The sequence below is a fragment of the Ambystoma mexicanum genome, chromosome 6q (assembly GCF_040938575.1).
Source record: "Ambystoma mexicanum isolate Mex_15411 chromosome 6q, UKY_AmexF1_1, whole genome shotgun sequence".
In the NCBI taxonomy this organism is placed as follows: Eukaryota; Metazoa; Chordata; class Amphibia; order Caudata; family Ambystomatidae; genus Ambystoma; species Ambystoma mexicanum.
In genome coordinates, this window is record NC_090937.1 from 1,016,222,852 (window position 1) to 1,016,367,030 (window position 144,179).

The following is a 144,179-nucleotide window of genomic DNA, read 5'->3' on the forward strand; positions in this document are numbered from 1 at the left end:
GTTAATATTAGTCCAGGCTCACACTAGCAATGATGCAGGGATAGTTGGCAGGTTAAACGAATTTCTGGCAAATGGAAGGCAAGCAGCAGCAGTTTTTACATGTGAAGACATTTGTAAATCGCGGTAAAATTCGCGAATGCGTGTTCCGCGATTGCGGTAAAACTATAAGGGGTAGGAATGTGGTTCTTGGTTCGTAGGACAGCCACGATTCTAAGCTATCAGAGGAAAGTTACTGCAAGTCTCTAGCCCAAACGGTTGCGGAGATATGACCGATTTATTAGAGGTCGTTTTGGTTTTTGCAAATTTTAAACGCACACTTTTTCAGCTTTAAAAATGATGGCAGGATAACACAATTGCTAAGCTGCAGTTCTACTTAGGTTAAATAGATTGAATTAGATGAATTTAAACTAAGAGATTGGTTCTACACAGTTCTCTAGGTACTCACACTATATTCTTGAGTGAAATGGGCCTCATCACGGATCTGGTCAGGGTTTTGGACTGGGCTCTGGTCTCTCTCTGGTTCTCTGGTCTGGGTCTCTAGTTCTGGATAGATTGAAGTCTCTAGTTTGGCTCTCTGGAGGTTTGATGGAGATAAAGTATGGATTTTTCCGGCAGAGCGTCCCGCTGCAGATGGAATTGAAGGTCCCTATCTGTCCTGACTCTCTGCTTTTATGTGTTTTTGAGAGTGGGTGTGTGTGTTGCATCACTAGACTTGCCCCTCTCACTTGTCATTGGTCCAGCTTTCATTCCTCCCCTTGATTGGGGAATGAACTGTGAGTCAGAGGGATGTCATTTTATGGCTTGCAGATAGGACACTCCTCTGTCAGATTGCACACATTCTATATTTGATAATAAAAGACATATTTCACAGTTACACAGTTGCTTGAAATTACATATACATGGTGTGGCTGAATTTAGCCATGTCTCTGTCCAAATCTGCTGTTTCTAAGAGCTTGCATTCAGAAATGGCACATAATTGACTTTTTAACTGATTTTTCACTTTCTGACATTGACCCAACTTTACATACATGTGTGCAGGGAGTAGGGACATTAACTGATGAAGTTTCAGATTTTTAACATGCACACATTTAGAGTAATATCCACTTTTCCGCTGACACCCCCCTGAACATGCCACCGGGTCTAAAAACCTCTTAAACTGTGGGCAGAAAAATCACAAGAATTATGGTATCATTTATAAAATTTTCACATGTCCGCACCATGAGTTATTAATCTTTTTCTAAACAATATTCTGGCTACAAAGGGGTGTGGTTTTCTCTCAGCACAAGGTAGAAATACTGGTTAATCCAGTTCTGCCAAGCCAGCTTGCTCTCACAGGCAGTGCCCCTCCCAGCTCCTGCCAAGAGGAAGCTACATTTTACGACTGCGTAATAAAACCTTTGCCTGAGTGAAGAGGGCTTTGTTCACTCTCCTGCAGAGCACAGGTAATTCAATTATCAGATAGATGGCATATCCTTAGTGTGGGCAGCAAAAGGAAGGTTGGCCTGGGAACACAGTGGTGACTCAAGTTTCACTCCTGATGGGGGTAGCTGCCAAGCAAAATCAAGTTCCTTAAGCCAGACCTTCAGCTAACTGGCAGGTTTTTTGTTGCTTTTTAACTTAACTTGCAATTTTACACATGCAGCTAGGATGCTGATTCTAAGTGCAAAACTATGACATTTCAACAGTTACAAAGGCATGTGATACCAAACATAGGTCACTCATTTAATCTACACATTTTCGATTTTAGTGTCTTTAAATCCAGTGCAACTTAAACTGCTGCAATCCACAGCTCAGCCAGTCTTGTTATAAACCTTGTCTTATGATCTTCATTTCCCAGATTTTGTAGGCACACAAAACTCCATTCTGCCAAATGTCTGCTGGTGTTCACTAAATATTTTGCACATATTGCAATGTTTGAAAATAGGCATTTTGACTTGCCTTCAGGGAAACAGAGTGGTTTTAAAACGCCAGCTTTTGGATAGTGGTGAGTACTGGTACTGCACCCATTTTTGGGATTTAAGAAATGAATTCCCCACAATTCTAGGTTGCATTTGGCAATCAGCATTTCCATTCCCAATGGTTTCAGACTACTGTGCGGGTAGTCCAATGGTGGTTTTAAAGCGCTTTGAAGCTAACCGGCGCTACTGTTTTTCCTTTGGCAACCCATTTCCCTCATGGCAACCCGGCCTTTCATTCTCGCACTGGTGGGTGGCAAGTGAGGCAACCATTTTGGTGTGCGCACAAACTGCGCAGCTTTCCTGGATTTCGGCGCACATGTGGGTTTTCCGCCATCTTGAATTTTCTAAGCCCACAGCACCAAATGTTGTGGCATGATAGCTTAAACGTGGGTCAGGACACCCAACAGTATGTTGGCATGGTTGTGGTGTCACACATGGATGCTGGTTCCTGCTGCATGTATCTGCACTGTGTACATGTGCATGTGTGTGTATTTGACAAGTGTGCAACTGTGATGCAACATGGATGTGTCATGGATGGGGATGTCATCACTGCGACAGTTGGTGGAGAAGTACACATCATGTAAGTGTGGTGGCCCCGTGCATGTGTTGTGCACTCCCCGTGTTTCATGTGACGTCAGGCTCACCTTCAGCTGCTCGTGCTGTTGTTTGTGAATGGATGGTGCTGCCTGGTGCAATATTGCTGTAGAATTGCTAATGTGTGTGAGTTGAAATGACATGTGTGTTGGGGAGTGTGATGCAGTCCATTGTACAGTGCCCTGATGCCTGAGTTTTATCTCTCCCTGTCTTCAGCGTCAACTGATGAAGAGGGCAGAGAGGGTGCTGTGGAGCAAAGCGGCAGGGATCGCACCACCAGCCGGAGTCGCAAGGCCCGGCTCCCCTCCCAGATTGTCATCTCGTCAGGTAGTGAGGAGTCTGGTGCCCCGTCCCAGGCCGCAGCTGCCGAGGGTAGGTCCAAGAGGCAGAGGTCGGAGGTGAACTCCTCGGCAGCAGAAGGGGCATCTGAGACCCCACAGGGTCCGACAGAGGAAGATGGCATGGAGTCATCCATGTTGGTGGGGGTTTGGTGGAGGAGGAGGCCGTGGAAGAGACACACACGGGGTCTGGAGGTGGGATTCCACCGGTGCTAGTGGTGCAGTGCAGGGGAAGGGACAGGAGGCAGCAGAGGCCGCCGCGGAGGTGCCTGTGTGTAATCTTGTTCCTGATCCTGTGACTGCATCATCTGGCATCAGCAGGGATGCCTACGTCCAGACCCGTTTTCAGGGAGGGGATGAGCGCACAACAACTGGCCTTCCTCTCCCTGCGGACGTTGCTATCCGGGACTGGGTTGAGCCTGTCCTGGCTGGGATAGTGTTGCGTCAACGCGGAATGTGAGGTGACCTGCAGTGTTTTCGTGATGACACTGCACGTCATCTCGGATGCCTCTTTGACCACGTTGACCTACTGGGACGTGTCACCAGTGCTGGATTTCTCCATGTGCTGGACCTTCTTGTGACCCCCTCCTCACCTGAACCCCCTACGCACCAGTAGTACTCTCCTCCATGCCATCTTCCCATCCATGTATCACCTGGGTACCCTGTGGAGCTGCCTCTGACCCAGCGGCCAGGCTGGTGGAGGACACATCCCTGCCACAGATGGGAGTCGGACGTCCAGCAGGGGTTTCCACCACGACAACTGTACCCCAGCCGGAGGAGGACGTGCAGGCAACAAGAGCCAGGGTGCAGGCACAGGCACAGCAGCAACAAGGTGGGAGCAATGATGGCTCGGGGCCTTCAACATCGGAGGGGCAGGCATCAGCCAGAGGGCAGGAGGACCCAGGATTGGAAGTGTGTTCCGTGTGGCAGTGGTTGGGCCAAGCCATAGGTGCGGAGCGGCGGCGGGTGGATGAGGCACGGCTCACAATGGTCAGGGTGGAGAACTCCATGCTGAGTGCACTGAGGTGGGCCAAGTGCCTTGAGGCTATTCACAGGGAGTTGGAGTCCAACATGGCATCGTCCCTGCGAACCCTTGGGGCCATGGAAGAGGACCGCCTCCAGGACATTGAGCGGGAGTTCAATGATGCCCTGGCCCGGACATCGAAAAGTGAGCCGTCGGACTAGCCCGCTGCCATTGTAAACAGTTTTTAGTGTTAGGTTTCATTTTCCTTTGATTTGGGGTGATTGGACTATGCCCCACACATTTGTATATAGTTTTTTCTTAGATAGTTTCTTAGGTCGGTTTCATTTCTTTCGTTGGGCTCATGGACCCTTGACAATGGATTGTAAATAGTTGGACAATGGATTAATTTGAAGTTTTTCTTTGGATTTGAACATGGATTAATGCATTTTTCTTTTTACGTTTCCTTTGGATTTGCTTTGGCGGAGGGAGAGTTTGGACTATTTTTCTTTTGGATTTCTTTGGATTGGTTATACTTTTCATTTGCTCATCTTTTGGACATGCTTTTGATTTCATGTTTGCTATTTTTGTATGCTTTCATTTCATTGCTTTATTTTTTGTCCATAATACATTTTGATATTTTAATTCCATGTGTGTGATTCGCTCATTGGGTTCATGCATGTGAAAATGTGGGTTTACACAATCAATGCCAACCAGTGTGTGTGTGTGTGACAGACATGTGTTGAGGTGCATAGTTGACTTTTGGTTTGTGTCTTGAGATAGGCATGTCAGTGTGGGGTGGATTGGGAAATCATTGCGTCTCAAGACTGGGGTGGTGTGCTGTGCTATTTTGGTGTAGAAGTGGGCCAAGATTGTGCATCTTTATGTCATGTAGGGGGGGCATGAATGGGGGCCTGCTGGCAGGTGCCCCTCACTGCTGGGGGGTGGGGTTTCAGGGGGACATGAGTGGAACATGAGTGGGGGCCTGCTGGCAGGTGCTCCTCTCTGCTGGGGGTGGAGGTGCAGGGGGACATGAGTGGAGGCCTGCTGGCAGGTGACCCTCACTGCTGGGGGGTTGGAGTGCAGGGGTACATGAGTGGGACATGAGTGGGGCCTGCTGGCAGGTGCCCCTCACTGCTGGGGGGTGGGGGTGCAGGGGGACATGATTGGGGGCCTGCTGACAGGTGCCCCTCACTGCTAGGGGGTGGAGTGCAGGGGGACATGAGTGGGGGCCTGCTGGCAGGTGCCCCTCACTGCTGTGGGTGGGGGTGCTGGGGGACATGAGTGGGGGCCTGCTGGTAGGTGCCCCTCACTGCTGGGGGGTGGGGGTGCAGGGGGACATGAGTGGGGGCCTGCTGGCAGGTGCCCCTCACTGCTGGGGGGTGGGGTGCAGGGGGACATGAGAGGGGGCCTGCTGGCAGGAACCCCTCACTACTGGGGGTGGGGGTGAACGGGGACATGAGTGGGGGCCTGCTGGTAGGTGCCCCTCACTGCTGGGGGGTGGGGGTGCAGGGGGACATGAGTGGGGGCCTGCTGGCAGGTGCCCCTCACTGCTGGGGGGTGGGGTGCAGGGGGACATGAGAGGGGGCCTGCTGGCAGGAACCCCTCACCACTGGGGGGTGGGGGTGCAAGGGGACATGATTGGGGGCCTGCTGGCAGGTGCCCCTCACTGCTGTGGGGGGTGGGGGTGCAGGGGGACATGAGTGGGGGCCTGCTGGCAGGTGCCCCTCACTGCTGGGTGTTGGGGGTGCAGTGGGACATGAGTGGGACATGAATGGGGTCCTGCTGGCAGGTGCCCCTCACTGCAGGGGGGTGTGGGTGCAGGGGGACATGAGTGGGACATGAGTAGGGGCCTGCTGGCAGGTGCCCCTCACTGCTGGGGGGTGGCGGTGCAGGGGGACATGAGTTGGTGATCACTAGTGCAAGGTGACATGTGGCCTGGCTGGGGGGCATGCCCATGGTGGATGGGCTGCCTGCGGGACATGACCAGGGGTGCAGGGTAGTCCCCTGTGGTGTGGGCTGACTGCAGGGCCCATGTAGGGGGTAGAGGGCACACCTGGGAGGACCCACACTGCCATTTCACGTGTGGGTCTCCCCGCGCACCCCACTGGATACACGTACTGCACTATGACAGCGAAATTGCGTGTGAAACTTCCCGCGCACCCCCGAAATACACATACCCCGCCCGCACAGGGCCAATCGCATGTGAAACTTCCCGTGCACCCCCGAAATACACGTACCCCGCTCACACAGGGCCAATCGCGTGTGAAACTTCCCGCGCACCCCCTAAATACTCGTACCCCGCTCGTATAGGGCCAATCGCGTGTGAAACTTCCTGCGCACACCCGAAATCCAGTACCACGCTCGCACAGGGCCTACCGCGCGTGAAACTCCCTGCGTACCCCCCAAATACATGTAGCCTGCTCACACAGGCCCAATCGTGTCTGAAACTCCCTGCAAACCCCAGTAATACACGTACCCCACTCGCACAGGGCCAATTGCGTGTGAAACTTCCTACACACCCCTGAAATCCACGTACCACGCTCGCACAGGGCCTACCGCGTGTGAAACTCCCTGCGTACCCCCCAAATACACGTAGCCTGCTCGCACAGGCCCAATCGCGTATGAAACTCCCCTTGAAACCCAGTAATACACATACCCCGCTCGCCCAGGCCCTAGCGCGAGTGAAACTCCCCGCGAACCTCAGTAATACACGTACCCTGCTCGCACAGGCCCTACTGCGTGTGATAATTCCAGCGCCCCCCAGGAATACACGTTCCCCGCTCGGCGTTTGCTGTGTAGTGGCCCTATAAGCTGGTCCAGTGTTAGCACAGTCTTTGCGCTGGATTGGGGATTTCGATGGCTTTTCCTTGCGCAAGGGGCGTTCTTGGGGGCGTAACTGGGGCTGCGGGATGTTCTCTGCGCCAGGTCTCTTTTTGCCTTGGGAATTCCATGAATACGTGGTGCGCTAGAATGCCGTTTAGTGCACACGGCTGGCGCATGATCCCTCTATGCGCTGCTCGCGTGCGCTGCCTCTGCGCTGAAATCTATGAATTACCCCCTTAGTATTAGTGTGTCTCCTCACCACTAGCTTACTTTGTACTGTCATCTTAACCCCAGTATAGTAACACACACATACAAAAATAGCCTTTCCAACTACTTTTAGCTGCCCAATGCACAATCGCACACCACCACATACATCCTTACCATCATACTCAGACACTCATGCACACAGCACACATACATTGCAGAATAGCCCAACCCACACATTCTTTTTTTTCACCAGACCCCAAAGAATGCCTACCAAGAAGCAAGTCCGTAGAAAGAAATGCAGAAGTAGAGCAAATGAAAATAAAAGTATCCAAAACAAGCATCCATCTCTAGCAGAATTTGTACTAAAAGTTCAAACAAAAGGTCTAATAGAGTCATTAAGCTAAACAAAACAAGCTTCCAGTACAAAAACCTTGCCTCCTCTTTCAAAATGTCAAACGAAACAGAAAGTGATTAATAAGAATTCAGCTACCAATACTGCTAACAATGCTCCTATAAAATCTTGATGTAATGGCAAGTAACCATACCAAAAAAAGTATTTTAGAAAACACACTTCAGAATCTTATAAAAACAGGAGACAAATCATGCACAACCCTTAAAACCTACCGTAGAAAATTCATCTTAGAAGCTTTGATAAACAGTGCAATCTTTCTCAAAAGGAAGTTATTTATTTTAGTATTAAACAGAATGAAACCACTAACAAAACTAACTACTAAATTACAAAAAAGACTTCTCAATAAACGTAATGTCACCAAAAATAACTTCTTAAATATCTGTGGAGGTGAATGGAGTCAAACCACGAGCACAGAACCATATTTCAATGAAGAAGCATACAAACAAAAGCAAACAAACACAATTGCCATACATAGTAGTGGACGAGGGTATGAAAAGCTTACAATACCATAATGCAACAAGAGATACTGCTTAAAAAAATTTCACCAGAAAAGTCAGTATCACCCCTCCATTCGACTGAACCAGAACGTCCAGTATACAAATGGCTGTGCACGTCAATGTCTAACATTGCCAAAAAATCTTTCAAATCTTTACACCAGTTCCTCAATCAGTATGTGAAAGGCAAAGACAAAATCAAAATGAGACTACTACAAAATATGGATACCTGTCCAGTGCGCAAACGACAGTACTACAAGGACATTCATTAGCCTGCATTTCAGGACCTAATTACAAAAGCATCTTTCATCATATCAAAATGATATCAACACATTATTCAACTATAAGAAATCTAGTCTATAAAATGTATTGTGCTAAAGGTCCTGCTTTAGCACTAGCCAATTTAAATAACAATCTTCTACATGGTACAGCAAAGACCTACTTGAAGAAATAGAGCATATCCAGAGAAAATATGTTGGAAGTGAAAGCCACCGACAAAATGCAATAGCTTTACAACAGATTAGCAACAGTTGTATAGATGGCAACCTTCTACTACACACATACAAAAAAGAAATATTAAAATTTAAAAGTACATCTGCTGAAGTACAAAACCATGTGTGTGTGTGTTGCCACAGAACTTTTTATAAAAGTAGCACAAAAACTGTAGACATAACATACAAAATAGTAGACAATGAAGATTTCAAATGGTTTGAATTACCTCTCTACCTTACATCAGAAAACAAATATGAAATAACTGACCCCTTAATACTTTGCACTTACTGCACTACAAAACTAGACAACAACCAAACTCCTTCACGTGCTATCACAAATAACTTGGAATTATTCCCACTACCAAACCCCTGCAACAACATCTTTTCAAAGACATGGATGTACGCAGAGAACAATTTTCTCTAACTCTAGCATACGCAGTCACCATTCACAAATCAAAAGGTCTTACCCTAGATAAAGCATTGATAGATATTGGGAACACAGTCTTTAAAGAAGGCATTAGCTACATAGCACTATCACGCTTACGTACACTTGACAGTCTATTTCTAATCAACTTTGTTGCAAGTAAAGTAAACGCTGATATTCCATGCATTTTAGAATACAATAGACTACGCTCACTCTACACCCCCATCTAAAAACCTATCCTGTTAGCAAAACATTGTAATAGAAAACTACTTCAAACAGAAATGCAACAGCATCTCACTGAAAATCCTCCAAAGAGAGTAAAAGAAGGTAATACTTCATCAATTACTACAACCAAAGAAAAATCTACTACTCAAAGTAATTCAGGTACTTCTTCAAAGAAACAACACACACTCCAAAAAAATGACTTCAACACAGAACTATCTGGTCCATTCAAATTTTCAAATATAAGTGGTTGTAAATTGCTATGCAAATATAGCAATATATATTCTATTTCAATTGCCACCAATTGTTGACAACATTTACTTACACAATACAGACCAATTGCGTTTGCAAATGTTAATCCTTCATAGAAATGCACGCAACAATCCTGACAACACATATAGTGTTCATGGAATAAGACAAGAATTGGACTACTGTGCTGGAATGGTCAAATTCACTATAAACTCACAAGAAGATCTACAATAATGTCTAATGTACTTACTACAAGTACTGGAAAACAAAAACATACCTATAAATGAAATCTTCCAGATTGCCTACATGTGGAAACATACGTGCATTATGTGCAACCAAATCTCTAATGAACGCTTTGTGTATGTATCCATACCTATCTGTGAATCCGTTCAATTTCAGCAACTTCTACAAAATGCAAACCATGGCAGATTATGTACTACCTGCAATTCAGATAATCGCTCCACCTTACAAACACAAACACATAGTAAATACATAATATTAATGCTTCTACGTTACAATCCAGATGGTACCAAAAACAACTGCAAACTGACTGGATTCACAGATGGTCAATTATCACTTGGTAAGAAAACCTTTACAACAATTGGTATAATCTACCACACAGGAGCCACAACCAATGCAGGTCACTACACTGCATATATTAAAAAGAATTCTGGATGGTTCGAATGTAATGATAGTACCATTACTCTAAAGCAGAGATAACCAGCACTCCTTATAAACGTTTATTTAATCTTCTTAAAACCAAAATTTAATAACTAATCTGTACATAAACATTAACAAAACTTCAATTAGAAAACTACAAACAGTTAAAATACGCCAACAGGTATATAACTGCCCCAAGATTCTGCAACAACCAAACAAATAAAAAATCAATACCACTAAATTATAAGAAGAAATAAACAGTTAGAATATGCCAACAGGTATCTAACTGCCCCAAGATTTTGCAAGAACCAAACAAATAAATAAATACCACTAATAAATAATCTCTGCATAAACATTGATAAAACTTCAATTAGAAAACTATAAACAGTTATAATCCACCAACAGGCATCTAACTTCCCCAAAATTCTGCAACAACCAAACAGATAAATCAATATCACTAAAACATAACAAGAAATAAACAGTTAGAATATGCCAACATGTATGTAACTACCCCAGGAATCTACAACAACCCAACAGATAGAGTACTACTTAAGAATATAAATAAAAAACAATAACCAGTTACAATTCAACAACAGTTATCTATCTACAACAAACCAATAGATAGAACATTAGCCAGAAACAACAAGTAAACACTGAAAACAAAGAAATAAATGTACTGTACCATAACAAAAAAGTTTTTTTTTTTTCCCACAGACCCAATGATTTAAACAACAAACACAGAAACTGAGCAAATTGCACAGTATACTGCTTTGTAAACTACTAAATATGAGGGTCGAAATAAAGCAGACATGTCTATTATGCAATGTAATAAGTCTTTATAAACTATGTAGACTAACATGATTATTTCTTTGAACACAGAAATTGAAAAAGAATATCTGCTCCAGTTACTCAAGTCCCGAAAAAAATATATTCAATTAGAAAAAATCAACCCGTAAGTATATTACAAAATAAATACAACTCATAAATACTACTCCATAACACAACCATTGAAGCAAACTTCTAACTATAGACCACAATACAAAATGTTTACTTCCATGGATATGTTATTACTGCAGTGTGTGTTACCAAACTCTACAATCTTAATGGCATCACATAGCCAAAACTTCACATACAAACTATACAAATCAAACAGTACACAAACTGTACATTTACAAATATTTCATAGATGTTTGATTCTATGGGTGTAATCTATGGTTGTGATATGCTGCAGTGGTTGTGGCCAGGGCCTAGAGTCTTGGGTGCATGGCCGAAGGCCGGCCGTTGTTTATGTATTCACAGGGGAAGATGAGCTATAGGGATGGAATATAGAATGTAGTAAGAAGGGAGAATGCTAGAAGGATGGAATGGAATTGCTGGCAGAATGATGCACAGGAAAAGCAGTTATGTCCTGGAAGTTATGATGACCAGTGGGTTGTAACTCTTATGCATAAATAAAGCCTTCTTTCCACATTCAATCCGTGTAAGAGGATATTTCAGTCAGTTCTTTGTAGAGGTCTCGTTATTGTGTTTAGCATTGAGACTTAAGTGGTATGGTGAGATGTGGTGTCAGTTATGGGGCAGATTAAGGCCTCATTTGCCAGAAGCCTGTGCACAGCTGGGGAATGGGTGCACAGAATCATGAAGTCCTCTGCATCTGTGCCCTGAGGGTTTTGCAATGGAATATTTCTGCCTTCCTTTGAAGCCTCACCAAGACATGAATGTGGAATAGGGCTTGCTACCGTATTTCAGCACAGCGCATGGGTTCCATTCTATCCCCTGTACACTGTATTTATAAAAAATAAAAAATAAATGAAATAAACAGGCTGGAACATAAGCCCATCCTGCCAGTTTGTAAGTTCAGATAATTGTTCTATGAGTAAACATGAGTGGGGTAGTTCGGGCAAAACTCAAATTCATAGAATGTTCATGCGTTCTCCCATGTCCAACTTTACATGCTTTTCTTGTAGTTTGTGACTTTTATTTATTTATTTATTTATTGCATTTATAAAGCACACAAACAGCCCTTAGGCATCGTGGCACTGATACAGAAGGCTTACTTAGTTACATAAGTGCTTACAGAACATACATAGAGGTTACAGGGTGCATGAGTCAAATATTCTGGAGCCTCACGCATGTTGCAGGGCAGCTACTACACAAATGCAAGAGTCAAATAGTGTGGCACATTCATGGAGCCTCACCCCATGTTGCAGGGCGGCTACTACACAGATGCGAGAGTCAAGTAGTGTGGCACATTCATGGAGCCTCACCCCATGTTGCATGGCGGCTACTACACATACTGGGACTGGTTTTGTCCTCACGTCTGAATAAAGACAGATGAGTCCAACTCAGGACAATCAATGGTTAATATTTAAACAGGCTTGAGCAGCTCAGGCATGTTAGGGCAATGATTTGTAGAGTAGCTAGTTTAGTCTAGAATTAAATTAGTTAAAAATCCTTTGTAGAGTTAGGGAATTATGTTGGATTTTATCTTTGTGAGTCACATATTTCCTGGATGGATGGGGTGTGAATTGCTAGTTATGGGGCAGTACAGCACACATGCATTTTGTAGATGTAGATGTTGAAGAAGGCAACGCACTAACAACCCATGTTCATTGGCTAAGCAGAGGGAAAGGCCAAAGCACTGAGAACTCTACTTGCATATATTAGGTGTAGGGGATGGCCATCACATAAAAACCCAAATGTGCATTTAAAAGGTGTAGGAAAATGATAAAGCAATGATAACTCCATGAAAACTGTGTGTGGGAAAAAGCCCCAAAAAATGGAAAATGCCATGCACATTTACAACTTTGAACCCAAAATGCATTTTGCTGGTAAAGAAGAAGGCAAAAACACTGAGAACCCATGTGCATTTAAAAGGTGTAGGAGAAGGCCAAATCACTAAGAACCATTTGTACAATTATTGGAGGGGAATGTGAATTTTATTTATTTATTTATTGTGCGTTTGTACAGAGCATATACATCAAGAAATTGTGTTTCAAAGCGCCTAAAGGGCAAAGGGAAGGGAACATGGGAACAAACACAAATAGAATAAACTGATGAAAGGAAAGGGGCGGCCATACTAGGCCTTTTGAGCATTAAGAACGTGCAGGTGCAGGGAGAGAGAGATGGAACAGGGAAGGGGGTAAGTGCAAGGAGTTCCACAGAGGGAAGTGCCAAGGAGTCACTTCTGTGCAACACTAAGTGCCTGGCAGTGATTGCTTGGTACAGAGTGATCACCTGCCAATAGTAAGTGCAGGCCAGTAAGAAACCGACCCAGTGGGTGCCCAAAGGTAAGCGCTGGGATGGGGTGGAGGACTGAGGGCAACTGAGTGGAAGGTTGGTACCCAGAGGACACATAAGGTCACAGGCCACCAATTTCAGTGACTGTGTTCATATTAGGATGGGAGTGAGAGGGGGAAGGAGGATGTGAAGATGAAAGTTTTTAGGAGCTTCTGGAAATTGAGGAGATCTGGCTCAAGACAGAGAGGAAGGGGGAGGCTGTTCCAGAGCAGGGAGCCAGCTGAGGAGAGAGATCTCCCACCAGCTTGCTGCTTAGAAAAGATCTTAACATGCATAGAGTTGGAGCGGGAGGAGCGTAAAGATCTGGAAGGAAAGTATTTGGTGAGAGCAAGTTGTAAATAGATTGGTCCTTGGTCGCAGGCAGCCTTATGGATAATGAATAGGGATTTGAATTTGATCTTTGCAGCAACCGGGAGCCAGTGGAGGGATTTGAGGGCTGGAGAGATATGGTCCCTGGGCTTGAGGCCAAGGATAAGTAACACAGCAATATTCTGGGCAAGCTGGAGGGGGCGAGAGAGGAAGAGGGTAGATTAAGAAAGAGGCTACTGCAGTAGTCCAGCCTAGAGAGTACCAGAGCTCTAGAGACATTGACCTTCTGGGGAAAAGTGAGGAAAGGTAGAATACCTCTGAGGAGGTAGAGTTGAAAATGGGCCTGCTTTGCAAGGTACAAGATGTGAGGGAGGAAAGAGAGAGAAGAATCAAAGATGTCTCCAAAGTTTCTGGCTTCACATGCAGAGGAAGGGGGAGAGCCCATAGGGGGTGGTCAGAGTGAAGGGAGGAAAGTGGGAGTGGGAGTTCCAATAGGAATAATCTCAGTCCTTCCTATTGGGAACTCTCAATTCCAATTACATTATTATGTCTGAATCCACTGCAGGACCCAAATGTGATTGGAGATGGTGTAAGGGCTAAGCGATAAATGTATCTATTGGGACAATTTCAGCTACTAGAACAGCAACTATACGCATTGGAGAAGCTCAGATTGTATGTGGGTCTCTGCAGCGGCCACACTGCTCTCCAAATAACAGGAATATTTGTCTATTAAAAGGATCTGGTGCATCTGTTAATATATAAATATGTAATTGTGCATTCAGCACATAGAGATTTGTGTCGGATGCCAGAGGATTATGTTCAGGAGGAGGAAGATAAAACATTGCCAACGGTAATGCAATAAAGGAGTGATGTGGCAACAGCTCAACAGGAAAGAGAGCAGTACATGGATGAGGAAGTATAGATTATTACCACAATGATATCCTTGTAAAAACAGGGAAATCAAATGATGAGAAATGCAATGCTCCTTAGCAAGCTTCAAGATCAAGATACAGCCTCTTCTACTTTGACGATAATACGCATAAGGATGGAGACTAAGAGATAGAAGAATAGTGTGCTGGCATTCAAAAAAACCATGCATTTTCAAATGTAAACACTGTGCACAGGCAGTACTCTAGGACACTGTCTCTGAACCACAGTACATTAATTTCCAAACGTGTTCTGAATAAACACAGGCAGGTAGTAATACCATTTTGCAGTCAATCATAGCAACAGCACTGATTCCTCAGTCAAGTGAATTTGAGATTTAAATTCCATTTGTTTGGCTATACCAACAAGAGGAACCACACAACATCACATGCATACTGTTACATTCTTAACGTCTTCCGTTTGGTTAACACCAACTTTGGATTCAGTGGTGGATCTGCCTCATTTCGTCTAGCTCTACAAATCAGTGAAGCCACTCCCTGTGTCCTAGTACCATGCTCACAACCTGGAGGTTCTGCCTCAGTTTATTTGGCTAGAGTAACCAGCAGAACCACTAAACATCTCCTACATAGTGTTACATTTTGTATTTCTTCATTTCGGTTAACAAGAACTTCGAATTCACTGCTGGGTGTTCCTCATTTGTTTTGACTGTACCAACGAGTGGAGTCTCTTTCCAAGTACTAGTACCATGTTCATATAGTCGAGATTCTGCCACATGTGTCCCGAACCGGGGAGCCACACAACATCTCCGAAATAGTATTACATGTTTTACTTCTTCAGTCCAGTTAAAACCAATACCAGTTTGGTTAACACTAACATTGGTTTCAGTGGTGGTTCTGGCACATTTTATTTCGCTCTGCCAATCTTTGGAGCCACTCTCTGAGTTTTGGTACCAAACATAAGGTTCTGTCTACATTTATTTGGATCTCCAAACTTGCAGACTCACTAGGGCATTTTGTCTATACTCTCCCAGTGTGAAGTGCAACTTGTCCACACTTTACCACCATCTTGCACAGACAGGTAAAAGACAGTAGAGAGGCACTTTTGCTTGTGCTTCTCCATTGCATCCACCGGAAAGGTGGTATCCAGTTCACAGAGACTTACAGATCAGGCAATGTCACAGTACCCGCATTCCTCATCACTGTGTCTCAGCTGTGCTGACTAAAGGACAATATAACCTGAATTCTACCACCAACTGTGCTGTTATTGGTGGTGAATTGGCACTGCTAGTCGATGCTCCCACTGGGTCAGGCAGTTCTTTGCTAGAAATGAATGGGGAGTCTAGGTCTGTTTATCTTTCCCAGAATCGGGGGAGGGGTTTGTTTGCTAGAGCATGACCAACTACGAGAAGGAGGATATCATGACACTCTCTTGTAGCCACCATCACAGCTGAAAGAGATTACTTCACTAACTCTTTATGTACATCATTATGCCACAGTCAGGCTTGCTTATAGAGGTGGTACCCAAAGCTCTCTTTCCTGTATTACCCCGAAGAACTGTCTATTACCTGAAGTTGCACATTACACTGCCTACCTCCCCCTTGAAAGTCACACTCTGTGGCAAGCTGGAGAAGTCCCACACCCATGTCACATGGACATTGATGCCATAGGTGAGGAGGTCCTTGGATCTGACTTCACCCTCTTGCGGTACACCTGAACCTACTTGCCCACCTCTACATGGCAAACAATGCTGCAGTGGCACCAGTCTGCTTGTCCTGAGCCATCAGCTAGAGGGCAATCGCTGGCTCCTTTGCCTCAGGGCCATGTCAAGGAATCTTTGGGCCTGGGGAACAGATGTTTTTGGGCCCCCTCGAACCAAAGAAAGGAAGGGATTGAGATCTCTGATTCAACCCCCTCCCCCCGTCCAATGGTATCACAACTCATACCTTGAGATTCAACCTACCAGCATTGCAAGGGCACCATTGCCAGTCCACGACAATGATACAGCACCCATTTTAAAAACATCAGTCATGAGCAAGGTGTAATCTTAAATACAGGACATTGATCAGTATTCATATGAAAGAATTAGCAATACCCGGCATAGGAAAGGACTCAAATTAGTACACTCAAAGAATGTAGAAGTGCTCAAGATTTCGACAGATTGGAAGCAGTGAGAAAGTAGACATGAGGTACACATATATGCCATCATTACGAGTTTCCCTGATCAATGTCAGTTATTGCATCAACCCGGTAGTACTGTTACCGACTACTGCAGTCCCGGAATCAACCGCATATTCTGATTCCGCTGGCATGCGCACCAATCAATTCTGGGAATACTGTTACCGGCATGACGTAACACTGGAAAGATGGCGTAAATCTGTTGTCATCATGAGAAAACATGCCAGTAGCACCCAGTGGATCCTGCACCCATCGTGTTGGAAAAACCAGCAACGGTAACTCTGGCACCGGAAGCAGTGTCATCGCAAGAACTGGAATCTGGCCAGCAGTCTTTTTGGAAAACTCAATCCATTTAAAATCGGGCTTTTCATGCTGACATCCTTTCACATTAACACCTCCAAGATGTCAGAAGGATCTAAAAGTAGGCTGCCTGAAGTCTGGCTCTGCAAGCCTTGCTTCTCTGAGGCAGAACTGACAGCACTCACTGACCACATAGTGGTGAATCCTGAAACACTGTTTGGACGGCACAACCGCCATAACAACCAATGAAGCAAATCGACCATATGGGAGGAAGTGGCCAATAGAGAAACAGCAGTGGGGCCCATCCCCCAAATCAAGAAAGAATATTGGAAGTAGTGGGTTAACCTCTGACTGTGGGTGTGCAACCTACTTGCAGCCACCGCCATACATCCATGGCCAGAAGAGGTGGGATGATCTTCCCAATAAAGTTCATACCCTGGGAAGACCGATGCAGCCTGATAATGCATCTAGAGGGCATTGAGGGTGTTGGCGGTGCAGAAGCCAGAGCAGGGACTCAAGGGGATGACAGTGAGTACAACAAACCATACCTGAATGCCCAGCATCCCACAAATGGTGCACATACAAAAGATCATGGGAATATGTCCAGGGAAAGGGGTAGTAAGTTTGACATAAACATCAAAAGTCATTGTGCGCACATAGATCGGGTCAATGTAAGCCATGCAATAGCATTGTGCACAAAAAACATCCATGCACATCAGCACTGGCCATGTGCACACTGGTATGACTGGACAAATAGCACACCCTCAATGCACATACAACAAGCCAACATGCCTTGAGTTCAACCAAAATGGCCTCACACCACACACACATGCATGCACGGATCAGTGCACAATTCACCCCCATATATCTTGCCCAGGCCCGGGAACATCCAATGTTGAATTTGTGTAATTCAATTGCTTCAATGTCAAACACAGGCATCTAACCGCTTCGTCATCTCACCCTAACATGGACATCTACTGACAGCAACAGCGCTGGATCATCCTCAGGCCGTGCAAGAACCGGTCGGACTGCCCAACAACCCACCACACCACATAAGCACCTACTCCACTGACCTAAGCAACAGGCCAGGACCAACAGACACCACCACAGGCCCAGGTAAAAGGCCAGGACCAACTGCCACAACAACAGCCCCAGGCATCATGCCAGGAGAAACAACCACCACCACAGGCCCAGGCAGCAGGCTCACCCTTGGTGCACCTATATAGATCCCATCAGTCTGCACCCCTCTGCCTATCACAACACCACTTTCTATGAGCCTGAGACCGCAGCTAGACGGCAAGACACTGATGCCTCTCCAGTGCGCTCCACATTTCCCTCCCCCACCTTCAGTCCCTCAACCCCCCACAGCCCTCCACGACCACCACGCCCACAAGGCATGAGATGGACAAAAACTTCAGTGCCAATGTGTGTCATCTGTACCATGCTGTGTTGTACTCCCTGGGGTGGATTGCTGTGGGTGGGAGCACACTAGCTACCAACAGGCCCTTCATGCCTATCTCTGTGGTGTGGTGTGCCATGCCACTGCCCCAACAAAGTCTGCACATACTCCATGATGCCTGCACTGTGGTCTGGACATCCACTGACATGCACCAACACAGCCTGAGGGGAAACATGCACAGTAGGCACAAAATACACATGACATGTTTGGCATCACAATAGCCGGCAATGGCACTCCATGAAGGTGTTGTTCATATCCTATTCTATCCCACTGACTTACATCCCTGTGCTCATCAGATAGCAGTCACAATTGTGCACTGGGCATTCACAGAAGTGGCAACGGTTCACTGCATGGGACATTTGGATGTTTGTATTGACTGTGTACATGCATGGCAGGTGGAGCACTGCAGTGGAGTTGACTGTGACTGATGGTTCTACACAGTCATTGTATGCATGGATGCACCTCGCAAGTGTATACATAAGGAGGGACAGATGATAGAGTTATAGCAGTGTCAAGATGGTATGTTCATTATCTACCAAATTTTGATTAACAATCACATATGTATCTGGAAAAGTTTGAGAATACATTTCCAATAGTTTGTCTGCAATTTTTCAAGGGATGGCGTGCAAAGTGTTCCAACAATCCTGACTCAAATTATTGTGTAATATCTATGTACAATATCAGTCACTCCACATCTAGTTGTGGTAGTTACACCGAAAAAGCTATGTAATTGACTTATTGAGTGACTAGGGTATTTTTCATAGACCCCTTTTTATGTTAAAAGGTGGTTTATTTTAAAACACAATTCTAGGTCATATACAGAAATGTTAAAACCTCTACTCGACATGTTTCTGTTCAAATGCTAGTTGCAGGTCCATGCCCTCATTGGCCTGGGTGGGACAGTGCTCTGTAGGACTTATTTTGGTCAAGTGGCCGTGACGAACCTCATGGTTCATGTATGTTTTTGCCACTGACTGACACCGCAACAGTCTGGTGATACACTGGTGTGTTGTGGACTGACTATTTGGCATGCACTGGTTATTCCCACTTATGTATGGTGGTTGTGTGACATGCATGTGTGCCATGCCCCCACCGTTGGCCTGTCAGCCATGCAGCAATGTGTGTGTACTTGTCCATGTACTCACCCAACATCCAGGTCATTTGTCCGCTGTGCCACACCATTTATCCTGGCAGGGTGCTGTTTTGCATTACCATGGAGTCGTGGGTTGACCTTGGACAGGGTCAGCGTCACATGTCATCTGTACGTTGAGGGAATGGTACTGCTTTCAGTACCTGTTCACCTCATCTATGGTGTGTGAGGGTACCAGCTCAAAATGTGTGCAATCCAATGCACAAAACAGGTTTGGCATGCCTGCAAGCATGTTAAAGGGGGCTTGGTGGCATCTACTTATGCTAGGGTGTTTGGCAGGTTGATGCGCTGGCCCACATGGTGCAGGAGGGCCCCCAGTATCTGCACCAGCACTCTGGAGAAGGCAGGCTGTGATATGCCATGCAGCTGGCCCACAGAGTGCTGGAACATGCCTGGGGCGAGGAAGTTCAGAACTGACAGCAGCTTCAACAGTGGTGGTATGGTTGTGCGGATGTCAATTCTGCATCCTATGTCGCCCTGAGTTCAGTAGTTCATGTACAGTCCATCTGTGTTTCCGGTACAGGGTATGTATCTGCCCATCTGTCAGGGTCCAGGGTGTGGCCCTGTGCGGCGTATGACTGCTTGCCTTCGCCTCCCCACTGGCATGCCAACCATCCTCCTCCTCTGCTTCTGCTCCCTGGCCCTCTGTCACCATTGGTGCTACTCCAGCTCATTCAGCTGCACCGCAGCGTGCAGTGCCTCCAATGCTGTCACTGAGAGAGGCAGCATGGTCGTGTTGGGGGAGTTTACTGGGTGTGGGTGTGGTCCTGTTCTAGTGTTCCTGGTTGTGTTTGGTGCACCTGGGGCTGATTGGTGCACCTGTGTTCTATCTAGCCACACCTGGGACCATTTACCACCTGGTCTGAAGTGGCAGTGTTTCCGACATGGATTTTCCAGTTCTACTGGCATTTTTATGCTAGTCGTACTGGAATGTCCATGCTCGTAATCTGCCAGTGGCCCTGTGTTGCTGGTGTTACCAGCAGATGTAAGGGGAGGGGTGTACCACTACTACAGTTATCAGTGTTTCCGGCAGCAGTAGCAAAGAGTGTGGTGTTACTGATGCCAGTGTTTGCTGATGCCAGTGTTTGTGGCAACCTGGCTCGGAATTTGCCAATTTGGTAATTGTTCTGGTACACAGTGCTACCGGCACTTTATTACCGGACCGGCAAATTTGTAGTGAGGGTCACATCATTAAGTATCAGAGATACCGTATATAAATTAGAAGCTACAAGAAAGTTGCATGTATGCTAACAATCATTGAAATTAGAAAAGAGCTATGAATTCCAAACGCCATTGATATTAGTCAGTGAAGAAACAAATGAGTTTGTGTTGTGAAATGTATTAAGGCCACTAATAGTATACATAAAGCAACATTTTAGCTTGTTACACCATGAGCGAGAATTCTTTGAAGAACTTTCCTTGAGAACAAAATCACTCATAGGGGCTGACAATTTGAAATTCTCAGAGAATGGCAATTTTGACTGGTTAAGCATCACACGTTTCAATGGGTTTCCCAGGAGCACACAAATTTAAGAGGTGATGCTGTGATTTGAGCCAATCTGCAATTTCTGCACTTCACACAATTTTTCCCAGTTCCATAAACGAAAATATGACCTTATTTTGTAGGATTGACTTGGAAAGCATACAAATCAAAATAATAACCTAACTTAACAATAGTTAAAAAGAAAATGTTAAAGAAGCATTTTATGCAAAAGGTGATGATTCTGTCTTCATGTTCTCCATTATCAATGTAGGTATACAAGTACCAGAATATGAATTGATGTGAGCTTAAATACACTTTAATGGTGTGAGCTTTAAATACACAGATTCGTTGACTGTTAGTTATGATGTGCAGAAATACCTTTGAAATTGTATACAAAAGCAAACTATTTCTTTTGCCAAATAAGCACACCTGAAAATATTTTCACCAGAGGCATGAAACATATGGTTGGCTCTCTGCTGTGTTAGATTGCTTCGCTCAATTGGCCTACATAAAAAAAAAAAAGATCAGGCAGTGGGCTAAACAATGCCACCAGTATGTCAGAAGGCAAATCTTTTCACGAAGGAAGCAGAGTACTAAACAGTAAGATAGGGTAATTTGTCCAGGATCAGAGTATCATCAGCAGGCAAATCCAGCATATGAGCCCCAGTACTTTTGTTCTGCAGTCTTGATTTTAACTATCTAATCACCTCTTCAACTTAAACTGTAAGCTATTCATTTGGGCTGGTTGCTAGATTTGACAACCCTTGTTTGGTGAAACCAAGCTCTAGATGAGCATTTTACTGATGCTATGGTACTTTGTATAGCTAGTGCTATCTGGTGCAGTTACACATGTCTTCCAAACTTAAAGAAGTCAGCTCTCATGTGTTATAAAACATGGCAGGATCTTTTATGGTATGCTGCTGCAGCTCCAACGCTGCTGACTGGATGTTGTTGACAAGTACATTCTGTTCTGATCAATTCATCCTGCAATTCCTTCTATGTTCACTTTATTGCACTGAATAGGTAACATTCTGAATGCTTTTGTTGGTGCAAGTGATGAAATGCACTAGCTCATCTGATCACCTGTTTTAAAAAAGTGCACCAAAACACAAGAAGAGCCTCTGAATGTGTAAATCATATGCAAACTGATGGCAAAAGAAAAACACATATTTCTTTTACTGTGTCACAATTAGTGACACTTTTGTGAGTGGTCAAAATGTATCACAATCACAACAGTGCCTTTAAAAAGAACACCACTAGGAATAAAGCTCAAAGGCACTGTGGTTTCTCCTTCTGCTACCGTGCATTAATCCGTGAAGACCTGCTTTAAAATCTTGACACTAATGCTCCCTCTCTTCTCATTCTTCTTGTCCTCTCCTCTGACTTTGACACGGTAAACCACAACATCTTAATCTCACGTCTCTGTGACACCATGTGAATCACAGGTCATGTTCTTGCGTGGTTAACTTCCTTCCTTTCTGACTGCCCATCTCAGGTGGAACTGGGTTCCTTTCTCTCTACTATCACTTTTTCAACCTGTGACATTCCCCAGGGTTCTAACCTATCCCCCGGGTTCTTTATCTACATGGCTGCACCAGCACATGTGCGCCTGCACCCTGCTGCAAGGCAAAAAACCTTGGGGTCATCTTCGACTCCCCTCTCTCCTTCCACAGTCACATCTAGGACATCTCTAAACAGTCCAACTACCAGCTGTAGCTCCTCTGAGGTACTCTTCCTTTTCTCACCTTCCCCCAGCGGCTCACTGTCTCCAGAGCCCTGATTCTCTCAAGGCTGGACTACTGCAACAGCCTCTTTCTCAGCCTCTCTGCCTCTGCTTTGCGCCCTTTGCAACTCATCCAGAACAGAGCTGCGAGACTTATTCTTGGCCTTAAAGCCAAGGGACCGCATCTCTCGGGTGCTGAAATCTCACCACTGGCTCCCTGTGGTGACAAGGGTCAAGTTCAAGACCCTCTACATTGTTCACAAGGCTTTCTGGGGCCTGGGACCTACCTATCTGCAATGATGCCTACCTAAATAGTGTCCTTCCCGAGCCCTCCGCTCATCCACCTCTCACCATCTGTGAGTGAGCTGGTTCTCTAAGCAGAGATTTGGAGGGAGATCTTTATCCTCTGCAGAGGCCTCTCTATGGAACAGCCTTCCTGCCGCCCTCCAACTTGAGCCTGATCTCCTTAAGTTCTGGAAACTCCTTAATACATTCCTCTTCTCCTCTTCCTTCCTTCTCTCTCTCTCTACCCTGCTAACCTCTCCCTCCGCTCTACCCTTTCCTCCACATCCTTTTCTGCACAGTTTGCTGGCCGGCCTCCTGGTGTACCTGAGAGTCTCACATGTCCCTGGCATCCTCGCCAGTCCTCTCGTACTTGCCTCGATCCGGGCCCTGCACTTGCCTCATCGTTACTGCACTTGGTCAATGACCCATGAGAGTAGCGTCTCTCAGCACTTACCCCAGATTCTGACTGACTGGGCACCCTTGGTCCCCCAACCCACAGCACTTGACCCCCCACCCTCTCATGTATAATCTGTGCATTAGCACAATCTGAACTACCATTCCTTGAAGATCGTTTATCTTTTCCCCTTGTCTCCCCTCCTTGCATGGTGGCGCCTCAATACACTTGCAAAAATTTCTGAATCATCGTCAGACCAATTTGCTGTTATCGGCACTGTTAATTATATTATATGCACTTACTCTGTCCGTGCAGACTTGTATCGTTCAGAAATTAAAGGGCTCTGAATGCCTGTTGTTTTTGCCCCTGTTCCTTCCCTCCTTCAGCGCTTTGAACCACTTACTCTGTGTAAAGGCGCTTTACAAATAAACATTACCATGCCATACCATACACAGTGTTTGTTTGTTTTTATTTTGATTTGATTTTAATTTCCCTACTACTTAGTTCTCTTTACAGCCACGGTTTATTCTGGGCTGTGTCGGGTGACTGGACAGCTTTTTTATTGGTGCTATAATTAGTTTGATTTGTGTTGTCTTTTTTTATTGATATGTTGAGATTCATTATTGGTTTTTCATTCCTTGTATGCCGTTTTTGAATGGCAGGAGGGTGCCTTGCCTCCTAAAACACCCTGGGCCTCGTTCCCGATCATCCATTTTGTTTTCCTTTCATACCGACACATACTCATTAGAGTATGTCTTTTCTTCCCTGTTTAATCTATACTGGCACACACTCATTAGAGTATGTCTCCCCTGTTTAATCTGCTGGGACGGACGGATTGACCTGTGTCTGGCTCATATGCCGACAGTCCCATCCTTCTGCATTTTAGGTGCAGTGGCCTCTCCCTCTGCTACTGTCCCATGGTGTGTGGTTGCTTATTTTGGTGTTATTTTAATTTACCTTCTGCTTAGTTCCCTTCACAGCCATGGTTTGTTCCGGGCATTTGAATGGACACTGTTTAGATTGGTGCTATATTTAGTTTGATTATTTCTTATTTTAATTATATATTAAGTTTTTTTTTATTTTTTTCTGTTCCTTGTTTCATGCTCTGAACGGCAGGAGTGTGCCTGAACTCCTAAAAGGCCCAGGGACTCGTTCCTGATCAGAGTTTTTGTTTTCCTTTCATACCAGCACATACGCCTTAGAGTGTGTCTTCCCAGTTTAATCTGCAGGGATGCTCTGATTGGATCCTGCAATATCATGCGTATTCATAGCTTCTCTGTGACCTGGACGAGCAGCGGACAAGCGCAGCGGGCACACCTTTTGTGTGCCGAAGTTGCGCTAAAGTTAACCTCATCTTTACTTGTCCAGGCTGCGAATGGGCCTATGGATGGTTCAATCTATTTGATCCTCTTTGGTTAGTATCTCCTGACGCTTTATCGTGCGTAAGATGCTTATACAGTATGCTCCCTCTTTGAGTTCCCATGGGTTTTAATTTTGATACTCGTCTCTCTCCCACTACTTTGTTGTCTTCGCATTTTTCAAAGAGCGTTCTGTTTAATGCCTGTTCCCTTGTTGCTTATTCTGTGCATTGTCATGAATGTCTGTGTCACAACTGTCCTGACTTTGCCTGTATTATTTATGCATGTATTTATTTATTTATTGACATTTGTTAGGCACCTATACACAACAATGGTGTTTCAAGGCACCAGAAGACAAAGTGGGAACAGGCCAAGGGGAGTAATAATGGCAAAAACAATAAATATGTGATTGTGGTCCTACTAGGCCTTGTGATATTTGGACGTACAAGTGCACTGAAGAGAAGTGCAGGTGGTCTGGAGGGGTGGGGGAGAGAGAAGGTATGAGCAAGTGATGGTGAGAGTGTGGGAGGAAGTGCAAAAGGGCCAGGGCAGGGGGCCACTGGCTAAGAGCTAGAGTGGATGACTACCTAGGGTGGTATGCACATCTGCTAGGTGGGAGGCCCACAAGGGCAGTGCAGGGTCACAGAGGGTGCTGGTGTCGACTGGGCATGGGTCTGGTAACCTGTGAGATTCATGAAGGACCAGGCTGCCAGTCTCAGCGGCGGTGGGGAGATTAGCAGGAAAGGGAAAGACGTAAAGAGGTTGAGAAAAGCAGAGTTCTGAGAAGTTTCAGAAACTTAAGGAGGTCCGGCTCAAGTCTGAGGAGGCTGTTCCAAAGAGAGGGTCCGGCCGAAGAGAGAGACCTGTCCCCAACTCTCTGCTTGGAGAAGCTTTTGACATGCAGAGAGTTAGAGTTAGAGGAGCAGGGAGGTATTTAGGGAGAGAAAGTTGGAGACTCATGGTGCCAGGCTCCAAAAAGCCTTAGGGAGGATGCATACAGTCTTGAATTTGATCCTGTGGCCGCCGGGAGCCAGTGGAGAGATCTTAGGGCTAGAGGGATATGGTCCCTGGGCTTGATGCCAAGGATAAGTCTTGCAGCCCTATTCTGGATTAGTTGAAGGGGGCGTAGGTAGGAATGTGGGAGATGCAGGAAGAGGCTTTTGCAGTAGTCCAACCGAGAGAGGACCCAAGGAAGTCAGCCAGAGGGTAGGAGGGAAAAAGGGTGCAAGTGTACCAATAAGTAGGATCTCTGTCTTACTAGCATTAAGACAGAGGTGTTATCCACAACCCATGCCTGGATAGATGAGAGACGGGGAAGGGGAGGTAGTAGAGGGGCTTTTGAAAGAAAGCTGTGTGTCATCAGCATAACACTGGAAATGAGGAAAGAAGGAGGAGATCAGATGAAGAAGAGGGGCAAGATAGATATTGAAGAGGCATGGCGATTGGATAGAGTCCTGGGGAACACTGCAATTAGAGCATGAAGTGGTAGAGAAGAAAGGGTCCAGCTGCAACTGGGAGGGGTTGTTAGTGAGAAAAGAGGTCAGGCAATCCAATGCCTGGTCCATGATGATAAGGGTATCATGGAGCCGTTGTATGAGGATAGAATGGTTAACCATGTCAAAAGCAGAGGAGAACTTGAGGAAAATGAGAACAGCAAGGGAGATAGAATCAAGATTTTCGAGCATGTATTCACACGTGTTCAGGAATGCAGTTTCCGTGCCTCTGGGTGTCAATACAGGTTAATAGTCATGTAGGCAACCATCAAGTTCAGTATGAAGGATCAGTTGGGGGAGGACTAACTTCTCCAGGAGTTTAACCAGGAAGGGGGTAGTGGAAATAGGGAAATAGTAAGCGGGGCAGGAGGGGTCAGCAGAGGTTTTTTTCTAGGAAAGTGTGCAGAAGGGAGTGCTTGAGGGATAGAGGGAAAGAGCCCATGGCAAAGGAGTGATTACAGAAATCAAGAAAATCTGGGGCAAGAGAGGAGATGTTGCCGTTAATGGTTGTAGAAGAGCAGGGGAGCCCTTGTTTGGATGAAACCTTCATAGAGTGGACAACTTTAGAGACCTTGTCAGGTGCTATGGGCAGAAGGGAGGAGAGTGGGGAGGTGGAGGGATGGGAGCCAAGGGAGGTATGGGAGCAGGGGTGGAGGCCAGTGTGGTGGAGAGTGAGGACATGATGTCCTGAATTCTAGAAGTGAAATGGGTGGAGACTGCAGTTGGGTTGGCAAGTTCCTTGCAAATTTTGAAAAGTTTAGCCATGTTGTTATTGGCTCCAGAGATACGCGCTTGGATATGAGCCCTCTTCTTCGAGTGGATACACAAATGATATTGACTATGGAACAGGCAGTTTGTCAGACGGTGAATCTGTCAGGCAGTTTGTCAGACGGTGAATGCACTTTGAGCAACTCTGAACTTGCATTGCAGAGATGTTAGATCGGCAAGCAATTGCACTTGGAGGAAGGTTTCAGGCAAATCCTCATGACAGGGACTAGGATGTGATGGGTATTAGAGATGGAGAAGTGAAGGTTAGCGAGGACAGAGATTTAGAGGGAGAGTCGGAAGCAGGGATGGGAGGGGAGATGAAGGACAAAGAAAAATCAGTGACTGACACTTGCTTTTTCAGTCAAATGACAGCAAAGGAGGCTGGCATTGTTGGGAAGGTGGCTCAGATAGAGGGCTGAGGGGCGCCAAGCTGGCAAAGAGGAGAGAGTGTTCAGACCAGGAGAGGTGGGTGGTGACCGGTTTAGAGATAAGGATGTCTTCAGAGATGAAGGCATCCAGAGTGTGTCCTGCTGAGTGGGTCGGTCCGGAAGGGAGGATAATGAGAGAGAGGGAGTCACAGAGGTCATAGAACAGTGAGGTGGCTGATTCAGGAGAGTCAAGGTGGATATTGAAGTCCCTGAGGAGGAGGAGCTTGGAAGAACAGATCAAGAGGGAAGATGTGAGACTTGGTTCAGGGATTCGTCTGGATAGCTATAGTCCAGCTTCACCCTAATTTTAACATCTTACACATAGACTGCTCCACAGGTAATTGCAGAGGAGCGGTTGCTATAATTTTTAGCACACGGTTCTCTGGGACTATGTTATCGCTGAACCATAACTTGAAAATGGAGGCATTGCCCTCTCGTTTTGAATTATCTCCTTCCTTTTCTATGTTTATTTTGGTTGTTTACCGCACCCCAGGCTCAACTCTACATTTGCTGATGCCTTTTGTGGAATTGGCTGCTTACCTTCCGCTCCATTACACAAATCTTTGGATAGATGGAGATTTTAAACTCAGTCATTGGCCCTTTCTCGGTTGTTTTTAGTCCCACTTATCAATTAGACAATATCTTGGATGTTATTTTTGTGAACTGTAGTTTTGTGGTGCAAAGTCACTTGAAACTGTCGAATACAATTTGCAATTCTTTGTGAATCAGGGTATTTGTTGGCAATGCAAAGTCACCTTAAAAACGTAAAACCAGTTCCTTTGCCTCGCTGTTTTTATTAATACAATTATTGCATATAGTGAATTATTAAATAAATCATTTAAGATGGTTAGCGTTTATTTATAGATGTCGATGTTATAAACAGACATATTTGTAGATTTCCAAGAGCCATATTCAATATATAAAATGGTCCAGCCATGCGGTTTTTTTTATTAAGTTCAATGAAAGAAGCCATGAGAGACATGCTTTGAGCTGTCGTCAAGAAGACGTCAAGAAGCAGGGCTCGGAATCAGTCTCTGAAAGTTGTCACGAAAGCAAGAATGACAACTTCAACTTGCTGGAAAGTTATGAGTTGAAAAAATGACAGGATCAGCAGTGAGAGATAACTGACTGGGGAACCAAATTGATTTAGTGCCTCCATTTGGTTGGATGAATTGAGCTCCTTGTGTTTAGTTTAATACTTAGAACAAAAAAGATTAAGAAAACTTGGAAGCAATCAACCCTTCAGCAGGGCATTTGCAACTGTTCCGCTGCTGGCTTAAAATGCATTCAGCACAACAATCCTGCCCCTGTTCTGAGTCTTCATTACTGTGCAGAACTTTACGGCCATGGTCGAGCCACGTAAAACCACTTAGCATCACATTTTAATTACTCTGTGCACCTGTGCTTTTAGAGGAGATTTGTTTTTTAAGGGTCTTGGGGCAATACCGTAAGTTTCATTAAAAGTTCAAGTAGGCTTTTATAGAGCACTTAATTGCCAAAAGTAATTGTGAGAATGATTAATTGATTAATGTAGTGAAACTAGCATAATAAAAAGACAACTGTGGAAAACTCAATGTCATTGGGGGAGCCTGTCTATTTTTGTATATGTCGGCGGGTTGTTTGCCATTACCTTTAATAGCGATTGTACATGAATCCCATTACTGCCACCCATTCTTATTTGCACAACCATAAACGAAATATAAACATATATATATAAATATATATATTTGACATGGTCTGCAGTAGCAACCCTGTAGTTATGGTCAAGTTGCACTTCCCGCTAGACAAATTTGCATGAAAATCGGCAAAAAAAGTATAGACCTGCAGGTTTGGTCCATTTTCGTCCACGGGTGGACGCAGTTATAGGGGTGCCAAAACCTTTGAAATCTGGATAGACATGAATGGAAAAAGAAATGTTGCTTGCAGCTGCTGCCTAAACCACTGGACGGATTTGAAACAATCTTGTGTGAGGAGCGGCAACCTAGTCCTGAAAGCATGTTTTTGCAAATTTGCTGTTAATCTGTGAAGTAGAACATTGCAGTAAAACATATTCAAAAACACATTATACTTGTCACACAAATGCAACTATCTCTGGGTAGGTGAAGGGTGATGAGGATGTGATAAGCCCAAAATTCAGTGTTTTTTCTTCTCCATTGTCCTAGAACATGTCAGATTCATTGATGTTGGTGAACTTCACAACTGTACGAGGACACACATGCATATGTGTGCATTACAGGGGCGGTGAAGAGCAGTTAGTAGATGGCTTGTTACTGTACAGAACTTTGCAATACATATATGGACCTAAAGTTGAATGTTGTTACAATGTTTGGCACTGTTTCGTTAAGAGAGGGCAAAATTGGAGTGGGGTTCCAAAATGTTTAGACAGCTTTAAATCAGAATTTGGAAAAAAAAAGATTATAGACCTAACTTTGAATGTGTGAAGGGATTTTGTTGAGAGGGGCAAAACTACATACATTTTTCAAAATGGGACAGGCTTGAAGAAGGGAAGAATTTCTGCTCGCGCCTATAGCCTCAAGTGCTGGATGAATTTTCACCAAACTTGTTTGAGGAGCGTTGGCAACGACCAGAAAGCAGGCTTTTGCAACTCCGTCCTGTGTTTTATTTTTTGAAAAGTGTCAAAATGTAGATACAAGAAATAGTGATATAATTTTGTGGCCTGAGACATAGCCTGTGGCTGTGGCCAGTGACCAGATATTCCAGGGCATGACATTCTGACCACTCGCTATAGCCACCAGGGCCTAGATATGGGGTTGAAGTGGGCATGGCCACCACAGACTGGCTATGTGGTTAAAGTGGGCAGTGGGCCTGGCTCCTGGCAAGTACAGGTGCAAAAAAAGTGATATAGCGTTTTTGTTTGAGACAAAGTCTGTGGTCATGGCCAACAAGTACTGGCAATGAGGTTAAAGTGGGCCCGACCACCAGGTACCAACTATTTGGTATCAATTTCCAAATTAGGATAGGCTTAAATGGCGAACACAATTCTGCTCATGGCTACAGCCTGAAGTACTGGGGTTTGCTGCAAACTTGCACGAAGAGCATCAGCAAGAACCCAAAAGTAGGCATTTGCAAATCTGTACCGTGTTTTATTTTTTCCAAGGTGTCAACATGTAGGTACAATATACAGTGATATAGCTTTGGTGCTTGGCCAGTGGGCCTAGCCCCCAGCAAGTACAAATGAGTCCTCTTATTTGCTTATTGGGGCGTGCCGCATGTCCGAAGCCCATGTCCCATGTATTGTGGACACTGGCCATGGCTTCAAGCCATGAACAATGTCCATTGGCCACATTACATGGTAATAGTGGACACTGAACAAGGATGCAGGCCAGGTGCAGTGTATAACAATGGTGGTTTGGTGGGACCTAATATATGGTTGAGCCTTATGCCCTAGGGAATTCAACCATGACTTTCAGCCCCAGCATGAGCTGCAGAAAATGACACACAACAGTATGCGCTGCTAAAAATATGTTCGTTAAAGGGGGTTAATAGTCCTTTCATATTTTTTAACGGAGGAATTATTAATAACTTATATATAGTGCTGTAACATCATGAAACATTATCACTTATATGTATTTCAGTGAAAACCCTTTGATAAAGGGAAATTATGGCTAGGTTGCACTAATAACAACCTATCAGATTCACTGGATTAAAGGTTCATTTTGAATAAGTTGCACTAATAAAAACCTAGGAAATTCATTGAAAAAAAAAAAACTTTGTCAAAGGGATGTTATGGTTAAAATGTAAAATAAAAAAACAAAGAAATTTGACATCACATATGACAATACTGCTCTGAAACAATCCTGGCATTCCTTACAAGGGGTCCTGTTAAGAGGGCTTCTAGCAACATATGAAGGACAATGAGCTGATGAACTACTCCATGTGTCACAAAATGTACGTAATGAAACAGAACCATTCCACTGAACATTTGTTGTTGATACAACACTCAAAAAATACATAAACATAAACAAGTAGAATCATATGTCCAAGCCTAGCAGAATCTTGACTAATGTTAAACATGGAAATGACAGGTTCCCCTAGGTTTATAGGTTTGGTGCAGTAGGCTGCAGATGAGGCGACTGTGCATGTTAAGATAGATGGCCTCCCAGAGTTTGGATGTGTGTCGAGACAGGAGTGTTGTTTCCGTTAATGCAAAAAGAGGTGAATGCCGGGTCAAGGTGCTTAAGAAGTTGCTGAGACCCTACAATGAGGGGCTCTGTTTTGTTATCATTCAGGCAAAGGTGGTGGTTAGCCATCCAAGCCTGAATGATTTTGTACATTATGATGGTGTTGGCTCAACATCAGCAAAATATCTCCCAAATCTAATTCGCCACTGGGTACTGCATCATAGACCGAAGCTCTCAGGTTTTGATATTCGCCAAATATGCAGCCTTTCAATCCTTGTCTTTCCGGAGTCTTTCAAATGAAACCCAGGCCCCCTAATCTTCTAAGTCGTTGAGTTACCTCAGACCACCCAATTACAAAGTAGGCCAGAATATCATCTTCATTTGTATCCTTACGATGGGGTTAAGCTATTTCGAATCCCCCTGTGTTCAAAACAAGACATTGTTGATAATTATTGATATTCCATCCAGTAAACACTAAAGGTGTCCTCTCGGCTGTTCCCTGACATTTGATCAACACAGACTTGTACTCCATTGAGTCAACCACGCATGCCTCCGCCGTCATCCATTCATCAGGTTCTGCTTTCTAGGAATGCAAAAATGTGGAATACTGTGAAAGTAAGGTGATATCTAGCAACGTTCCTTACATTTATGACTCCTTTTTCTATTGGTAACTGCAGTTTCCACAAAGACAAACTGGGTGACTTGTGGTCTTATAGGAAGGCTATAATAAGCTGGCCTATTTCTCTCAACACTTGTTTCACAGGTAGGAGTTGTACCATAGCTAAAATGTAATTAGCCTACTGGGCCACCATCATCTTTAGTGTGTTCAGCTTCCCTGACAGTGACAAATTCAGTGACAACCATACATCCAGTTCTGTCATCAGTCTCTTTCATCATTTGGCTGGGTTCACTGGAAAGCAGAACCCATGCTATAAAATATAAATGTTCTTGCAGGTCAACAATGATGGCTTTGAATTCCACCAGTTGATTGTATAGAATGATACTTTCCTAAAGCACTCATGGCCTCATTACGGCTTTGGCAGTAGCTGCCTCCAAAACCGGGTCCGTGTTCCCTGAATGGGGAATTACCGGGCCATTCCAAGTTAGGAGAGCTCGGTAATTCGTCCCACAGGGAACCCGGGCCCAAACCTTCCCCATTCCCATTCGAGCCCCCATAGGGATCAATGGGAATGGGTGCAGGGAGCTAACAACGGGCCGATTACGACCGGCCTGTTGTTAGCTCCCTAGTCCCCTCACGGGACCCGGTAATGACACCTGGTTTTACCAGGCATCCTCATCGGGTCCCGCAAGGGGACCTCGTAATCAGGCGGAATGGGAATAACGGGTCCATTAGCGGACCCCGTTAACCCATTTCGCCTGACTTGTAATGAGGCCCTCAGTCTTTTCCATCAGCAGTGGCAGAGAATCTTCCAGGTGCTATATGATATGATATGGCATTTATAACGTGCCTACACAGGTGTTTCATCTAGTAACACTAGTAGAAGATCATCTGCATACAGTCATAACATCTGCCCCATTATAACTAAGTTCACCACTCTGATTTTCACATCTCTCTTTATCCAGATTGAAAATGGTTCAATAGTCAACACAAAGATTAATGGGAGGAGAGGGCACACCTTTCATGTCCCCCAGGCCCTTTGTAAAGGGCCAGAATATTTTCCAATAGTCATGACTGCTGTGGTAGCTGTACTACACAGCAGCCTGATCCAACTCAACAAACTTCCAAAACCTGTCTTCCAATGTCGTGAAGAGGAATTTACTGTCAATTTGATTCAATGCTTTCTCTGCTCATAAGGACAGTTCAGCAACCTGTGCCAAGCTTCCGATACTCCATCAGTGTAAACAACAGTCTCCTCATATTTACGGCCACATGTCAGCCTTAGAAGAAGCACACCTGGTTCTTATCTCTTAGTCTAGCTAAGATGATCCCCAGTCTCCTAAACATCTCCTTCACCACTATTTTGCATTCAGTTTTCATAAGTCTAGAAACAAACATGGGCTGCAATCTCTAAAATATTGTATACATTGAAAGACAAACTTAAACTTTAGGAAAAGATGTAACCCACCTAACCACTCATTGTTTGAGGATCCTAGAATTCTCATGATCAACAAAAGATGCTATGAGTTAAATAAGTGTGTCAGTAAAAGTGAGAAAATCTAGGTGGACTTAAATAAGTCACCAAATTCCTATTATTAATGCCAGGGTCTGTTAAGCCTTCCTTATGGGATTATGATCCGTGCAACACATAAGACTTTGTGACCGGTTACGCTCTCTTTAATCTTTCCCATCTACATCTCTGCCTGCAACTTGTGGGCCATTTTTGATTTGGCCATTTCCTTCTCTTACCAAAGCTCAGCTACATGCTATTCCTGTCTTTTTCATCTTTTTAATCTTCGCAGGTCCCAATTGTTCGTCATCTTTGAGGCTCCCAAACTTCTTGTTCCATCCTTACTCTTTTCCTGCCTTTTCCATTGTTCTTCCCTTCTACGCGGTCTTCCTGCTGAACAGATTTCTCCCCTCCATTCTTTCACTCTATTTAACATACCCATCCCCCCCCCACGTGATTCTGTTTCTGCTGCATTGCATTCTGTACACTGGCTTCCATTTGGATCTCGCTTACTCTTTAACTTTCTCTGCTTAGTATTCAAGTGTACACATGGTCTTGCTCCACCTTGGGCGCTTTGTTCTCAATCTCTTTTCCTCCTATCAGTTCCTCATTCTCCTTGTGCCCCTTCTTATTTCCGCTCCATCTCCCTCTTGACTCCCAAGCACTGGAATCTTCTCCCCCTCTCTTTGTTCTATCTCTTGCAGGCCTCTTTTTAAAACTCGTTTTAAATTTGTTCTATTATCTGTCTGGTTTACCGTAATTTACTATATGACATGTATTGTACTGTAATGCTGCTCATGTAAAGCACTTAGGCATAAAACGCTATAAAAAGTCAATACAAATACTTATACAGATTATGCCTGGGAAGAGAAAAGCAACAGCATGACCAGTGAGTACCTTATGAAGTTCCCAAATAAGAAAATGAGGAATACTTTCCCAAGCAAAAGGTTTAACCTTTTTCTGACTTATTAAATCATAGGCACAAGGCTTAACATACTAAGGAGTGACCACAATGTCGGCTTTGTAAAAACGTGTACTATGTTGATAACTTGGAGCATCTCATTATCTAAATCCCCAAAACACCAACTCCTAAAATAAAAACACTCAAAGAATGAAATACATGATATAAACGTCCATTGTGTTACTGTATTGTTGCCAACGGATTTTATCTGGATAATAAACATCACTAACATTATCTACAATTCGTATTGTGAATGAAATATTTCAATTGGAGAGAACATTGATATTTTCAACCGGAACTGAATTAATGTGATATCAGATCATGATAATGTTTGTATTTATTTCTGTCTGTCACGTCTGACAAATAATCTTTCTGTATTTCACTGTAGAAGGTTTATAAGTAAGCCAAAATCACAACTAAAAATAAACAAATAATAAGGATAAATGGCCTATAGTTTTTGGTAGCATAGTATCCCTGTCTTGCTTTGGCAGAACAGAAAAGGTGTCCTAATGCTCGAGCTGCCTTTCATCCTGGGAGGCCTTTTAAATATAATTAAGAAGAATGATCCCACTATCGGGCAGAATTGGTTGCCGATCTGGCCCCATACATGTCACTGTGTTGAAGCCATTTGTGACATTCCTTAGTTCCTTCATTGAGAATTCATCCTCCAATAACATACTCTCCTCCTGAAACAGTTTTAGCAGAGGCCCCTCATTGTACAAGGCCTCCATGTCGTCTGTGTTCGTTTGCATTTCTGTAGTGTAGATATCCGCTTACAAGGGATGAAATTCTCTGTTGATTTTGCCCAGATCATACAACACTCCCCTTGAACATTTCAGAGTTGCACTAATTGCTTTAGTGCTTTTGAAAAGCATTTGCCAGTGATCAATTAGCTGACTACCTTTATCCCCTTCTTCAAATTATAATGTGTGTTGTGTCCCAAACAATGCATATTCTATCTGTTCTGTCATTAACTTGTTCAATTCATATTTCTTCTTCCTATGTTCTCTGCATCTTTCCTCATCTTGGCAGCTTGCGTAATCCCTCACTTCATTCTCAAGCATTTGCATCTATTGGCTTTTCATTTTCTTCTGTTTGCTTGATAAACCAATACATCATATATGCCACAAATAAATACCTCCCATTCCATTAGCTCTCCCAATTCACCATTCCTGTTCAACACCATAAAGGGCTCGGCTTCCTTCACTACCCTTCCCTCACTTCTCCATCCTCTAATATAGATATGCTCATTTTCCACATGCATGACTTCATGAGTGTGCAATCAACGGCAACCTTTGATCTGATTGGGGCATGGTTCAATATGTGTATGTTACCTATCTCACTACCTAGGCAATTCTGTGTGACCTTCTCTGAGGTTAATATGTAGCCTATCCTTGAGTGCAGATCATTCACCCCTGAGTTGAACCGATAATCCATGGTGGTAGTGCACTTCAGCCTCCACACATCCATCATCTTAAATTCTGTCAACGGATGTTTCAATGCTCGGAAATACTGCAGGATTTCAACGTGGGCCTCAGAACCAGGTTGTGGACCATTAGGGGGTGTCAAGTAGCCCAACTACGAGAAAGTGTGCCTCAGAGAAGGTCCACACAACCAGACATTTACACTTTGGCCATGACCAGTAGCCACATTGCTTGTGGCCTTCCCAGAGAAAGTGGTCACTGTCCAGCGGCCCATGGACCTGAAACAAGGTTACGTTGACACTAGGTCAAGCAACAGGTCATGCTTAATGGCTATAGTGTGTGGCATTGTGATTCGTGGGGTGAGGTAATCAGGTAAAGTAAATACTGGCCATGGCTTGTGGCTATGGTCATTTACCCACAGGCCCAAAAGGAGGGTTACGTGTCTACTGTACCTCAATGTGGACCAGGGCCAATGGCTACCTTTGATGGCTTGGCGGGATCTGGGGCATGAATTAAGGGCATGGCCAGTACAAAGTGGGTCCTGGACATGGTTGGAGGCCATGATCAGTTGTTGACAGCTTCCAGGCAATGGCACAGATAAAATAGCCACTAGCCATGGCTGCTGGCCCAGGCCAGATGCCCACATATCTGCAAAGGGGTAAAGTGACGACTCGACCTGGAATGCTGCCAGGCCCATGGCTCCTTTGGGTCACTTGGCAGGGCTGGAGACATGGCTATGCCACTGGCACAAACGCCATTGGACATGGCTGCACACCACTACCAGTGGCCCATATATCTGCAAAAATTGCAGATATTAATGTGTGATACACAGAACCAGACGTGGGTCTCAAACATGGCTCATGGACATGCAGGGCGGTCTCAAACATGGCCCACCAGGAACAGAGGGGGCTCTGAGATGTGGCTCAGGCTCTTGTGTATTACCAGACGTCCACAGTCAGCGCTCCACAGACTTGAAAGGAGATACAGTAGCCACTGGACACAATGGCTAATATGCCTGTCTTGACAAGCCAAATGTCCCCTGAATAAATCCCTCAAAAGTGCAATTGACCAGGGCTAGACACCCTGGCTATATTTGGTTGCCTCGGTGGGGGCTGCAGCATGGCTAAAGGTCATGCATTGACTAAATCAGACTCTGGATTTGGTCGCAGGCCACGGCTAGTTGACCAAAGATCTGCAATGTGTCAGACTCAGTGATGATGTTTGGTGGCTTCATGGTTCTTTGACCATGCTCCCAGCAAAGTGTCCACTGCCATGTACAGTGGCCGATGCCAACAGTTGGTGGTAAAGCAAAAACTGGGCCTGGCCAAAAGCCATGGCTAGAGTTTACCAGAACTGCAATCTGGCACGGGATAGTTTTGCTGGGCAGATACAAGGCTAATTGGTCAACTTTGGTGGCTTGATGGAGCCCAAGGCATGACCAAATGACCCTCTATAGGCCAAGATCAGTGGATTCTATAGCAGGTTGCTTATCAGGGTCTCAGCCCTGGCCAAGGCATGTGCCAGGCAGAGTGGCCAATGACCAAGGCCACAGGCCATGGCTAGTGGCACATGGACTGGGGATGGTATTAAGTGGCCTGGCCCAACGACAATGTTGGGTTCCTCAGTGGGGACAGGAACATGATTGAAGGCCAGCATTCAAGGAAAAGGTCCAACCTGGCATGGCCACATGCTATTCTTTGTGTATAATGTCCATACGATATTTTATATATTTAATTCAACATGTAAGTATCAGTGTAAAAACATTGTTAAAGGAATGTTATGGTTGAATTTCCTAATACAAACCAAAGACATTTTAGTGAATACACTTTGTTAAACATCGTTATGGTTACAGCACAAGAGAAAAAATACCCCTTTACATAATTGGGAAAGTCAAGCTCGTATAAGCTTGCCACATCATAATGGGGAAAACAACTTAACCATAACTACAGGGTCGCTATCAGAAAGGTACATATTTACCCTCAGTCTGTCATTTCTTCACTTGGATTTATATACACCCATTCTTATGTTCAAACATCCAAATGCTTATGTATACACACACGTTCATATGCTCAAGCACTTTTGTGGATATGAAGAAAATGGAGAACATTCAGGCACCCCATCAATAACATGTGATGGAATATCGTGTTTAGGTATGTATGAGTCAGTGAAGTATGTACGCATAGATTTCAGGTCAATGAGGAGATGATGGTGAGTGAGGGAAAGAGGAGAAATGCGGTAAATGGATGAATGAGTGATGTACACAAGAGATGTCACACACTTAGCCACAAACAAGCACGCACACCTCTAGTAGAGTATCTATTTGAAGAAATGCATGTAAATCTAGGTAAGTGAATAGTGTGGTAAGTAGGTGAATAAGTGGTGTGACCGCGGGAGGTGTGTGTGCAATCAGAGATGTGTCACAGGCACTAACTCACTCACTCACTCACTTATTTTTACACCGTCAAATACTCACAATGGTAGAATCACACAACGTCTATACATGTGTCTGTTTCGAATATTGCGCAGAACCTAGGAATGTGTTACTGAAAACTTGTAATGTTTTGAACTTGGGCCTATACAATGAAATCTGAAACCATAATCACTTGGTATTTGACTGAGGAGTTGCTAAGGCGGGGCTGAGAGAGCTATAGCCATGGGTCTTTTGGTTGTAACCCCGGATAGAAGCTCAGGGGCTATAACTAAAAGGCTAGATAGCCCCCAGTCCCAAAAGTCCCAAATTAGTTTAGCCCCGGATCTACTCCAGGACTAGCAACACCTGTGGTATTTCATGCAATTTTCTGGGCATACAAAGTACATCATGAGCATATGTTGGTAAACCTGGACATATGATATCAGTATGTGCCTATTTATGGCATACACAAGGCAATGGCACATAAGTTAGCACTTGTTCACATGGCGGTTGAAGCTAGGGATATAGGAGGAGAAATGGGCCATAAGCGGACACGTGGGTGCTAACAATATGGTGGCACAACCTGGGCATTTGGTTGCAGTTCCTGGGTCATTTCAGAACGGTTCACATATTTTACGCTGTGTATATAGTTGTAGAACCTGGACATGTAGTTGTAGTAACTTTGTTTATTGGGTCTGATTATAAGTTTGCCCGTCTGGTACCAATAGTACCTGTAAGCTTGCCGAAACTGTTGTTACCGGACCGGCAAACTACGAGGTCTGGTCGCGGATGTCTTCCCGCCCACCAGGACTGGTGGGCGTACCGGCAGCAGCGAGCAGAGCATGTCGAATGCACTGGCACCATTCTGAATCGTGCTGGTGCATCCAACCTCCCCATTCCCTTTGAGCCGTATGGGGCTCAAGTGTGAATGGAGAGCATTTTTTTCCAACGCCCGCGAATGGGCATTTATCGGGTCCGGCAGGGCCGTAATGACCCGGTAATTGCCCATTCTCGGGTGCCAGAAAAAATTGCAAGTTTGGCGGAAGCCTGCTGGTTTTACCGGCAAGGCTACCTCCAAACTTGTAATGAGGCCCATTGTCTTTGAACTTGGACAAAGAATGCCAGTGCCTAGGAATATCAGTTGCATCTTGTTATGTGTTGGCACTACATGAGCATGAGTATATGATAGTGTACTGGGCATATAGCATGGTATTTTGTGCTTGACTGTAGGAGGTTGCAAATGAGTCAACAACTGTGACTATCATGGCAGTACCTAGGCACAGTGGCACTGCAATTCAGTTAAATCAATTTTCCCCAGGAATAATTGGTTGTCTTCCTGTGTGCTTATAGACATATTTATCCTGTGTAACACACACTGGGCCTCATTACGACCCTGGCGGAAATGGAAAAATGATGGCGGAAATGCAATACCGCCATCGAACACCGCTCGTTGCGATTATGACCCGTCACCGTAAAGTACGATGCCATTAGCGACACCGCAGTGAACGGCAACGCTAACTGCACCAAGTACGCGCACGCGCGCCTTGCAAAACCGGAATCACCGCCATGGCGCAACGGTACGCGAATTCTGACCCTAGCGGACATGTACTGAACGCCATCAAGCACGTCGTAAAGTACCATTCCGCCATGGCGAGAAATACGGCATCGTGAACCAACCGTAAATGGCCCACTGAGTGCCTGTACTCCACTCCCTGGCCACATTGCACAACTCCTGGCAGGCGCAATGTACTCACACTATGCAACCAGTGAAATCTACAATTCACCCATGCATGCCAACGTAGAAATGCATGCAGGGGCTCAAAGCGCCCCGTGAGTGGGCATCCATGTACGGCATGTCACCATAGCCGTACTGATGCAGCACAGGAATGTGAAGGTACAATACATCAAAATGAAAATCAAGAACACATGACACAAAACAACAGTAGTCCCCCATCGCTTGCCACCAGCGCAAGGCAACATCCAAAACAGCATCCTGAGGGGGATTGCACCAGCCCTGTACTCTTGCCAGTAAACAAACCAACCATCAGCAGAAGCATGTACCACACAAGTTGGCAGAGTGACTGAGCAGCCAGGCTCATCCCAAGAGGGGCCGATGGGAGCTGCAGGGCACAGATGGCATGAATACAGAAGCTATTCCAATGGACATGACCCCAGTCCCCCTCCAACAAACGCACGCAAACACAGGCACCTGTGACCAGCCACATTCTGAACATCCCATCATTCCACCAATCGACCTGGCTGACAGGCACCAGTCGGCCAAAAGCCAATCCCCCGCCCCTGAACAGCACATCATGTAAACAGTCACAATGGCAGCCCCTATCCGTGACCATACTGTGCTACGTAGGCAAACGCGGCCAGTACTGTACCACACAACTCAACTCAGAAGGCGGAACACAATGCAGATCATCTCGCAATACATACCGCCACAAATCGAAAATCGCCACATCACCTGCAAAGAATAACGCAACACGACAAATATCGGAATACAATTTAAATGCACATCCAAATGACAAAGGCCCCACAGCAATTTGCAAAATAACACCAAAACATCCATCATCACCGAGGGCTGCATCTGCAATAATTGACCAGCTTCCACTTGTGTGACGCCCTGTACCATCATGGCACACAGGGCCTACATCAACGTTCCAAAAGGCAACATGGAAGCGGCAAGAACCGCAGGTCCGTCCCATGAGGCAGGCACTAGTCGAGCTGAAAGGCCGAAATGTTGCACCTAGCCACCAGTACAGCGTAAGGGCATGTGGCCCATTGGCGATCGTCCCATAAGATCGTAATGGTGCTCCACTGATTCACCCGAAGCTGCAGGTGTCGAGAGTAAAACCCATCTGGAGGAGTGGCGTAGAGATGGCATCTGCAATAGGGCAGGAGATACCTGTCACCCAAATGAAACACAAATTAACCGATTGCATTACGGGACTCATGATGCATTACAATCTTCATTCAACACACCAAATCCACACCCACATGCATGCTAGCCCACTCCAAAGGAATATACACACCCCTAAATCAGTATCGATTCATAACGAAATCAATCGAGGTAAATACACCATTGGCAACGTCGGTTACTGTGCATGCGTCCGTCAAGATAGAACCCATGACATGGGATTAGTAACGTGCCTAGACACAAGTGTATGAAGGCGCGTCGAGACAGGGAGGATCCGACAAGGGCAGATAGACGTAAATCCCACTATGGCAGCCTTGCATCACATAGCGCAGGGGAAGGGGAGTGAATCAAAAAACCCATGTACATGGCAGACCCTAAATGGAATCATCTGTCCATGCATCCATTCATCATTCCCTCATCCCGCAATGAAAACGCATGAATATTCACTCACATAATATGTGAAACTTCCATCGCGTCTGTGCGTAATGCAGTCTGCAAAAACCACTGTGCTCCTGGCCGGATCTGTAGTGTTGTGAAGCAAGATGGATTTGGGAACGTCCTGCCTTATCGTCCACTACGCTATTGCGCATCCCATTCAATTCATATCATTCATTGCTTGCTCGTTATGGGCCATGTCCCAAGGACATTCTACAATAGAACGTTACATTTCCACCCAGACCTGTGGGCGTATCCTCGCCGCTACTTCAAAACCAAAAATGCTGGCCTTCGAATTCCTCACTTGCAACATTACGTCGAAAAGGCTTCTGTGAACGCTTGCATTCACAATTACATCAATGTAGTGCGGCTGTGTGTCATAATGCTAACTGGCTGCAATCACAAATGGGACGCCACGCCCGTCGGTGAAGTACGTTACTGTGCTGCATGAGGGTCGGCCATCGATCGAGCCCTACATACCACTGACTCTTCACAGGTATGTAAGCGGCTGCAATTATAGCATGTGTAACAATGGAAGCATAGCATGAAAATCAGTCAAAGTACATCACACTGCCATCGGGATTTGATACATGATTCCAATCCCAAGATGCCATGCGGCCAAATGCAGCCTTACGTGCGGGACGTGCTCGGCCAGAAGGGATTGCATCTGCCACAGATCCATTCAATCAGCACAGGTGGAGGCCATACAGGCCGACAGCACATATATAGCAGACCCAAACCCCTCCCACAACCACTCCCACTCCAAAATGCTACCGGCAGGACTAGCGATGTTGGGCCTGGGGGACCAGATAGCACTGCAAGTGCTACAACTACAAGAAGACGACGAACAACAACAGGTACAACAACCGGGCGCACAGGGGAGACGGAGGAGAAGGAGGAGGAGGAGGGCAAGGCAGGGTCAGCAAGGCCCACAAGCACTGCCACTACCACCACGCAGGCGGCCCGCAATCCCACGCCTCCGAGCTGATCCGTTCAACCTCACTGCTGAGCAGATCCACACCCTCTACCGTTTGGACCGGGACACCATAATCGCCATTGTGGACATGACACATGCTGACCTCGTGAGCATGATAGATAGCCCAACCGCCATCCCACCCCTACTGAAGGTGGTGTCTGTACTCCACTTCCTGGCCACAGGCACCTACCAGCACACAGTGGGACAGTTGCATGGCATTTCACAGCCACTGTTCTCACGGACACTCTTCCAAGTGCACGATGCCCTCCTGAAGCACGCCGACGACCACATCACACTACCACGCACGTACCAGGAGATTACCAACGCAAAAGTGGGATTCCATGCACTTGGCGGCATCCCGGGTTGCATTGGTGCCATCGACTGCACCCATGTTGAATTGGTTGTCCCACATGCCATGGAGGTCCAGTACCGCAACCGGAAACAATTTCATTCAATCAATGTGCAAATGGTGTGTGACTCCAACAAGATCTTTACGCATTATTGTGCCAGGTTTCCAGGATCTACCCATGATTCTATGGTCCTGAGGAACACAAGAATACCACGCTACATGGAGCGACACGCAGGGCACAGATCCTGGCTACTCGGTGAGTCTCATTCCATGCATGACATCGTGGCCCATTTGATGCGTCAATGACCTTGCAGGAGGGGGGGGGGGCTACTTAGCACTATCATTCCACTGACACCCTTTATTCGTCTCATACAGGTGATGCCGGGTATCCACTGAAGAGATGGCTCCTTACACCAATCCGGAACCCACAGAACGAGCATGAGGAGGACTACAACCATGCCCACTCACGTACCCGTGTGGTCATTGAACAGGCATTCGGCCTACTGAAGGCTCGTTTCCGCAGCCTCAGCAGGTCTGGCGGGGCACTCATGTACAGCCATGAGAAGGTTTCTAAGATGGTCATGGCATGTGTCATGCTGCACAACATGTGCATACGTAGGAATGTGCCCATGCCCCCTGACGCTGTACTGCATGCACCTGAAGATGATGATGATGATGAGGGTGGGGATGTGGAGGCACCTCAAGGAGTCCATGAGGCACAGGATGCACGTGCAATCCGACAGAGCATCATAGATGCATGCTTCTAGCAACCACGCATGGTGCCTATTACACGGAAAGGGGACCTGTGGCACTGTGTGTGTGTAGTACAGGCACATTGTGGACTGTACGCCTATGAAGGCCTCGTACGCAAATATCAATGTCCACACATGTCATTGGATGATAATGAGGTGCTGTATTGTTAATGTGATTTGATTTATACACCCTATGGACCCGCCACCCAGTGAAGCCCAACACACCCCCTCCACCCGACTACCTCCCCCCCCAACACCAGTGTCCAAATATGCATGCTGTCCGTGGGTAGACGCTATTGCAAGCCCCCTCTACGGGTATCAGGGGCACCCCTGCCCGTGGAGCGCAGGTTCCTGCCAGATCTGCGTTGGGGGCTGCCCTGGACGGAACTTGCCACGGATGATGTCTCGGCCTGCTCGCGTCCATGCATGTCTCTGAGGGTTTGTGAGAGCTCCGAGAGCACACGGCGCACAGCAGCAAGTTCAGCACAAACGTCTTTGGACGTCGCATGCAGTTCCCCCCTCAGGCTCTCGGTGCTTTTCTCCATTTGTGCTCTCAGGCTCTCGGTGCTTTTCTCCATTTGTGCTCTCAGGCTCTCGGTGCTTCTCTCCATTTCTCCCCTGAGGCTCTCACTACTTTTCTCTATTTGTGCCCTGAGTGTCTCGGTGGATGTTTCCATGGCTGCCCTGGAACCCCCGCATTCATTTGCATGGTCCTTGAGTAGCGTGGACACTTCCTGCTGTTGCTCGATCAGCAGGTCGAGGGACTGTTGCCTCTGCTGGGCCATGGACATTTGCGGTGGTGTGACAGGGGGGCTGCTCAACACATGTTGCCTTGGCACAGGACTTGTGGGGGTTGGCCAGTCGTCGTCTTCAGGGTGCCCCTGCGTGGTTTCGTCATGGTGTAGGGGATGGAACATGCAGGGGGATTGGGAAAGGTCATGGATGGTACCTACGTCGCCAGCACTGTTTTCCGTGTCGGAGCATGCTGGCATGACAGCTGTGTCACCTATGGTGCTGCTAGCACCAGAGGCAGTGCCATCAGATACGTTCTTTGGGGGGACCTGTGGTGCTGGGGTTGTGGACTTGCTGGCTGCTGGGGTGCCTGTTGCAGTCCCCTCCAGTGTGCTGCCACTTGATTCCTGCTGCTGCCGTGTCTTGATCCTTGCACCTGAGGTGGAGGCTCTTGGGACGTTGGTCCTGGCCCTCTTTGCAGGCGTGCTGGTAGGGGTGTCCTGCAGCTCGTCGTTGGTATCGGACCCTGTGGTGGAGTAAAGAGGGGCGAGCGTTAGTTATGGGTCTGTCGGATTTGGAATGGCAACGTATCAAATGCATTGGGGTGGTACATGAGGCTGATTTGGGACTGGGCCTTGGAGGTGGTCTCATTTTCGTGTGGATTGAGGATGCATTCATTTGGCTGCCTGCAGTTAGGGGGTGCATGCTGCACATGTAGGGGTTGTTTATGGCATCTTGATTGATTTGTTTATTCATTCTGACTTTTAGAGGGCGCTGTCAGGGCAAAGTATGTATTGCACTATGGGGTCACAGGGTACTGCACATGTTCGTGTTTTGTGGATTTCGCATTGTTTCTCTTGGCCAACCTACCTGATTCTCCGGATGTCGGCACTCCTTTCTCCATCCCTCCGACTCCCTCTATGCTCTCCATTCCTATGGTGGAGGCGCAGATATCCTCCCAGGGGGTCAACTTGATGGGCGACTCTGAACCCCCCCCGGTAGCTGTGGCGATGTTCCTGTTCGCAGAAAGTATGCTGCGTACGCGGATCCGCAGGTCGTCCCACCGCTTGCGACATTGCTGTGGCGTGCGGGGTGTTGTCCCCACCGCACTTACGCGCTGTGCCACCAGGGCCCATATGGCCTTCTTGTTGGCAAGGGCCGTCCTGGTCATTTGACTGGAGAAGACGACGGCGGCATTTTCCTGGAGGGTCTCGGTGAGCACGGTCAGTTCCTCTCGGGAGAAGTGGACCTGCCGCTTGCGATCACACGCTTTCTTGGCTACCTTTCCCATATTTATTTTTTTAACTGGGGTTGCTAACGGGTTGGGATGTGTGTCAGGGTCGGATTTTTAATGGTTGTGTTGGGATTCGGATTTTATAGTTGTGCGGCGTGCTGTTTCCCGTTCCGGCCACATGCTTTTACTTCCGTTTCCGTATATTTACGGTGCCCGTAATTTGCGGTGCCCGCTCGTTACGGTGACCGCTCATTACGGTGACCGCTAAGATGGGTGGCGGTATTGCACCTAGTGCAGCGTACGGCGGCGGTAAGGGCCGTTTTGGGGTCATTTCCGCCATCGCAGCCTTTCGGATTCCGCCATGGCGTAATGCTCGTGCCCGATGGGTCGTAATTAGCCGCACTTTGCTCCTTCGTGCAATGGCGGAAACGCTATTTACGCTGTTGCGGTCCGGTCAGTCACTTTCCGCCAGGGTCGTAATGAGGCCCACTATCCAGAGAACATGTTCTAAAATAAAAACTCACATATTACCGTATGCCCTATATACGTCGCTACAGACATAAAACACCTCTGCATAATGGTATTCAGATGGCATGCAGAAAATTCACACAATGACCAATACATAAATCAGATCATTATATTGTCGTGCTAAGGTCAAGTTCTTTTGAGTGTGTGCTGTAGATTGTAATCACAGATGATTGTGAAAACGTCAACAGTGATGCATGCAGTGCTGTCTTTGATGATAACAATTGTGGTGTCATCAATTGTGTAAGTGATAATGTCATTAATGATATCCCTTCATCAGAGCGGCCACAAACAATTTCTTTTTGGGTGCTTTCTGTGATATACCTTTACATTCATATGTTTTCTAATGATGTACTTCAATAGTGTAACCCTAGATGCTGGGCCCAAATGGCATTATGCACCTTCATGTGTTGGGCACAGTCACACTGCCTGCTCTGTCCAAAGTGGTCTATGTGATATATTTTTTTAATTTTATTTTTTATTTGTTTGGCTGAAATATTCAACCTTTCAAATGTTATAATTTCAACAAGGATAAAATAGTTATTTATATCAAATAATAATGATAATCAGCATTAACAGAGTACAGATGTTCAGAGACAATGATCATCATAACATTTTCAAAGATCCAAAGTTAAAATATAAATCTACAAACATAATTCATTATTTGTAACAATTCAAGGTCAAGAAACAAAAATAAAAGGAGAAGAGGATTACAAATTATGAAATGAATTTTGTTCATAAAGTATTAAAAACAGTATTAATGCTGATCAATAAACATTTCGGAGTGGATACGTGAACACTGTTTCTCAATTCCCATTTGGATACAAATCACGAGGCAAAATAGTTTTTATGAATTAAGTTAACGCAATATGTATGACTGTTCTAGAACTAGTAATCAAAGCATTCAATATTTAATCTGTTGTGCGAGCGCATGTGAATTGCAATAAATTACGAAAGTACTGTACTCGTAGTGAGAGAAGGGCTGGACATTCTGCTATTAAGCGTGATAAAGTCTCCAGCTGTTTAGGATTTTTACACAATTGACATTAGTCTTGGCTTTTGTGAACTAAACCTCTTCTCACTCGAATTTGATTAGTAGGGCACAAATGTAGGTGCAGTCTTAACATTTCAGATCTAACGGAACCTGAAGGACGTTTAATGAGATAACTTTCCATTATTCTGAAGTTCTTATGTGGAAATAGTTGCAAGTTAAAATCCACATAACGCGCCAAGAATTTTGTGCCAAAATTCAATCATAGTGATAGAGTTGAATTTTTGCCTTTACAGGATTAGTTAGTAATAGATCAATCGTTATGCCAGCATGATCAAGAGAGTTTCAAAATACATGTAACCCATTTTATAGGAAACTCAGCTTCCGAAGTCTGAATGCACACTGCAACCCAGCCTAATATGTTTGCTGTATTCATTCCCAATAGGCATTTTCAGTAAAGATTGCACATCTTTCAGAGCACTTGACCAAACATGGAAATGAAGCCCAATTCATATCATAAAAGACTGATTGGGGTAAAGGAAGGTAAACAAAGAACCGGCTTTCAATATTTTCCCTCAAAGCGGTCCCAAAATTGTCTTGGTCAGGGTAGTATGGTATCCGCCCCGTATGATAGAATAGGGACCACTTTCTGAAGGAAAAAGGTTAATATATGAGCCGTTGTACATTTTCCATATCTGTGCAATATGATCTTTGCTTGTGAAATCAGTGTCCTTGCTTTAGCATCCTGAGTTGCTTCATAGATCAAATTGTTCACAGCCCCTGTAAAGGGCAGAAATAAATATTTGTAATGAGGTACCACCATAAGTGTTTTTTTCTGGAGGGACCATTGGTAGTTTGACATTTTGGGATTCTTTCTTTTTTCACACATCAGTATTTGAGGTTTGTCAACATTGATAGTCAGATTGTTATTAATGACATATTCATCCAGTTCTTCAATAGCTCTTGTAGGCCCTTTGGGGTTTGTGAAAGTAAAACAAGATCATCAGCATATAATAGCCAAATAATCTTCTGTGAGCCTAATTTTGGGGAATCAGTCAAGACATCTTCAAAAGACACCCCTAAATCCAATCAAAAAAGGTTGAATAATGTTGATGCAAGTATGCATCCTTGCTTTAGTCCCCTCTGAGTCTTTCTTTTAGCTGATAGAGAACCATCAAGTGATAATCTAACTTTAATGGTGTTGTTTGTGTGCAGCTTTTTAATAACAGTTAGAAGAGAAAAAGGGCAAACCTATTTTTTTAGTTCACCAAATAGAAGTTCTCGATCTACCAAATCAAACGCGATATGGAAGTCTACAAATGCCATGTAGATCGGTTGGTTACGCTCAAAATATTTAGACTTGAACATATTTAGAGTAATCAAATTAATAGAGGTGTCTAGCCCAGAGACAAAGCCAGATTGAAATGGGTCTATTTTGCACTCTCTTAAGGTCCACATGTTTCGTTCTTGCAAAACAATGTGACTATAGATCTTTCCGGGGGCATCCAATAAGGCAATGGGTCTATAGCTTTCAGGCAAACAACCATCACCTATCTTGTGGATAGGGACAATTATGGAGTGTTTCCATGAGGCTGGTATGTTTTGTGTTATATTAATTTGTTCAAATATTTGTTGTAAAATTGACAACCACATTTCAGGATGTTGCTTGAATGTTTTATGGAAAGGCCATCAGGGCCAGGGGCTCTTTATTGACTTATTGTATTAATGAAATATAGTATATCAGACTTTATTATGATAGTATAGAAAGGGCTATCAGAGTCGGATTTGGATACTTTGCCTGAGCGAGTTAGAATAGCATAGATTTTTGTAAAATGGCTAATCCGTACAGACTCAGGGACACTGTGTATTTGAGACATAGTCTGAGGGGTAGCTAAGGCATTAATCGGTGCTTTCCAAATATGGGCAGTGTTTTTGTCACGAGTGGCTAATAACATTGTCTCACCATCTTGTTGCAACAATTTATTACAATGCCAACAGCGCCAATTTCTATAGGTTGTTTTGGCAATAGTTAGAGCTTTCAATCTAAGGGTCATAGGTAGACTTATGGCTTCTCGTTTTTGCAAACGAAATGCAGTTTTCATATTCTTAACCTCAACGTCCAAAGTGTGGTTACGACGTCTGTGAGATAGATAATTGTTGCCTCTAACAGCAAAACATTGCATAAAGTTTAGTTTAGTTTAGTTTAGTTTATTCATTTGTATTGCGCACCAGACCCGAGGGTATGAGGGCGCATGAGCATCAAGGTGATTCAAAGCTTGGTTACAGGATGCTTATACTTTACATTACAAAATTATACTTTACATTACATAGTTACAGTGTGACGATGAAGGAACATGTGTACAGTTTGGCAGGAGAGAGTGCAGTAGATGTATTTAAAGAATTACAAATATATACAAGTTTAGTATTACAAATGTAGAGATTCTCTTAAAGCATGCAACGCGGAGAGCAGCCGTGTGGTGTTAGAGGTGTTAGTGGTTCGTGTTCTTTAACCAATGGATGTAGTTGCGTCTAAAAAGTGAGTAAGGTTGGGGAGTTCTGAGCGATGGTGGTAGGGAGTTCCAGAGTTGAGGGGCTTTCACCTGGAAGCTATTGCCACCCATTTTAGTGCGTTTAAACCTGGGGACGGTGAGCAGATTAGCATTGGAGGTTCTGGTGGGTCTGATGGGGCTGTGTTTGCATATTCTGTCTGCCAGATAGCGTGGGGCAGCATTATTCAGGCATTTGTGGGTGAGCGATGCTACTTTAAGCAGGATTTTGTCTGTTGTGCTGAGCCAGTTGTGGGATTTCCTGATATTGGAAATGTGTTCCCTCCTGGGAATATTGAGTGCTGCCATAAGGGCGTTGTTTTGTAGCGTCTGAATTTTGTTGGTGATTTGTTTGGTGGCTCCTATGTAGAGGGCGTTACAATAATCCAGTTTGGATAATACCAATGTTCTGGCTAGTGTAGTGCAGCTGTGGGTGGAGAGGAAGGGTTTGGCTGCTCTTATGAGCTTACATGTGTAGGCCGTAGAGGATGCCATCGAGCTAACCTGTTTGTGGAAGGTTAGGGAGGAGTCGAGGTATATTCCTAGGGTTTTTACTTCTTTCAAAACCTTGATTAGGTTCCCATCTATGATGAAGTTGGCATAATTGTGGTCGAGTTTGGTTAGGTTGGACGTAGAGCCAAGGATGATGAGTTCAGTTTTGTCATCATTCAGGCATAGACTGTGCGAAGCCATCCATGCCTGGATGATGAGATACACCCTGTTCACCAAGGCCAAATCCTGGTTGTAATCTCCCGTCAACGGGATGAGGATCTGTGTATCATCGGCGTAGTTAGTGTAGGTGATACCCAGGCCATCTAGATCATCAAACAGGGGCTTTGTGAACACGTTGTACAGAGTGGGGGAGACGCACGAGCCCTGTGGCACTGCACATGTAATGGGGATGGGTTCGGCGGCGGCAGAGGAGGAGAAGACTCGCATGGATCTGTTGTTGAGGAATGACTCAATCCAACTGATGGCTTCTTGTGAAAAGTGGGCAGCTGAGTCTAAATGATTACATAGGATTTTATGGTCAACTAGGTCAAACGCCGCAGAGAGGTCTAGCAGGAGTAGTAATGCAGTTTTCCCGTTATCTCTAAGGACGTCTATTTGGGCTTTCAGATCTATCAGGGCTGTTTCAGTTCCATGTTGGGGTCTGAAGCCGGATTGTCTTATTCCTAGAAGGTGGTTTGTTTCAAGATACTTTTGAATTTGTTGGTATGCTGTCTTGTCTAGTATCTTGAGCAGGAATGGGACGGTGGTAATCGGTCTGTAGTTGGTTGGGATGGACGGGTCAAGGGAGGGTTTTTTGAGGAGAGGGAGGACCTAGGACTCTTTAAGGTTACTGGGGACTGTTCCTGAGGAAAAAAAGGCATTGATGAGTCTGGTGATGAATGGCGAGAGGTCTCGTGCCGCGTCTTTAATGATTTGTGGGGGGCAGAGGTCACCTTTGCAGATGGAGGGTTTAAGGCCAAGAATTATTTTTTCTACTTCGAGGGAAGAGACTTTGGAAAAGCTGAAGCGAGCAGTGTTAGGTGTGTGGTGTGAGGGTGGAGGGCTCGAGTGGGCGTTGTTGGGGTTGGTAAGATTGGTGAGGGAGTCTTTCTTATTTTTAATTTTTGTTTGAAGGCCAGTGACTTTGTTGTTTAGTGCATTTTGGACACTGGTGCACCATTGTTTTTTTTTAACGCAAGTATCTGGGATTGTTACCGGGGTTTCCAATTCTTTCAGGATAGTAAATAATTCTCTGGAGCTGGAGTTGGATTGGGAGATTCTCTGGTTATAGGATTCTTGTTTGGCCGGTATGATTTCTTTTTTATAGTTGGCCGTTATTTTGTTAAGCAATAGTTTGTTGTGGTCAGTCGGAGATTGTCTCCAGATTTGTTCCAGTTTACTCTTTTCCAATCTAAGGGTTTTAAGATGGCTGGAGAACCATTGGTTGAGGTGCTTTTTTGGTTTGGATTTTCTAAGTTTCAATGGTGCAATGGCGTCTAAGGCTATGCGCATGGTGTTGTTATAGCCTTCTACGAGGTCATAGGGATTAGAGTCTTGGAGTTGGCTTAGTGTAGGAAGAATGAGTGGGATCAGTTTTTCTACTGTAATATTTTTTTTGCTTCTCGTGTGGATGGCTGGGGCTAGTGCCATGTTGGTTTTAGGGCTTGAGGCCTCAAGTGAGAAGGAGAGGAGGTGGTGGTCGGTCCAGGATTGGGGAGTGTTGTTAGTGATCGATACGGCACAGTTGTAGTCTGCTATCCAATCAAGGGTTCTCCCTTTGTTATGGGTGGGGCTGGTTACTTTTTATGTGAAGCCTAGTTCAGACAGGGTGTTACTGATGAGAGTGGCTTGATTGTCTTTGGGGTCTTTGTAGCCTAAATTGAAGTCTCCTAAGAGAAGGCATTGTGAGGAGTTTTTTAGGTTGTCGGTAAGGATGGCATTGAGGTCTTCCTCGAAAGATCCCGGGGGTCCGGGCGGTCTGTATAGTAAGTGAATGGATATTGTTTGGGAGTTAGCGATGGGTAGTTTGGCTGTAAGTGATTCACATGATGGGAGGTGTGTGGCGGAGTTGGGTCTGATGTTAAGGTGGGTCTTGGCAATGATGGCCAAACCACCGCCTTTAGCTTCAGTTCTGTCCGCTCGGATGATGGTGTAGTCAGTGGGGATGGCTAGAGAAAGGGCTGGGCCTGTGGCTGCATGAAGCCAGGACTCTGTTATGGCTAGGAAGTCTAGATCTTCAGCTAAAATGAGATCAGCGATGTCCGTGGCATGGGCAATCATGGAGCGTGCGTTGATGAGGGCACCTTTTATAGGTAGGGTTTTGGCTTTGGCAGGGGTGGGGGTGGTAGCTGTGCTGAGCGCTCTATTGTTGATTGTAGTGGAGTTGACGGGTTTAGGTTCGGGTTTTTTTTAGAGTAAGGTTAGCGCAGGAGCTAATGGATGTTCGGTGTGTGAGTATGGATTGTGTGGAGTCCCTGGCTCTAGGCTCGTGTATTTTGGGAAGTCTGGATCGTAATCTGGTCAGCCTGTCCGAAAGGCATGGGGGAGCGAGTAGGGTAAGCATGATTGTGGTGCTGGGCTCTGTGAGGGTGGGTGATGCGGTGCCTAGGCTGGTCAAGTTAAGGGGTGAGCTGGGCAGGCATGCGGAATTGGTGATGTGGAGAATGGTTCTCAGTAGTATAGAGTAAAGGCCCGGGAGGAACATTGTGTGAGGGGGGTAAGGTGCAGTGTGTGTCCTGTCTAGGGTCGAAATCTAGCAGTGGACAGTGCGGCCTGCTTGGAGTAGCCGAATACTACCTAATCCATGTAGTGCAAGGTTGCAGATTGGCATCTGACTCAGGTACAGGTAAGCAAAGTGGTCATAGTAAGCGTTTGTCAATTAGCACAGCATTAGGTTTAGAATTGCGCCAGTGTACCAATTAACATCTTGGATCAGAGTAGCATGTATTCAGAATAGCGCCTGGAATGGGAATAGCACCTAGGTTCAGAGTAACACTTAGTTCAAGATGATACCTAGAATCAGAATAACCCCTAACTTCAGAATAGCACTTAGAGCAGATTAAGCACAACATTGAGTTTAGTGGCTATAAAAGTATGTTGAGCGGGGACACATTGGGCTGCAGGTCAACAGATCTAGAGACAATTGGTGAGCAGATCAGCAGAACAGAGCAGATGGTCACAATGCGGTTAAAAATGGCAACTAGAATTGCATAGGGTAGCCGAGCAGCAGTGAGGCACAGTGCAGTTATATGTTACAGGGATGACTAGCGACACAATAGTCTAAATACGACTGAGCACCTATGTACTGGAAAAGTCATTGTAAGGAATGTCACGCGATGATTGATTTACTAGCAAGTGGTGGCAGGCAGAGTGTAGAGATTGGTCATATTGGATCAAGGTATTTTCAGTCCAATTTATGCGATTCAGGAGTCCATTGATGAGCATTGTTCCTTTTATGGGCAAAGTTGGTTGTTTAGGTGACAGGTTTACGATCCACTTGAAGACAAGCATTCGGTGATCACTTCCCACCATAGATTTAATTTGGAAGGATTTAGATTTTAAAAATAGTTTGTCGTCAACATAAATATAATTAATGGTAGCTTTGTTGTGCCCCTGAGACCAAGTATGTTTTGAGTCGCTACTGTCGAAACTACTCCCATTAAGCATGCAAACTCCTCTAGAGGCCATAAACTGTTCCCATTGTATACGTCTTGAGAGATCGCAACTGTTCTTTTGGAAAAGGCAGTGCAGATTTAAATCTCCTGCTACAATTGTGTGACCAATTTCAAGTACCAATGCAATATAATACAACAAAGTAGATACATCAGACAAGAACCTCCGATCGTCAATGCTCTTGGGATTCCAGTATAAGTTAACTAGTGCATATAGGACTGCATCAATTGAAACAACAGTAAATTGAGTATAAGAGTTCGGAGCAAGGGTAAAAAATACGCTAATTTTAGAACTCAATTTGGACCCGGTCAAGAGGTCGGACATGGGATGACCTTTATCTCCCTTAAGGGCACGGGTAAAATGAAGAGCATGACTGTCCCAAGAAGGCACTACTGTCAGCCAAGTTTCCTGTAATAGGATCAAGTCATAACGGTCCAATGTGTATTTTTCATTATTGATCAGATGGTGATGACCACGTGTGTTCCAAGAGGCAAGAGTTATAGGGCGCTCTTTTCTATTACTACACTCTAGTTAACTTCTGGAATCGCAATTACAAATGCATTTTGAGGTAGATTGTTCTGCGGTTCTATCTGTAGAAAGTTTACCAAGTTCTTTTGAGGTTGCATCACTCCACAAACCCGCTTGTGGTTGTTCATTATTGGTTTTAGAAGGGCCCAACAGAATCAAAGACCCCATAGCTAGGAGCTGATCTTTAGCTTCCCAGTTGAGATTCTGGACAACTCAAGAGCTCAGCCACAAACAAGCTGTGTCCAATGTAGAGTCATTAAAGAATTCAACTTGTTCAATATCTGCGGTGCTGATGTCCTCCAATAGTGGGATGTCCGAAAACAATTCTAAAACACTGTGTCTTTTAAGTACATATTGCGGGTAGGGTAAAGGTCGACAACCAAGGATTAATGCTGTGGAGTTCTTATTACAAAGTTTTACATTTGCGATTGGCTTTGGATTGTGGATCGTTTTTTGGGGAGTAGAGGCTGTTGGAGCTATTGCCTTATTTTGATATAAAGGTAACAGTGATTGAATCAGTAAGGCTATTTCAGCGTCATGAGAAGGATTAGGGGGTTGAGAAATCATATCCAAACCGCCATTGCTACACTGAACATTTAAAGAGGATTTGTTTGCAGGGTCAAGGTTTATCACAGGGAAAGGTACATTGGGAATTAGCACTGGAGCTTGTAATAATGGAACAGTGGAAAATCTACTCATATACGCATCAACTTATTTCCTTATCTGCTGTCTCCCTGCATCTTGGGCAGCTTGATCGTTGTCAGCAGGTATAGAAGCTTTGATAATCTGAGATGCTAAAGATGGACACGGATTAATAGACTTCTGAGCTGTGATATTTGAGTTATTCAACAGAGCCAGATCAGTGTCAACAGATATCATAGCTTTTGAATTCTTAGCTGCCAACTTTGATTGTAAATGTTCATGATTCTGGACAGCATGAACTAAGTTATCCAGCAGTGCATAGGGCGTTATGGATGAAGAGGTACTGTTTGCAGTTGCAAGTTTTAATTTACGAGCCTGGTTCAATTGAATATATTTTTTGGTTACAGCCATAGAGGTTGTATGGTTATTCTTAGGAGGGGCGATTAACGTTTTAAAAAAATTGCTTTGAGCCAGCTGTTGAAGACACTTTGCTCATTTTTATGTTTTTTGATATTTTCTTTTTAGGGAGAACAATTTTTCTACTTAGTGGATGTTTTTTACAAAAGATGGTATATGGTTCCTGTTCTGATAATTTAATATTCATGCTGTGAGGAGCTTCAGCACAATTATCTTTACCGGAAGATTGTTTCATAATGATTTGACCAATGTAAGGTAGAGAGGAAGTTAAACCAGAATTGGCCGCAATCCTTGTATTCGTTTGAGGTAGCGAACAAGGGACCAAAGGGAGCGTGACCAAAGAGTCTTTTTCCAAAGTTGCAAAAGGGGTGTTCATTGCAATGGAAGTTAAGGATTTTATAGGAGATGAACTTCTATCTACTAATAAGTTAGGGACATTGTTGCGCAAAGTTGGTTCAACTAAATGAGAACTCTTTTGTTCCAAGAGTAGGTCTTGTTTCGTTTGCCAATCAATAACAGAAACTAGTTGTGCACTTTGAGCATCTAATTTCATATTTAACATATTGAAAAGTTGAGTAATGATTTTCATTGTAAGGTTCATTGCTTCCAGTGTAAGTTCGACCACTTTTGGGATGCATTGAGTGTTTGGTCAATTTTCTGTGGTATTACATTTTCAGGGAGTCGGAGCAAGAAAGGAAGAGGTTATGTTTGATTTCGTGAGGTCAGCATTGGTAAACATCTTAGGCAAAAAAGACAGGTTCTCAATCGTCTCCTGCACAGTAAAATTTGACCCTGGAGATGTTAAATCGATGACTGCTACATCATCAGAAACTACAGAAGCGACTGTACTTTTATCTTGGCAATCTATAACTATAGGGGCCATGGAGACTCCTCGCAGGACAGTACTGTTAGAAAGGGATAGTGCACAGGGTAGACTTGCTCTTAATATTCATATTAGGCTGTGAGTGACAGACAGCCACGTCACTCTTTGCTAACGGTAACAAACTGTCAAATTTAGAAGCCTGTAGTTTTGCTGCACGCTCAGGGTAGAAAAAACGTATGTCACGCACAGTGGAATCTTTTGTATCAGTTGTGCGTTGGATCACCCGCTTCCTAGCTTTGAAGCGAGCATTCGGAGTAGAGCACACTTGTCATTGTGTGGCTTTAGACTGTTTACTATTTTCGTCCTGACTTTCGCAGTAAAGAGGCGGCATGCCTGTTTGCAGCGTATAGAGGCTTTGTTTCATTTGAAAGCTTCTCACACTATATTGAAGAAGCTAGAGCACTACAATATGCACTCACAGTGTGAAGTATCACAGATACAATTCAAAGCAACAGGAAACATAAATAACAAAAGACAAACCCCAGCCACTCTGAGATGTACAAAGCGAAAGTACAGAGTGAGAAAAAGCCTGCAACGCTCGCGTCGCCACGGCGAAGCGGCAAAGCAGTACTTCTCGGTACTTCGCTCAAGTGTTGTGCGCGCATGCCAGAATAAGTAGGTTCACGCCAAAAAAAGGGGCAGAGCCTAATATTTAAGTAGCAACAGCCTTATTAAAGGCTTTCTTGACCTGCAAAATGAAAATGAAAAGGAACTTAGATTCAATCCACAGTTATACACCAAGGCAGAGTAGATCTTGACGCCGTGAAGAACAAAATACTGTGTTGCTCAGCAGTTCAGTTCAAGACAGGATTCCAAACTGGCAGGATGAACCGCAAAGCGGTACTTCTCGGTACTTTGCTCAGGTGCGCGCGCTTGTGCCCACGCGTGCCAGATTAAGTAGGTTCATGGCAATAAAAGTGGCAGAGCGTAATATTTAAGTAGAAACAGCCTTATTAAAGGCTTTCTTAAGCGTGTTGCTCAGCAGTTCAGTTCAAGACAGGATTCCAAACCGAAAGGATGAGCGGCAAATCTGTACTTCACAGTACTTCGCTCACGATATTTGTGATAGTTTAGAATATTGAAAGGCTGTTTGCAAAAAAGACAGATTTATTCAGGCCGTATTTTATTGCAGCCTTTAATATTTACTAATGTTACATTTTAACCTAGAAAGTACACCTAGAAACCAACCTTCCAACCCCTGTCACCGACACACACCCATACTGACCACCTGCCCCCTCCCTTCCACACAGCAAACTCTCCTCCTTCACCCACACAAACACATGTACACTTTCTTTCTTTTTCCGAAGCCTCCCTCCACACTACAGACATTCCCTCTCTACACACATATGCACGCCTATACCTACAATCACTTACGCAATACGCCTGCTGCTTCCATCCTGGCCACCCCTGTCAGCCCGAGGATTCGTTTGTGGTGGGGCGCGACAGTTAGATTTAGAAAGTCTGCTCTGAGTGGCCTTATTTTGGATAAAACACACATTACATTGACTGCAAGACTAGTCTGTATCCATGCACTGTGGGCACCGTGACTCAGCCATGGCCTTGGCCAAGCCCACAGCACAGAGATTCTACTCTCTATATCCCCGGCGCATGTCCTATGGACATGCTCATTGGACAATGTGTTTGGGCCATGGATCTCTCCATGCCACAAACACTTCGCTGATTCATGGATTATTTGCGCCAAAAAAAACAGGATTTGTGTGCCATTCTGCCCGCAAATCCCTGTTTAACAAATGGGCCAGTAACTCAGCCCACTGTGCAATGGAAAAGTGCAGACAATGACCAGGTTCACACTAGAGTTATTCATTCATCTATTGATGGCAATTTGTTGTTCCTGATGTTTCATATAATATGAGATTCATGTGTTAGCCATGCAGATTACATTTCATCCTTTGGGAGTTTAATAATGTATTAGTTTGGTGAATAATTAATTATGTAGGAAATTCTTCTTTTCCAAATGGTGCTATACGATGCATTTTTAAATTAATCATTCATTTCTGGTAATGGAATGTGTAGAGAAGTAAATCCTTCCTCTCTAACAGATTAATCCTTTGTTACTGTGGACTCCTACAAAATCTCTAAGGAAATGAAGTCTTTAGTTGAAGACACGATTTTCTGTACAAAATGCGTGTTTTTATTCTGGATTGGCATTTTTTTCGTCGGGGAAGTGAATATTTGTTTTGAAAGAGAGAAGGTGCCTCAATTGCCTCTTAACTAGACTTTCCTCGTGTGCATTCATGTAAGGAATGAACCTCTTTGTTTATCATATCGTGTCATTTCTTCACGCAATACCACAGCCCGTATTGATGTGCGTAGATTAAAAAGAAAAAAGAAGTCAGCCAACACTCATGTTGCTCTATGATTTTCATTATAATTACGGTACAGAATAAAACTTGCTATGAATAAAAGATGTGAATCCATTCAAATATAATTGCGTTTACCTGATTATTTAAATGTGGCTTATGGTTAAATAAACCTACATGCTGTACTCTTTTAGAGTGAGCGGGAAATTTGCTTTTCTATGCAGTTTTTCCTATAGGTAAAACATCTCCACCTAATGTTGCCTTCATGAACACATTCATCAGTCCTAAATAAAAACCTTTAACTGAGATTAATTTTGAAGTCAGGGACGGTCAGCTGCTTCATTTTCTTAAACTCTCCCTGTCTTTTTCTATATAAAGACAGGACCATAAACCAGAGAGTGCCATGAATATGAACTTTCCTCTCTTCATTTTGAAGGGTACAGTTCTTCTTTAATTGGGCATACCATGATCTTTGTAGTGAAGCATTTAGAATTGTAGATAGATTCTGATATTGGCCTGATTAAAGCATAAATGCAAATCTTGTCGAATTCTCACAATTCAGGTCAGGGAAAAGTAATGCTCCATGTTACTATTTTGTGAAAATGCTGCTCCAGTCTTGTTTACACACATCGCATTTTGCAGAGGCACTCTGGTTGTAGCAGAAAGTGACATCTTGTGAAAGTTGGCAAGAATAATTATAAGTAAATTTCCCCCGTTTAATCCGGCCAGACCTCCTTCATTATCCTTTTTTCTTTTATGGTCTTCCTATCATGTTCTGAACAGCATTGTAAATTCTAATGTATGTAAAAAAAAAAAAAAATACAATACACAATGCATTAAACAATACAATAAACAAAGTAAATCCTAGCATTACTGCTTCTTTAAAAAGTTCTGTTTGCACTGTGGTTTGCGAGGGTTGGCATTCATGCATCATTCATTGCTAATCATATGTAATTGAAGCATTCAGAACCGATGCCATTAATGACAGAATGGCCGCCTTCTGTACTGTATACAATGAAGTGGAAAACACCATTGGTCCTCATTTACAAAAAGTTCAGTCCAGCGCAAAATGACTTTGTGCTGCACAAGTACAATTTGCGCCACACTAAATGGCTTCACCCGATTCACAAATCGGACTTAGTGCTGGTATTTCCTTCTTTGCGCTGTACAGGAGCTCTGCAGGAGCGCTTTGCGTCACTGAGCGCAGTGCATGGGAAGGGCCAGCGCAAAGAACTAAACAACTGGCAGAACATGCAAAATCCCCATTAAAGGTGGAAAATGAGGAAGAACATGGGCGTGGGGAGAGAGGCACTGCACAAACAACCAACACACCCCTATCAAGGGTTAAGTAAACTCTTTTAACAGAAAATGTAACATAATCGTTCCGATTCCAAAGGAAACCGATTTTACCACCATCCTTCACCAGTAGCAATGCAGAAAACGCAATGAAAGGCCAAGCATAAAAACCACTATGCAACCCCAACAAACTTAGGAATGTCACAGTGCTGGATCCTGCATTGCTAGCACTGATCCTACTACATTGAAGGAACGGGAGGAGGAAGAGGAGGAGGGCCAGCATCGTCCAACCATGAACAACAGTATTTGGGATGTCAGAGGACCACTTCCCTCTCCCTAAAATCCTGGATTTGGTTAGGGAGTGTGCGAAATACCTGGCATCTCCCACTATGTGCTCACAGGCTGTGACACCTCTTGTCAAAGTGCTAGCAGATTTACACGTCCTGGCCACTGGATCATTCCAGCCAACCACAGCCATCATTGAGGGTATATCACAGCCCACAAAATCAAGGTGCCTCCACCAGTTTTGTGCTGCCTCCTAGCACATATGCATAGGCACATTGATGTGTCACGCAAACGGCAGGCATGGCAGAGAGTGCCAGGGATTCAATGCATTTGCACACTTTCTCCAGCTCCTGGGAGCCATCAAATGCACCCATGTAGTGCCAGAACCCCCTGACAGACAGAGAACTTCCATCTCAAAAGGAAACTTTGTCATTCCATCAATGTGCAGGTGATTTGTGCTGCCAAAGGGCACACCATGAATGTCAATGCCCATTTCCCAGGATGCACGCATCACAGCTACGTCCTACATCATACACCCATATATAGTAGATGGCTTGTGCATGACCATCTACTATCACGCGCACACACGAGCAGTCACATGACACATAGAAACACAAAGAATAACAATACATGCAATTATTAGCCATTCTCTCATTTGCAGGGAACACTGCCAACCCGCTGTCACCATTCCTGTTTACAACTATCAGGAATCCAGTCATCCCAAGTGAGGCACGCAACAATGCAGAACACACCGCCGCTAGGGTCATAGTGGAGTGCACATTCGGAGTGCTTAAGTCATGCTTCCGCTCGCAGGACTACTCAGGTGGAGTATTGCTCGAGGCACCCCTTATAGTATAAAAAATCATTGTGAATGTGTCTCCTGCATAATATTGCCACACATTGCATCAAAGCAGTAGAGCTGCAGGAGGGCTCCTGTTCTCTTCTACAGGCACCACCCATTCCCTTAGCAAGTCTAAGGGTACATGAACAGGGCACATGCATGCAGCTAGTACAAACCACTGCACATCAATAAAACCCCCTGTCGAACACACACACAGTAAAGCCACATCCCCGATGGCTTTCAATAATGCAATCGGTCTAATCCAGGATGCCCAAAACAACACCTTCAGAATGTGCGTCTCGGAATGACAAACTGTCTGTGCCCCATAACATTCAAAGCAATAATAATATTACTCAAAGTGTTTTAGAGTATAACATGTTGCCACCATTAAACTGTCCAGCCCGATGTGGGATCCAGATTTTTGGATTAACAATATTGGGTATTGAATGAGTGGCCTAGATGTGTAGTGACATTTCTGTGGGAAACATTCCCATATGCCAATAACTATAAAGTAAAATGAGGTGAGCATCACTGTATGATTGGAAAGGGAGTGCAGCTGGAGAGGAGCTTAGTGCACACTCTGCACATTATGTTGTTTTTAAGGTTTGGATAAAAGGCTTAACGTGACGGAATTACATTAAAATGTGATTGACATAATTTGTGATGTTTGGCATTCGAACATTGTACATCCAATTATATCAAAGAACTTGCATATGTGAGCAGAGCCCATTGTGGTACACAGCAAGAGCTTTGCAGGATGAGTTCTGTACATGCAAAACACGAGTTTGCGCATGTTTTGTTATCTCGTGGTAATTAGGGATGACGTTTTGTATTCTAATATTGGAAACCGCATTTTATAAAAGACCATGTTTATGTCAGCAGAGCCCGCTGTGGCATTTAGCAAGTGTATTATAAAATGAGTGCCGTATTTGGTACATGCAAGGTTGCATGTGATTTGCTATTCAATTGTAAGTAGCGATGACGTCAGGCGGGGGTTTGAACCACTATAAAAATAGCAGTGAAATGAAAACGGCGGTCATTTGTAGGAGCAGAACGCTGTGAGGAGATCTAACGTAATCTGCATCTATTAGAATTAAGTAGTAACACTATTGAGAGAACTAAATGATTACAGGCTGTTGAGTCAATATTGGTATCTCAATAGATTAAAGTTAGCTTTTTTGAAATACTGTAAATAATGGAGGGTTGATGTTGTATATATATAAGAAAGGACGGGATTACCATGGACTGCTAATAAAGAGCTTTGAACAAAGAGCGGGTGTTGAACTGGGAAAGAACCATATTGGAAAATAAGGTAAAGAGTATGTTTACCATCACGGGTGCTATCTTGTTGATGGCTCAATTTAATTGAGACAATTAGGTTGTTGACTATAGGTTTTGTTTGGAATACTATTGGATTTTAGGGCTTTGTGGATTGGGATTGGAACCTCAAGATTGACAGTATTCAAAGAATTCTACATCGACACACCTAGGATGCATTAATGTTGCCTGATCCATTAAGGTACTATATAGAAATAACATGGAAGCTGTTTATATCATGGATTTGATTTGATTTTGATTTGCATTTATAATGCGCAGGAGCCCACAGGCAGCAAGGCGCAGAAGGAAACGACGGTAAGAAGCATCAAGGTACAGAAACAAATAACAGTAGACAAACGGTTATCTGAAAACAATCATTTTGACTCCTTTCCTAAACTTCAAAAGGTCTGTTTCCGCATGCACAGGTTTCTGAAGTTTGTTCCATAAGGAGGCAGCTTGAGTCGAGAAGGACCTGACCATTCCTCGTGCCCGCTTGCTCCTTTGAACCCTGAGACAGATTCCATCCCTAGATCAGGTGGGCCTGGTCGGGTTAAGGATTTTAATATATTCTTTGAGATAGCTTGGGACTTTCCTGTAGAGGCATTAGTGCAGTATTGTTAATGCCTTGAATTGGATGTGTGCTTCCACTGGAAGCCAATAAAGGTCCCTCCTGTGGGCGGATATGGGGTCGTAGCTGGCTATGCTCCTGATGATACGTACCATATAATTTTGTACAACCTGAAGTCGCCTAAGAATGTTTTTACTTGCCTCCAACATGAGGGCATTGCAGTAATCTAGCCAAGGCATCACAAGCGCACCTACCAACGTAGCGCAGTTAGCCTCTGACACATATGGTTTGACTAGTCTTAGGAGTCGTAAAATGTAATGTTCTTTATATGCTATGCTTTCTGTATTTGCGTCTTTGTTTCATGATGACTCAAAAATCACTCCCAATATCTTAACTTTGTTCACCGTTTTGATAACATGACCTTCGACACAAAAAGCAGCAAATTATGGGTAGAGCTTGGATATTGCCTGTGATGTCCTGAAAATCATCATCTCTGTCTTATTTGCATTAAGACACATTCCGTTAATTGGCATCCAATGATGAATGGCAACATACACTTTGGTAATTCGATTTGAATCATCTGTTAATTGACCGCTTAGCTCAAGGACGAGCTAGGTGTCATCGGCGTAGTTAGTAAAGTGAACACCCAGCTCGACCAAAATATCACAAAGCGAGCAGCTGTATATGTTAAAAATAGAGGGAGACATATAGGCACCCTGAGGGAAGCCCCATTTAAGACATTCCTCTGGTGACCGTGCATTGACCCATGCAATTTTGGACACGTGGTCTGACAAAAATGATCTAACCCAGGCCAAGGCGTTATCTGATATGGCCCCCTATGTTCCTCAACCTGTCTATTAACTTGTTGTGATCAACAAGGTCAAAGGCAGCTGATAAGTCCAACAACAGCAGCAGCCCTGCATTGCCTTGGCCAATAATAATTTGGAACTGAACATGTAACTTCACATATATTTGTGTATATATTTGCAGAATAGCAATCATGATTTGAGTTTGCTTATCAGTAAGGAAGTTTGGTGAAGATATACCTCCTGGACCGAGTGAGGAATTGGCCTCATTCAGCAATATCAGATATACCGTAACCATGAGACATGGTTCCACAGTATAAGGTAGTAGCAGTAGTTTAGACGTGCACAAGTGTGGTTACTTGTGATGAGGGTTTAGTATTCTGAATGTTGGCATTAGGGAAGGACACTGGGCACGCCTCACACAGAATAAAGCTGTTCTTGTTTGGTGGTGGCAACAGTTTCAATAATGGTGAAGGTGTGAGATAAAACACAAGAGGCAAATGGTGAAGCACTGGAATTTTAGGTGCAGAATAGCTTTCCATTTAGCATTTTTGATTGAGCAGTAACTATTTTGCATTTGCATTTTCCTTTTTTCTTGTTCCTCCTCTATCCTCAAACTATCTGTGGCCCGGCATCTGGCTTTATTATCTGTTGCAATTCATGTGCCCTACAAAAAAATGGAATTCCTGTTTGAATATGGAATCTTGGGCTCTTATATGATTATCAATTATATTGCTGGTCATGAAATACATGTGAAATCTCATTTAACATGGTGGCTATTGTGAGAAACCCAAGGGTATTCTCCCTCCTACTCCCCTTAGAGTAGGTGGCCAGGCAAAGGCCATCGCTCTGGGATCTGGAACCTGGGGGTGGAGAAGCGAGGGAGGATAACCTGGGTGGAGGGTGCTTGAATAGTGGGACGGGGAGCCCTTGGGCAAGACATGGTATCCCCTTTTCCTATTGATGACAAACCACACCCTCCCCTGGCATTTATGGGTTATTCTGAGTCAGCCCCCCTCGTTTCTCTGCACATGACTTTTGACAGTACTGGGACAAGGAAGAGGCGACTCAAAGTAATGCACATCAACATGCACCACTTTGGTACTGAGACGAGGAACAGGATCTCAGACGAGTACCATTTTAAAGATCAGGCATGTCTCGCTAACAAGCCTAACTATAGTCAGGCACCATGCTGCAGCCATATTAGCATACGAGGACTGGAGCAGCTGAAGGCACAGGCGAGTGTGAAGTTGGACAGGGGCTCCATGGTGCAGAGGGGATGAACGGGATGGAGAACAAAAGTGGGGTCATCCTTCATTCCAATGAAGGAACTGCTGGTTCTCCCATGGCACTGTAAGAGCACAAGAGTGTCTGAGGGGCAGATGAATCCCCCCCAATGGATGTCATCAGGTTTGTGCCATGTGTGGTGCAGAAGAAGACTTCCAAGTGAGCCGGTGAGTTTTTTCACAGCGAGAAACCAGTATTACTGTAAAAGCAAGCGTTGGGAAGAGAACAGCTATTGTTAATGAGGCCCAAGACTGATATAATGTAGCGGAGTGGCCATGTGCCTTGTTAAAGAAATAAGCATGTTATTGAAAGCCTCTGAACGTTACAAATTCTTCCTTGGTGAACTAATTAAGATTTATGAAGTGGTTGGGTACCTGAAAGGAACATTTTTGAAAGTCTTCAACAACAGAATTAAAGTACTGAAAACAGCGTATATTGAATACCGAATTAGTGCATATTGAATACTGAACTAAAAGGAAGTTTAAAGGATGTGGGTGCAAATTGAATACTAAACTTAAAGTGAAGTTTGACTTTAAACTAATCCGGTAAAACGCTGAATGCAAACTGAATGTAGCACAACAAACAAACTCAAACCTTGAAGCTGAATACAATTAACAAACATTATACTGTAATAAACTATGAACTACAATTAAACATCATTGAATGATTGTTGCACCATTAAGAAAGACTAAACAGTGAACCACAAGAAGTGAATGAAGTTTGACAAGGTTGTCATTCGTAAAGGGATGGGTGGCCCATGGTGGCAGATCCACGGGGCAGCCAAGGAGAAACCAGAGAAGCCCAAAAAGCACACCCTAAATCCCGAGAATAATTACAGGAGGCAAGTGAAAATAACTTGATGCACAGATTCAATTTCCAAGGAGCCTGTGTGAGATCTTAAAGTTTTGGGGAAGGGAACCCTGAGGTTTGGCAAGTGTTTTGGAATTGGGATCTCAAGAACCCTCTGTTGTTTGGATTTTTGTGTTGGAATCTTGGGGAAGAAACCCCAGGACCGACTCTGAATTAGGGACATTTAATGCTTGGGGAAAGGAACACTGAGGTTTGTCAAGTGGCGTGTGCTTGGGATCTCAAGACTCCCTCTTGTTTTGATTGTTGTGTTTGAAACTTGGGGAAGGAATCCCAGGAGTGACTTTCAATTGTATTGTTTTTTTTTAACTGGAGCAAGGTCAACTTCAAGACTTTTGTACATGGAACTTTCTTATGCTTGGGGAAGGGGAGCCGGGAAGAAGCTGTGAGCTGGAAGAAGCTCAGAACGTTAAGTTGAACACTGTTTATTTTTACTTTGACATCCATACACATTGGTTTGTTCTAGTTGTGAGGGTAAGAATAGATTCTGGACACAGCTCTTTGGCTCAGACTTTCCTTAGTTTTGTTGAGGTAGGAAAATCCCACCTTAGCATAGGGCAAGTTAGGCCATCCTGACATTTAATTTAATAAATATCTTTTGTTTGAAATGTAAGTCTGTTGTCTGTGTCTTGCCTCATGATGCCTTCACACTATGTGAACACATACATGCTCTGTTTAATAAGCACTTTTGTGTCATTTTATGGATATGTTGGGATGGTATTGTAGCCCTCAGGAAGATCTCATTGAGGAAGTTGAAACACATGTTGGCGAGACCAGTAAAAACATATTCCAAAACTGAATTTTATCAGACTCTGTATATATTTATGTGAAGTACCAGATATGGTAATCAGGTGTGGGTCAATTGGTCGAGTGTCCTGTTGTATTTATTTTAGCATTCTAAGTACACTGCAACCTCATTGATATCCTTCAAATAACATGCACAACGCAGCGCCGCAATCAATTCATGTTGGAAGAAAACTGTCCATATCACACGGCCACAATATGTGACATTGCAAAGCCAGCCCATGGCATAATGGCTCAATCACAAGTGAGTCCCATGCAACAAGTGGAACAGAAATCGCTCACCTGACTACCATCTTTGTGCTGGATCCCTCTGCACTATTGCTGCTAGTCTTGCTCACCACCACTCACCAGTGAACTGTACATGCTCCAGTAATGGGGAAAAGCAACGCTGCCCACCCAATCCCTCCTCATGAATGTCTCCCATACCCTCAACATTTTGTTGTCCGAACATGACGCTGTCATCCAAAACTACCGGAAAGCAACAAAGACACTCTGAGAATACACAAACAAAACTAAATGATGTATGGTTACAAACCCCTCGCTATCAACAGTAATTGATCACAGCAATGCTAACACAGTAGCAACCTTACACATGACACATGATAAAGACATGCAGGCCTTGGACACCACACCTAACCAGCAATGCTACTTCACACTTCATCCACATGCATATATGTCATCTGGATCACCTTACATGGATTGTGAGAGTCAGGTGTTTTGCATGCTCATGCATCATGAACAGTGGTGGGCTTGGAACCAAAGGAGGCCCTGGAAATAAATGTCCAAATGTCCCCATATGGCACTTCTACAACAAGCCCAGCACTTTCCACATGGTAAAAATTGGAAATACCACACAAAAGAGGCCATGGCGCAGAGGCCTACCCAGAAATTAACAGACTCCCCTACCGCCCAATCCACCCTTGATCATGGAGAGGCTACTTTACATGAGACATGTCAGGAGAGGACATGCAAGTCTGACATGACAGCAGAGCAAATGTAATGCCACACAAAAAAGTGGGTACTGCATCAGCCCTCACCAGAGACATGTGCACAGGAACATCCGGAGGAGACTGAATCCAAGTTGCAAGTTGTGGAGGTGTAGCCAGTAACACAAAGCACATGCATAGCTAATCAAGGAGACATTTAAACACATAAATATGTAGGACAATTCACATCTTCACTGACAGGGGCCATCACCCAAACATCATCAGATGCAATTATAAATGCTCAACCCTATGTGTGCAACATCATGCAACATCATGTCACTTTTGGGATGCAAATGTCAGCAGCCATGAAAATGAATGACAGTGCACAACCTTATCTTGTGGTACTACTGTTGTGCTGTGAATCCCTCACCATCTCTGACCAACACTGGGCCTCCACATTGCTGCTAGGAGGGTCAGTGTCCAGCAGAGGGAATGGGGACTTGGGTGGCAATAAGGTGATTGGGGGGCCCTCTCAGGGAGTCTGGGCACTGGATCAAGTAAAATACCTGAAATGACATTAGACATTTCTTTGGACCAGCTAACAGACTGCGCATATGCACATCAATGTTGAATGGAATGTTCACCTGTATGTGGGAGGCTGTAGCAGTTCACAAAACTATGCCAGTTGATGTCACTGAGCATGGTTGCATGCCCAGTAACCAAGCTTGGAAATGCAGACTTCACTGTCCTCGAGAGCACAACAGCCCTGACATGAGGACAAACAATAAAAATCAATATACAGTTCACACTGGACGAGGACGAAAACATTAAAAATATAATCCTCCTTGGATGGGGTAAAACAAACAAAAAAAAGTCCACCTTGGAAGTCGGTTGAGGGGGAGTAGAACAATAAAAATCCATGCTCTCTCCATGGGCTCATGGACACTAGGATACATAAAGAAGGAGTGGTGGTTCTAAGAGGCTGAGGGTGTGTATGTACATGGCCAATGGCATCAACTACGAGCTTCAGTTGGTACTCACATCCCTGTGGTGGATCCTAGGATGGTGCACTCTGGCTACGCATCTGCATGGCCAAAGCCTGGTCGTCATTGGCATTGGCCACTCATGAGACATATGCATGCATGAGTTACCCAATTACTAGAAGGTTCTGATGAAGGCTATCCCGAGGGGCTGTAGACCCAGCCTTTCTAATAGCTCTTGATGTCTCCAAATGCATGTCAAGACACTTCCACAAGGTAGACATATTTTGGCAGTGCAGATCCCTTGCAGCAAACATTTCATCATGCAGAGATTGCTTCAAGGAGTTTGTGTCTTCATGGAGAAATTCCCTCTAGGACAACATTTCCTCATGCAGTGTTTATTTAAAGGTGTTTAGAGAGTCCTTTGAGGCCAGTAACACATCATGCAGGGATTGTATAAAAGCTTAACCCTCATTGCAAATCACCTGTCTCAGTTGTTGCATGTTGAAAGAGTGCAGCATTTGAGGAGATGACATTTTCTGCCAGGCAATCGATCTCCTGCAGGACCTTGTCCTGTTGGGCACTTGCATGCAGCATGCAGCAACTCGTCCTCCCTCTGTAAGTGTCCATCAGGCACATGTCCACTACATGTGCAGGGCCTATCAAGCTGGGATGCCAAAACCCGGGCCCATCCAAGAGAGTGCACAGTCATTGGCTGGCGTTCTGCAACAGTACAACTAACACCAGCCACCGCTGCTGGCTCCATGATGGTCAAAGGCAATCTTGCAGACACTAATTAGGGTTTAGCACTGGTAGGCCCAGAGTGTCCTGTCTCTCCTCCTCGAACTCAGCAGCTCCTATGGAGATCAACGCGGAGATTCACATGCAAAAAGCTTACGGTTGGCAGGTCCTCCATTTGACAGAATTCTTGTCCAGTCCCCGCAGGTGCCCCGTTGACAGAAGGTGAACTGGTCGGTTGAGGAAGAGTCAATGCCAAGGGATGTGTTGTAAATAATAGTAAGAGGATTTTTTGGGAGATTGTGAAGAGAAGAAGTAGATACCTTGATTCCTGGTTCCAATGGAGGAAGGAGGGTACGATCTGGAATAAAGACTCTAAATAGTGGTCTTAAGGATTCCTGAGGCAAAGCCCACAGAAGAATGCTTATCAGACTCCAAAATGGAGTAGAATTGAGGAGAGATACATTTACTAAAGATATCAAAAAAAGGCGTATGCAGTAATATTGAAAATTTGCACATGTGTGGGGTTATAAATATGTCAATATAAAGCGTTTGCTGTGTCTAATAAATATAGAACAATAGTAAAAAATGAGGAAGATTGATGAACATTTGGACAGAGAATGACGTCAATCAGGAGGGTAAAAATCAAAGGAAATTAATATATAAATAAAGAAGAGACTCTTAAAATACTAATAATAGAAGAACGAGATAAAAAAAACAGATAGAAAGTGTAAACAAAGGAACAAACAGAACATCGTTGAATAGATTCTTTTTGAAAAGTCGTTAAATATTTTGGGGATTATAAACAGTGATTGTTGGTGCCTGCACCAATTGATCGGTGTGATATATTTGATAAAATTAAGAATCGATTAAAAGAACTGGTAAGTATTGACAGTCAAAACTGACTCGTCATCATGGGGGACACTCCTGTTTTACATCTGTACAGGACATTGCCGAGATACACAGCAAAGATAAGGAAATATCATTCAGAATGGATCCGGGGCACGACTAATAAAATGCTAATTCCAGGGCTTCAGGAGGGTTTGATGTCAAATACTATATTGTGGCATATGACAATATATTTGAATGCCACATATCAGGGAAAAAAAGTTTCAGAAAATGCTCGCCATTTTATAACTATGGAAGATGCACCAGAGTGAGAAAGAAGATCCAGCCGAGAGTGAGTTTATGCTTAATCAGCATAAAGGGGAGGATAAAACGCATTCAGCTCTCCTTTCCCCTCCTGAAGTAAAGAGCATAGACACAGAGGAGAAGGGATTTTATCCTTTAAAGGATTTTAAAGCAGCAGTGGGGTATGTTAATCTAACATATGCACCCCCCGCTAATAGCAGCAAAGATAATGTGGAAGAGAGCAAAAATAGAGAAAACAAAGATACAGCAACACGTGATGAAAACAAGCAGCGGGATGAGAGAAAAGACAGAGAGGATAGACCGACAGAGATAGAGGAAGAAGGAAGGAAACAGAAAGAAATAAAGAACAAAGGGAACAGAATCACAATAGTACCGAATGAATGGATGGGAGGATAAATATTACTGAAGCTGAATGATAAGGGCGTTGTTGGGGTTCGAGAAAGAGAGGAAAGAGAAGAGCGGGAAAAGAAAGAGAAGGAAGAGCAAAGAGCATACAAAGAAGAGAGGGATAAAGAATGCAAGCAAAGGGAAGAACGAAGAAGATATGAGGCAAGGAAAGAAAAGGAGAGAGTAGAATTGAAGAAATAAGAGGAGATAGAAGCCCAAATAGTGAAAGTACATAGATGTAATGCTCACCTTGTTCTCTGCAGAAGTGCCTGGGTTCTTCCGTTGTAAGTTCCCTACCTATTATCACCCATACCTGTGGTATAAGGAACACACTGCACTGGGTTATGGAGGAACGAGTGGGAGTGGGAGATTGATATGGATCCCTGAACACCAACTGGTACACTGCTGTGTTACTGAGGCCCTGTAGATATAAAACAATGAGTCACTAGTGTTCCTTGTCTCTTCCCCCACTCAAGCCATTAAATGTGGCCCCTCTGGAATGTCCAGACTCAACTGTGAGTTTGTGGGATTGGTGTAATTCAAGAGTATGCACCCATGTTCCAGTTGTCTCACTGGACTCCTGCTTGCCCAGGCCTGATGCGGCTTGCCGGATGGTAACAATGTTTTTGGCCCACTGGATATGGGTTGAGATGTTCACTGTGTTCTTTGTCTGCCAAGTGCAGGGCCTTGTCCCTTCCTTGCAGTGATGGCATTGTGCCACAGTCATTGTCTGCCTTGCTAAGGTTTATCCTTCCGGATGCGGTTCCCACAGCGCTGAAAGTGCAGGTAGTGTCTATAACATCCCTTGTTTTATTCCCGGAATGCGGTTTGCAATGCGCTAGAGAGCGCGAGTAAATGCTCACCAGTGTCTCTTGTTTGGTCCTGAGAATTCTGTTTGCTATATGCTGGAGAGCGCGGGAGAAGCAGAAGTCTCATCAGGATACATGGAAACTAGGGCTGGATCCAGAGTTGCGGCGATGAGCGTTCAGCTGCAAGCAGAGCAACGCAAGCACTTTGTTGAGTCTGGGTGTGGCATATATTTCAGCCACCCCCAATACACTACTGTGAGGCTGATGGCAAGTCTCAATGGCTTACTCTGAAGCCATCTTGGGGGTGAACCTGGAGGGCAATGGTGGCGGACAATTTGGTAGAGGATTTAAAGAACTGGTGGGAAAGTACTGGTGGGAGCGCCAGCTATGACCAAGGGGAGTCCAGCCAATCCGCACTCTTGGCCCAATAAGGGAGTTTGTGATGGGATTGAACTTAATAGGGTAAATCATGACAGAAGAAGAAGGCAAGAGGAAGATGAATTGAGCGAGATAAGGAGAAGAGAAGAAGAAATTAACAGGAGTAGGGGGTTAAAAGATGATGAGATACAATATCTATGTAAGAGCATAGTGCAGATTGATGCACAAGACTGATTGGAGGAAGAGAAAGGGTCACAATAGCCCTGCAGGGAGCTGCAAGGAATGCCAAGATCAACATGGGCAGATGAGCAGGAACAGAAGTTATAAGGGATAAAGATGGGTTTAGGGTTTAGGACCCAAGAGAACGTAGAAGGATTTCTATCAAGGGGAACTGAAGATAGATAAGATGATGTCATAACAGACGAGTACAGAACACTGTCTTTAAACAGAGTAGATCTTGATGACGCGGAGAAGGACAACAGCCATGTGAGCTGGGGCATAATGATGTCAGATGAAGAAAGGGAGGAAAACGAGAGAGCGCGATGAGAGGGCGCATGTGGGTTTTCAAGAGAATCAAGTGTAGAAAAAGGGGTAAAATGGTCAGACCTAGAGTACCCTAAAGAAGAAACACCAGAACCGACACCATACACTGAGTGGCCACAAGCATGATCACGCATTACAGGGGATTTATCCCCGCCTTATGTAAGCAGATTAAAAGCACTACCAGGAATGAGAGAAATGGGTGAGATGTGCCCCGTCTGGAAGATGAAGAGTATAGGCAAGTATGATTGTAGACCAGGATTTGCATAATTCCCATTATTAGATAAGGGGGAGGTTGACCACAAAATATACCATGACCACAAATGGGCAAACATAATTTGAGATGTAAATTGCAGAGTTTGACTTGCGATGCAGGAAAATGGATTCATGAGTTAGAAAGGATGAAAACAGGAATGACGTTAGCTATAGGTGACATAATAATTTTTTTTAGCAGCCATCATAGGGTAGAGAGCTGATGACATTTGGAAGCAAGCATGAAATGTAGGTGTGACCGAACAAAACATGACACATGATGGAGCACCATTCATAAATTGCAGAGCAGATGTATGGTGGGTGCACAGATTACAATGTTCCGATACATCAGACATAGGGGTGATTATGACTAGTAAAATGGGGGAGGATGAAGACCATGTTACTTTTATTTCAAGATATTCAAGTGAAATGACGTCTCGAGATGTGTGAGCCATGTGATATAAGAGTGGAATTATTTTGCCACATTTTGTGTCAAGGCTGCCTGAGCCAGTGTAACAGCAAACAAAGAAAGAGGTAGGAATTGAAGCAAAGCCATGGCCATAAATACTAATGCATCACCGCCCATTGTTACAGGAGAAAAATAAAAAGAAAGCCATGGACAGAAAGCAGACAGAGGCAAAGTTAGTGCAGTAAATGTTATCTAAATTCCCTATAGAAGGAGCGGTATCGACAAGTAACAAGGGTGTGATGACACAGGAAATGCAATCAGTGCAGCAACACAGCGTAGGATATCCCACAGATCTCGGTGGGTACAATTTATGGCCAAGAGGAAGAGGGAATGGGCTTAGAGTAGGAGGACGAAGTGGATTTCAGAACCCTCAGGGAAGAGGAGGATTTAACGGCGGACAGCCACAACAATGTTGGAATAGTGGGACAGTAGGACACAGAGCCAGAACATGCAGAAGCAGAGGAGGCATGCAACAGAATTGGCAAGCTCCAAGAGTGGGGATGGGTTATGCCACACAATATAATACAAACCACAGGAATATTATGCACAAGATCACATGCACGCTCAGACATATGCCTTGCAACCAAAACAAGTGCAGAAAGTGCCATTGCAAATTCAATCGGCACAAAGGCAACCACAGCAAGCACCCATGCAAACACTGAAGGTACAACCTGTATGGAACTCATGGTGGCAACAGTAAAGACAGACACAAGTGATCACAATTCAAGGGTGTTTATTAAACTGTATGAAGATTGGAAAAATTCCTAATCTAAACCTACATCTAAGATGGGAGCATTTGTTGACCAGCAAATGAAAATAAGGCAGTCCTAGTGGCGTTGAGTCAAATCAAAAGGGCCTATACTAAGAAACCTATTGCCAATCCTTCCAGCTAATACAAAAGGGTGTGGGACAGTTCTCAAGAAAAGAAAAAAAGTGTTTCCAAATAAAATGTGAGGTCGCTGTAGCTTGGATATCCCTTCCCTTGAGCATGGGGTAAGATGGCATCTTGGAGCACTGCACAAACTCGATCTTCCTCAGCACGAGTCGACAGTTCTGTTCCAGTTTATCAGGAGCCTCAATGGCGAAGTTTTGTTTCCCTTGAAAGTCTGTTGCCTTCGAGGGCCTAATTTGTTCAAATAACAAAATAAAAGTTCCTTCAACAAAATGGCAGTTTGTTTCCTGATTTTACTTAGGGTGAGAGTTCTTCACCTGTAGGCCACCCTCTTCCCGGTGCTGACCCTTGTTCCTCGTGGTTTTGGTTGATTGTTGCTCACCCCTTGCATCTCCCTCTTCTGGGTTTGGATCCTAAATAAAAACAATTCCTTTCGATATCAGGGCCTCAGTAGTTGTGTCTCCTGGTTCCGACGGCCAGATAGGTTTTCAAACAACAAGAACAACAAACAACCACAAAGTTCTGTTCTACGTATTTCTTGAGTGATTGCTTTGCCCGTGGCTCCCCCTCTTCCAGGCGCAGACCCAAAATCTGCTTTCAGCCTCCCTCAACCGTGTTCACTATGGATATTCCTTCTTTCACAAATCTTAATGTCTTTTTAAACAGTTCCAGTGGACATCCCTTGGCCAGGTTCACTCTTGTCAATGCACTGTTTATTGGAACTTTAAACTTGTCCCTTTCTTGTCAGCATCCCTCTTCTGGTTCACTCTTGCCAACTTCATATTCACATATACTTTCAATGTTTGTGGGATTCACTTCCCTTGCTTTCTTTATAGTTCTTAGGCCAAAGCCTTTCGGCGATGTGCTGGTCCCCTTCTGCAGCTGGTCTCCCTTTTACAATGTTACCGTTCTCACTTTGCCACTTTCATTCACCACAGCCCAGTTCTTATCCGCTCTCCCCTCGACTCACCAGCTGTGTGGATACGCTTGGCATTCCTCTTTACTGGAGTCATCGCCGGTAGCACGGAAGCAGGAGTCTCCCTCACTCCGGCTTCGATACGCTCTGTTTACCGTTGGCATCTGTTGCAGCACACTTGGGCTAATATACTTGTCTTAATTTTCGTTTGGCGGAGGGTTTGCTGGGTTTTGTTGAAAAAAGCAAGGTTGTGTCTCTCCTCATCAGCCTCTCGATATTTTCCGTCTTTCTCCTCCTCTTGAACTGCCAGGTCTAGATAGCTGTCTTATTATGCAGTCTGCCTTGCTCGTACTGTGCTCTCTTGCTCCACCCTTTATCCCTGTGAGGAAGGTAAAGGCCGATCATGTGTGTGTGATTCAGATCAACTGCCTGACTTTGCCTGGCGCTGGGGTTGGGACATGTTCGATAAACAACTCTAGGGTTAGTCCTTTGGTGTTCCTGTCAGGGAAAAGTGCTTGAGTCGGGAAAGGGAAGAGATAGAGGTTTTGTGTATTCTGCGTAGTAGGACGGGGAAGAGGTGTTATATGTAATTATAGCCTTCGTCCTAGGCGTTTTGGTAAATTCAGAATAGTGAGACTCTGGTAGGAGTTGTGGATTGAACAACAAATATTAAAGTTTTTATTGTGACCTGAACAGGGGGGATTGTGGAAATGGTAGTGTTGTCGATGCAGTTTACTGGGGTTTCGGGAAAGAATAATTAGAGGGACATGAAGAAAAATGGGAAGGGCAATGACCGGGAGTAGTCGGGTAGGAACAGGAAACAGGGGTTCTGGGTTAGATAATCTTCAGGTGCATTGGTTCTGTACAGAGAGGTCTTTTGGATCTAGGTAGGAGAGATTTAATGGGAGGAGGTGAGACAGATGTATTGCAGCCTATAAAGGCCTCAGAGTTATCATTCGCCTCTCCTTCTTCCTCAGCATAGTACTGCGTCTCACCTGGGGCATTTCCCTGAGCATAACCCTGGTTTCCCTAATCCAGGTGATCCTCCTCTATTCTCCTACCCCTATGTTTGGACTTTAAGAGAGCGGTTCTTCCTTGACCACCTGAATAAGGGATTCTCATGATCTTCATGGGAAAATACCCACAGGTTTTCCACAAACCCCAACAGGCGCAGACACACCAGGCTATGTTACCACAATGGAACGAGACCCCAGAAGCCCAACAAGCACCTGCACCCACATTGGGGAATGTGACTGTGATAGGAGGAAATCCTTTCACAGGTACAGGGATGAATGTATACCACAACAGGACAGCCCACAGAGCGACCTAATGTGTTCAGTACTATCAGTGACACCAGACCCCAAGAGGAAACAAGGGTCAGGGTAACAATAGGAGGCAAGGCATTCTCATTCCTTGTAGACACTGGAGCCACTCGTTCCTTTGTCCATGAGGGAAAATACCCAATGTCAGTTACTGCCATGAATGCTCAGGGATTCTCTGGAGTGATGAGTTTAGTTCCTTTTACAGACAATTTGCTGATCTGTATTGGAGAACACAATATTTCAATGCCATTATTATATTCTAGGCAGATGCCAGTTAGCATTTTAGGATGTGACTTGATGATGAAGCTTAACACAACAATATCTTTTATCGACAAAGGAATAGTGTTTTCTACTTCAGGGTTACACTATATGAATGTGGGAGAGTTTATATTAGCATTAACAGGACAGAAGGCAACACAAGGTGTTTTTGCATGGAATGACTATTTTATTATCATGATTACCCAGATTTGTAGGTAAAATATTAAGAATACCTGATTAATTCTTGCTTAGACCATAGATTCCCATGGATGATGAAGAAGGGCAGATTATCCCCTCTGAGTTAGAAGCAGCAGTGGTCAGAGGAGAAAGGGTGATGCTTCATGGGAGAGATGATGGGGGAAGAGGATGGAGAACAGTGATAGCCCTCAGTGAAGGATACATGTTGACAGATTTGACACACTGAAAACAGTTTAGAGATGACTACTCAGACAATGAACTCGGGTTTTTTATAAGTCTCACTTATTGGATTAAAATAGAGAATACAGAAATCCTGCAGAGAATGGCACTGGTAAAAAGAAGACCATCATTCTTCCAGGAAGACTTAGAAAAAGTGGCAAAGATCTTATGGACCACAAGCCCATATGATGTGGGTCTACTAAAAGGGATAGGAGCAGTTAAAATTAAACTAAAACCAGGAGCCCTTTTGCCACTAGCAAAGCAATATCCCATGTCCAGAGAAGCGATTGAATGTATATTTGAAACTATTTATGCTTTAATGAAGCAAGGCATATCATTGCCATCAGATTCAGCATATAACATGGCTGTGTACCCTTGTGAAGAAATCAAAGGGACAATTGTGCAGATTTATACAGGACCATAACTCACTTAACAATATAGTCGAAGTTTCCTTAGGTCCAAATCCTGGAGAACCCTTAGGCCCTTTTACTCAAAGTAACATGTTGTACTGTGGATGGGACAGAGAATAACTTCTTAAAACTATGCAAAAAGATAGACTCAGGAAGTTGGCAAATAACACTGTTTTATTAAGATTTATCTAAAACAGAGAGTACAACGGACATCAACAGACGTCTCAAAGCATAATCTCAACATCTTTTACAAAAAATCATATCTTTATAGCAAAAACGCATTATTCATGACATCATACTATGTGACAAATTAAGAAATCCTACATGGGATCATGGTTGGCTCAAGGGGAACATCTAAGTATACTGATATAGGTGCTGGGGCTGTGATTGGTCTCTATAGTCTGGTGGGCCACTCATGCCCTCCCTTCATGCAAGTCATCTTCAACAATATTTAGAAACACAACACCTCATTGGCTCTTTAACTATAAGGCTCTTTGTTATACGCCCCTCTATAATTGGTTGGCACCCTTGAACCCTTCTGGCACTTCAATAATCTAGCAGCACATTAGCTGGTACCCCAGGTGCTGGCGGGTGGACTCAACCTTATCTTCAGACCCAATTAGTCTGCCATCTCCCATCACTCATGCTGTCTGCCTTTCACAATGTCTATGAACTTGGCCTGGGAACTTGGCCTGGGAATATACGGGAGTGTGAGCATTTGCTATCTCCAGTCTGGTGCACCATACTCTTCATCTATTTTCATCCTCAACTCACGTGATCACAGACTGTGAATTTGCTTGTATTATAGCATTTATTTGTCTTTAATGAAGAAACTTGACACCCATGGTGTTCCATCTTTGCAACTTTAATAAGGTATGCCTTGGCTTCTCACGTGTACTGTTCTTCACATGCTGATAACTTATTATTGGCTGCTTCCAGTCTTTAACATCAAGCCAGACAGCCTCTCTGATCCTGCTTCAAATTCAAGCCTATTCTTTGCTGGGACACACGTAGTTTCAGATCCATCCTCCTTCTCGGAGACTCATTTACTAAAATATATCATTGAATGTCCAGAACTCTATATACATATATGTTGGTGGCACCACCTGCAATCTATATACTATGTATAGCCAGTTTTATGAATTCTTATGAATATTTTGACTACTTGCGTTACTGGGTCTCTACAGTTATTGAACAGCTAGCATTTTCTGCGCATGGAAGTCTTCTCGATTCTTTACTTTGTCATCAGATTCTATGTCACCTTTGCATTCTCTTCTCTGGTCATCCTTCTCAGTGCATCACACTCATTATTAATGATGTCACCAGCTTCTCCTTTTCACATCTTCACATTTATTCAGGTGCTTTTCTCAGGAGATCATCAGCCAAGTGTGCAATTGGTGGGGCCTGGGTCTGAGATCAGAAAGGGTGGCTAGGTAACCAGTGCAGTTTAAACCAGGAATTCAGCAGGAAAGAGCGGGAGAGAAAGCAGAAGCAAAGAGGAAGGTTTTGAGGTGCTTCCGGAACCGGAGATGGTTCTCCTCAAGTTCCAGAGGGAGGCCCCTGTATATAAGCACATGAAAAGGTGGAAAAAGAACGTTTTATGAAAGTTATCTGTGTTCCCTTATACCTTATACACTGGGAACATCTAAAATATGCATAGCAACAGAAGTATCAGTAACAAGGCAGATTGCTTGCTGCACCTTTCACTTTGCCTAACAAGAGGACAATTCCAATGCAGTACAGCATCTATAGTATGGGTGAATGAAAATATGTCTCAAGGAGAAGACAATTATGTACAAAATGTAAAGTCAAGAGAGAACTAAGAGACAATTTATCACATAATATAATATGAACAGCTTAGAATAAATGGAGCAGGAATCAAGGTACAAGAAAATGAGATGCTCCAATGTGAAGACAAGCTTGAGGAGGAAAGAAGAGAACACTGGAAAAGAGGTCAGCTATGAATTAAAGGAGGAGTGCTCACTCCTGAAGGATGGGCTCATGGGTTGGTTTTGTGTAAATCACCAGCATTGACAGGACAATGGGAAGAAGTTGTGATGAACACAGATCACAAATGCAAAGAACAATGGCCCAAGACTGCAAGATTGTTAACATGGTTTGACAATGACCGGTTACCCTTACAAATACTATTCCTGAAAAATGTGTCCTTATGTTTCAGAAATAATGGCACAATTAAGGTTGGAGAAAATCTCAAGTGTGGCCGGGTTTTGGACGTTCCCGGCATGAAGGAACAGCAGTTCTGATGGACCACTATTGGGCCTGTGAATCAAGAGCATTTATGAAATTGCCACCAAAATGTGGAGGAGTGTGTTCATTGGTACTGATAAGTATGCCAGCGTTGGTTGTAACACAAAGTGACTTGCAGATAACTGATTTCCCGAAGATGGAAGCACACTTAAGGAAGAGAAGATTGTTCAGCAGACATAAACAAAAGAGATAAAATAGCTTCTCAGCAAAATCTGAAGACTTATGGCATGATATTCCAGATGGGAATAATCTGTTTAGCAGAACAGCAGTGATATTTACAGCTATCTTCCTGCCCGGAATATTCAGACTGCAGTGAACGACAAGTGGTTGCATATCACCGATGGAAGCTGCTGCAGACAATTATGATTTAATGCAATCAGAGATGAACTGAGAGCATTTAGGCTAGTGGCCCTCCAGAACAGGTATGTCTTGGACTTAATCACAGCAATGGAAGGAAGCGTCTGCGCCAAAATTGGGCCTTCTTGCTGTACATTTAAACCGGACCAGGATGAAGGAAATGAAACCATGACAGAAGCAATAATGATGTTGTCAACCCTGCACACATAGATGGTGGATGAAGTAAATGAAACTATGTGGGATGATTGCTTTACATCTCTGTTTTTGTGGATTCCTACCTGGTTCGTGAATGCCTTCAAGCTACTTGGAGCAATATTAGTGTTTTTACTGCTAGGATTGTGTTTTATAAGGATCACCTTGGGACAATGCCAGATGACTGCCAACAAAGCTATTGGAATGAAGATAATGATTGATATAGATAGTGAAACTGGAGAGCAAATGCAGGAGGAAGCCAGTACCCATGTGCATTTAAAGAAAAGTACTTTTGCAAATCCAGGAACCAAGTTCTATTACCCCAAGGATCATGAAAAATATGTAGGACATTGGATATTCTGTCCACCATCTGGATATTGCTACCACATGACCTGGGGTGTGCATGAACATATAAAAAATGCATGTCACCTGAGGGGGGTGACAATAATATGGATCCCAAAGAAATGACAATTTGAAGAAAAGATGAAGGGGGCTGAAGAAGAGAATTTGGTTGAAGATTCCACCAGTGAGGGAATGCAGAGGAGCATGAGTATGCTTTCTCACTAGCCATCCCCCTCATCACTGGAACAGCAGACAAAGGGCTACGGTTGGGACCCCTTGTGTAATCCCACTACCGCATCAAGTGTATGAGAGACGGTATGCACTCAATCAGCCATATAGAATGTACCCATGCACTGAAAGTGTGGACGGATGCTGCATAGAAGGATGTCAGTATGCACCTATGGACATCATGGAGCGTTAAGTGAAATTTGACGAGGGCATGCCATGAAGAAGATATCTGAACCTATGCTGAAAACTATATGAAAATTCTTAAGAGTGATGATGTCACTGAAGCATCAAGAGAAATATGTATCTAAAGCTGAAGTAATCATGGATATAAAGAAGAATGAAGTAACTTACTGGACAAACACTATAAATATCCAATAACGTAAAATAGATGAGGCATATAGAAGCTTGCTATAGAGGAATATATAAGGAGGCAAAGACAGCCATGATAGGAAAATGGACACCAGTTTATGTTGAATTCAACCAAGCTACCTCAGAGAAAGACCATGGTAGCAGAATCAGGAGATACTGGAAATACAGCTTGTGTACACACCAGCGATGGATTGAGGATGGCATAGGATTATAGATACTATTTAAGGATTAATTGTAAGGGACAAGGGGAGTTACATGGATAAACCCGGAATGGGAGACCTTCCTCTAAGATAAAGGAAGAAGAAAACATCTGCAACAGCCAATGTGTTGGCCAATTAAAAGAGTATAAAGTCTATATAAGATCGAGTGAGCAAGTATCTAGAGGCCAAGAGGAGCAACAGCACCAAGCATAATATAAGTAAATAGTAGTAAATAGAAGATTGCAATGTACATGTGTGCTCTCTTCACATATGACTCATAAGTTGAAGGCAAGGGCTATTCATTAGAGCCTCAGACAAAGATAGTGGTGTGCTCACACTCCTTCAAAGGTTCCAGGACAGTGAGCAGGCAACAAGGTCAACTACAGACAAAAGACATTGGTTTATGGCCGATCGATGAAGGATTATGGATTAATTGGGAGAACGGGGAGTAATCTGATGCAATTCAGAGCATGTAGGTTTCATTTCACTTACATGCTGCTAAAGAGCCGAATATCCAAGGTTGGGATAGTATTCAAACCAATCAGTGGGTCTAAGCGGTAACCTAACATACAATGCTGCATAGTCCAATCCACTGTTATTTTGTTCACTGTAATCATTGCTATACATATTTAGAGGTAGTTCAAGGAATGTCATACAGATAAGGGGCAGCCTATGATGTATTAATCCTTATATGTTCTATAGGTAGATATGTCCCCTAACCAATCCCTCCCCTCGATAGTTGTTATGATTAGCCACACAGGAGGACCTCATAGAAGGCATACATTGCAGTATAAAACCCCGGTGTAATCAACTTTATGTGTGAATGTGCATGCAACTCCTCCTATGCCTGTCAGTTCTCCCTGCTTTATTAAATGAGAATAAAGTAGTACTTTGCCATATTCCGTGAGTCTGTCAGGTTATTTGGTCTGAGATCTTTATTTGTAATTCCATCTAGTGCAAGAAACATTTCAAGGTGCTAGAGCACAACATCCTCCAATGATGGGTCACTGGAAGGGAACTGTCAGCCCAAGGGATTAGGTCGACCTGGTGTTCAATGATATAATCAGTGAGGCATGTTAGCTTTTCATTTGAAAAGTGCTTCTTCCTTGGTGGCCCCTTCTCCTGTACCTGTGCCTCTTCGTGGGGTGATGCCTGTTCCTTCTCTGAGGCTATCCCTTTGTAGCCTAGTGGGCTTTGGTGGTACAGGGACACCTGTAGGCTCACTACCACGTTCAGCAAGTGGACCCTTCTTCTGCCTTCTTCCCCATCCTCGTCCTCTCCATAGAGCCCTCCCACTCATGGTGCAAGCGGCATTCAGAGCAATGTACCTGCAATTTCAGGTGTACAATCTGCATTGAACCCTAAATATCGCCACTTTTGCGCACGCAAGGAAAGGCTCATCAAATATAGCATTATGTGCGTAACCAAGCTGCATGCAACGCATCATTTATACACATGGGGCACTTCCCCTGATTTCATCAATGCTGCCACATGCAGGAATTGGAGACACCTGTGACTTTCTGTAGCTTCTGCCTCATGCCATATCTTGTCTCCTCAAACCTTATTTTGTATACACATCTTAACATCTCCTGCTGCCTGGTAGTGTGTTGCTAGCTGCTGACCACTAGCACAGCCTTGGAGTGCCTGGTATTCTCCACAGTCAGCTCCTTTGTGCTACTCCTGTCAAGCTCTGTGACCACTTTATCTGCCATATAAGGACTTCCACCTCTGTATATCACCACCACAGCTCCTCAGTATGCATATTCAAGGCCCAGTTCCACCCTACCAGTCTCAGGTGCACCACACCAATAGCTTAGACAAGCACCCCCGAATGGGAGTAAGAGGGCTGTCAACTTCTCAGCTGGAAAAGTTGTCATCCTGGGTGACCAGGTCCTGGCAAATTATGATGCCCTCTTTGTGCCGCAGAAGCAGCTTTGAACATCTGGGTATCAACAGATCTGGATGAACATCATGGCTGTCATCAAAGTGAGAAGAGTGGCAGTTCATACAGTGGACCACGCTAAGAAGCACTGCGATGGCCTCAGGATCTGGAGCCATGCAAAGGCGAAGGAGGCCTTTGAGGCAGGTGACTCCGTGAAGACACGCAATGCAGTCTGCCATTGGATGTCACCCCTTCACCTCTGGATCCTGGAGAGGATATAAACAGACATCCATTCCTAGGTCTTTTACCTGCAGGCATGCATCCAAACTGCTAGTGGGTACTCACATGGCAAACATTTCCAAAGAGGTGCATGGGTATGCATGATTTGAGCAAGTTAATGCTTTTGACTATCCATATCTACATTGGGACCTGTCAGGCCACTGATTGACCTCAGACCCATGGTATGTCATCATGATATTTTGTTTCTGTTGGGAGTTAGATCAGGGTTGCTTGATCCTCAGTAGATGGGTGCTATGAACACATGTGGCCAGGTGCCTTTGTCATGGCCCTGCATGCAGGATACATGTTGGTCACTGCTACGTTGTGTTTGTGATGTGAAATTAGTTGTGGTCATGTGCATGTGGCCAGACATCAATGTGCATTGTTCACATGTGCATGTCTCATTATTGTGACTTATCTTTCTGCCATTCAGTTGTGAGACTGGAATCTGTCAGATTTCCAAGCATAGGCCTGTGTGTGTGAGGCAGTTGCTTGTTGACTGATGCTGACAGCATGCTACTGCTACTGTTTAGGAGTGTACACATGCATTGACACTTATGATTAATTCCTATGTTCTATGATCCTGTTTCCACAGTTGATGATGTGCAAGCATTTCATGAGTTGCTTGTTGAGCATCACAGGCAGATGGGCCACCTCTTGTTCCATCTGGCAGCAGCACTGCATTTCCGGTGATCACTTTGGACAGGCCACTGCAATGGCTAATTCCTCCTCCTCCTCATCTGTGCCCCAGTCAACCTCAACTGATTCCTCAATGCTAGCTACCACCATGGCATGCTGTGACCCTGTCCCACCAATTGACCAGTCTGGATGTGCCGGTGGAGGTCAATACCATGGAAGATGAGGGGGTCACTGAGCCTACCCAGGAACATACAGGGGAATTGTCTGTGGAGGAACATCAGGCAGTTGATGGCAGTGCAGATGGTGAACTCCCTCGACATAGACTGTCATTCAGTCAGAGGGAGTGCTGCAGACACATTGCCAGTCAGCAGGAGATGTTGTTGCTGAGGAAGAAAATCCTTGGAGGCATTGAAAGCGGCAGGAGGCAAGGGGGAACAGCACAGGCATGGTGCAGGTGAGGCAGGACAAACAACAGCACATGCAGGCACTGGTGTCCTTCCAAGTGGGCTTTGTGAGACAGTAGGAGGAGGAGAGGCAGTGGCATAGAAGTCAGCAATTTCCAGGGCCAGGGTCAAGGTTGAGGAGATGTTGGCACAGATGTGGGCTGCAATCCTGCCATCCTCACTTATCTTCCTCGGACTCCTGACAGGTCCCCCTTGCCATCTTGTGGCCTGGAGGCCTTGGAATCCCCCCACCCACCAACTGCCTTAAAGGTAAGCTCTCTTGGCTGTTTATAAGGGAATTTGACATTGTGATGTGGCGATTTCCTGGAAATCTGTACTCTCACACAGCATCATGATGAATACATGATTTAGTGCTTGTGGCCACAGTGACCTGCAGCACCGCACTTTCAGGATGCATTCTATCATGCTGTTGGGCCTACTCCGGCCTCTTTCATCATAGTGGCAGATATTGTTTGCATCTCAGCTGGTTTCACCTACTGTTCGCCTGGCTGCCCGTGATAGGTTCTCTCCTGATTCTTTTGTACCAATCAGGCGAGCCGGCAGGTGAATGTCGGCCCACCTCTAAGGCCCATGAGGTAAGGCCTCTGTCTTCTCCCTGTCTACTACCAGGCCGTGTCAGTGTTAGGCTCCCACAACCTAACCTTTCCCTCCTCTACCCCTGCACTTTGACTCCCACCTCACTTAGCCCACCCCAGTTGTATGCGTGGATGCCTTTATGCCTGCCTCATGTTCTTTGCTGCCCCCCTTGTTGTATGCATGTGATGCCTGTATGCCTGCTTCTTGTATTTTGTTGTCCCCCCTTTTGTATGCATGGATGCATGTATGCCTGCTTCTTGTACTTCGCTGTCCCCCCTGTTGTATGCAAGCATAGCCTGTATGCTTGAACCCTTGATCTTGCTGCCCATCCTCCCAATGAAGCCCTCTCCTGCTATCACCCCTGCATCATCAATCCCTGCCTGCCCATTGCATGAGTTTGTATTGATGCTTTATGGTGACACCAATACTGCCTTGTTGCTGATGCTTGATTTGACTTTTTGGACTAATGTGACTCATGTTGGTTCACCCATTGCAAATCTCGTCATTCTCATGCTGGACTTCCTTAAGCATCATGTAATTATGGTTACCTTGAATCATGCTGTGCCCATCTACGACTTGAATACTGGTTTGCACTTGCTGATCTCTTGCAACATTTTGTGTTCAGTATGGACCTCTGCAACTTGTGCTCTCTCCACTTGCTTAGGTGCTATACAACACTGTATTTCACCGGCTTTGCTTATTCTTCTCTTTCACCACAATCACTGCTTCTCAGTCCTCTCTTCCTCTCCCTGTCTATTCCCTCGCTTCTCTCCCCCTCACTATTTTTATGCACTTACTCTATCAGAAATGTCATCACACCTAGTAGGATAGTCCCTTGTCTCCCCCTCCCCCCGCTCCCTCAACTTTTGTCGATCTCCAGCACTACCAGAAATGTCATCAGGCCTAGTATGATAGTCTGTTGTTCTGTTCCTCTCCTTTCTCCCCCCTCACCTTTTGTCAAACTCCAGCATTACCAGAAATGTTGTCAGCAGGCCTAGTACGATAGTCACTTGTTTTGTTCCTCTCCCCCCTCCCTCACATTTTGTCAATCTCCAGAGCTACCAGAAATGTTGTCAGGCCTAGTATGATAGTCACTTGTTTTGTTCCTCTCCTTTCTCACCCCCCCCCCCCTCATCTTTTGTCAATCTCCAGCACTAGCAGAAATGTTGTAAGGCCTAATATGATAGTCGCTTGTCTGTCTCATCTCCTAACTCCCCCTCCCTCATTCCCCTCCTTATCATTGTCAAAAGCTCCTGCACTATCTGAAATATCATCAGGTCTAGTGCAATAGTTAATTTCACATCCTTAATGTTTCAAGGCCTTGTAAGAATGTCATTGTATTTACCCTTGCTCCCTCCCTTGCCTGGAAGCGGTTTGAAAGACATGTGTGTACAAGCGCTATACAAATAAACTATCAATCAATCAATCAATCAATCCTGGAGGATTATTGCAGGGCAGTGGAGGAGACTGAGTGTCAGATGATGGATGCCCTGCAAGCCCTCCAGGAAACAACATAGACCTGCCTGTAGGAGGGGGATGTTGATGGAGAGCCGGCCTTTGCACAGGCACTGTCACACATTTCCATGGACTTTCCCGCTGTCTGATGTACATAGTTCACTAGTTGTAGGTTTCCTTTTGTTTATTTTGTTTCTTCCATGCAGTCCTTTTTTATCTATATTGTACATATTTGTTCATTAATACATTTATGTTTTAACATTCACTACCACTGTTTGCTATCTCTTTGTGCTTTTGTTCTTCTTTGTCCATGTGCACATTTTTGTTTGCACAGGATCTCCAATTTAGGGTGCCCTATGGCTGTCATGTGGGCTTAAGACACACTCTGTAGGCCATATTAATTCTGGCCTATTTGCTAGGGGACAGTTGTGCATGCTTCAGGTGAGTGTGATGTTTAGTATGATGCCTTCATGGACAATGAACACATGCGAACAATTGTAGATGTGACGAGTTGACATGTCTGGAGTTGCACATGTTTGACGTCTTTGTCATGCACATCTGTTGCTTAGCTACTTCCGTACTTTGCAATAGAGGCATGTTGGTAATTTGTGTGCTTGGTGTGTGTGTCAAACATGTATGCTGTGGTTGTCTTCCTTTGTAAATGATTTCATGGGTGTTGATTCACGGTGGGGGTTGTGTGAGGTAGGGGGCATTACTGTGACTGACCTTTCAAAATGGCCATGTGGGCAATCGTATCACCACTAGGGAAGGGAACATGAAAGGGTGTGGGTAACAAGCTGTAGCTGACTGATGCTCTGCATGGTGCAGGGCTTTTGCAGGCTTGCTTTTGTTGTATCAGTGGTAGAGCATGATTTGAATTATGTGTCTACTGGTGGCAATGTGGGTAGTCATTCTGTGCAGGGAGGTATTATTCTGAAGATGTTTTGGGTCTTTTATTGTGAATGGGTACACATTTGTTCAGGTGTCTGGCCAGATGTTCACCATTGCAAGGATGATTGTGAAATCTGTAGAGAGCACATTCCTCTTTGGCCATTTACTTCTCCGGATTGCGATTCATCTATGTAGTGTTTTTTTAGGCTACCAAAGCAGTTTAGGTGACCCTTTGGCACTTGCTTGTCCATGTAGATTTGCTCATGTTTCGACAACAGGTATGGCTTATTGGCATTGGGGGTGACGAGGAGGGATGTGGTCTCAATCTGACTCCCTGGGTTATACACCTCACACGTGAACTATTTCACCTGTACATCAAGGGACCAAAGCAACACTGTAGAAACAACATGGTTGGCTGATGTTGTGCAGCTGAGTGTGATCCAAGGGGATGCAACGGATGAGGTGACTGTCCTGCATACACCAGCACTGCTTCCAAGTGATCATGTTGAAGGAGGATGTCTGCAAGGTTTGGTTCATGGAAGACGCAGGCCGGAGGAGTTAAGGAAGGTAAGTCCTCCACAGTGAACTGGGCCGTGGGTGTTGATGCACTGATTAGTCAGGGTACTGCGAAAGTGGCGGACTTGTAGGTGCTGCCTTAATGTAGGGGCATGGGGCTCAGTTTTGTTTGGGTTTGTGGGTGCTGCCTTGATAGAGGTGGCCCATTCACAGTTTAGTGGGGGTACTTGGGTGCTGCCTTAATGTCAGAGAAGGGGCACAGGTTAGTGGGGGTATGTGTGTGTTGCCTTAATATTGGTGGCTGGGGTGCAGATTAGTGGGGGCACAGGGACGAGGACTTGTCGATCACAGGAGAGGTGTGGAAGTAATGTGATCACTGGTAAGTAATCCTTAATTACCTATTTCCCATGGGTCCAACACAAACATTGTCTGACACCACCATGTTCTGTTTGCCATGGTGGTGTGTTGTAGGCATGCTGGGTGCTATTAATTTTTCTGTGCGCTGCAAGTTTTCACTGCGCTTTGATTCCATGTATCGGTTTCCAGTGCAGTACTTTCTTTCTGCGCAATGTTCGTTGCGCTAACTACTTAGCGCAGACTTAATACCCTTTTTGTAAATGTGGCCCATTGTGTGTTCAATCATACTTACACGAGGAGCCATGCCAATTAGTAGTGAGAACCTGGTCAAGCCGAAGTGTAGAATGACCCTCATGTCAGTCAATATGGTGATAATGCTGTTCTGCGATTCAGGCGAATAACACGGGGTGAACATCCTTTTCGATCAGTCCCTCCTGCAGTGAAGTTGTTGTCTGAACCACATGTCTTTGCAAGTGATTATTTTAATCACTTGCTGCAATTGAATAAACATTTTCTCCCGCAAAAGGAAGAGCGTATAGTTGTCCACATGACCCCATAGCTTGAGGAAATTAAGGTGTCTATGCAATGACATTATGTCCAAATGTTGTTCTTATAACAGGCTTTCCCAATATTGTAGGTACATTGTTGGTATACCATTAATCCACATAGCTAACGTATCAAAAGCAAGAGAGCAAATCTTCGGGATTAGGAAAATGCACTGTTCTCTGAATGATTAAATGATATAACAAATCATAGCACATTGCTGTGACAATGTCTCAGGCTCAACTAAAGATGCTTATGATTTGAGGAGTTGCAGAATTGCTACTGATATGGCAGCTTTGGTGTTTTGAGGTGCATAGGTTTTTTGAATTGTAATGCATATACGCATTTAAACTGACAAAGATGGGGAGGATTGGCGACTAACAGACCAATCACTACTGAATAGCTGAGTTTCCTGTTAGGAGCCTCTCAACAGAGTATTAAACCAGTTGTTATACGGCTGTGAATGGGTTAAATGCCCAATCATCCAATAGCTGCTGGTGCAGGCTGCGGCACGCAGGCGCTTTATCAGCAATATAACTTTCCATCACAAAGGAATAGATAGAACTTTATTTACTAAGGGAGATACAGCGGGCTATTGGGAAAGAAGGCTGCTAACACCTAATATTGCTAATATAAGCTTTTTCTTGAATGCAAAGTTAACATACCGTTCACACAAGTGCCCTTCTTCCGGCCCATGTTTTGAGGGTTAATTTGGCTTGCTTTCAGATATTCTGGACCATGTCCTCGCTCGCGACCATAAAGATAGTACTAATTTAGCATGTATATAGAGCTACAAACATTCAGGTATCTGAGCGCTGCTTATTATTACCCATGGTGTGTTGTGGCCATTTATCTACCTCGGAAGGACGAAAGGCTGAGTGTGGCCCTGCCGGGATTCGAACCTGTTGCAGCAGGCTCTACACAGGTATCAAAGCGAGGGCTCTGCTCGCTGTGCCACTTGACCGGCTGAATCTATCGTACTGTACATCATGGAAGTGGATTGTAATGTGACGTACGGCGCCTCCATTTTGTTGAATATCACTGTGGAGAGAGGGTCAGTACACTACACACATCACATTTTTCTCATACAAAAGGTCTGTTTTGAGGAAAACAATCACCCATTTTTTAAGTGTGGCTGTCATAGGATGCCTTCGAATATGTCAACATACTGGACAATATGTATCAAAGATGCACGACCTGTGTCATCAGAAATTTCATTTTTGGTATTTGTTAAAGCGGGAGAGGGTTCACAGCAGTCCCATGATTATTCACAAGGTTGTTTATTTTTTATATTTGTTTATGATTGTGTTGCTTAAGTTGTGCATAGCCTTGGTAGGTTACTTTGTTTCTTCATAAGGTTTGCCTGTTTCATAAGCATTCCATTATTTTCCACCTGACAGTGCTTTACTACCTACCCATGCAGTATGGCAGTGACAGAGAACGCCCTCAACCTTGGATGACTCCTCTACTCCTCTCACTACATCACTCTCTGTGCCACACTGAGCGCCGCTGGTGAAAGTCGCAGTCCTCCGAGAATCTACCTCTTTTTTCCTTTTCTGCAATACCCTTACAATACTGCTCTACTTTCAGCCAACAAAACTACTATTCTAATCTTCTGGCATCCTCTTCTTCACAGCTTTGTCATCTATTTCAGACCCTGTTTCGTATTCTATTGCCACCCCTTCCTTGCCCTGCTGTTTCCTCCTCTCCCTCGGCTTCAGATTTGGCAACCTACTTCTCTACTAAAGTTGACCATCTTCGCTTCTCTATTTCCATCTCCATAACTTCATCTGCCCCCACTTCACTTCCCCTGGTTTCTTATTTTTTGTCTTAATTGCTCCCTATCTCTGATGTTGATAGTTCTGCGTTTCTTTCCAAAGCCCACCCTACTTCTGCCCTCACTGATCCTATCCCCTCTCTTTTAATACCTAAAGCCTACCCTTTCTTCTTCCTTACTTAACCTCCCTTTTTAATGCCTCCATCCAATTTTCAGTGTTCCCCACTATTTTCAAGCACGCCGTGATTCCTCCTATTCTAAAAAAAAGCCTCATTTGACCCCCTCCTTGCCTTCTAGCTGTAGACCTATTTCTCTTCTTCCCTTTCTCTTGAAGCTCTTAGAGTGTGTTTTCTACACCCAGGTTTCCTCACCTATCAACTCTAATTCTCTCCTTCCTTATTTAAAATCTGGGTGTTGACCTTGTTGCTCTACTGAGACAGCTCTTCTTTCTGTCACTAACTCCTTTCTCCCTGCACACTATTCTGAGCACTCTTCTCTCTTGATACTCTTAGATCTGTTGGCAGCGCTCGGCACTGTTGACCACTCCCTTCTGCTTCTCTCCCCTGATTCTCTCGGTTTTGAAACTTTCATTCTTCAGTGGTTTCGTTCTTATCTTGCCAACGAACCTTATTCTGTTTCTTGGGTGGGTGACTCCTCAAGTACCCTTCCTCTCAATATCGGGGTGCCACAGGGCTTGGTTTTGTGCCCCCTTCTCTGTTCTGTGTACACTATTCCCCTTGCTTCTAATATTTCTTCGTTTGGCCTCTCTCATCCTTTTCACACTGATGATTCTCAGCTCTTTCTTTCCTTCTTTCCTTTCCTTTTCTCCAACCATTCATGAAACCATCTCTTCCTGTCTCCTGTAGATCCAGTCTTCGATGTCCAACCACTTGCTTCACCTCAATTCCTCTAAGACTGAAGTCTGTGCTTTCCCTCTACTACAATCCCTCCCCTGTCCACTTCCAAACTCCCTGTCATTTCCTCTTAATTTATTCTTCCCTTTCTTTCGCCTCCCAGATTTCTTCAATTACTTGTTCATTCTGCTTTCATCTCTATAACATTCAGAAAGTGAGATATTTCCTCTCCTTCAATGCCATCAAGCTTCTTGTAGCCTATATTATCTTCTCTCATCCCTTCTATTGTTCCTCCCTTCTCTTTGGACTTCATAGCTCTCTTCTTTCCCTGTTGTGTTCAGTCTATAACTCTTCAGTTCATCTTCTTTTCTCTCTCTCCATGACTCTGTATGACTCTGTATGTCTAGCTCTAGTCTTTCTTCACTGGCTTCCTTTCCACTCTTGTCTCCTTGTTATTTCTGATGCCTAGTCTGCAATCTCTCCACCATTTAGCTCCCAGCATCTTTCCTCAATTGTAGCTTTCTATTCTCCTCCCCACTGCTCACCTTCACAATCCCAGTTTCTTCATACGTTTCTCTCTCCCCCCTGTGCTACCATCTGCTTCTATTTCTTTTTCCTTGGTGCCCCCCTATCATTGGAATGCTCTCCTCTTTCTCTTCTGTCCACTGCCTCTTATCCCATCTTTTGTTCATGTTTGAAGTACTATCTTCTCTCTCATTAATTCCTTCCATGTGGCATGTTTTGTACCATTTTCTAACTTTTTGTACAGCGCTTTGAGGTACAGAGCTATAGAAATCCAAATAAAATACAACAAAATACAAACCTTTTCATATTGTATTGCATTCTCTAGCGCTAGTGTAAATTGAAGAAGTTGTTCCTTTTTTGATCGATATTTATGTTTGATGCTATTGTAGACCTCACCTCCTCTCACCAAAGTGCTCATTGTCCATGAAGTCACACACTCAACAGCCACCACAGACATGTGAGTATCTGTACATATCAATATGCGACCATTAACCTCTCTATTCTGGCATTTAGCTTCTGTTTTGCTGAGGATCATGCCCCCACTCCTCCAACATGCCTTCTATTAGGCAGAACCTAAGCCTTGAAATGTTTAGAAGGTGATACAACAGGAAAAAGTAAAATAAAAGGACCACATAAGCTGAGTACAAAAAGTGTGCAGGTTTATACACTTAGTTCACATCATGCAAATATACCATCACAACCCTTCCAAACACTTCAACTTTCTAGCAGTATCAATACTACCAAAGACTTCAAGACTGTCTATTATCAAAAAAGAGATAATGCACTGGTGGATGCTGAACATGATGTGCAGTTGCAGTGGCTGAGCATAGGTCTTCATATCTTGTGGGCTTCAAATGCTGTCTCCTTCTCGTGACCACAGAGGCTTTGCCACCTTCTTCTGCAGAACGCTGTACAAGAACCAAGCGCGTGTTGTTCTGCACTATATTCATTTATTTGTTTTATTTATTATACTTACAACCAAAAATGGTTTTGTGTATACACAAACACACATCATAGACCAACCATACAATCGTTAAAAGATTCCCTGCAAAAGCTCCCCTAAAATGTCCATATATTTTTGATAAATGTTGACCATATGGTTTATAAAATTATTTCCCCTTATAAAGTTCTCCATAAAAACAACTGACCATCACAAATCATCTTATTATTATAGAGTTTAATGTATGTATATCTTATAATGTCCAAACTCTCACAAGTAAACATAATGTGTTCGATGTGTGGGATATATTGACCCACTCAGATGGGCTTTACAACATCACTTTGCTGCATTTGTGAAAGAAACAGCAAAATGGCTGCGCTAACTGATGTGCACGCCAGGATCCCAAAATTGCATTTTTACAACCACCAAAATAATGGCTGCACCACCCTGACACACACATTTCAGGTGGGGGGAACAGAGTAGACATTGCATGAGTGTGCCAATGTGCTCTGCAATGTTTAACACAGAATTAAGTGAAATAGGCAGCATTGCCTTTGTGGAATGCATCAACCCACTCATCCAAGCCCTGCAACATCACTGGGCATTGCTGGCAGCAGAAACATTAGAATGGCCACTGGAAAGCATGCTGCTTGCTCTAAATCACCAGAAAATGCACAGTGAAAACCTGAAAAACAGGCCACCATCCACTTTTACCTATCTTAGTGAGCACAGGAGACCACTGCTGAAAACCACCATTGAGCTACCCACAAAGTAGCCTGAAACCACTTGGAAATAGCAATGCTGATTGCAAAAGAAACAGAGCTAGTTTCCAAAAAAATCTGTGTTCTTGATTGTCAAAAACTGCTAAAATCCTGGCTCACGAATCACCTAAAAGATCCAACCTCTTTGTCGGGTATTTCACATTACACTACTGCAAGAATCCACATAAATACAATGTCGGCAAGAATGATAGGCTATCAAGCAAGATCCCTTTTTGAAAACACTGATGGGAAGAAAGCTGTCAAAAATGGGTGTAGTACCGCTGCTCACCTCTACCAGAAAGCTGGTGTTTTAAAACCAGTTCTTTGTCAAGTTGAACATGGAACCCCAAACTATGCCAAAGAAAGACTTGCTAAGGGGTAGAGACAATGTAAAACTATATTCTGAAATGACTTGAAGGAAGCAATTGTTTAATGTATGTATTACAAATGTGGGTTATATTGTAAGAAAAAAACTATTTGTAGACATTGGTTGTAGAGTTAAAATGTTTCCCACACTGGGATCAAACAGATTCCACACCTTTTTCCGGGACAAAAGAAGCTTCCTTCTGCCCTTGGCCACTAGATTGACAGACTGGTGTGAACAGGAACTAGCCAAGGCACCCTGGAATGTTGCTCTCAGTCAACACAATGGGGGCTTTGGAATGAATAGGAATATGCTGATTTGGGTGTGACTGGTCAACAACTGCTATGGGAGAAACAAGACATGTGACCCTCTGTGTCAGCCAGCTCTGGGGGCAGAGACAAACCATTGTGGATTCGGGTAGCCCATCAAATATATGTTTTATAAAATTGCGTCTAACAAAGTGTACCAAGCTGACAAAAATATGAAACTTTGGGATTCTTGAAATGAAAAATTCACTCACAATTTAAAACTAAGCTGGACGCTGTGTGATGTTCTGAGACCAAACCCCGTATAGTATTAATATCGCAGCTGCAGTATTGTTATTATGAACATAAAAACTACAGTAATATGCCCAGGAAGGATCTGCATGCATGTATCAAATTTGGTGCAGAAACAATATTGGGAAACCCACCAAAAGCACAAACAAGTTGTCATTTCTGAACTAAAGATCTTAGAAAGATCAGAGTTGGACAAGAATGTACCTTAAGTAATTTGTGATGTGTATATGTATTATGAACAAGTTGTGCACCTTGGAAATATGTGTGTTATGAAAAATTGATTTTCTAAGTAAAAGCAAAGGGGAGTTTCTTCCCTAGATGGTAAATGGCAGCATCATGGTGACACCTCATGACACGCTGATCCTTTCTCCATTCAGGGGACAGGGAATCCTCTAACCTATCAAATCCTTAGAGGGTTGGGCATAGAGAATCAGCCTACCAACCCACCAAAACACACAAATAGAGACTGCTTAGGACAGATAGAATACTCTCTTTTTCCACTACTCACTAATTTCTGCAAAGCACTCTCCAGACCAGAGCCAGACAATATCCAGACAGAGACTCCAGACTCCAGATCTAGATCCAGAGACCAGAACTCTAGCACCCAAACTCTAGAGCCTTGAAGCAGAGAGGCCTAAACCAAAAGCTGAATCCTTTTCAGCAGGCTTCAGAATCTTTTGCAAACCTGATTCTCCCATTCAACAGCCGGGCTGAGCTGTCTGCTTCTAACTAAGAACCCTGTGCTAGAAACAAGATCCAGACCCAGAAAGCAGTGCTATAATCCAAGACCCGTCAGATCCAGTTCAAGAGGCCGCATACCGCCGTACAGTGCTGAACACAGAACCCAGAGGGCCTGAGACCTGTCCGGTGGCAAGAGTGAAGCCAAACCCCTTGACCAGATCTTTGACGAGGCCCATTCCATTCCAAAGCCTAGGAGTGAGTATCTAGTTAAGAACTGTCCTTAACCAAGCTCTTAGTTTTAAGTAATCCTCTTCCATCCATTTCAACCTGTTCAGAACTGCATTATAGAATCCTGTGTCCATCCTGTTGATTCCACATCTGTAAAGCGCGATCTGTCATTATGAAATCTTGACTTTCTTTCTGCAAAATCTACCTTCACAAAAACCTCTGTAACTTTTGAACCACACGTCCTAGGATCCTAAGCTTTCCAACAAACCCAAAACGACATTCCAATTCATAATAGTTTTTCCGTAATCGCGATTTACGCATGCGGAAAAATGGCCGCGAATTGCAATTTGGCTCAATTTCATTTTCTGTCAAAATAGCTGTTTCTTGCTTTCCACTGCTGAATTTCTTTTTCAATCTGATAATCATTCATGAATCATTGCTAGTGTTGACCTGAACCAATCCAAAGTAACTATCACTTATTCTGAATCTCTTTTAGTGATTTAAAATCAATTTAGCATATTTTCACTTTCACTGCAAGCACATTCAAAAGTATTTATTATACCTGTTTTTAAAATCATACCTGTTTCTCTAAGCTTGCTGTGGGAACTGGAATTGAACTGCCTTCCTCATTGTATTCCTGAAACCTGTGTGGCCTCATTTCCATCTCTTCATATTGCATAGCGAGGGAGTGAGTATTCACAGGGGAAAAAGTGACCATATTATATTTTGATTGAAATCATATCCAGTTTATTTCTGTGTTGCATTCTTTCCCATTATTGCATTTCCTTGAACCATAAAAGTATTCTCTGCTACCTTATCCTTCCTATTCCTACTCCTTACTGATTAAAGAGATTGTGATATTGTAATATTACCCATTGCTCACTACATATTCAAAAGTGTGCTATTCAGATACTATTTTATTCATAAAAGTGTGATATATATATTGTTTAATTCTTCAAATAAACCTTTTAATTTGCAAAACAAACCTACTTCTTGACTCAGTGAGGTCAGGGGGATTCAAGGAGAGGGGCGTTATATAAGGGTTCATCATCCAGATTTAAAGAACTTTGACATAAAAATATATAAATAAGGGCTTCCATTGGGCATGCAATCCTAAGCATTGACTTAGTTGGATTGCTGGATTGAAGTCACTTACAGATTGGGGGCTCGTCGCGGGACTTCTGGATTAGACCTACCACTTGTGCAGCTTAATACAGTGTGCTAACTGACAGGATACATAATTCCTGTTGGGGTACTACGCTGTGTTACACTGTAAAAGCACCCCTCAAAAGGGAACGCTCTAAGGAAACGGTCTGTTTTGCAAAATAAAATAACAAACTTCTGTAAGTCAGGAAGGAAATCAATTTCCAGAATGCGACTTTGGTAGATATCAAGATAGCTAGAGAGCACCTTTTGCATAAATTATTTATGAGAGGTGAATGTACTGAGCAGGAACAGAATGTGTGGTTGCAGGCAATCACACAAAAGATCACTGCAACTGGGTTAGATATCTGGAAAGATCAGGGTCCCTTACACGTGGCCCTGAGTGAACTATATATGGACCCTGAGGCCAAGGATGAGCATGACAAGATTGTCAGGATATCGGCATATTTATATTTATATATGGGAGCCATACAGGACAAATGTGCTGAAGGCCAAGATCTGGCAAGTAGGCAACTGTTGGCATTAGAGAAGGCCCAATATGACCTGGACTCTTCTGAGCAGAGGCTGCAGAGGAGCCAGGAGTCAGAAAACTAAAGTAGGCAGTACATCAGTAAAATCAAAGAGGACATGGGTATCCTGCAACAGGAAAGGGCCGACCAGGATACTAGAATTCTAGCCTTGCAGAAGGAGTACCAAGAAGGTTTGGACTCCCTACTGGAGAGCCAGAAAAAGCTGGAGCAACAACTGGATTTCAATAGGGCATGCACAGAGCAGGTAGCCACCCTGCAAAGCCATCTAGATAGAGTGAAGGCAGAGAGCAATAAGATGATTTTGAAAGACCTGGACACCCAGGCAGAGTTTGATGAAGAGCACCAGAAAGCTGGTGGCCTTCAAAGGCAGAGGGATGACCTGTTGGCACAGAGGCAGGCGCTTACTCAGGAAAGGGATACCTTAGGCCAGGAAGTCTGTCACTTAATAGGGAAGCTGGAGGAAAATCACCTGGAACTCCCGGGACTGGGTGATCTCCAAAAAGAGAATCAAAACTTGTTGGAGGACACCAAGAGGGTGGAAGATGCTCTGGCAAGAAAGGAGCAGGCCAGTAGAGATGAGACTCAGGAGGTAACCCTCCTGCAGCAAAGACTGACCCAGTACTCCAGCACCAACCAGGAAGCACAGAGGGAAAATTAGGCTCTCTGTCAGCACAATGATAGGCTCCAGCAACAGGTAGCCATGCAGGAGAGACTTATAGAGTCTAGTAAGGCTTTGATTGAGGAACTTAAAGCACAGGCTCTTGCATGGCAACAGGGAGCAGGGGCTGATAGGGATGAGGTTCGCTGGGAAAGGGAAACACCTGAGCATAACCTCAGGAGCCCTAGTACCAGAGGCCTTTATCTATCCCAGTCCCTGGACTCTGCCACCCCCATGTCCCCTGGCGCATATGAGCCCAGGGCCATGGGGATGGCAGATTACTATCCAGCCAGACATATGGAACTCATGGACCAGAACCTCCCAGGCATGGATGGGCAGGCATCTGGGTATGGGCACCCAAGTACTGTGAAGTTTAGTGGTGAACCCCAGGAGAGTAGGCCCACTAAGGGCATTCTGAAAACCTCTGCCTAGTTAGGTCAGTGGGGGGGGTACCTATCAAATCTTAGGAGTAAGGAGGAATCAGAAGACTCCTCTGAGCGTCCCAGGACACAGGAGACTAGGTCCCCACATTCTGCCAGCCATTCCCAGGCTCGCAGAATCCGGGAAAACCTGGAAGATCAGACAGGCACCTCTGGGAGCAGTGCTTCTGAGTCAGATGATGAATTGACCAGGGTTACCCGAACCATGAAGGCCAATAAGGCAAAAAGGGCCTTGCTTAAGGACCCCTTAAAACAGATCAAAGCAATAAGGAGCGTCATCACTCCTTATCATAAGAACTCCAAGTATTCTGTTTGGGAATACTTGGAGCTCTTTGAGCAAATGAAGGAGACTTTCCATTTGAAAGACAGCAGTAGCTGCATTCAGTACGTAAAATGGACATTCTCGCCAGAATACTCCAGTTTCTTTGCTGGTCTGGAGGACCAAAACCATTCAAGTTGGTCCACATATAGGGCGGCCATCTTAAAGCACTTTTCTGTTCATAGAAATCCCCAAGAGGCTCGCAAGGCAGCCTACAATTTGCAATGTGGGGAGGATCAGGCCCCACAAGAATGTGTGCAGGAGTTGAAGCGTGCCTTTGCGCAGACTACCAGAAGGGTGAGCACGGACAGTTAAGAATTTGTCAATAAGTTTTTCCATGACTTGCCCAAATACATCATGACCCAGCTAGTGAGAGATTTTCATGAGAAAAGATCACTAGACTGGGTCATTGAACAGGCCATCCGAATCTATGAGGTGCAGAAGCCCATAGAAAATAAAAATAATGCCCAGAAAAGCCCCAAATCGTCCAGCACCCCTGCTGCTGCCAAGGTGGCAGAGGTAAAGGTTGCCCTCATTTTAGATTTGGAGATTGGGGGGGCATAAAACCTGCCTGCCCCAAATAATTCCAAGCCCAGAAGGCCCTCATGCCAGTCACAGACAGGGAGTCAAGGAGAAAGTCCCACAAATCGGGTCCCTCAATCCCCTGACTATGTAAGTCCCTCCTACAAGGGAAACTGACCCATCCTTGGTTATGTGTGGACTCCTCCAGCCCAAGAGGGCAGATCCAACCAAGCACCTAACCCAGGGAACTTATCTCTTAACTTCCCCCAGGAGGGCAGAAATTCACCAAATCCTGGGCAGAACTTTTCCCCCAGGTATCCACAAAATTTCCAACCCCAAAACCATCCATCCTTCTTTCCCCACTTCCCTGAGCCCAGACCACCTAATCCTGGAGAGGGGAGGCCAAGAGTGGAGGGGTACCCAAATCTTCCCAACCCGGGGTACTACCAGAGAAGGGATAGCTACCCTTCCCGGGATCAGCCCAGGGGAGAAAACAGAACCCCGTATCAGCCTGAGCGGGTTTCACAGTTAGAGCATCAGGTCCAAAATATGGCACAGGATCTGGGTCGCATGCTGAGGGCCCAGCAGAACCCTCAGATGGGCATGCCGGTGGAGAATGCCCCAAACTCTGGACCTGGTGCTCCAGAACAATGACGGGGGCAGCACCCCGACAACCCACCGGTTCCCAGGGAGGAGGCACAAGGGGGAGGGGAGTGTAAAGCCTTGGAGGAAGCTTCCTTCCCCACTCGTAAACAGCCCCTGGAAACCCAGGAACCAGAAACAAAATCTCCTACCCCTGAAAGTCTGCCACCCAAGGAGCAGAGGGGGGGTAGGAGAAACAAAGGACACAAACAGACCCACTTTGGGGAGGAGATACAGATCTTCCAATTTAAGGGAGAGGGATCCTCAGAGCAGGTGTATGCTCAAAATCTCCATTGGCGACAGGAGCATAGTCCATAATTGTTGGGTCGTGCGAGACGTCACTGACACCTTTTACTTAGGCAGTGATATTCTCAATCGCTTTGCCATTAGTTTGGACCTAATAAACTTCAAAACTTGGTCCGGATTAGCGGATAATCCCATGGGCTTTGATGATCCAGAGAAAGCATTTAGGTCAGCTCAATTGCTTGCTTATGCAGATGAAATTCAGATTGGAGAGGAAGTCACCATCCCAGAAGGCACCCGACAATTCTCCCTGGAAGGGAAAGTTAAAAGAGGACAAAAATTGAAAAACCCTGATGCTTATCTTCATCTAAATGCTTCTCTCCAACAGCAAGGGTTGGGGGTAAAACCAACACCACTAATCAATATAGAACATGACAACATTACAATAGAGGTGGATAACAGCGACTAAAAGAGTATCACTCTAGCCGCAGGCACCATTATTGGAATGGCGGTTGATGACTGACATTATTCAATTGATTTAGGAAAGGAACTGGTAGGACCAATCCCCAAGGACTGTTTTGACAGTGAAAGTGATGACAACACAACAACAGACAGGATCTTCACCCGGCTGGGGGGAACTTCCTGGTGTACACTTCCTGCCCTTATGGTAAGGAAGATGTGACTTGTGACTTCAGGAGGGATGAGGTGATTTTCCAGGTGCATGAGGGCTGCCTTTCCCACCTGAAGCCACCAGTCCAAGTCAGCACTCTGACACCCAGCTGGAGGAGGCCGCTGAGATAGCAAAACCAGAGTCAACCTAGCTGATGCCTGTGTGACTCTGGAGCAGAAGCAAAAGTTGAAACAAGTTTTCTTGGATTTTCAATATCTCTTTGCGGTGGACTCATATGACTGTGGTCGCACCGACATCCACACAACAACAATTCACACAGACCCTGGCATGACTCCAGTGTTTGTGACGCAAGATCGCTTGCCTCTCGCATCAATGGAGTCCCTGACTGAAATCATTAAGAACCTTCAGTGCCGTGGGATAATCGTCCAGTCCCAGCACCTTCAATAATCCAGTGCTGGGGATATTAAAGCCAAACGGCCAGTGGAGACTCTGCGCTGACCTTAGGGAGCTCAACAAATGGGTCCATACTTCCCGATGGCCTCTTCCCTACATTGACCAAGGGCTGGCCCAGATCCAGGGGTCACAAGTATTCACTGCAATAGACCTGACCAATGGATACTGTACTGTGCCTGTCAGTAGGGAGGACCAATACAAGCTGGCTTTTATCTTTGGGGGCCAGCAGTACACATGGACCTCGACTCCCTTCGGATACCTCAACTCAATGAGTTCAACATTTTCCTACACAAGGCCATGCCCGACCTGGGTGCGAGGGATAACCTGGTTTATGTAGATGATGTCCTCATCAAAAGCTCAACTGTGGAGGAACACATAGCGGAGATCCGCTATGTTCTGACACAGTTGAGGGCCACTGGAGCAAAACTTTTCTTTAAGAAAGCACAGTGGTGTAGAACCCCTGTCAATTTCTCGGGGCATGAGATTACTCCTCAGGGTCTCTATCCCCAGGAAAAGAAAGTGGGAGAACTTCAGAAACCGAAAGACCCCACAACTTGGCGGAAACTAAGGAGCCTCCTTGGACTGACTAATTACAGCAGAAAGTTCATTGAGTGCTACGCAGAGATCACCAGACCCCTGATTCATCTCTTGAAGGGGGGGTCAAGTGGGAATGGAGTCCAGAACAATCTGAGGCAGTAAGACAACTAAAAAAAAGCCTCTCACAAGCGCCTTGCCTAGCTTACACTTTCAGGAACAAGGAGTTCTTCTTTGAGACAGGGTTCTCTAATACATGCTTGACTGCAGTATTATACCAAAAGCATGACATGGTCAATAAAGTAATCTCCTATGCGAGTAACACTTTACCCTCAGTGGAGGAAAAATTCAACGATTGTGAGAAGGCACTCCTGGCAACGGTGTGGGCATTGAAGAATTACCGCCCGTTCATCCAGGGGGGGACACATCATAGTGGAGACTCCACACCAGCCTCTGCAATATCTCCAACGTGACAGAATCCGGGCCAGAAATGTGAGTAACTCCCGAATTACTTCCTGGAGTCTGTCAATGCAAGGCTTTCCTGTGGAGGTCAGATATGGCCAAAACAAGAAGAGTCCCCTCGTGCAAGGTCTGGCTGACTTGCATGATTGTGCCAGAGAAAACTGTCTTGAGGACGAAAGTCTAAAAATCAAGGACAACATGGATTCATACCTCAATTCCCCATACAAAGTCTTTGAAGAAGACAAGTGTGAGGGAATGCCCATGGTCTATGTGGATGGATGCTCTTACCATGTTCGCAACAATGGGAAAAAGAACTTGTGGCCAGCGTAGGGAATGCATGGGTGAATGAGTCCCTAGAACCCTCTGCTGGGTACAAGATTGTTCCCCGAAGTAGTCCAGTGGCAGAGTTGATGGCTGTGCATCAAGCCATCCTCACTGCTGTCCAACATCAACTCCACGAACTGGTCATAATCACAGATTCAGATTATGTACAGAATGGGTTTGTGGAGCACCTGGTTAACTGGAAAACCAGAGGCATGATATGTGCTAATAACAAACCCTTGAAACATAGGAAGTTAATCCAAAATATTGATGATCTGGTTACCTCGACTGGGATGACCATCTACTGGAAAAAGATCAAGGGTCATTCCAAAGTAGAGGGACCAGACAAAACTGGAAATGACTTAGCTGATCAGCTAGCCAAAACCGGGGCTATCCAAGGGGATCTAATAGAGATTGAGTCCCTGTTGTGGGTAATCCAGGTCACTGCTATTACTAGGTCCCAGACAAATGCTCACAATGACCTCTCAACTGCACAATGGAGTAAGGAGGCCCCAGATGCTGATTTGACTACGGCTCAGAAAGGGGATCCAATAATTGGTAAGTTTTATCAACACACTGAGGACGCTGAGAACTTTCCCCTGACGGATACCGATTACATTGGGGAAGAGGATCTCAGAGTGTTGATGAAATGTCCAAAAGTGTTCTGAATCTAAGACGGTTTGTTGGTAAGGAAATCCCAAGCTGGCCATGATCAGTGGGTAGTTCCTACCTCATTCCGAAGCCTGATGTTAAGTCACGCCCCCATTATGCAGCCACAGCCGGTCATAGGGGCTTCCATACAACACTTGAAATCTTAAGAGAGGTTGCATACTGGCCACACATGGGGCAGGACCTCGACCAATACCTGAAGGGGTGTCTTGTATGTGCACAATTTCAGCCAACATCCCTCACACACCGTGCGCCTCTCCAAAAGAGGGGGATGACACTGCCATGGTCAGATTTGCAAGACGACTTTATCTGGCCTGTGATTCGCTCCTCTAGGGGGAATAAGTACATGTTGACCGTGACATGCTTATTTACTAAATCGGTGGAATGTCTCCCGGCCCCAAACTGCAAGGCAGAAACATCAGCTGCCCTGATGATCAATCACATCTTTTTGCGTTTTGGACTACCCCAAAGGATTGAGTCAGACAGAGGTAGCCATTTCACCAGCGAACTAATGACAAAGATGTGGGAGATACTTGGGGTTAAAAGGGATGCTACACATTGCTTACCGGCTAGCCTCTAGTGGTGCAATAGAACATTACAACAAAACCATTGTGAGCATATTAAAAAAAATTATGGCAGATTCTGGGCCAAGTTGGGATATCCGATTACCTCTTGTCCTAATGGCCATCAGATCTACCCCTTCATCTGCAACTAAAATGTCACCATTTGAGTTGATGACTGGACGCAGGATGGTGCTTCCCCAGCATCTGCTTTACAGGACCCAAGAGCAGACATTGATCAATGCCTCCGCAACTCATGAGTATGTTGAAAATTTAAGAAAACACCTTCAACATGCTTTTGCCTATGCTCAGCAAACTCTAGAAAGATCAGCCAATAGCATGAAGACCCACTATGACTTGAAAAATACCAGTAAAGAATACAATGTAGGAGACCGGGTCTATCTATACAATTTTCAAAGGAACCAGGCCAAACAGCGGAAATGTCTACCTACCTGGAAGGTACCTTTTGAAATTGTAGACAAGATCTCTCCAGTCGCCTACAAGATCTGCATCCCCAAAGGCAGTTTGGCAAAGGGGGAAGATAAGTGGGTCCATATTAATCAGCTAAAGTGTTGCCATCCTAGGCACAATCTGCAGCAACTGGAGGAGTCTTCTGGAACCCCAGAGGGGGCCGCTCCAGATCAATAAAATTCCAACTCTAAAACCATTCCACACATATTCTATAAAATACAATAATAAGAATGCAAATGTCTCCTGATTTACAAAATGTATGGGCCCGCTCCACTACATTAACCCTTTAACTGCCATGGGTATTTCCCCCCAGTGCCAGGGCCTTTTTTGGTGATTTTGGTATGTGGCCATTCAATTTGTTACATGAGATATCTCGGCCAAATTTGGCTCCTTTTTTTCCCCACATGTAAGCGGTCTTAACGCCACCCAGGAATCCTAGATTGCTGTAGGGGGGTGAGAGAAAAAACGCCAATAAAATGATATACAAAGAAGCCTGTGGTTTTTTTCCTTCTAAGAGCTAGGAACAAATGGTTTGCTGTGCTGAGTTCCCCAATTTCCTGGCTTTCAAGAACAGGTTGAGTGGAAACGAAAATAAATTATTTTGATGTGGTTATCAACCGTTTTGTGAGAGGTAGGCGATTTTGGTCATTTTTGCCAATTGGACATGCATGGACGGAATGGAAGAAAAGGTTAGGAAAGCTGAATTGGAGGACAGAAAGGCATATATTTCTGAAAAGTAGATAGAATTACAAGTTTAGGAAGGGGTGATTTGCGTAGGACAGGCAACAACTAGGTAAGGGAATCTGGCATAGATTGGGGGAAAAGCAGGAAAATGATCGGAAAAAAAGGTATGTTTTGGACATGGTTGGCTTGGTACAGCAATGGCTTCTATGAATTTTGAGAAAAGCAATGCTCGGCTACATTCCCCCGACTCTTGCAGTTAGGAGAGCACACATGTTTTGTAGTGTTTTACAAAACAAGCATTACCACAAGCCAAGCACTGAGCCATGGTACACAGGAGTTTTACGCTCACGGCCTGAACAGACGCACTTAGCATGTGTAAATCGGGAAAACCAATGTGGTGAGGAATGGCAAGCATACATTTTTTGAAAGAGCACAGGCATACCTTTTTCAAGGGTAGGTGACTTGTGCAGGTTACAAAAGTGTATGGTGCCTAAAGCAGCAACTAAATGTAGGTCACATTTGGGAAATGAAAGGGTTGTGTGACAAAGGCCACCAGCACATGGGTCAAGACGTTATGAAAACCACACAAACACAACACATGACCTACCGTCTCGCGTTCCCACAGGTGTCCCGATGAAAACGGTACCTCACATGTGTGGGTGCACCTACCTGGCCGCCAAGGGGAAAGCCTAAAACACAAGTAACCCCAAGTCTGTTTTCAGACCGGAATTTGAGACGCTCTGCCGACCGGCACAACATACAGATATGGGCCTTGGGTGTCCAAGCCACCAAGGAAAACAGGGAACCCCATGCATTTCTGAAAAGAGAACACCCGTGGGAATCCGCAGAGGTATGATATGCCCAAATTGCCCCAGAATTTACTACCCAGAAACCCCCGCAAAGTCCGAAATGTGGGAAAGAAAACGCATTTTCTGCACATTTCGCTCGGCTCACCCATTGAAACACGCCCACAACAACACATGGCCTACCATCCCGCATTCCCACAGGTGTCCTGATGAAAACGGTACCTCACATGTGTGGGTGCACCTACCTGGCCGCCAAGGGGAAAGCCTAAAACACAAGTAACCCCAAGTCTGTTTTCAGACCGGAATTTGAGACGCTCTGCCTACCGGCACAACATACAGATGTGGGCCTCGGGTGCCCAAGCCACCAAGGAAAACAGGAAACCCCATGCTTTTCCGAAAAGAGGATACCCGTGGGAATCCACAGAGGTATGATTTGTGCACATCGCCCCAGAATGTGTTACCCAGAACCCCCGACAAATTGAAAAATGTGGGTTTCCCACATTTCGGACTTTGCGGGGGTGTCTGGGTAATAAATTCTGGGGCGATTTGGGTATATCATACCTCTGTGGATTCCCACAGGTGTCCTCTTTTGGGAAATGCATGGGGTTCCCTGTTTTCCTTGGTGGCTTGGACACCCGAGGCCCATATCTGTAGGTTGCCCACATGAACAAATTGTGCTGTGGCGAAAGGCTTGGGGTTACCAGCGGGTTACTCTTTTCCTTTTGCGGCCCCGGTAGGTGCACCCACACATGCGAGGTACCTTTTTCGTCGGGACACCTGTGGGAACGCGAGAAGGTATGACATCTGTTGTTGGCGACGTGTTTCGGTGAGTGAACAGAGGGAAATGTCTCTGAAATTGGCTGGAAATGAAGACATTTCTCAGACATTTCGCTCTGGCCACCCACCGAAACACACCGCCAACAACACATGGCCTACCTTCCCGCGTCCCCACATGTGTCCCGATGAAAACAATACCTCACATGTGTGGGTGCACCTACCGGGGGTGCAAAAAGAAAAGTGTAACCCACTGGTAACCCCAAGCCTTTCGCCACTGCCCATTTTTTTCATGTGGGCAACCTACAGATTTGGTCCTAGGGTGTCAAAGCCAGCAAGGAAAACAGGGAACCCCATGCATTTCCCAAAAGAGGACACCCGTGGGAATCCACAGAGGTCTGTCTTGCGCAAATTGCCCCAGTTTTTATTAACCACAATCCCTGACAAAGTGTGATATTTGGTGGGGAAAAACACAATGTCACTTTGTCAGGGGTTCTGGGTAATAAATTCTGGGCCGCTTCGTGCAAGTCAGACCTCTGTGACCCCCTAACCCCCACCCGCAATGGAGTGGATGCCATGTCATGCAGCCCTCCCTGGGACCAGATATCTGTTCCTAGGAACAGATGCCTGAGCCCAGAGAGGAGTGCAGGACAGCCCCCCCTCCTCTGCCCCTGGGAGGGCTACATGAGATGGGGCGCCCCTCCAATTGGGGTGGGGGTGGTGAGGTGCACCCCCCTTCACATTAGAAAATTCCACAGCGGTGTAGGGGGCCCCTCCGCCCCCGCTAAAGGGCAGCCTGCCATTTTGAACTGTGTTCTTTGTTTACTATACCTGCATTGGCGCAGAGGGGCACATTGGTGTGCCAAACTGGCGCTGGGGTGTCCTACCCTTACTGCCCCACCCACAGGGGGGCCTGTCCCACCTTTTTCGGGGGCCCTCTCCCCCCCACCCCAAATGGAGGGGCGGTGTACCTCACGCAACCGTTTGTAGGAGGCCGAGGGAGGCCTGCATGAGGTGCCCCTGCCACCCATTTGGTGTGAGGGGGGAGAGGGCCCCCAAAAATAGTGGGACAGGCCCCCCAGTGGGTGGGGCAGTAAGGTTTGGGCATCCTGGTGCCAGATTGGTACACCAATGTGTCCTCTGCGCCAAGGCAAGTTTTGTAAACAAAGAAAAAAATGGAAAATGGTACACTACACTTTAGGGCGGGCTGAGGGGCACCCTAAACCATAAGGTAATTTTCTAATGTAATGGGGGTTGACCCTCTACCCCCCCACACCAAATGCAGGGGAGGGCATCTCATTCAGCCCTCCCTGGGGGCAGATAAGAGGGGGCATCTCATGCAGCCCTCCCTGGGGTCAGGTGCCCCTTCCTAAGACCAGGTATCTGCCCCCAGGGAGGGCTACAAGGGGTGTCCCCATTTCCCCTTGGGGTGAGGGGGAGAGGACCACCCCCCTTTTCTGTAAAATATATCCCTGTGGCTAGTGCCCCCCACTCCCACCCAAAACTCCCTTTTTTTTGTACTTTTCATTTTTTATTTTGCATCCTTCCCTGGGGCAGATGATCAGCCATCTGCCCCAAGGGTTGTACACATATGTGCCCCCATGTTTTGGGAGCCAGGGGGGGCGAGGGCTGCTTACTGTAAGCCGTCCCCACCTCCCCCCCTTCAAAGACATCCCTGTGTCTAGTGTGCATTGCTGCCCATGCATCGCGTGCCCTGCGCCCGATCCGCGGGCAGCCATGCTGTCACACAGGGTGTCCTTGGAAAGGGGAGAATCTCCCCTTTCAAAGGACACCATATCTGAAAATATCCCTGGTGGCTAGTGCCCCCAAATCCCCTCTCCCCTTCCCATCACATTTATTTTCTCATTTTTTATTATTATTTTTTTGCCCCCTTCACTGGGGGCAGATGATCAGCCATATGCCCCCAGGGTTGTACACATATGGGCCCCCATGCATTGGGGGGCAGGGGGGGCGAGGGCTGCTTACTGTAAGCAGCCCCCACCTCCCCCCCATTCAAAGACATCCCTGTGTATAGTGTGCATTGCTGCCTGCGCATCAAGCGCCCTGTTGCATTCTTTCCAATTATTGCATTTCCTTGAACCATAAAAGTATTCTCTGCTACCTTATCCTTCCTACTCCTACTCCTTACTGACTAAAGAGATTGTGATATTGTAATATTACCCATTGCTCACTGTACATATTCATAAGTGTGCTGTTCAGATACTATTTTATTCATAAAAGTTTATTATATATATTGTTTAATTCTTCAAATAAACCTTTTAATTTGCAAAACAAACCTACTTCTTGGCTCAGTGAGGTCAGGGGGAATCAAAGAGAGGGGCGTATATAAGGGTTCATCATCCAGATTTAAAGAACTTTGCCATAAAAATATATAACTAAGGCTTCCATTGGGCATCCAATCCTATGCATTGACTTAGTTGGATTGCTGGATTGAAGTCACTTACACCTTGCTGAAAACTCCCAAAATTCCCTTTAAATGACACCTTTTTCAACCTCTAAAAATGCTTTTTTTTAAGGCTAAATCCATCCATGTACTATGAAACTGCTGTGATTGAAAAGGCCTGTCACGCCCAGGAGAAGTCATTGTGCATTAGCAAAACCATGTGTAGTTCCTGAAGGACAGGCCCAGTCATCTTAGCTTGGAAGGAAATCAACCAGGGGCTTTGTTTTCAGTTTACACGAGAAACCCATCTATTTGCTTTGCAATAAGTATCTAAAAATCAGCTGTTCAGAGAAAGACTCTATATAGCTGAGCCATGCCTGTTGAAATGTATCCATGCTGCATAACAACTCCAGCATTCAAGAGAATAACCATAGCTGCATGGCAGTGTATGAATTTTCTGGAGATGAAAATCAAATTTAGAAGAAATAAATGTTACCAGTTTTTAAACACATCTGGTAAAGTGGGCTTTGCCTACTGAAGAAAAATGGCCAATTTAAAAGGAAATTATTGAGTGAATGTCTGCTTATTTAGCAATGTATGTAGCTGATGATAATACATTCATAGACTATTTTGATTCCCCAGGTTTGTTTAATTCAAGACTTAAAATGAGAGAATATATATTAAAACGCATAGGCTGAGCTCTCAAGAAATACCAGTTGTTAAAGTTTCAGCCCTGTAACTTCCTTCAGGAAGAGAGGCACACCATAAGCTTCTAGGACACCAAAAGTGCTAATTTCCAGCCTGAAAAACTTTAAATGAACCAGGTCAAAGAAACTTCACAAGCTTATCAGACTTTCGTCTGTGCCTCAGGCTGGGACAATAGCAGTCTTGGGACACTCACCTGTCACGTGTGAAGGGTATTAAAACCTTCATTTAAGAGAGAGGCCCCACATCATGCTTGGGTGAAACTGCCAGTTGGTGTTAGCTGGCAAGAAAAAAATGACAGACAATGGGACTCATTACGACCCTGCCGGTCTGGAAAGAAAAGTGGTGGTAAAAACGCTGCCACCGTTCGTTCCGGACCGGCTGATTAAGAGTCCTGCAGCCGGGAGGTGTCACTCCTACCAGGTACGACCTGGCGGGAGTAACGTCACCCACCTGCAGGTGCAAATGGAAACAGTGGCTCTGTCATAGACAGAACCAGTATTTCCATTGCCCCCATCCCCATGGAGCCCTATGTGACTCCATGGGGATGGGGACTTACAGAATTCCGCCTCTGGAATTCCAAGGTCACCAGGGTCGTAATGCCCCAGTGATTCTGGGAATCACGGAGGCGGAATGGTAATACGGGTCCGGCAGTAGACTGCTGGTTTTTCCAGCACGGTTACCGCCAGACTCGTAATGAGGCCCAATGACTCCCATTTGTCTTAAGACTATCTTATAAAGACCTTTCAAAGACTTATATCTCAGCTGTCAAAATTGCTAACATTTTGGAATTTTCATAGCGTAAAAGTGGAATTGTGGGCTGTGGGTTTGAAAACTTGGTAGAATGTTGTGACATACTCTGGACAGAAAAGGTGATATATGTTGTATTACCAGAAAAGCACCCATGTTGCAAATGTCACATTTTGTACATACATCCCTGGGGACAATTTGCATCTGTGTAAAAAAAAGTGGAATTGTGGGCCACATCTTTAATGTGTAAAATTACCAAAATGTGTCAGAAAGGCGAAACAAGGTTGCACAGACTGGAGGTTTGGACAAATCTGTGCTGCACAAAACATGTAACCTGTGTATCTGACTTACTAAGAGGTTGTAACTGCATAAATATCTGTTTTTGGCAAAACCAGATTTTCAGTAAAGTAAATGTGGGCGTTTCTAGATACAGTAAAAATCACCTCATAAACATGACATTGCTTTTCTGATATCCAACCAATTGTGAGCAAGGCAGAGACTATGCCCTTGCCCAATCCTATTGTTATGGGCGTGGGTAGTGAATCCGGACCCTGTCATATACTATAATGATGTCATCTGGCATATAAATAAGAGCCTCTGACAACACACAGGAAACACACTGATTCCTGACTGATTCCTGATTTCCTGCCCAGCGTCCTGTCTGTTCCTGTCTTCTTGCAATTATCCATCTAGAATCCAGATCCCAACCACAATGCCAAACCTTGCTGATCCTGCTTCAACTAGGCCTCAATTTTTAATTATCCCAATAACCAAAGGGAAGCTGTGGTGTTTTGGGAAAGCATCCTGAATTTAACCTGGCTTGCTGCTCGCTAAATGCAAACCTGCCATGCAGCTGATCTGTAGTATCTGTAATATCCAGTAACCAGAAGTGCTACTCGGTATCCAGTCCATGTCCGCTGATTTTGTCCGGCTGTCCTGTGTTAGACCAGGTCCGTGTGGTGATCCAGCGCGCTGAATGTCCAAAATCCAAACTAAAAGTGGACTGTGAGTATCAATAGGAACCATAGAAAACCAACCATAGCATACCTTTCCTTGCCTTGTCCTATCCCAATCTCTAAACCATCCTATCCTTACCTTAATAACTTGTAACATTGTCAGAATCCTTATTGCAACCCTGTCATTGATGTCTAGTGCAAACGCTATCTATTTAGTAATTCTTGTAATTTAAATCCTAAACTATCAATCCTATTTCGAGTGTCGGACTGGTTCCACCAGGGCGGCCGTTGGGGAACTACGGTTGAACTCATGAATCAACCCTGGAGCTTACTGTGTCCCTCTTTGGTATTCTAGCCTGAATGCTCTCGTATAGAGTAAAACTATTCTTGTCCACATTAATTTTCTTTTCTGTTTTCACTACCCGATTTTTCTAAAAACACCTCTTATTCTACATTTCAAATCTCCCTCAGTTTAATAGCTAGAGACTTCAGTTCACCTCCTGATTGTATGTAAGATCTATAGCTACACCCCAACCACATTCCAAATCAGTGAATTTAATCCGTTTTTATAAAAAAACGTTTGGTTAATTACAGGTGGGAATGAGCATTTTTGCAAAGTTTTACATGTGTTATTTTTACTATCAATTGTTTCAAACCTTCTACTCATTTTCAAATTGTATGCTTTTGCTCAATCTATTGCTTATGATTGCTTGTAACTTTCCAGTGTTGCTCCCATAGAGAATTGTACTTATTTAGGGATTTTTGCACACATTCATTGTTTTCTTCAGCCATTTCTGAGTGTCATTTTAACGTTGTAAGGGTTTCAGATCAATTTTTCTCTTTTGTTTGGGGAGGGAAGTTTGGATTTGAATTTGGTTTCCTATTCCTCATTCCTGATTACCTGCTGCTTCCTTATATCTGTTTAGAATTACCTATTAGTGGGTTGAGGAATATTGCAGAGAGAAATCCTAACTTGAATGCTATCTTTCCCAAAATTCAAAAGTGTCTCTAATCTCTGGTGTTTTCTATCTGTTTTCTATCTGTTTTGCTAAAGGGTTCATTTAAGTGCATTGCCTACATTCCTATTGTATTATCACCACATTGGTGATTGCTGCCCCATGTTTAAAAGTATATTATTTTCTTGAAATTTAAATAAATAAATAAATATTACCTTTACCAACCAGCTTGGTTCCTGGTCCACCGTGACCTGGGCTATTTGAAAACGGGGTGTGATATGAGTAGTGTATCTCTCAAATATTAAACCTATATATATATAACAAAATAGGCATTTCAGTTGTGAGCTGCATACTAGCCTGAGACCAGGGTGTATCGCCTGATTGAAATACAGATTTGGGGGCTTGTGCCGAGATTTTGAGTTGGTTACCACCCATGACAGTCTAGCACAGCAGACTAACCTGTGGGGTAGTAATACTTTGTGTGGTTGGAATACTGTGCTACACTGTACAAGCGCCTCCCAAAACAAATACTCCCAAACCAGTCCTGTCTGTAAAAGTAAAATTAAATCAACCCCAAAATAGTTAATAAAGAAAGAACATCTCCAAAATGGCTGTTGCAGTAGAAATCAGCATGGCTAGGGAGCACCTGGTACACACGCTTTTTGTCAGGGGTGAGTGGCCAGAACGGGATGAACATGTCTGGCTACAGGAAATCATGCAACAAGTCACTGCCATGGACCTGGATATATGGCAGGACAATGGCCCATTACACCAAGCTCTTAGTGAATTGTACATGGCCCCAACAATTAAAGAGAAGCAAAGCTAAATTGTCAGAATTGCGGCCTACCTATACCTCCACATAGGAGTTATATGAGAAAAGCATGCTGAAAACACAGTTCTGGCATAGAACCAAATTGAATTATTAGAGAAAATCCAGACTGATTTAGACTCAGCAGAACAAAAGCTATGGGAGAGCCAAGAATTGGAGGTAAAATCTAGGGATTATGGCACAAGATTAAAAGAGGATCTGGCTCTCCTACAGTAATAGAAGGCAGAGCAAGACACCCAATTACAGGCACTGAAAGAGGAGTGTAAGGAAAGGGTTGACTTTCTGCAACAGAGTCAACACAAGCTGGCACAACAATTACAGTTTAATAGAGACTGCACAGAGCAGATGGTTATGCTACAAGACCAGATAGACAAATTGAAAGAGAAAAATAATAAATGAATTTTGAAAGACCTCCACTCTCAAGAGGAATTTGATCAGGAGTGCCATAAATCTCATACTATAAAAAACAAAGAGATGACCTGGCGGAGTAGAGGGGAACTCTAAATCAAGGCCAGGAAATAAGCGAATTAAAAACCAAGTTACAGGAAAGTAAGTTGGCCCTCCAGGAGTTAAAAATACTAAGAACTGAGCATGGGAAGCTAATGGAGCACACTAGATGGGTAGAAGGTGCTCTGAAAGAGAACACCCAAGCCAAAGATACACAAACAAGGAGATGAATCACTTGCAACAGAGAATGTCCCAGTACTCCCAAAACATGCAGGAAGCGCAAAGAGACAATGAGGCCCTCTGTGAAAAGATTGATGGACTCCACTAACAAATAGCAGTGGAAGAGCGAATCATTGTGACGAGTAAGGCCTTGATAGATGAACAAAAGGCCCAGACTTTTGCTTATCACCAGGAAATAAGTGCTGAAAAACAAACAGGTAGCAAGATTAGAGAAAGAGGGTGCTAGAATAAATTCTAACTGGAGGGACCCTAAACAGGTAGATGGGGACGGGGCAACCCCTGATCATAACATAAGACCTCTGTACTCAGGGACTCAAACCCCTTCAATACCATGAGCATGCCAGCTTCGTGTCCACTGGCTCATATGAACCAGAGGCCATGGGGATGGCAGAATTGAATAGAGTTGGTAAAATGGGACTGACAGATCAGCACCCCCCCAGAAATTGATGGGCGGGCATCCCTGTACAGATACCCAAATGTTAAGGCTGATATCACTGATCAGGAAAACTCCTAAGAGGGAAGGGTGAGGGAACTAGATCCACTAAAATACTGACTTCCAAGGGACCAGTTTGTGAAATTTGGTGGGGAACACAAGGAAATAAAGCCCAAAAAGAGTATCCTGAAGATCTCTACCCAGTTAGGACAGTGGGGGGGGATACTCCGCCAATCCTGGGAGCAGGAAAGAGTCAGAAGACTCTTGTGAGCACCACAGGAAAAGAGAAACTAGGCCCCAACATTCTGTGAGTCCTTCTCAAACTCGCAGAATCAGGGAGTGCCTGGAGGATCAAGAAGCCACCTCCAGTAGCAGCGCCTCTGAGTCTGAGGACGAGTGGACTAGAGTGACTAAAACAAAGAAGGCAAACACACTTAAGAGAGCTATGAAAAAAGATCCCATTAGGCAGATCAAGGCTATTAGGAGTGTTATAACTTCATATCATAAAAATGCAAAGTATTCTGTCTGGGAACACCTGGAATTATATGAGCAAATAATGGATATTTTACATATGAAGGACAGCCAGAATTGCATAGAGTACGTAAAATGGACCTTCTCCCCTGAATACTCGAGTTTCTTTGCGGGACTGGAGGACCAGAACCACTCCAGATGGTCCACCTTCAGGGCGGCCATCTTAAAACATTTTTCTGCTCACAGAAACCCCCAAGAGGCCCGCAAGGCGGCCTACAATCTGCAGTGTGGGGAAGATAAGGCCCCCCAAGAATTTGTGCAGGAGCTCAAACGTGCCGTTGTGCAGACCCCCAGGAGGGTGTGCACAGATAGTCGGGAGTTCATCACCACCTTCTTTCATGCCTTCCCAAAATATATAATGACCCAGCTGGTGAGGGACTTTCATGAGAAAAGATCGCTGGACTGGGTCATAGAGCAGGCGACACGCATTTATGAGGTACAAAAACCGGCGGGAAATAACAAACCCAACAAAAATCCTAAACCAACCAACACCCCTGCTGCTGCTAAGGTGGCGGAGGTGAAGGTTGACCCCATTTTAGATATGGAGTTGGGGGGCCTAAAAATATACCTGTACCAAATCAATCCAATCAAAGAACCAGAAGGCCCTTGGACCAATCCCAGACAGGTGGTAGTCAGGGAGGTAATCACACAAATGGGACCCCTAACTCCCCTGATTACATTAGCCCCCAAATCAATGGTAACAGACAAATCCTGGGTTATGTGTGGACCATGGGCATAGGACATGGGGGGATAAAGGGGACAAATCCTCCCACAATTCTAAGTGAGGGGTTATAATGGCATTTATCCCCCCAGAATATGTAAGTGTTGTTGTGCACAGTGCAGTGCACTGTGTCTCTGCACTGTCTGCAGTCACATCATGCAGCATGTAAAAATATGTCTGCAGGCTGCAGCCGTCAGCATGCACAAGTACACGTTCTGCAGACTGTCTGCAGAATAAAAGTACTTCTGCTCGCAGAACACATATTTCCCAGAATGGCCACTGGAAATCCTGTCCATGGCTAAACACAAATGTCTTCATCCACCCCTCTCCCATCTCCTGCTGACCCCCCCCCCCCCAGTCTGATTCAGAGTAATAAGATGGAGGACTGAAGGGAGGCACCTGGCCCCTCACCTGTGTGTACAGTGCATGCATACTCAAAGCCCTTTGATGAAGCAATTGCTACTGTTGCCTGTAAATGTTGCCTGTTGCCTGTAAATGTCTTTTGACACTAGCAGAATACTGGGATATATTGTGTGCAGAAAGATCCCGAAATGCACTGAACAATACTCTTGTTTACTGTTGTTTACTGTTTGTAACCTAGCATACAATTTTTGTATTGTATCCATCTGATACCCCCACACAACCAATTGTATGTTTTATATTTCCCCATTGTTTCAAAAAAGCTCTGCCATAAAATGCACAATTGTAATCTTTTAGTTAAAAAAGTTAAATCTAAGGGTGGTTGGGGGTTTTTCCCTCTGATCTCCCATGGCTTGATTTTGGAAGCCCTCATAATGGTTGGTTGCTCACACACATCCATGAGAAATATGTATTCATGTCCAATTAATACATTAATTCACCTGCAGACTCATGTGTTATGATTCATTAGCACTATCAATAGATGCTACAGCCAAAGAGTGTGCTTGTGCATGGGCTTCATCCATTTTAAGCAGCCCACTTTCTAAGTTGGCTAACAGCATTTGCTCACTATCCATCTCCCCTGCTTTCCTCTGTTTTTCCATTTCCTTCTAGAACTGGAATTAATGGAACTAAATTAATCAAAATGCATATGTCTGCTTGCTTACTCCACCCTTTCTTCAGACCCACATTAACTCAAGCACTCTGACTGCCATTGAAACGGAAAGGGGGATATTTATAAAGCTTCCTTTGAATTCTCCATGACAGCCACCTTTTTGTAGTTGTATTTGTATTTGAAAAACAAGTTTGAACTTCCAGCTTGAATCTGTTTGCCACAAACAAATCGGGTGATAGTGGTGATAAAGCACACTTTGAAAGGCCATACTGGCAATAAAGAGATCTGTGAAGTACCTGCCAAAAGCCCTCACTTCAGTTGTGCATTCATTCAGGTGGTGGGCCATTACTGGTTGGGACACACTGGCTAGTCATGCTTTATTATGCCACCACTTTCAGCCTCAGTTGAACAATACAAATGTAAATATACGCTGGAACATAGATTTGAATCAGCATAGGTACACATATATTTTAGGACCCTTTCCAGAATGTTTATGGTTGCCCACCCAATCAGAGTTGTGGTGTGGATTTCTGGGCATTATTAGCTGTTTGTTGACCAGAATTATCCTCTCATGGACAGCTTTCTCGAATGTTAGTTCCATTCCCTCTGTGACTGTTTATTCTGTTTGTCAATCCTAGCTCCCAACTCCTCTTCAATCCTTGCATACAGCTCTCATTCTCTCCCCTGCTCCCTTCCCTCACACTCTGGCTGAACTGCTCTCTTTCCCATCACCAAGCTCTTGGGCTATATGATTTCTGCGCTGTTACTGACACCTTTCCCCCTCAAGCCATTTCACACTGCCTGCATTTAACCTAAATGACTCTAGTCTTCTTTCTTGACTCACTGCCACTGCCTCTCACTTTACATGCACCATTCAAGATGGGTGGGCAGCTCAATCTACTCTTTACTGTGCCATGCTCTCTGGTCTAATGCGATTGGATTGCCCTGGTCATGCTGTCATACTCAGGCTCCTCTTGTTGCAGAATCCCAGCGCTCCGAGTTGCCATTGCAACACTGCACAGGTGCAACATACAGGCTCATTAAAATCATTTTTGTTTCTTTTTGGGCCAACACAACCAGCAATGGCAACCATATGTGGCCTTAATTCCTGGCACATTTGCACACACGCAACACACAGGGCCATATTTTACCCGCTCCATCTGCCGTCAGGGAGCGTGCACCACCCGTCAAAACATTCCCTACTGAATCGCGGCTTCTACAGGCAGGGGGAGCCCCAAGACAACTTCATGAACCCGGTTGCTATGTAATGGGATGGAGACACACGTAACAACCCGTATAGCAGTAGGACAGCACACAGCAAGGAGCACAACATGGACTGCCCGGCTGCTGGCCTGGCCTGATGGATCGTGCTATTTTACCATGCAAAGTCCCCAAGGTGTCCCCTGTCCCCCCTAGATTTTATGTGTCTCCTCCGCCCCTGGTGACTGTCTAGGCCGCATGGTAGTGTTTGCTTCAGAGGTGTGTTTATTGATGTCGCTCATTTATCTTCTATTTTGGATGTGTAAAGATTGCTTCATAAGTGGGTCCATCATTCGGGAAGGAGTTTCCTTTTAATGTGCATCCGGGATGTGGTTCCAGATGTTTTGAGGGAAGACGCTTTGTGCTTTAAATTTGGGAAGAGGGAAATGATGATGGGCAATGTATTTGCTCGATGCTCCTCAAGTATCTCAATTAATATCAGTTCATCTATGCGTTTGCACACTCATAAGTGCACATAGGCGACCACTTCCATGTTGCTCTAAAGTGTACAAGACATCTTCGATGTAATTTACAACGTTTCCACCCCATAGTGGAAAAGTCAAGAGAAAGACATAGGCAAAATAGCCTTCACTCTTCCCTTTTCCACTAAGTCGGTGGGAAATGTCCTGCAGTTAATGATCTCAGAAGGCTCTTCCATTGGATTTCTATGGAACCTGCCTGCTTTGACCAGGTGATAATTGCAGCCAGATTCCATATGAATCATTCTCTTTTCCTCCAGCACTAAACGCATGTTTGCTGTAAAGCAGCCAGGGACACTTGTTATACAGAGCAAGATGAACAGGCGAGTCAGTATGTCCGTTCTGATCCCCTACTCTGACTGACGAAAATTCATAAATCCGGTGAATCAGAAAGAATGGTGGAAACAAATGTAGAACAACTCTTGTTCTGATTCGCATCATCGTGAAAACTCATCCCCACGGTTTAATGTGGAAATGACCTGTCATGAAAACTTCCCAAAAAGTACGTAAATTGACCGGGGCATCTTGACTTAATGTAATGTATCTAGCATCATAGATTTCCAACCAATGGTGAACACGGATTCAGAGCCCAGCCCAGATCCCAACCTTAAAACCCAATGGCATGGCATCTGGTCTACATTTGCTTATCGGCAGAGAATACGTGGTGCGACCTCAGCACAGTGGTTACAATCTCCAGTAGCGAAGAGAAAAGACTAAAGCCCTGAGCAAAAGCAGCAGAGTTTCCGTGTGTTCTCTGGGATGCTGTCTCCCTGCAGCAGTTCCCACTATGTGTTTACCATCCTTTACCATGCTTTGCTGTCATCAACTCAGAAGCTGGCATAATGGTATTTTTAACATTTCTACCCGGTGAAACAGAATGGTAAGAGTAATAATGGCGGTGTCAAACGGATCCTAGCAGTGTGCAACGGCCTTCACCCGTGGTGAACGGTGTGCTGACCTGGCAATCCTCCCTCTTGAACGCTGGCAACTAGTGCACATATAAATGTCAGGTATGTATTGCACACTTACGGGCGGGGTGTAAGTTGCTTACCCTCGCAGGACAGCCCTCCTTCAACCATGTTCTCTCTGATAACGAGGGGAGTTGCATGCAGGACATAGCACGCGATGCACTACATTAAAGCAGTGTGGATAGAACACAATAACATTGCAACACACCATATTCAGAGCATTGCATCTATAGCGCATGATCCGCAGTTTGGAAAGTGCCCTGACACTAAATTATTAAGGGGAAGAAACTTGTTTCTGAAAACTGTGTTTAAACCTTCACTGTAATAGCAACCGGCAGAGTCCAAGGCTTGATTTTTTTCTTAAATCTCTTAATTTTCATGACGGCTCCTTTGACCTCTTGTCCTCTCTGATCCCCCTCCCCAAAGGCACCAACATTCTTATGTGAATTATTCTTTCCTCGGCATGTAATTATGCACACTTTGATCATGAATATAAACTTTCAGAAACATGAAGTGTTTGAACATCTTGACCTGAGGTCTTTAATTTAAGTGCCGCCCGAGTCAGACGCAATCAACTATTTTAGAACTGTACACACTGCAGCAGCTAAAGTAAACAGGTAGTTCTTATTAAATGCGTTGCCGGCTTTCTGTTACTGTGACCATCTAATACAATATGTAAACATAATTTGCCGGCCAAACTTTAAAATACTAGTAACTTGAGAACCGATAGATCGCTGACTGGCATTACCAGACGACAAAGAACAGCTTTAATTTAAAGCAGTAGTTCACGAGAAGTTCAAGTGAGGGCAAGATCTTGGTGTATGCTTGTGGTTTAATTAGCTTTAAATGCTTCCGTAAGTTTGCATATTTTGATTGCATTCTCTAACATGACCCCGATATGGAATGTATAAATAATAAAAAAAAATACAGCGCTTAATAAGATCGCGTTCCTGGTACGGTTTCAAGGTTGACGCTAAAAGATATGGGGACACTCCAAACCGACGACGAATAGCAACCGCGGCAGTGTAGACTGATCGATGGTTTGTTTACAAAGGTGCATATCAGCATAAATAAAAAAAAGAGCAGGTAAGATAAGAGCCCACACAACCATCAATACTTCGAACTGAGTAGCCACCCGGACTTGGATACGCCGAGCTAACGCTGCCTTCCTAACTCGCTCTCTTTCACTCTTTCTCTGTTCTAGCTCCCTTTCTGTGTATCTGTCTCAGCCTCATTCTGTATTTCTGTCCCCATCTTTGTGGATTGGATTACTGTTGTCATGTGTTTTTGCTGGAGCTACCCCATCTGTTGCTGACCACTGTGCCAGCAGAGGAAAACAAAACATTTCTTGCGGGCGAGGTTTCCAGTAGTTGCTATTAAAAGCTAGAACAAGGGAAATCATGTATTTGGACCAAGATTGTGAACTGGATCTTTTTAAAATGTTTACAAAGTTATTTTCTATTGACCACATCCGGTATATATTTTAGTCATAAATAGAATGTTACACTTGTCATTTGAGCAAAGCACATTATGAAAACCTAGAATAACAGTTGGAATTATTTCTTTGCTGAACGATTATCGTACCAAGATGGACAGTCTGGCGCACTACGATTGTACTGTTTCGAAATGCCCCTATGAAAAAAAGAAATGGGGTAAATAAAAAAGACGAAGGTATCAGCCTATTTTGTATATCAAAGAATATTTTGTGAATACAAGAATGTTCACATATATTTTTGTATGATGAAAGGTTGTAAATCTGAATCACTAAGAACATAATGCACAATGAATCCCCTGCGTGCTCATTCCATTTTTCACAACACTATCTGTAGCGTTCAAATGTTGAAACATTGTACTATATTTGTGGATTAAGATTCTCCTCAGGCTCTGTATGTGACTATGGACCGCCTGTAACATTAATCACTGCCTTAGTATACATGGGGTGAGATAGTGTATTTTAGCACAGTATTTTAGCTGTCTCACGGTGTGGTTGGTTGTGCACATGTTCAGCTTCCAACGTTTCAATATGTTTTAAATCTACCTTTAAGTATTGCAATATATGTAGATAATTCATAACAAAAATCTTAAGTACCCTGATATGGTGATTACAACACATGAAAACATCAACGCAAAACTTTCATGTACTCAATTCATACATACAAAAATGGAAAACTGAGCAGCATATGAACCTTTTCTGCAGTATACAATGATGTTTAACTCGTATGCTATATTTTGACCATGATCCCTTAAGTAAATGCACATTTTGCACAAAGGCGAACATTGTGATTGTATTCAATCGACAAGTTTCACTTAGTTGAGCCACTTCTTCAGTGACCAAACCTTCAAATTGTCTAATCAAATTACGGTCTTTGGTTATACTACTATCAATTTATGCTTCGAAAAAATAATTATGCTTTCAGTTTTTAATATATATTACTGGGCCTGCGATAGAGGCCCAGTAGTTATGTTTAGGTTGCTAAACCTATAGGAAGAGCACTTTTTGGGTGGCTTATAACTTCGCTCCCCCTGGACAAATCCTCACCAAACTTTGCAAAAAAGGTATAATGCCTGATCTGAATTTGTTTTGCAAAGTTTGACAAAGTTTTGTCAAGGGGGGGCAACGTGATACGGAGATCCCAAAACTTCTTTTTTTTCTATATACTGAATGGAGAAATATTTTGCTCATGCCTACAGCCCAAACCGCTGGACTGATTTTCACCAAATTTGGGGCAAGAGAGGCGGCTTGGTCCAGAAAGCGTGCTTTTGCTAATTTGGTGTAAATCCATCCAGTAGTTTCTTTTAAAACGACCAAAATGTAAGTCAATCAATTAGTGATATCTGTTTCCTGTTTGCAGACTTACTTCCCTGTTTGGTCCGCGGACAGGACTTTGATTGGCTTAGAGGGCAACGTGGTGTCCGCGGACATTGGATGCACCCGCTGATTGGATGCTGAAAAGCGTGAAGTGTGTCAGATTTTTGGAAACACCCGTCATCTTGGATTCGTGGACAGTGGCCAGTGTCCGTGGACATCGTGGTAAACACATATAAAAACACAAAATTGCACTTGTCAAACTTATCAAATAATCGCCGGGGAGGTGAGGGGTGATGAGGATCGGATGGGATATGGCTGCAAGAAGCAAAAAAAAGGGTGGTTTTTGCCACAAAAGTCAGCGAATAGTCTGGATGTTCGAAGACAGTCCTGTGAAGTTCGTGAACCCTCTGCATTACAAGGTTGGTGAAAAGCAGTTCTTGGATGGCTTATAACTTTGGTGCCACTTAATTAAACGTTTTACGAACAAATAGGGGAGCCACCAGTGTGTTCAATGTGGGTTCGGGGCAAAGTTCAAAGTAAACAAAAAAGAAATTAACTCACACTGTAGGTTGACAAAGAAATTAAAGTCTTATTTATACTTAATTTTCCAAACCAATGTGAATTCTGCTCCTAAAGATTCAGACAATAGGAAAGTACCAAGACAAACAACTGGAGCGATATTGACCTTAAATTTTAATGAAATGAGAAGGAAATTGATTAAAATACCCAATGTACAAAAAAATGAAAAATTGTTACAGGCAATACAATAAAGGATATTTTGTACGTTGATTGTTCACACACATAAACAGTGAATTAAACAGAATTGTAAAAGTAAACAGTTAAAACACACTCAGAAAAACTTTGTTCAAAGCATGGACAAAATCACATTTAGAATACAAATTACAAAGACTAGTGTAGTCTGAGAAGTAAAAATGAGTAGATACAAAGAAAACAGATTGTCAGAAAAAAGTCAAAAGATCAATGTCAGAAAAGTATCTGTATTATACAGTATTTTAAGACTGTCTTTATTCAAAGGTTCCTATCCTTTGTATGTATTCATGATCAAAATATGATCATGTTTACGTGCCAGTATTTAAACTGAAGGTAAGTAGTAATGCGTACAGAAAACGCTAGTTCTTACATTTTTTAATATGTACAGTACTGAATGCACGTTTCGGCTATTGCCATCTTTCTTGGCATGGATTGAAGAGCCTTCCTCAGGGAAAATTGGATCTAAATAGATCCAAGAAGACAAAAAAATGGGAGGGGAAAGGCAGGTGTGTAAGGTCAGTAAATGTAATAAATGTAGTCAACCCATGGTCTTTCCCCTTCTGTAATGGCTTGGCAGGCGAAGAACGATGGTGTGGAGGGTTGCCCAGAGCAATGCCAGTGGTTAAGATTAATTCTAAACCTTCCAGCCATCACCTCTTTGTTTTTACGATGTCACCCCGAGTGGGACGGGTATGCCCAGACGTGGGTCCCGTGCCTGCTGGGCCTAGAGACCCATGCTACTCCTCACTGATGAGGCCCAAAAAGGCCGAAACATGTTTGGGGATGCTTGTGGTCTCATGCAGAAGGGATGTGACCTAGCAGTTCGGGCTGGACTGCCCCTTTTGGGCTGGGGCCAAGTCTGATTTGCACATGGTCTTTTCCCTTCTGTAATGGCTTGGCAGGCAAAGAACGATGGTGTGGAGGGTAGCCCAGAGCAATGCCAGTGGTTAAGATTAATTCTAAACCTTCCAGCCATCACCTCTTTGTTTTTGCTATGTCACCCCGAGTGGGACGGGTATGCCCAGATGTGGGTCCCGTGCCTGCTCGGCCTAGAGACCCAAGCTACTCGTCACTGGTGAGGCCCAAAAAGGCCGAAACATGTTTGGGGATGCTCGTGGTCTCATGCAGAAGGGATGTGACCTAGCAGTTCGGGCTGGACTGCCCCTTTTGGGGTGGGGCCAAGTCTGATTTGCACATGGTCTTTCCCCTTCTGTAATGGCTTGTCAGGCGAAGAACGATGGTGTGGAGGGATGCCCAGAGCAATGCCAGTGGTTAAGATTAATTCTAAACCTTCCAGCCATCACCTCTTTGTTTTTGCTATGTCACCCCGAGTGGGACGGGTATGCCCAGACGTGGGTCCCGTGCCTGCTGAGCCTAGAGACCCAAGCTACTCCTCACTGATGAGGCTCAAAAAGGCCTAAACATGTTTCGGGATGCTTGTGGTCTCATGCAGAAGGGATGCGACCTAGCAGGTCGGGCTGGACTGCCCCTTTTGGGGTGGGGCCAAGTTTGATTTGGATATGGTCTTTCCCCTTCTGTAATGGCTTGGCAGGTGAAGAACAATGGTGTGGAGGGTTGCCCAGAGCAATGCCAGTGGTTAAGATTAATTCTAAACCCTCCAGCCATCACCTCTTTGTTTTTGCTATGTCAACCCAGTTTGTCAACAGTATTTCCTACTAAGGTTGAAACATTGTTGGAGAATAACAGTACTGCTAGCTGACGCAAAGGTGAAGGGACTGCAAAGTACTCATCCTGTATGTGGCACAGGGATGTGCAGACTTATCAGCCTTTACGATTTTCAGGTGGCGGAAATCTTCTCCCCCTGGGGTTGCGAGGAATGAGTCTCTGAATGCTAAACCCGAATCAGTGGAATATCCTAAAATGGATGCGCTGTTTCTAGAAAAAATTATAATGAATACATTTGCAGGTTAATAGGTGGGAAGAAGTCGGTTAAAAAAGAGGGCAAGACAAAGTGTCATGCGAGAAGGGTTAACAGTTAACGAGATCAAAACTCCGATTTGGAGATTTATGAAGGGGGCAGATAACGCCATAACGCACCTAGACAAGAAAATGGCGGTGTCATAGTGAAAAATGAAATTCATACCGAAGCGCAGGTGTCTTGGAGCTAAATGCACCAAAAGGCGGACGACTGGGATGCTCCGTATATTTGGAGGTCGCTGGGCAGAATGTCCCAAATGGTGACAGAGTTCATAACAGGTGAAAAATGCCGTAGCCTTGGCTCACATTCCCGCTTGCCTCTGTGGGCGACGAAATGTCTCTGAATACAAGACAGACATGAGGAGACGAAACCTTAGTAAAGGTGGACTAGATTTGCACTTCACGAAAAAGCGATCTAACGCGTAGAAGCCAAGTTACTGGAGTTCCACTCGATGCGAGTGAGTTAGGGTTCAGGAAGCACCAGAGAGAAAGTTGGCGGGCCGACGCAACGCCGTGGTCGAAGGCGTCTGGTAGTCAAGGAAACCCTTGAAGTTACATGCCCCATGATGCCGTATGGTAGGGCTCTACCATTCACGGGACCAAGGGGTGTGTAAACTTGAAGTGACCATAGTGAAGTTCCGCAATCGTATGGAATTAGGAGCTGTAGATGAGTTAAAACGGCAATAAAAAATTGCCGAATCAACTGTGCCTGATCAAGGAAATCTCAGGATGAGAAAAACAGCAGGGGGTGTTTTTTGTGGATCGAGACGTGCTGCAAAAAATGGGGGAACGGACCACAGGGGCATGTGGTACATTCCTGGGTCTCGTTTTGCCGACGTGCCTAGCGGTGCAAGCAAAGGATGTTGCAACAGTTACTGCAGTATAAGACACTGACGGAATGGTCTAGTGCCAAAGATGTTCGTGCAAGAGAACGCAGCGAGCAAAGCAGAAAAAACAGAAAAAAATAGAAAAATCAGAAAAAAGGGGGGCCCTCAGACTTCATGGGCCAAAGAAGGCTCAGAGGGATGTGCCACAGATGCTAAAGAGAAGTGAAGGCTCAATTTAGCGCGGCCATCACAGTGAAAATGATGCCGGTGAAAAAGGCGTGTGGGAGGAGGTAAGAATTATGTCGGACAGATATATTCTTCATTGAGGCCATGTTGGAAAGAATCTACTCTATAAATCCATTGTGCCTCTTTTTGTAGAAGACTCATTGTGAGATTCGCCTCTTAATTAAACTGCATGAAATTCTGCACTTATATTCTTGACCTGATTCCGAATGAGTCTGTAAAGTGTTGTGGGATTCTGTTAAGAGGGGGTGAAATTAGAGGGGGTGTCCCAAAATAATATAAAGGTTTATAAATGAGGTGATATTTGATGAATCCACACTTATTTTGGGGAAATTATAATAGATCTAGGTATAAATGCTTTTCCAAAGTTTGGTTGGATTTTGTAAGGAGGGGGCAAAATTAGAGGGGGGGTCCCAAAATATTGTAAAGGCTTATAATTGTGGTTCAATTTGACGAACCTACACACATTTTTCAAAAAGATTTTAGATCTAGATATCCATGTTTTCATAAAGTCTGAATGGATTTTGTCAAGTGGAGGGTAGGTTATATGACTATTGTATGTGCATATATTTGACACTTTTGAAAAAAATAAAACATGAGTGGATTTCCAGCAAACCTGTGCAAGGAGCATTGGCAAGGATCTGAAAGCATGGTTTTGCCATGTGCCCATGTTTAATTTTTGAACAAGTGTCATAATGTAGGTACAAAAAATAGTGATATACCTTTTTGGTGACTGAGGTATAGCCGGTAGCCATGGGCATTGACCAGATTGTCTGGGCCATGGAACAAGGTCATTATCCAGACAATCTGGCTACTGGCAATGGCCACGAGGGACTAACATGGGGTTAAAGTAGCCATGCCCACTTGGGAACGGCTTTGTGGTAAAGTTGTTCGAAAGTGGGATACGTTTGAAAGGGATGAAAAATGTGCTCGTAGTAATATGGTCATAGGGTTCTCTCTTCACCTTCAGCAGGCTGCCATGGAAAACAAAGAGGGGACCTGTACGGAACCCCAGCTTCCCTTTCCATGGTGGCCATCTTGGAAAAGGATTTATCTTCTTACACTGGGATGCCAGAGGAAGAAAAACCCTTTTTTAGCACCCCAGTTTCCCGCTTTGGGAACCTACGGTGCTAATGGCCTTCATTCCTTATTACAGGGGCTGGAATGGGGCCATAATGGTCCAGAGACCTTGTTATCCACCCTCGCTTCATTTGGGCTGATAACTTGGGCTGCTGGGCTGGGCCGGAATACACCATTCCGGTCCCTGCAACAGGGGATGAACGCCACAATATTCCCATTAGCATAACACAAAATGCAAATGGAAATGTTGGAAAATCATATTGAATCTATGTACTTTACTGAGAAATGTAAAGTAGATGGAGTATATACGTTATTTTTAGTTCTATTTTTTAACTGTGAACAGTGGTTCCTAAAGGAACATTTCTTTTGTTGTTTTCGGATGTCATTTTTTGTAGTATGTACACAGGACTGTTGTCTTTGAAAAAAAAATTATCAAGAGCCTCTTTTGTTGCTTGCAAAGTAGCTGGTGGGATTGTGTGTCCCACAGAAGTAGGCTGTGTGGTTGCAGTATTGGTTGAGGAATATGAGGTGGAGGAAGCCAGCCTCCTACTTGCTAAGAAAGGAACAACCTTTCTGAGAGCATTGCGGTCATTGGATTTGGTGTGGCAGCACATGGAGGTGATCACGTAGGATTACTGTCCGGGGAGTTTGCAACTGAATACAAAGTTGCACTCAGTGCATTTTAATTTGGTAGCTTTAGCCTTTGGTACATTACCAACAGTGGTAAAGAACTGCCACACCCACGATTCTCTCTGGGTGCTATAGGTAGGCACTTCCTCTACCGCATCTTCTTGGTCCTCTTCATTGTCTAGGAAGTACTGCGCTTTATTTTGATTTGAAGGTCCTCCAGCTGGTGCTGTTGGTGCTCTTAGGGAGGAGGGATGGCATTAGCTGATGCCATTTTTAAGATAATTAGCAGTTTTGCTAACATTTTTCCAAGTATGTACTCTTTACTAGATTGTTAATGGATAATGAGTTGGAATAGTCATATCCCACCCCATCCGATCTCACCCCTCACCTCCACATTACTTTGACAAGTTAAATGTTGTGTTTTTCAATATGTTTTTACCTTGATGTCTGCGAATTACGGGTGGTGTTTGAAAGTCTAAAATGGTGGCTGTTTCAAAATATCTGACGCAGCTCACGTTTTTCCACAATCCAATCAGCTGGCATGTACGAAGTCCGTGGACATCACGCCAGTCCCTGATTGGTCCCGGGAGTTGTCTGTGCACTGAATAGGGAATTGAGTCCACAGACCAGACCCAGATATCACTAATTATTTTGTATCTACTACTTCAGCAGTTTTTTTTTAAAAATTTGCAAAAAGATCGCTTTTGGGACCAAGCCACCACTCCTGCAGCAAATTTGGTAAAAATCCATTCAGCGGTTTTGGCTGTAGGTTTGAGCAAAATGCTGTTTCCATTGAGTCGCTGAGAAAAACAACACATTTTGCGACCCCCTCTATAACTTTGCCCCCACTTGACGAAACCTCACCAAACTATTCAGAATCAATCCGAGGGAGCCATACACTTTTCTTGCAAAGTTTGGTGAGAATTTGTGTGGGGGGGTGAAGTTTTAAGCTGTCCAAAATGTGCTATTCCTAAGGGTTGAGCAACTTAACCATAACTGCACTGCCTCTACCGCAGGCCATGTAATATTATGCCTTTGCGGTAGTGCAAGTCTTAGTTAAGGTTAAGACAAAGGCCCTAATTTACAGAAAAAGTGCTAACGCCATGCAAAAGTGACAGTGCAACCACAAACTTTGCACGGTGCAAAAGTATAGCACTGTGAGACAATTCACAGAATAAAATGCATGCCAAAACCTGCAGTGCAAAGAAAAAGTAGTAGTGTCCGGCACACCTATGACATGCCACATTTCCTAAAGAACATAGTGTCAGCAAAGTACTTTACACCGCAATTTCAACAGTAACATTGGCCGGGCAAATGTGAAAGAAGCAATCTTGGATAACAATCAGCAAACACCATTACTCTCACTGCTACACATCTGCACCCCCAATTCTACATTGAGCCTTCCCCTATGCCTGGCCTCAGTACCCTGACTGATCTACAGCCCCCGTTCTATGTTGAGCCTGCACACACGCCATATCTCAGTACCCAGGTCGATCTGCACCCACAATTCTAGATTTTGTGCGATCGGCACCCCCAATTCTACATTGTGCCTGCACCCACACCTCGTCCAAGTACCCTGACTGATCTGCACCCCAAAATTCTACATTGAGCCTGCACCAACACCTCCTCTAAGCACCTATGACCGATCTGCACCCAGATACTACTTTGAGCCTGAATCCACACCTCGTCCCAGTACTCTAACTTATCTGTGCCCTCCAATTCTTCATTGAGCCTGCACCCACACCTCACCCCAGTACCCCACCTGATCTGTGCCCCCCAATTCTATATTGAGCCCACACCTACACCTCATCTTGGCATGCCAACTGATCTGTGCCCCTATACTAAATTGACCATGTGCCAACACCTCGTCCCAGTACTCCGACCAATCACTTCCTCCCAAGTCTACATTGAGCCTCCACCCACACCTTATCCCAATACGCTGACCGAGCCTGCACCCACACTCCCTGAATGATCTGCACCACCCAATTCTATATTGAGCCTGCACCAACACCTCCTCTAAGCACCATGACCGATCCGTGCCCCCAATTCTACATTGAGCCTGCATCCACACCTCGTTCCAGTACCCTGACCGATCGGTGCCCTCCAATTCTTCATTGAGCCTGCAACTACACCTCGCCCAGGTACCCCACCCTATCTGTACCCCCCATTCTACATTGAGCCTGCACCCACACCTCATCTCAGTACCCCGACTGATCTGTGCCACCCAATTCTACATTGAGACTGTGCCCACACCTTGTCCCAGTACCTCGGCCAATCTCTGCCTCCCAATTCTTTATTGAGCCTCCAACGCAGGCCCAATGATCATGCTAGCAGTCCCCGAGGGGTACTCCATCCTGAGACATGACAGACCGAATGCTAGAGGAGGTATCGCCTTTATCTACAAATGCGGTCTTGCCATGAGACCTGCTACCCAGATTGACCTCCAGTCGTGCAAATCACTATCAGTCAAAGTTCCTCTAAATAATGCCCAAACAATATACATCCATTTGATATACCGCCCGCCAGGCCCTCCTGGATCCTTTGTGGATGACATTAACTCCATCCTAACTAATATCCTCAAAAGTTCATCGCAAGTACTCCTTCTTGGAGACCTGAATATGGGCTTTAATGACCAATCAGACCAGCTTGCCACAACCACAGCTAACACCCTATCAGAACTTAAATTCACTCAAAGAAGCAACTCTGCCACCCATGAGAAAGGTAAAATTAGTGACTGGGTTGCAGACCACAACTGCCAGGCCAACATCCTATCCACCTCTCCATTAGCCTGGACGGACCATCACTCATGTCCTTCTTGCTCTCCACCAATAAACCTCCACCGACTACAGCCGTCAGGGCTCCACTTACACTTACCAGAAATAAAAAGAGCATTACCGTGGATAGACTTATCCCGATGCTACTCCCCACTCTCAATTCTCTCCATGACAACACTGACCCTGAGTGACTGGTTGAAGAATTTAATAAAATCATGACCACCTCCTTGGATCAGATCACACCTGCGACACTAAGACCTAGTAAGCAGAAAACTCATCTAAATAATTGGTATACACCTCTCTTAAAAAACTTAAGACAACAGAAAAGAAACTGCGAGGCTACTTGGCTTAAATATCCCTCCGAAGCCAATAAACTTAAACTGACTAAAATATCCTCCCTATACAATTTCTTTTTTTTTTGTAAAACGAAAATCCTTTGACACACGCATATCTAATGCCAAATCTAATATAAGGGAACTGTTTAGCATCCTTAAAGAAATAGAGACTCCAATAGCACCACCTGACACCTGCACGAAAGATAAAAAATGGTGTGACGATATCCAATTTGCCCTAGCCAATAAAATAGCCACTCTACAAAATACTCTACAAGCAAAAGAATTGGCTTAAATGATCCCCTCGCCCCCAGTACCACTGATAAGGCTAGCAGAGACAAATCCACGCGATTCAATTTCACCAAGGTCTCGATCCTTGAAGTGGAAAGAATTATTCTGTCCCTTAAACCCTCGAATTGTCAGTGAGACCTATGCCCTGCGCAGCTTATCAAGGATGCAGCCCGTGATCTATCCCCATTAATCACCAAACTCATTAATGCGTCCTTCACGACTGGCATCATTCTCACTAACCTTAAACAATCATGGGTACTCCCACTCTTAAAAAAACCTACCCTCGACCCATCCACACCCACTAATTATAGACCCATCACTACTGTGCCCTTCCTTCTAAAAATCTTGGATAAGGTAGCATACACTCAAATTCAGCACCGCAAAGAAACTGCCCTCATCGATTTGAAGACCCAAATCGACGAGTTCAAAGACAATGGGAAATCAGCATTACTCCTCCTCCTAGATCTTTTAGCTGCCTTCAGTCTAGTCGACCACACCATCCTCTGCAACCACCTAAATACTGCAGCACACTTCTCGAAGGAAGCCGTTACCTGGATTAGATCCTTTTTAAATGGCAGAACAATGAGGGTCTTCCCGCCGCTAGCTGCTGCAGACCCCATACCCATCACCTGCGATGTGCCCCAGGGTTCATGTCTCGCCTACACTCTACAACATCTTCACTAAGCCCCTCTTCGATGATCTAGACCATCTCGGTATCACCTACACTCATTATGCAGATGATACCCAGATCCTCCTCCCACTTTCTGGGGATTATGAAAAGGATTTGGCCTTGGTGAACAGAGTGTATATCATCATCCAGGCATGGATGGCCACACACGGTCTATGCCTGAATGATGCTAAAACCGAACTCATTATCCTGGGCACCCAGCCTAACTTAAAACAATTAGGTCCCAATTATTCATCATTTATAATTGATTTCAATACCATAAAAGTAGAGCAAGAGGTAAAAACACTTGGTTTCCATCTCGACTCTCACCTCTCATTCAATAAAAAGGTCAACTCATTAGAATCTGCCACAGCCTAAAAGTGCAAACTGATACGCACTGGCAAACCTTTCCTCTCTGAAAGCAGTTGCATTACCCTAGCCAGAGCCCTCATCCTTTCATGCCTGGACTATTGTAATGCCCTCTACCTAGGAGCTTCCAAAGCCATTATCAAAAGAATCTAAATCTTACAAAATAATGCCCTTCGAGCAGCCCTAGGCATCTCCAGAAGAGACCATATATCCGACAGTAGCCAACAGAATAACTGGCTCCCAACCCACGCCAAAGTCATCCTAAAAACTCTATCGCTGACACACAAATCACTCAACAATGCCCCACACATCTACCTGGCTGAGAGATTTCACAAGCAAACTTCCACTAGAACAGTAAGACTTATCAATAAAGATCGTCTTGTTATATCTACTGTGAAACGATCCACAATTGGAGGTAACAGCTTCCCGGTGAAAGCGTCCAAATTATGGAACACCTTGCCTCCCAGCCTAAGAATAGACCAAACTTATCACAAGTTTAGAGCAAAACACCATCATATGGCTAAAATCCAACAACCAGTACTCCTAACCTTTTGCTTACTGCTACAACAACAGCGTGTAATTAACGCTCCCCTAGACTCTATTTTTGTATATATATCCCTGTGTCCATATGCTCGCCTACTGCACATCATGTTTTGTACATATGCCTTCTCTGTATATAATTTATTACTTGTATGTATCCTGTTTAATTCTGTGTAACCAGGCTTCGCGTATATGTGTATTTGCTGCGCCCTGTTACTACCGGGTATGATGCGCATTACAAATAATAAACAAACAAACAAACCAACAACCACACCTCATCCCATTACCCCGACCGATCTGTGCCCTCCAATTCTAAATTGAACCTCATCCCAGTACCCTGACCGATCTGCGCCCACAATTCTACATTGAGCCTGCACCAACACCTCCTCTAAGCATCACAACCGATCTGTGCCCTCCAATTCTTCAATGAGCCTGCACCCACACCTTGCCCAAGTACCCCACCAAATGTGTCCTCCCCAATTCTACATTGAGACCGCAAATACACCTCATCTCAGTACTCTGACCGAGCTGCGCCCCCCACCATTCTACATTGAGCCTGCACACACACCTCATCTCAGAACCCCAGCCAATCTGCACCCCCAATTCTACATTGTGTGCAATCTGCACCCCCCCAATTCTACATTGACCCTGCACCCACACCTCTTCTCAGTACCCTGAATGATCTGCGCCACCCAATTCTACATTGAGCCTGTGCCCACACTTTGTCCCAGTACCTCGGCCAAACTCTGCCTCCCAATGCTACATTGAGCCTCCAACCACACATTGTCCCAGTACCCCACCCAATCTGCGCCATTCAATTCTACATTGAACCTCCACCAACACCTCCTCTAAGTAACCTGACCGATCTGCACACCCCAATTCTTCATTATGCCTGCACCTACACCTCATCCCAGTACCCCAAACTATCTGCACCTCCCAATTCCACATTGGGCCTGCACCCACTCCTTTTCGCAGTACCCCAGACAATCTGCGCCACCCAATTGTAGAGTGAGCATGCACCCCATGCATCTCTTCTTAGTACCCCAAACAATCTGAGCCCACAATTCGACATTCAGCCTGCACCCACTCTCATCATACCACACCCACTGTACTTGCTCACAGTACTTGGCCTAACAAAGTGCCAACTCACATACATACAACACAAATTCACATTACTCTAAGGCCCACACTTATGTAGCAGGTTACCGGCACCAGCTGTTCGATGAAATGTGCAATGTTTGAGTGAAATCCTTTAGCATTAGCTTGCTACACAGGTCTATAGATGAGCACCAGCCCACCTTTGTAGGCCATCTCCACTCCCATGTAATTTTGCTGGAACACTTTCTGGACAACAAGTTACTGTATTTTCCCTCCTTACCTCTTACGCTTAGGATCACAACAAGCGACTCACACTGCCCTACCAGACTTGTTGACTGGAGAACACACAGAACTGTATGCTGGCTCACACTCAGGATCACTTGTGAAAAGAGTACAGAAGCATACCCAACAGTAATGGATCCCCACACCTATTCACAAACCCTAGGAAGTTCACAACAGTTTGAGTGCCTTGCTCAGCACAATAGATGTGTCATCCTTATAATGTATGTAAGTGCAATGACACTTGCCAACTATGCACCTTCTGCACCCATGGCCCAGTTAAGTGTTGAGCACTTACATTCCGTAACTCATCTGACCTGCTTCTTCCATGAACGACATCTTGCAGATTTCATCATCCAATATCATCATGTAGAGGCAGTCCTGTTATTTCGAGGACAATAAACTCTTCCATGGCTTGCCCTTGGATCTCACTCTGTCAAGGCGTCTTCAAACTTGCCCGGCGCAGAGGCAGCACAAACTCCTGCCTCCCCGTAGGGTCTTGACACCTGGACCTGATAGGAAACTCAGGCTACCGCACCCGCCGGGGAAAGAGGGTTAGGGTCCGCTGAATGGATGGGTAAGGGATTGTAGGTTCACCGGAAAAAAGGTTTAGGGAGAGGTTCTGGAAAGGAATGGGAATTATAGGGAAAAATGCTCCTCAGCTCCTGCCGCCCCATCCACTGGTCGTTCTCGTGGTGAGTTCTCCGCCCACTCATTCAATCCTCAGTCATACCATAACCAGTTATTAGGAGCCTTTGTAGTGGAGCTTGGAACCACTGCAGGAGCTTTTGCTTGGAGCTCTAACCACAACCGTTGCACCAAAACAGTGTTAGCATGAGCTTTATATTCCCCACTGCCTTCTCTCCGCAGTTACCAAAAGCCCGTGCTAACGTGCGCAATTACATGATATCTCTTGTCATTTACAGGGTACTTGGCAGCTTAGACAATACTTTAGTAAGGAACCAGAAATGTACTTAGCTGCGGGTCGTGAGCTTGTTCTCCTTGACGTGGCATGGGAAGTCCCCGCAAGTTCGTAGCAAGCTCCGCTGGAAAATACCAAAAATACAATGAGCACGTGCAAGATCAGACTACACCTTCTAGCACTGACTTGTGCTCCCAAAGCACTACGTGACCTGGTGGTGTGCTCGAATCGGGTTGCCTTCACCCATTTTCCGCACACGTGCCTCCTGCCCTGCCCCGTAGGAGACTCGAAACTGTACGTGTCGGGTTGCCTCACCCGGAACATTACCCTCAGAGTGTGCTCGGATCGGGTTGTCTTCACATGTGGTTCCGCACACGTGCCTCCGTAGGAGACTTGAAACTGTACGAGTCGGGTTGCCTCACCCGAACGTTTCCCTCAGTCACCCACACATAACCACTCTGCATGCGGGTTATTGTCCAGCCATACGTTGCGGTCCAAACCGCCTGAATCCTAAGTCTAAGTCTGCATGCACCGTGACCTCAGCCGCTTCGTTAGTCTTTCTCCCTGCACGCGGATTTAATAGTAAGAAGCAGAAGCACTTATCTCAAGTTGGCGCGGGGCCTGTGAGTTCAGGTGGGCGAAGTGCCCCGCGAAGGCTGGCCCTGAGAGGAGCGCTGGGAAACACGTCCGTCCTCCACTGAAGCCGGAATAGCAAGCGGGGAGCGTGGGCGCGGTTCGTGCATGCGCTGTTCGTTGGGCGTTGCCCGCGTGCAGATATTTTCCTCCCAGCTGGCTTGTGAAGCACACGGCCTGCTGGGATTTGTAGTCTCTTGATGTTTCTTAGTCCCTGCATACTTTGCCTTTAATAGGGATGAAACATCCTCCTTATGTACAGCATATAAGGTTTACAGAAAGGGTTCACAAGGCTTTGGTGACTGTGGGATACTAGTTTCCTACATGACGTGCTGCCAATCTGCCCAGCCCTGATAGTACTCCCCCTCCCTCTCGCAGGCCCAGGTTTAGAAGGGTGCATATGATGAAACTGGCGGAGGAGCCGAGGAGCATGTAGATTAGAAGCTGGTTCCCAGGATTGTTCCTCCGGACCATACCCTTTCCAGTCTACCAGGTACCAGAGTGCATTCTGTTTAACACGTGAGTCAAGAATAGCTTTAACTTCAAACTCAGGATTGCCGTCAACCATCAGAGGTGGTTTTTTTTTGGGTTTTAGGGACGAGGGTGCTGCCTTTAGAAGAGATACGTGAAAGACTGGATGTATGTGCATGTGTTTTGGTAGTGTCAAACGTACTGCCACGGGACTTATCACTCTTTCTATTGGGTATGGGCCAATGAATCTTGGTTGGAGTTTTCTTGGTCCTTGGAGGTGTAGATTTCGCGTAGACAGCCAGACGGTATCCCCAATATGGTAAAGTGGGCTTGGTCTGCGTTTCTTGTCGGCGTGTTTCTTATAGCTTTGTTTTGCTGAGAACAGGTTGTTTTGCATGACCTGCCAAGTGTCGATGAGTTGTTTCCTTCGTGCTTCCATGGCTGGTGCTATTGGAGCAAGGTCGGGTACTGGTTGAAATCTCGGATGAAATCCGTACGTACCATAAAAAGGAGTCACCTTAGTGGATGCGTGAACTGCATTGTTATATGCAAACTCGGCCAGCCATACCACCTCGGCCCAAGATTTTCCCTGGCTGTGTCTCATACATCGTAAGTACTGTTCTAAAGTTTGGTTTAGGCGCTCAGTTTGACCGTCCGTCTCGGGATGGTAACTTGTAGACAGACGCATTTCGATTCCAACTGCTTTACAAAAGGCATTCCAGAAGTGGGATGTGAACTGCGGACCTCTGTCAGAAATAATTCCTTGAGGGATACCATGGAATCGCACTATATTCCTCAAAAATAACTCGGTGAGTCCGCTGGCGGAGGGTGTTCCAGTACACGGTATAAAGTGTCCCAATTTAGTTAAGTAGTCTATGACCACTAAAATTGACGTGAAACCTAAACTCTCAGGTAATTCGACGATAAGATCTAATGAAACCGTATGCCAAGGTCTCGGTGGTGTTGGTAAGGGTTGAAGCAAGCCTGCAGGGCGTTGATGATCAGCCTTATTACGTAGACAGTTCTCACATTGATTCAAGTATGCTTGGACATCTCGGGTCATGTGAGGCCACCAGAAATGTCTATGCAATAGTTCAAGTGTTTTAGATACTCCAGGATGTCCCACGAACGGTGAGTCATGACACCACCGAAGGGCCTTTTTTCGTAGTGGAGCAGTGGGTAGATAAAGACAGTCTTTGTAGAATGGTAAACCCTCTTTCACAGTTTGGTTCTCATTTTGTGCTTTCCATTGTGCTAGTTCTTGTGCAGTCATAGCTTCTCTGATGCCTTGGAACATATCATCCACAGTAATACTTCCAATTATTCGAGCTGGGTCAACTAAGGGTTTTGTTTCAATCGGACTTTCTGCCAAAGCCGATGAAGTCTCTGGATATCTAGACATGATGTCGGCTTTTCTATTTTCTGCGCCAGGCCGAAATGTGACTATGAAGTCGAACTCTGCAAAGTACATTGCCCATCTTAATTGTCGTGGGCTTAGCGCTCTAGCTGACCTCAGAAATTGCAAATTCCGGTGGTCTGTGTAAATGGTGATGGTATGCCTGGCTCCCATTAAATAGTGTCGCCATTCACTGAATGCGGTTTTCATTGCCAATAATTCCCGGTCAGCTATTATGTAATTTTGTTCAGCTGGTAGTAAAGTTCTTGAATAATAAGCTACAGGGTGTAGTTGCCCATGGTCATCGCGCTGCGACAAGACAGCCCCAATAGCATAGCTTGATGCGTCCGTTTCAACGATAAAGGGTTTGGCAGGATCCGGGTGTAGAAGTACCGGGGCTGTGGTGAAGGCCTTTTTAAGTGCTTGAAAACTTTCCTCGGCTGCTGAATCCCAACTGAAGACCACTCCTTTCTTGAGAAGACAAGTGATTGGAAGTACTTTTTGAGCAAAACCGTCAATAAATCGCCTATAAAAATTGGCGAATCCTAATATGGTTTGGACTTCCTTAACCGAGCTAGGGGATGGCCAATCTACTATGGCCTGTACCTTTCGCTTGTCCATGGTGACTCCCTGAGGTGATAGGACATATCCTAGGAATTCTATAGTTGACCGATGGAACTCACATTTCTCTAGCTTTGCATACAGTTGGTGTTTCCTTAACCTGTGCAAGACAGCTCGTACATGCTCTCGATGTTCTTCCATGCTTTGTGAATATATCAATATATCATCGATATATACAACTACGAAGACATCTAGGTAACCTCGCAGGACTTCGTCCAAAAAGTGTTGGAACGCTGCTGGGGCGTTGCAGAGTCCAAACGGCATCACTTGATATTCGTATAGACCAAATTTGGTCCGAAACGGGGTCTTCCATTCATCGCCTTGTTTTACGCGAACTAAATGGTACGCTCCACGCAGGTCTAATTTCGTATACACCGTGGACCCCCTCACTTGATCTAGCAACACTGGTATCAGAGGTAACGGGTAACGATTTTTGATAGTTATCCGATTTATTGCTCTGTAGTCGATGCAAGTGCGTAAATCTCCTGTCTTTTTAGGGACAAAGAATAATGGGGAAGAGACTGGTGAATTCGAATGTCGGATAAATCCGTTTGCCAGGTTGGTGTCAATATAAGACTTGAGGTGTTCATTTTCTGCCTCCGTGAGGGCGTAAATTCTGCTACATGGCAGCACTGCTCCTGCTTCCAAATCAATGCGGCAGTCAAACGATCTATGTGGTGGTAGAGTCTCTGCCGCGGCCTTACTGAAGACATCCCTGAACTCGGTGTATTCTGCAGTTAACGCCATGTCTGTACTTCCGATAATCTGCGTGCTAAGTGGTTCCAAACAGTGTTTTTCACAAAAGTCTGATGAGAACTGGACTAAACCTAAGGTCCAGTTTATCCTAGGATTATGTATGCTTAACCATGGTAAGCCTAAAATGAATCCGAAATGCGGAGCTGCTATGACGTCGAATCGTACCTGTTCACGATGGTAGTCTCCGCATGTCAACTGTAGATCTTGTGTCTGTTGCGTGATGAGTCCTGAAGATAAGGGAGACCCATCCACAGCCTTCACTTCTTCTTCCGGTCTTTTCTTGACTAGGGGAAGTCCTAGCTTCTGTGCCAACTGTGTATCAACGAAATTACCCGTAGCGCCTGAATCGACCATGAGAGTTACTGAGACCAGTTCACCCTGCCATCGCAACTCTCCTTTAAGCAATACATGAGCTCCCTGTTTCTGATAGGTGTTAGCTAAGCTCTTTGGGGTGTCTTCTACTAGGCTCGCCTGGACCACCCTCACTGGCGAGCGGTGGCATTTCCCAATTGACTGCTTCTTGGCTTTGTGGGACACTCTTTCACAAAATGCCCTGCTTTACCACAATATAAGCAGAGCTTGTCTCGTCTCCTCTTGTCCTTCTCCTCCTTGGACAATGGTCCCCGTATTGTCCCAATTTGCATAGGTTCTTCTGAGCCAGTACTTCTTTCAAAGGGTTTACTGGGTTTTTGCTGATCTAAACGGACCATAGGCTTGGCATCCCATTTCCTTCTTTCTTGTCGTCGATCAATTTGGCGTTGATCTAAGCGCAATGCTAGATCGATCATCGCTGAACAGTCACATGGCTGTGGGTCTACTTGCGCAATTAAATCCTTAAGGTCTTCTCGAAGGCCTTGATAAAAAAGCGCCATTCTTTTATCCTGGGGCCAGTCCGTTTCTACGGCTTATCTGTTGAATGCGGCGACATAAGTGACTAGCTCCTTACTTCCCTGTCGTAGAGTTAACAACTCCCGGTCTTTCTGCAGGGCGGCTGAACGCCGATTGAAAATCCGGCCGAATTCTTCAAGAAAATCTTCCCAAGAATATAAAAGGGCATCATCCTTACGAACCAATGGTGTAGCCCAAGAAGCTGCATCCCCACTTAAGTACGATATTACAAAGGCAGTGCGGGCCTGTTCTGTCCGGAACACCGTGGGTTTGGTTAAAAAATGTAATTGGCATTGCATGATGAATTGGTTATACTTCTGGGGGTCACCTTGGTACCGTTCTGGGGCTGCCAATGGTAGCGGAGGTTCGCTAGAGACATGCACTTGGACTGGTGTCGAGGGTTTGCGGGGTAATGGGGTTGCTTGGGCTTGACTTTGAACTGTTAGGGTATGGACCTGCCCTGCAAGGGTTAAATATTCCTGCCTAGTTGCTGCGAGCTCCTGTTTGAGCTCTTGTAATAAAACTACTACCTCAGCCATGGTTGGTCGTGCTGCCCGGGCGCCTCACCCGGAACATTACCCTCAGAGTGTGCTCGGATCGGGTTGTCTTCACCCGTGGTTCCGCACATGTGCCTCCGTAGGAGACTTGAAACTGTACGAGTCGGGTTGCCTCACCCGAACGTTTCCCTCAGTCACCCCCACATAAGCACTCTGCATGCGGGTTATTGTCCAGCCATACGTTGCGGTCCAAACCGCCTGAATCCTAAGTCTAAGTCTGCATGCACCGCGACCTCAGCCGCTTTGTTAGTCTTTCTCCCTGCACGCGGATTTAATAGTAAGAAGCAGAAGCACTTATCTCAAGTTGGCGCGGGGCCTGTGAGTTCAGGTGGGCGAAGTGCCCCGCGAAGGCTGGCCCTGAGAGGAGCGCTGGGAAACACGTCCGTCCTCCACTGAAGCCGGAATAGCAAGCGGGGAAGCGTGGGCGCGGTTCGCGCATGCGCTGTTCGTTGGGCGTTGCCCGCGTGCAGATATTTTCCTCCCAGCTGGCTTGTGAAGCACACGGCCTCCTGGGATTTGTAGTCTCTTGATGTTTCTTAGTCCCTGCATACTTTGCCTGCAATAGGGATGAAACATCCTCCTTATGTACAGCATATAAGGTTTACCGAAAGGGTTCACAAGGCTTTGGTGACTGTGGGATACTAGTTTCCTACATGACGTGCTGCCAATCTGCCCAGCCCTGACACACTCAGCTGCACAACAACTGCCAACCACATGGTTTGTGCTGCTACACTGTGGTCGTTTACCACACAGGTGATATAGTCTTAATATGAGTTGGAGAGGCCATTGAATCAAACGGATCTGACATCCATTATCATCATCTGCACTGCTTTGAAGCCATATCTTTTGTGGAAGTGTGAGTGCAACATATGGACACTCAAGTGGCAAAGAGCTGCATAAACTGCAGTGGCAACATAAAGGAAGACAATGTAGAAGAAATAGTAATCTGGAGAAGTGAATGGGCAGAGGTGAATGAGCACTCTCCAGAATCCCCAAATAACCATGGCTGGAGAACACATGGCCAAACACCTAAAGAAGAGTATACCGACCCCAAAATGAGGCACACAACGTCTCCATAAAAATGTCTCCTTTTCCAAAATATCTACCCACATGGCCCCCCAGTAGACACACATTTAAAACCTGCTCATCCACCACTGATACATCAAAATCAAACATCCAATGCCCAGCACCATAAATGGCATCAGTCAACCAAAGATTTCTACCCACACGCTTGTAATGCTCCCTTCCCTAATGGCAAAATCCATGACAACATGGCCATATGGTCAAGTCGTTGCAAGGAAGGCCCTCTTGCCAACCTGAAATATCCTCCACCATGAATCAAAATGCCTGAAAACATTTACAAAGGAAGTGCCATGGCCACCACAGTCTGCATAGCTGACACACCCACACATACTATGGAAATTAATGTGCCTGTATGATAAATCACAGAAGGTAGTATCCAACAAATGTGTTGGGGAAACACGGCAACATGGTGCAACAATGAAAATGTCACCAGTCTACATCAGCCATTGTCCACAAATGGATAATGACCATTAAGCCATCAGACAAACCATCACACTCACATGAAGTATGGATGCTGAAAATAGACTAGGTTCACTATGACACACATAGTGTGCCCTAAAACATCCTGACAGCCATAGGACCAACTCAGTTTTAAATCACGTGATAACCAAAGGTGCACATGCACATAGAACCACAAAAGCACAGATATAACAGCAAACCAAGACATGCTGCAAATGGCACAAAGAGATTGCAAACAGTTGAATAGAAAAAACATATATAAATGTATTGATACAAACATGATGGGGAATACGTACAAATGTTGTGCAAGCAGCTTGTGAGAAGCATGTCCAGCCTCACAGAGAGATGCCTGCCACCTCAAGCCACCCACCTGCAGTGGCAGCACTGCTTCACGGATGTATTTATTGGCCGGAAGTGTTCTCCATGACAATGGTATCCAGGTGCTCCTCCCCAGCAGCAGTGCCTTCAGATGTTAATGCACCCCCAGACACAGTGAGCAAGGGGTCCACGTCTGGGTTCCCCAGGTAACTTACGGTGACTTGGGGTTGGTGCTCTTGTTCAAAGGAGGGTTGCCTGGTGTTTCTGTGCTGGACTGCCCTTGTGAGTGGCGAAAAGTACAGTGAGCAAAAAGCGATGGCTGCGGACTCTCAAAGTGGGAAAAAACAGAACAGGTTATCCTTCCATGCTCTTTCTAGGGAGGGACGCCTGCTACCTTTTTTGTATTTTTGCAAGGAACTTGGGGTTGGTGACCCCAAGTTACCTGGGGGAAACCAGGCATGTACCGCTTGCTCACTGTGCTCAGAGAGGTACAGCTCCATATCACGGATGAGACCACACCTGGCTGAAACACCTGTCTGGGGATGCTGTTGGCACTCTTGTTCCAAGGAGGTTTGCCAGCCATTTCAGTGCTGGACTGCCCTTGTTGGTGGGACAAAGACAGATATGCAAATGATATTCCTCCTTTGTGAAAAGTACAGTGACCACAAAGTAATGGCTGTGGACTCTCAACGTGGATTAAAACCACAGAACAGGTTATCATGGCATGTTCTTTCTAGAGAGGGGTGCCTGCTACCTTTTTTGTATTTTTGCAAGGAACTTGGGGTTGGTCAGCCTAAGTTACCTGGGTGAACCCAGAGATGGCGAATCCAGAGATGGACCCCTCAGAGAGGCACAGATCCACCTCACTGATGAATCCCCGAATAGGACAAAACACATGTCGGGGGTTGCTGTAGGCACTCTTGTTCAAAGGAGGTTTGCCAGGAATTTCTGTGCTGGACTACCCTTATGGCCCGTACAAAGACTGATATGCACATGGATATTCCTCCTTTGTGAAAAGTACTGTGAGCAAAAAGCGATGACTTCGGGCGCTCAAAGTGGGTAAAACCCACAGAACAGGTTATCATGCCAAGTTCTTTCTAGAGAGGGGCACCTGTTACCTTTTCTGTATTTTCAAAGTGGCATCAAAGTAACATCTTCATCCCAGCACATCTGAGGAGGAGGGGGCCATTGCAGTGGTCTGTACAGAGAGGCCACTGTCAAGCAGTGCTGGTGACAGTTCTGGCAAGAAGCGGACCACCTGGCTGTGATGTTGCACAAGCAGCTCGTGAGAGGCATGCACAGCATCATACAAAAATGATGTCACCTCAAGCAACCCACCAGCAGTGGCAGCACTGCGTCACGGATGGCTTTATCAGCCGGAGGTGCAGAATCTTTCTGGGAGGAGGCATCATAAAAAGGTGAGTAGTGCTGCAGCATAAACCCCTGTGAAAGGAGGATCTGCTGACCACTGCACAGTGAACTGTTCAGCCTCCTGTCTCAGGACCAGGTATACAGCCTGCACATCCATTCCTGTACTCCCACCTGACACCGTGGGCAGGCTTTCAATGGCCTCCTCCTCCTCCATCACCCTTGACACCTTTAATGAGTTCTCCATGCTGTGGGGCCCTCTGTGGTTATCTCACCACTATCCTGTCCCTCTACTGATGAAGTGTTCTCCACAACATTGGTATCCAGGTGTTCCTCCCCAGCAGCGGTGCCATCAGATGTTAATGCTCCCCCAGGCACAGTGAACAAGGGGTACACATCTGGGTTCCCCAGGTAATTTAGGGTGACTTGGGGTTGGTACTCTTGTTCAAAGGAGGTTTGTCAGGTGTTTC